Source organism: Schistocerca cancellata, chromosome 9 (assembly GCF_023864275.1).
Source record: "Schistocerca cancellata isolate TAMUIC-IGC-003103 chromosome 9, iqSchCanc2.1, whole genome shotgun sequence".
Classification (NCBI taxonomy): Eukaryota; Metazoa; Arthropoda; class Insecta; order Orthoptera; family Acrididae; genus Schistocerca; species Schistocerca cancellata.
The window spans coordinates 96610725-96754903 of NC_064634.1; the positions used below are offsets into that span (position 1 = coordinate 96610725).

The 144179-nt window shown below is 43.6% G+C and overlaps 1 protein-coding gene across 1 annotated transcript; it reads right to left on the bottom strand.

Annotated features, from left to right (window-relative positions):
- Window positions 1–15213: 15213 nt before the first annotated feature.
- On the bottom strand, window positions 15214–97287 carry LOC126101214 (UDP-glycosyltransferase UGT5-like). Its single transcript, XM_049911906.1, has 6 exons — window positions 97264–97287; window positions 79057–79318; window positions 59088–59671; window positions 51398–51620; window positions 42053–42272; window positions 15214–15633 (listed from the first exon to the last, which is right to left on the bottom strand). Exons 1-6 carry the CDS (start codon window positions 97285–97287, stop codon window positions 15333–15335), a joined length of 1614 nt encoding a protein of 537 aa, XP_049767863.1. The 3' UTR covers window positions 15214–15332.
- Window positions 97288–144179: the final 46892 nt, after the last annotated feature.

Below are 144179 nucleotides of genomic sequence, written 5' to 3' on the forward strand. Positions count from 1 at the left end.
TGTGCAGTTGTTCGTCCATCATGCGCATCTGATATTGTTGGTCGAGCAACTTACGATTTCCGTCTCAAAAATTCTGAGAAATCTTGCTCACACCCAATGACGATTGCCTTGTGCCCAATTTCCTAGTTGCCATGCCAGTATAGTTGTCGACAGACCTTCGGTGCGTTAATTGTAAGTTGGCAGTTTGCCAGAAGGGGTTGCTGGGAGCAGAGGAAGCGAGCCTGGCTCCCATATAAAACACCTCGCGGTGAACGGGCTGTGTGGGAGGTAGGGGACAAGCCCCGCCTACTTCTTTTTGGCTTACTGCTTCCGTGGAAGCAAAAGTCACACACAAAGGTAAAAGATGTTACAACATTGTTCTAAATCGTCTTATGTATTGACATGTTTAATAAACACCGTAACTGCAACATTTATGTGCACTTACAGCAAGGCATGGAAACAGTAGGAAATAGAGTATTACAACACAGTAGACAACAATAGCTACCCCGCATAAGATTGTCGAGAAGAAGTAGGATCACTGACAGCTGGCAGCGCTGTTAACAACTGTCAACTGCGAAGCGCAAACGGCTGCAGGAGAAGACAATAGCCGTCCACAGAGATTTGACAACACTCAGGCGTTTCCATAGAGACGTCTACAAAACCACGTTGTGATATTGGTAGAGGAAGGAGTGTGAAGCTGCCACTCCCAGCCCAATGCACCTGTCAGGGACCAACATATGCTGACTCAACTGCACGTAACGCTGACAGCAGTGAAAAACAGATGACTACCGGTAGATGTGTTCCGTTTTCTGCGGATTAAGGACTATGGAGCTGATTGACCTACTTATGATTAACACGCTGCAATGGTATTCGAGTCCAGTGCGCTAAAGGTCTTGAAAGGCAAAATACGGAACTGCTAGAACAGTAAACCACATAGAAAATAGTGAAAATGTAGAATCCCTCAGCCCCACAAGGCGTAAGGGAGTCGAAAAACAGTAAAGCCCAACCCATACGGAGTAAGATTCGCTGTGAGCTTGATTACTGGCTCGCACAACGGCTTCGAAATAGATTCTGTTTACTGTTACACTACTTGTCTGGACGGACCTTTTAATGTTTTCGTGTGATGGTTTGTGTGGTATTCCCCTTGTCGTGTTGGCTGAATGTTACCTGCACTGGCCGATCAGAAGTTGTATTGGCATCTTGACGTCGCCCCTTCGATGGTGGCACCTCAGCGCAAGTGTGGCCATGTTAGGTACCAGATAGATTGGAAAATAACGTCAAAGTGCCTTTTTGTTGTCACAAATGTCTCCACTGTGGAGTAAAGGAACCATTATTGTTTTAATCGATGCACAGAGGGAATAGCCGTTCTGATGTTCTGAGAAAGTACCCCGTTATTCCATCATACGGACTCAAAGCTGGTATTTTACCATGATACAATTTGCAGCAAACTTTATACTGTGGGGCTGCTTTGCAAGATACGCAAGCCAGGCATTCACACTCCCGCCTAGCCGACGATCAAGTACTCCTCCTAGCAAATTAATGCCGAAACTTACTATGTGCGAAATGGGCTTAATGGTACACAGTCCGACGAGTGATACATCTTTTTAAGTCATCAGTCTTTCGACTGAATTTGATATTGTCCTCTGTCTTTTACCACCTTTTCATCTCTAGCCACTACACCTATTATGCACTCTAATTTGTTTTAAATATTCTAATCTTTTGCTTCCTGTACTCTTTCCACTCAAGTACTTTTAGTACCACCTTCACTATTCCCAAAGCCGACGGCTTCCTAATCTGTCACGTCTTCCGAGTAAGGTTTATAAATGTTTCTCGACATCCACTCATCTTAGTACTTCCTTATTTCATACATTGTCTATCCTTTAAATTCCTAACATCCTTTGATAGCACCGTATTTCAAACACTTGTAGTATCATCTTCACATTCCAGACAACCCATATTTTATTTCCAAATAATGTAATGGGTAAACCGAATAACTAAGGAGGAGATATGCAGAAAAAAGAAAAGTATGGCACAGCTTGACCAAAAGAAGGAATAAGTTACAGAGTACATTCTAAGGCAGTGGTTCCCAGCAAAATTTTCTCGAGGACCCCCTCACCGAGTATGATTCGTACCTTGTCATATCACAGTATCAAGTACCTAAAAAAGCGAAATTAAGAGTCTTTTTGTACGTTTTCTATGTTTGGTTCTTAGAAAAAGCATTGACATATTCATTATTGAAAAAATATTGAGCTTAAAACTTTTCCAGTTTAGCCATCAGTGTTATTGTTAAATTTTTGATTATTGCTCCAAATATGTCTTCAAATTTGGGTGTTTAGTATAACAAACTCCTTAAAAAATAAAAAATGAGTATGAACTGAAACTGACAGGAAAAAATTAAAACTGAGTGTATTGGTCTTTCAAGTGTACTACACTTGAGATTGCATTGAGTAGACATGTGTGAAAAATAAAAAAAAACACTAATTTAAAACAAGGTATTATTTATTTGAAAAAATACAGTTACAACAGAGTACTCCATCAGTACACAGTTAGTTTTAATTTTCAGTTCTTAATGAGATGAGTTCAATCTGACCTTTGAGTCCATTATTTCTGAAATATTAGGTTCCAAACTTGAAACTTTCAGTCTGAAATCCGACCGCATGTCGAGCCGATTCCTATATTTGTTTTTCATGAAACACATGGAAGGAAATGCTTGCTCACACCGATATGTGGTTGCAAATGGAAGGATCTTTTTCATTGCCTTATCTCCAAGTTTCTGGTAGTCCTTGCGTGCTGATGCCCAGAAGTCTGTAATTTTATTACCGATGAAACTGTTTATCATCGTACCACAGATGAACAGATCCACAAGTTGATCTTGCTCTTCTTGAGTGAGGCCTTGAATTTTGTCTATTTTTTCACAGCTGAAGGGATTTCGAATCCATCTGTCATCAGGGTCAGGTTCAGGGAAATACTCTCCAAAAATGGTGGCTAGGCTGCATAGATGCTCGGCTACATTTATCTTGATACCGTCAGGCAAACTCTCCTTTGATGACTCCATGAATTGTTTTAAAGTAGAAAAGTTAGTGAGTGACTCGTTTTCTATCCTTGACGCCCAGATCTGACACTTTTTGACCATAGCACTAATCTTATCCTCAACTTTGAACATGTCTACATTTTTTCCTTGTAAGCTCAAGTTTAACACATTCAAGTGTTCAAACACATCAGCTAAGTACGCAACTGAGCAAAGCCAAGAGAAGTTAGTGAGAAAATCTGCGTACCTTGTGTCAATAAGGAAGACACGAACCTCGTCTCTAAGTTCAAAAAATCTTGAGATCCTACCTCGAGAAAGCCATCTTACTTCCGTATGAATAAGAAGTTGCTCATGCTCACTGCCGATCTCTTTACACAACAAAGAAAATAATCTGGATTGCAGATGTCGAGTTTTAATGTAGTTGATGATTTGAACTACTTCGTTAAGTATCTCTTGCAAAGGTTCAGGCAATCTTTTGGCTACTAAGGCTTCACGATGGATACAACAGTGAGTCCATTTCACCTCAGGGGCTACTGCTTTGATACGAGCTACATTTTTTCCGGGTTACATCGTGTTCATTGAGATAATTATTTAATGCATTAAAATTATCGTCTGCTGTTGTATGCAGTAGTTCGCATGAAAAAAGAAAATCTTCGAACACTTGGTCCTCCCATAAGATCGTGCGAAAACCAACATTATAGCTTTTTTTTATATGTCTGTGCGTTCATCCAAAGTCTAGCCAGGAATGTATCTTCGACGTTAACTGCCATATCAGTAATTCGTCTTTGAACAGTATTATTTGAGAATGGGACAGTTCCTATTACCTTAGCAGCTGCATCACCTAACATTCTCTTGCAAAGTATTATTGCTAATGGCAGTATAAGTTCCTCAGCAACTGACTGGTTTTTCCCAAATTTAGCAAGCTGAGCAACCTTGTAAGACGCAAGGGTTGCATTTTCATTTACATTTGCATCACAGTGTTTGGTAATTGTTTTACTAGACGTTTTCAACTCTCCTAATTTATTTTGGAAAAAATCTAATGACTTACTTTTGTACTCTGGGTGCTTTGTTTCAAGATGGCGCCGGAATTTTGTTGGTTTCATACATTCATTCTAAAGGCTTTCATAGCAAATTACACATTGAGGTTTAGGCTGTTGCTCAGGTCCAGTTAACGTAAAACCAATTTCCAAGAAATCAGAGTCATATTTTCTAATTTTTTCAGTAAGCTTAACACTGATCTTGGAAGGGTTAGGTTCACGGGACGCCGACGATTTAGGTTCAATGGACACTGACAACTTCGGTTCGAGAGTCACTGACTTACTTGCTTGAACATCAAATGCATTATCTTCCTCTTCATCTGTAGGCCTTTCTCGTTTTAACGAACCACTTTTTAACCAACGGTCCATTTTTAACTGCACGAATGTAGCTTCCGCGAAAAACAACGCTTTATAAACACTACTGTTTTAATACAGAATATTGAATACGTAAACAACACGGTCTGTGCAAGGACTGGCAATAAATTAACAACGGCCGATTGTCGTCTGAAATGCGAGTTTCTGTGTAAAGTGACCGTCAGTTGTCAGCTCCAAAGAGGCAGCGAATGCAGCCGAACGGCATACAGCAGAACTATTTGCCTGGATCTAATTCTAGTTTTGCGCTAGAGTGTACTAGTGTCAGTTGGCTCTAGGAAGGCGCTAGACGCAGAAGTTAAGGTTCGCTAAAGCTCTGCTCATGCAGGAAGCGGCCAAAACAAAAAATCTGTTATCATACGAAATATATTTTTAATCTAATAGCATCTTGCGGACCACCTTTTGGAAACCACTGTTCTAAGGTATGTCTGATTGGTAACGGAGGGAAGTGTAGGAGAGGGAGCAAAAATTGTAGATTAAGACTTAAATGCGCCTCTTCAATGCTGCATTTCCAACCACTTGTCTTCAAAGCAGACCCTAGTCACTATTTTGAAACGAGTTGCATCGAAGAACACACTCACATGTGGATAGAGGAAATTTGACTTAGCTGATTATCTTGACAATGGCATCGTTGTCTTCTTTGGAGGTATGACGCTGTCCACTAGTCCTCTTCTAGTATGTAGAAAATTAACTGATTTAAAGGATTGTGAAAAATCTGATAATTCTCGAAATACTAAATGAAGTAAAGTAGCTGTACATTTATACGTTCGATATTCCGAAACTTTTGATTCATTATGATGGCATAGTTTGAACAAACAATACATGTAATTATTCTGCCTTCTGCAGGATCACAACACGACCTGATTTCCATATACAGCAACTTCCCGCCATGTCTGTAGACAACTAATAAGATGAGAGATAACGTACAAAGCAAAGAGTTTGCATCTCTGTCAGAGACAGTTACTGGCACATATTTAACAAATTAATAGAAATGAATTTAAAAAAAATGGTTCAAATGGTTCTGAGCATTATGGGACTTAACTTCTGAGGTCATCAGTCCCCTAGAACTTAGAACTACTTAAACCTAACTAACCTAAGGATATCACACTCATCCATGCCCGAGGCAGGATTGGAACCTGCGACCGTAGCGGTCGCACGGTTCCAGACTGTGGCGCCTAGAAACACTCGGCCAGCCCGGCCAGCGAAATGAATTTTAAAATTTTATGTGAAAACTCAGCATTGCTTTAAATGCAGGGAGTATAAATATTTTAGCGTGAAATAATTAACTTTTATGAACACGGATTTACACGAATTTACTTTTATGTAAACGAAGATAGCAACATCCACTGGTATCGTAGGATTTCTAATGTACCACTGGCTTGATTACATTACAAGACCTAGGCACGAATGGATTAAGAAAGTTCAGATAGATATAGGTTGCAACTATTAATCAGACATGAAGCGGCTTGCGCAGAGTAGGGTAGCGAGGAGAGCCGCATCAATCCAACCTTCAGGCTGAAGGCCGCAATAACAAAAATAAGACGCTGTACTCCATACACACACTTCCACTAATTTGTTCTTCATTTTCGTATCAATATCTCACTGCAATACAACAACTGTCCTCAAGAAAGTTTTCTTAGTCCTTGGTCATCTATTTCTGGCATTTCACTTGTCTCGACTATCCTCTGTACCTGAATTCCAAGAAGGAGAGTTCTCGTACCTCCTCAATTGGTCTAACGTTCTCAATTTTGATGCTAAGCATGTCATTATTCTCCTTTCTGTCATTCGTCATCACTTCCACCTTTGCTTTGCTTGTCTGTAAGCCATATTATGTGTTAAGTACGGTATCCATTCCTTTCAATAGTTCTTGTAAGTCTTTTTTACATCCGACCAAAGAACAAACCACACCACTGACGTGTGCTCACCTACTATTGTGATTCCTCTGCCAAAATGTTCTAATTAGTTTTTGATGTTGCTGAGCAACAGTCCTACAATAATTTCTCAAAGAACGCACCGCCATTTGACTGAATTGTTGTTTATGTAATTACCACCCAGGTTTTGGCCTTTTATGTCAGTTTTGAACGATTGAGTTTATGTCAGTAACATATATTGCATGACATCAAGCTCAAAATTGGCCATAAATTAAGAAAAATATTCGCTCACCATCAAATGCCAGATGCAAAACCATCATCTTGTAAAAAGATCAGTAGGCCTACACAATAGTGGGAGAGCGTCACACTTAAATATGACGGTACAAGGCAGAAGATTTCCGGGTCGTTCACTGCTCTGAGATATGGATGACAGACACTGATAAAATTAACGAACCCCGGTAAACTAAAGTTAGTTTCAGATGAGACCCCCCCCCCCACTGGAACAAGTGAACACAGTAATGAGTCTGCTCTGAGAACTCAAATTATTAGATCCAATACTGAAGATATTAAGGAAGAAATACTGAGAGAAGATGTGCAAACTGCATACAATGCTTTAATCCTAGTGATTGAATATAGTGTAAAAGTTCATAAAATTGCAGCAGTTTTGGATTTTGGAAGGGGTGCTTCAACACTGTATGTGAGTAGCTTCGTGAAACAGGAAAGGTAGCAGTATTCGCTGTAAGTAGTGTGCATATAGTCACCAAAACAGGTCACAGAAGACGAGCTGTTACTGGGAATGTGCTTATTAAACGTAGGATGTTAGGAAGATACGTTGAAAAGACTGTGTTGATTACTGATTCTTTAATTGTGGATTGAGCCAAAGAAGATATAGGTATGATTTTGGAGGAGGACTTTCAAGCATTTGCGATAAGAATGAAGAATTGAAGGTTAATTTCGTTTGTTTCGTGTGAGGGGAAGAAGAAGCGTCTGCAGGATTAGTAGTTAGGTTTGTCAAGAAGGAAATAGACCATGGAATTGAAGCATCAGTCTATTAGTAAATGAAGCATATTGTATCCACACTAAAAGAGGCAGAAATTCGTGAAGTGTAGTCAAAAATTCAGGGAAAAATTAATGATTTGGGTAATATCCCCACGTCCTACAGGGAAAAACTGTGAGAACTTATACCTATGCACGTCGGAGTATTTTCAAGTAAACCTAGGCCGATGAGGGGATGTTAGTGTCAAACTAAGGTGCGACCACAAGAACCATTCAGAATGAAATTGTATTCGGTACCGTTAGCTTGAAGAGGAGCTGTAGAGAAAGAGATCAAATGTATGGTAGGAAATCATATAACTGAGAAATCAGACAGCGAATATTGCAATCTGCTACATCCAGCAATTAAAAAGGATGACTCAATCAGGCTTGTTTTGGACAAAAAAATGGCTCTGAGCACTATGGGACTCAACATCTTAGGTCATAAGTCCACTAGAACTTAGAACTACTTAAACCTAACTAACCTAAGGACATCACACATACCCATGCCCGAGGCAGGATTCGAACCTGCGACCGTAGCAGTCCCGCGGTTCCGGACTGCAGCGCCAGAACCGCTAGACCACCGCGGCCGGCCTTGTTTTGGACACTTGAGCTATTAATCAAGTCATTCTGCTTCATAGGGGGGATCAGCCAGAAAATATAGAAGAAATTCTGAAAAAGTTCGTTGGTACCTGTTACTTCAGTAGTATAAATATGACAAGTAGCTACAGGCAGCTTGAGCTGTAGAAGGGAAGCCACAAGTTCAGCGCATTCTTACATAACAGATGTCATTACCACGTTAAACGGATGCCGTTCAGTTTAAATATTTCCTCAGCAGCATTTGTTCAAGCTTTGAATGAGATTACTGGGGACGGACTTTTGCAGAACGTAACAGTGTACGTCGATGACGTTTTGATTGCGTCTACGTCGTGTGCAGAGCACAAAGACACGCTAGATAAGGTTTTTGTGGTGTCACCGCCAGACACCACACTTGCTGGGTGGTAGCCTTTAAATCGGCCGCGGTCCGTTAGTATACGTCGGACCCGCGTGTCGCCACTATCAGTGATTGCAGACCGAGAGCCGCCACACGACAGGTCTAGTCTAGAGAGACTCCCTAGCACTCGCCCCAGTTGTATAGCCGACTTTGCTAGCGATGGTTCACTGTCTACATACACTCTCATTTGCAGATACGACAGTTCAGCATAGCCTTCAGCTACGTCATTTGCTACGACCTAGCAAGGCGCCATATTCAATTACTTCAAGAATGTTTTCTGAACAGATAATATTGTGAATCATGTATCGTCAAGAGTGACGTTCGTCATTAATGGATTAAAGTTAAGTATCAAACTAATTACGTCCGCTTTCTGAATTCTCATTCCTTGTCATGTTCCAGACCTCACGTCAGTATAGTTCTTCCCTCCTCACGCCAGCCTGCGTGAGCTAAAACGCGTGCGCTGCGGTCTCCACTCGTAACACGGTGTTGGCTCTTCTGCTAACACAAAAGTTTTAATACGTTTAAATCGGCTGAAGACATACTCAGTATGAAAAACTCGGAATTCGTGAGGAAGAAAATAACTATTCTTGGGACCTCGCCAGCAGGAATTGAGCCACATCCGAAGAAATTAGATACAGTTAAAATTTTTACAGCTCGGATTTCCTAGATACTACCAGTGTTCTATTAAAGGAAATTGCCTGTCGCCACTTGGTATGTTGCAGTTACATAAATTAAGAAGAACTCAATTTTAGGATGTGTGACCGATCAACAGGAAGCATTTGATGCGATCAAGAAGAAACTCTTAGAAGCTCCAGTACTGCACACACAAGTTCTTAAATAAACCATTTCATCTTGGAACTGACGTCAGTGAATCCGAGTTTGCAGCTCATTTATATGTAACAGATAAAAGCAGAGGCTCAAAAAAGACAGTAAATGATCTTCTCGGAGATGGAAAAGATGGCAATAGCGATAAAATTAAAACACAACCATTTAGCGAAAGCTTTCGTGCACAAAATTGAAAATTATGTGCGTATGCGATCACATTTCAAATGCAAAGAGTGAAATCAAGAAATTTCTGCATTATTTCTTGGCACCATTTAGAATTCGAAAAACAGTGCTGCCATATTCTGTCGAGTTGGAGAAACTTAAAGACGAAAAATATTTTGGACTTCATTATGTACAGAACATCAAATTCTACCATCGATATTTGTGAGAGAATGTAAATAGTGTCGCAGAAACAATATGTTAATACTGTGCCTGTATCAGGATGTGGCAGACTTGTTCAGTGTGTTTCCGAGTGATGTAGTATAAGAAATTGGTTGAACATGCCCTTTGTCCTTAATTTAAAGAATTATCAGCAATAGTGAACTAGTGTATAAACAAATATAGTACGTACAAAGAAAATTTCTTTACAATGAGAATATGCAGCGGGCTGGGTGATGGTGTATTTCAAGCCACACTTTGATAGTGGGTTAAAAATAAGTTCTGTAGGACTTTTATTTATGTGTTTTATGAAGCAGTTTTGTTTTGGCGTGATACTGTTGACTGTTCTCTCTCTGTGTCTGCAAGGTGCTAGTGAGTGACTCTACATCGCCGTGATGTTATGAGTGGGAGCAGTACTACACCACTCCATACAAGACCAACAGTTGGCATACATTCACTGAGCAGCTCTGCAGTATGTTGCGTGAAACAGGAGGCGCACTTGCCTACCTACCGTGGATTGGCTGCAGGCCAGTCTGCTAATGGTAGGCAGCATGGGAGCTGTCTGTTTGTCAACAAGGCCAAATGGAGCGTAGCGACGACACGAGTCTTCAGTTTTGTGTGACTTATTTACAGTGTCGATCAGATTCTGTACAAAGCAGAGTACCCACGAATGCAGCGAATGATTAAGGTGAAATAGTGCAATGCAAAATATGGTACAGTTGCTTTGTAAAGAATCTAATCTACACTCCTGGAAATGGAAAAAAGAACACATTGACACCGGTGTGTCAGACCCACCATACTTGCTCCGGACACTGCGAGAGGGCTGTACAAGCAATGATCACACGCACGGCACAGCGGACACACCAGGAACCGCGGTGTTGGCCGTCGAATGGCGCTAGCTGCGCAGCATTTGTGCACCGCCGCCGTCAGTGTCAGCCAGTTTGCCGTGGCATACGGAGCTCCATCGCAGTCTTTAACACTGGTAGCAACGTCGAATGGCCAATGGTCGAATTTGTGCACCGCCGCCGTCAGTGTCAGCCAGTTTGCCGTGGCATACGGAGCTCCATCGCAGTCTTTAACACTGGTAGCATGCCGCGACAGCGTGGACGTGAACCGTATGTGCAGTTGACGGACTTTGAGCGAGGGCGTATAGTGGGCATGCGGGAGGCCGGGTGGACGTACCGCCGAATTGCTCAACACGTGGGGCGTGAGGTCTCCACAGTACATCGATGTTGTCGCCAGTGGTCGGCGGAAGGTGCACGTGCCCGTCGACCTGGGACCGGACCGCAGCGACGCACGGATGCACGCCAAGACCGTAGGATCCTACGCAGTGCCGTAGGGGACCGCACCGCCACTTCCCAGCAAATTAGGGACACTGTTGCTCCTGGGGTATCGGCGAGGACCATTCGCAACCGTCTCCATGAAGCTGGGCTACGGTCCCGCACACCGTTAGGCCGTCTTCCGCTCACGCCCCAACATCGTGCAGCCCGCCTCCAGTGGTGTCGCGACAGGCGTGAATGGAGGGACGAATGGAGACGTGTCGTCTTCAGCGATGAGAGTCGCTTCCGCCTTGGTGCCAATGATGGTCGTATGCGTGTTTGGCGCCGTGCAGGTGAGCGCCACAATCAGGACTGCATACGATCGAGGCACACAGGGCCAACACCCGGCATCATGGTGTTGGGAGCGATCTCCTACACTGGCCGTACACCACTGGTGATCGTCGAGGGGACACTGAATAGTGCACGGTACATCCAAACCGTCATCGAACCCATCGTTCTACCATTCCTAGACCGGCAAGGGAACTTGCTGTTCCAACAGGACAATGCACGTCCGCATGTATCCCGTGCCACCCAACGTGCTCTAGAAGGTGTAGGTGAACTACCCTGGCCAGCAAGATCTCCGGATCTGTCCCACATTGAGCATGTTTGGGACTGGATGAAGCGTCGTCTCACGCGGTCTGCACGTCCAGCACGAACGCTGGTCCAACTGAGGCGCCAGGTCGAAATGGCATGGCAAGCCGTTCCACAGGACTACATCCAGCATCTCTACGATCGTCTCCATGGGAGAATAGCAGCCTGCATTGCTGCGAAAGGTGGATATACACTGTACTAGTGCCGACATTGTGCATGCTCTGTTGCCTGTGTGTATGTGCCTGTGGTTCTGTCAGTGTGATCATGTGATGTATCTGACCCCAGGAATGTGTCAATAAAGTTTCCCCTTCCTGGGACAATGAATTCACGGTGTTCTTATTTCAATTTCCAGGAGTGTATAATGTAAGCCGGAAATTTCAAATTCTAAGGTATCTGTGAAATTAAGTCTGCAAATTGTATGCCTCAAACATAACTTTGCCCCTTGTAACACCTCCGTCTATTATCCCGACCTGATCTGATCGAATAGCAGCCCAATATTTATTATTAACACGACCGTGAAACTAATGGGGCTGGCAATCGGAATTGACTGCTACGGAAGTTCTTACATTCCAGTTCGTTCTGCTCAATACTATAATACTGAATGTCTGGTAATGAGGAACACCAACACCGTTTTACTAATTACGAACTTATATTCTTCTCAAAACACACAAAAGGAGATAGCCACTGCCTTCGTCATACATATCTAATTACGGCTAATCTCAGCACAGGCTTTCTTCATTTTCCATTATCGTCACACGCTAATGCATCACTGCATCCAACACTGCAATCCAAGGTTAGGCCGGCGCGGTAGACGCGAAACCAAATATCGGCACTAGTAACGTCACTGATCCCTTTCGTAATGATACTTCTTCACCTTCCCGGTATTAATCTATTACATAGGGGTCTAACCACGGCGATGGCGACACCCTTCTCCGTTAAAGCCCTGTATTTCAACAATGGCCTTCACACACATATACCCGCCAACCACACTGGCGCATCTCGACACTCGCTGTCTCAACATGTCACAATCGATTGTTCGCCCTATCGACCTGTTCCGAGTGCAAACTTATAGTAAGGGCCTATGGACCCCTTACATCCTTCTATTTTTTCTTCCATCTCTGAATCTATTAATATTTAGCAAGTGTCTATACTTGGAATGTTTATATGTTTTTAGTATACATTTTTCTGATGTGTGAATACTTTTGTTCTGTTACATTGCAAGAAGTTGATATTTGTCTATCATAATACCACAAATGAGAAAAATTCATTCTCCCAGATATTCATTTTGCTAATCACAATGAAGTTTGCTTAATGAGTGAGGATAATACAGATTAAGAGGGTAGGCTGTACTGATTTCTTTCTGTAAAAATAAATAAAATTTAAAAAAATATTTAATTGTGGTTATTGAATAGTTAATGTTCACATTTCATTATTATGCTTCCTTCCTTAAAAGTCAAAGTATACGTTTGTCTTTTTGTGCAGAAACAGTTTTTTTGTACAAAAATAGTTAGAGATTGTGCACTAAAATGTGTGTGCATGCGCAGCCTTGACAGAGATGCTGCGCCACACAGAGATGAGTCAGAAGTGATCTTTGCTCTGCGAAGATGCATATCAGATTTATCTGTGATCAAAGAGGAGAGGAGAAGAGGCACTCAGCTGAGCTTTCTATATTAAATGTGAACAGTCGAGTTTTGGTTTAGTAGTAGCAAGTGTCAAACAATGGAGATTTTTGGAATTATAACATGATTCAGTAGAAGGCTCATTTTTGAGAGAAAAAGAATTGATTTTTACATTCTTTTACCAAAGTTCATAGTCAGACTTCGTGATTACAATAAATTTCAGACAGGGCATGATTTTCTTAAGACTCTTACGATTAGATCCATCTATGTATTCTCACAGCTGAATTTTATCACCAATAGTTAGCCTTAAGCTACCTACAAATTCAGATTTACTTTCACACCTGAAAAAAAATCGAAAATGATAACTCTCAATGGGAGTGCAGTTAAGATGGTGTGCATGCTAGCATGTCTCAGAGGTTTTTGTTAATTTGTCTTCTGTATAATTATTGTGCTGTGTTCTGGTTGCTTTTAAGGCTACAGTGTGAAATGATCAAAGTCGTATGGGGGCATGTGAAACATTGCTAACACTACATGTTTAAAATGATTAATGGTTTCGATAATAAACCAAGCTTTTTTTGACTCACAAACAATCATCATTTTTAATCTAACCTGTCATTATCTGTGTCCTCAAAGTATCACTAATGAAATAAGCACATCCTTAAGTTCTCGGAGTGCAGAGAGGCAGCATCAACATGAGATAGCACACATAGCGGTAGAGTTATAGCTTGACTAGCTACGTAATGTTACCCCAGACATCGTCTCAGTACTAGTTGGCTATTCATTGTTTCCCTTGTTGTTGAACTCAGGTGGCTCCTGTACTATTTTCAACTGTACATCCTCTTTTGACAAGGATATCAATATATTAAACATAAATGTGTCACAATGTTACAGATTTTCTGTAGAATAACTGCAACAAGAAAGGACGTAGTCTTTCCTTCATAACGTAACAGCCAAGTCATACTTGGTCCACCTTTTATAACAAATATAGGAAGAACATGAAATTACACATGATTGTTTTAAAGTAAAGAAAAACTTGATGTTTAGTAACTCAAAGCAGTATTCGCTAACTAATGTGAGAGCATAGTGATCTTTGATGTTCTCCATCCTAGGAAAGGAAAATAAACGGAAAATAAACGTCTGCAATGTCAAGAGGGAAGACGCTCACCATAATAACTTTGTCAGTGATGTTACAACGTGCCTTCACAAGTGTGAGCAGCTTTTGCATCTTTGGTAAGTTTTGACAAAATATTATAATCTGTGTCAGCAGGTCCTAGTCCTGTGATTAGTGTTGCTGACTCTTTATCATGGAACCTGGGGTTCCATTCCTGACCAAGTCAGGGATTTTCGCTGCATAGTACTGGGTGAATGTGTTGTACTCAACATCATTTCATCATAATTGATGTCCAGTTCGCCAAAGTGGCATAAAATAAGAAGATTTGCCAAACACCTCAGTAGGGAACTCCTGGCCAAATATGCCACTCACACACATTTCATTCATCATTACAGTCTGTACTGGGTCAGCTGCAGTATCCATGAAATTTGGTTAATACTCTTAAACCTTCACATTAGAGCTTCATAAGGAGATGCAGGGCTAGATCAACAGAGGAAGTGCCAAACTTGCCATAGCAGATGTTTAGATCGTTTAGAATACAATAAATATCCTCATAAGATTTCTTTCCTTTTATTAATACTGCATGGAGGAATTAATGGATAACTTTGACAAAATTGTTGGGTGTATATAAACAGCTGTTGTGATCATACATATACAAGACTTATTACCAACATTAACACAGTTTCAGAGAGACAGGTACATTACAAATAGCTATTATGTCATGTTAACAAGTCGTGTTTGACAACTGTGAACTGAAAAAAAATCTACAAATAGAAAAATTAAACATCTTGTGCTGTAACAGTGGAGCTTTTACAAAATGACTTTGCTCTCACAACAAGGTGATAGCATAGGCATTTTCTGTTTCTTTTTGTGCAGGACAGTAGAACCCATAAAAAACTGAACGACCACAGTACAGAAGAGTGTCCTTCCTTGGCAATATACAGTGCCACAGTCCGCATTACACATAAAATAAACATCCAAATCGAGCTATTCTTCACTCCAGAATAGTCAAAAGCCGATACTGACAACACTGAGCGTGTTCTTCACTGCACACATAAGTGAATGCAAATACAGTTTTCACCCTTTGATCTTACGTCCTGGTACCCATTTCCGCAGTCTATGATTCAGGGAAAACTACTCCCCACAGCTGAACGGTCAATCCGTCACAATGTTAACTCAGTCATCCTTCGTGTGCTTCTTCTTTGTTTGGGCCACCGATCCGTTTTTAGTGATTCTTCTGAAGACAGCTGTCGTGATGAGAGTCACAGCGGACAGAGCAAGAAACAACGCCGCCAGCGCGACCGCAGCGACATCCAGCAGCAGGTACTGGTACCACGACAGGTCGAGGGAGGCGGACCGCATGTGCGCCGCGCCGCCATGCCTCAACACGTACTCCACCCAGTACACGGCAGTGTCCAGCGGCTTCTGGGGGCGGTCGTGAAACACCACGGATTTCTTCTTGGCCATCTCTTGGTACCTGAGACATAGCACCAGTCTTACATTAATATATCTGTGATATTTTGGTGGCCCTGCATGGCTGTATAGTAGAGTACATGAGGAAATACAGCAGCCATCCACTTTTGTATTAAGACACTTCTCAGACATTTATCATCATCAGTTGATATAGTATATTCACGTCTTCATCACTACAACGTCCTCGTCGACTGTACTTTGAATACTTCATCTGTTAAGCGCAAATAACTAACCTCTGCACAAAATATGTGCCATCGAAGTAACAGAAATAATTAAAATAACTTGCTTAGGCACAAAAAACTAACTTTACCAAAAGCGTGATTTCGTAGATTTATTGCCACTAATATTATCACAAATGAAGCTGCATTACTTTTAATAACAAAATTTGGCAGCAGAAAGTTGGCTTAGCAATGAGTAGCAGCCTTGCCATTCTATTTTCTGATCTTTCCATTAATGACTTAGAATGTGACTTACTCAGAGTGAATGTATCGTAATATTATCTTCTCCGTTGGACCGCAGAAAGTGCTAACAACAAACCTACGTTTAAAGTATAAAGTGAACCAATATACATAGATGTCACTATCAAGAAAACCTCAAGTAAACCAGATAAGCGCCGGCCGTTGTGGCCGTGCGGTTGTAGGCGCTTCAGTCTGGAACCGCGTGACCGCTACGGTCGCAGGTTCGAATCCTCCCTCGGGCATGGATGTGTGTGATGTCCTTAGGTTAGTTAGGCTTAAGTAGTTCTAAGTTCTAGGGGACTGATGACCACAGATGTTAAGTCCCATAGTGCTCAGAGCAATTTGAACATTTTTTAACCATTTGAGCCAAACCAGATAAGCACAAAGCGCCACGCTACAAAGCAATGCTCAACAGAATGCATAAAATCTCAACAGAACCAAACTAAAGAACTAGCATTAAGGAAGAACGTCATTAAAACATTGCTTATAATAATGGCTACAGTCAAACATTAACAGACGATTTAAATGTTAAAATCAGTTCCCACAGAACCAATCACAAAGCCAAAACAACAACAAATAACACCACATCACAGCAAACAGAAAAAGGGGAACAGGGTATACTTAGAAAAACGTTCAATAGGGATTGTTTGAAAACTACTTTTACAAAATTTGGGGACAGGTTCCTTTACCTCAAAACAAAACAAAAAGTTCATATCGACATATGTCAAAAAATCATTCGTTTTCGAGTTATTAACGAAAGTTTACAATGCAGGAAATAAACAAATGTTGTGTGACTTGGGCCTCTCGTCAGGTACACCGTTCACCGGGTGCAAGTCTTTCGATTTGACACCACTTCGGCGAATTGCGCGTCGAAATGCAGGAGATTAGCGTTCAACATAAAACTCGTAACAAGTGCTTGAAATGTCCTCCTCTTGCTTCTAAATGCGCATGAACTCGTCAAATCATTAACTGTCACATTCTTTCAAATCCACCCTCGCAGTTACGAGTGTTTTCACAGGCTTCCATGACACAACAGTGTAGAGTTTCTGCATCCAGGTGGTCTGTTGCATAGACCAGTCGTTTAAGCTGCCCCACAGATAATAAGCAATGAGGTCGAGGGGAGCAGGTCGCAGAACTAGCGCCCGTCTACCTATCAGTGTGTCATGGTGGATGCTAGCCAGCGCATCTCGAACACTGAGACTGAAATGTGGTGGAGCTCTGTCATGCATGACCTCTTAAGTGATTAGTTATGAAGGAATACATTTCTGAGACATTCCCATAAATTACACATACAACTAAACATCAGATACAAAAATGAAAAAAGCATGATTATAATAAATAAAATACCATTCCCTTCACAAAGTTATAACTTAGTAAGTAGTACAATGCAAGTCACTCTTTTCTTGCTTTTTTCATTCTAGAATATGCTTACAATCTGGCAGTAAGTTAGCTGTATGTAAAGTGTTTAATATAATAGCTTACATATAAAGCAAGGTATCAGTTTTGTAATGTTTAACCTGATTTAGTAATCATTCTGTTAGGTCTAGCCACTCATAATTACTAGTACAGTTATTTTATATCATTGCTCTGAGAAAGCCACCCATAAAATAACCCAGCACAACTGATTATAGTACGTTGATAGTACGGGGGGTGTCCAGAAAGTAAGTTCCGATCGGTCGCAAAATGGAAACCACAGTGAATATCCAATGAAGCTTTGCACAAATGTGTTGGGACTGTCTCTAGCATGCTCTTCGATCGCGTCACGTCGCTCCTTAGAGTTCTGACTGCACAAAGAGGACATAAAGATGACTAGGAAATATGTAATGTGACAATGTGCCGTCTAGTGAATGCATAGTCAAGGCGCAGCTGTAAGAACGTGGACGCTTATGCCATCTGTGGGCCAGAATCGAAGGCAAAGCGGAAGTGCTTCCACCTGGTGGCAGCTAAATTAAAGAACGCTATGCGGGAGACAGTGTCTGGCTTGTGCTGTACTCTGACAGCGAAATAACAAAAGAATTAAACTAAATAATATTGTTGCGTGTAGTAAAAATATAAATGTAATATTACTTTAATATATGAAAATGACTGTAATTGAATATTGTAATGCTATGGTATGTTTAATTGTAAATAGAGAAATTGGCGTAATGTAAAATAATGTTTAGGTGTGGGGGGAATCCCCAAGAATGAACAGTATACAGGCTGGCGTGTAGTATTGGCGGTAGAAGTAGGATGGCGTAGCTCTGAGGCAGAACAAGTATTAAGTGGCGTAAAAGTGACTGCCAGTGTGTGCTACAGTAACGTTGCTAACAGACCATTTAGAAGTGAGATGAAAACAGATATGGACATCGTCTATCGTATGGCTACAACCTAAATGGACACTAAGGCTTGTAAGACGCGGTATTTCGATGGAGATGGGCTGTGAGCGGCAAAATAGTGCGGTTTCCCGCTCTGAGGTACATAGCACTGCATGGTGCTGTGCTGTGTCATTTGCGACGAATTGCTTGTGCCAACAGCGAGGTGTGAAGGGACCAGTAGCCGCATCCAACGGCGTATTGTGATCTCAATAACTGACGAGGTCCGTTGGTGAGCTCACTTCGGTAGCAATGAACTAGAAGTTTTCTTACAAGAGTATTATTATGAACAGTGGTTGTTATACAGACGCCATTACCAGTACATTTATATTTTTTGAATCAGTTTGTGTAATAGTCAAACCAAGTTCTCTACAGTGTCTAAAGTTTGGAGGCAAAAATAATTTTGTGGTTTAAATTGCATTCCCCGAGTATAATCAATTATTGAAAGGAAATACACTCCTGGAAATGGAAAAAAGAACACATTGACACCGGTGTGTCAGACCTACCATACTTGCTCCGGACACTGCGAGAGGGCTGTACAAGCAATGATCACACGCACGGCACAGCGGACACACCAGGAACCGCGGTGTTGGCCGTCGAATGGCGCTAGCTGCGCAGCATTTGTGCACCGCCGCCGTCAGTGTCAGCCAGTTTGCCGTGGCATACGGAGCTCCATCGCAGTCTTTAACACTGGTAGCATGCCGCGACAGCGTGGACATGAACCGTATGTGCATTTGACGGACTTTGAGCGAGGGCGTATAGTGGGCATGCGGGAGGCCGGGTGGACGTACCGCCGAAGTGCTCAACACGTGGGGCGTGAGGTCTCCACAGTACATCGATGTTGTCGCCAGTGGTCGGCGGAAGGTGCACGTGCCCGTCGACCTGGGACCGGACCGCAGCGACGCACGGATGCACGCCAAGACCGTAGGATCCTACGCAGTGCCGTAGGGGACCGCACCGCCACTTCCCAGCAAATTAGGGACACTGTTGCTCCTGGGGTATCGGCGAGGACCATTCGCAACCGTCTCCATGAAGCTGGGCTACAGTCCCGCACACCGTTAGGCCGTCTTCCACTCACGCCCCAACATCGTGCAGCCCGCCTCCAGTGGTGTCGCGACAGGCGTGAATGGAGGGACGAATGGAGACGTGTCGTCTTCAGCGATGAGAGTCGCTTCTGCCTTGGTGCCAATGATGGTCGTATGCGTGTTTGGTGCCGTGCAGGTGAGCGCCACAATCAGGACTGCATACGACCGAGGCACACAGGGCCAACACCCGGCATCATGGTGTGGGGAGCGATCTCCTACACTGGCCGTACACCACTGGTGATCGTCGAGGGGACACTGAATAGTGCACGGTACATCCAAACCGTCATCGAACCCATCATTCTACCATTCCTAGACCGGCAAGGGAACTTGCTGTTCCAACAGGACAATGCACGTCCGCATGTATCCCGTGCCACCCAACGTGCTCTAGAAGGTGTAAGTCAACTACCCTGGCCAGCAAGATCTCCGGATCTGTTCCCCATTGAGCATGTTTTGGACTGGATGAAGCGTCGTCTCACGCGGTCTGCACGTCCAGCACGAACGCTGGTCCAACTGAGGCGCCAGGTGGAAATGGCATGGCAAGCCGTTCCACAGGACTACATCCAGCATCTCTACGATCGTCTCCATGGGAGAATAGCAGCCTGCATTGCTGCGAAAGGTGGATATACACTGTACTAGTGCCGACATTGTGCATGCTCTGTTGCCTGTGTCTATGTGCCTGTGGTTCTGTCAGTGTGATCATGTGATGTATCTGACCCCAGGAATGTGTCAATAAAGTTTCCCCTTCCTGGGACAATGAATTCACGGTGTTCTTATTTCAATTTCCAGGAGTGTAGATCATTATTACCCGATATCCAGTGATTTCTATGTGCTGCAACATCAGTGAAAAGTTATGGTGCGTGAGTATCGGCGTAGTTATATTACAAGAGAAAATAGTCGGAATACACGCCGAAATTGCCAGCAGACGCCGCTTCATGCAACGGATGGAAGATGCAAGGTACTGTGCCACCTTAATTACTACCCAGCTCGATGTGGTGGCATTTCACTACATTGCCATAGTCAAAAATTACTCGTTTCCGTCTGAGCAACATGATTCTCAATTAGTGTTTTCAGTAACTATATTGACAAGCAGATCTATATTGTTCTTTAATTAAGCGTTCAAGGAAATTGCTGCCACCACAGTACACATTGTGTTTTCAGCACAATGCAAGCTCAATAACATTAAATTCAGTAATTACAATTCGTGTAGTTTACATTAACCTAAAACTAGTTCAAGTGTTTGTCATTTGTGTATATGTATTGTGAAACGCTTTCAGGCTATGGTATTGTTTTAAATGAATAATGTCCTCCTGCTAGGCAAAAAAAAATGGTTCAAATGGCTCTGAGCACTATGGGACTCAACATCTTAGGTCATAAGTCCCCTAGAACTTAGAACTACTTAAACCTAACTAACCTAAGGACAGCACACACACCCATGCCCGAGGCAGGATTCGAACCTGCGACCGTAGCAGTCCCGCGGTTCCGGACTGCAGCGCCAGAACCGCTAGACCACCGCGGCCGGCACCTGCTAGGCAATATCAAACATACAGAATTAAGTGCTCCCTGTTCAGTCACTTCAAAGAGATTAGCAGTGCTAGTAATAACCAAATATAGATGTAACAATAAGTCTGTATGCACCATTATCATTACTTATTCCAAAAATTCCGTGTAGACACCATAGGGTGTCTATTCAAACCTATTACATGCGAGAGCCGCTTTCGGGAAGTCCGATGCCGCATTGTCTAATAATAATACAGTAAATTCGGGTAGTGGCATTGCAAATAGTATCTGCCACCATTTGTGGGTGCCTGTTGAAAATGGTTCCCCTAATTCTATGCAACCCCTCATCACGTAGCTGTCATACATTTTTCCCCCCATAAAAATTCTCGGCCAGAACGAGGTGGAGCAATGACAACACACTGGACTCGCATTCGGAAGGACGACGATTCAAACCCGCATCTGGCTATCCTGATTTAGGTTTTCTGTAATTTCGCAAAATCGTCGAATGCTGAGATGGTTCTTTTGAAAGGGCCCGGCCGATTTCCTTCCTTATCCTTCCTAAACCGATGGGACCGACGACCTCACTGTTTGTTCCCCTCCCCCAAACCAACCAACAATTCTCGGCCTCACACTGCAAGAGCGATGAAGACGCTCCTGCAGAGATTTTGGTGGGAAGTGATTGATCACCCATCATACAGTCGGGACTTGGCTCCTGATTTTCATTTCTGCTCATATGAATTGCTGACTATGAAGACAACATTTTGAGACAGACAACAAACTGCAAACCAGCGTAGAGAAGTGGCGGAAAGCATAGGCAGCACCCTTCTATGACAAGGGTATTGAAACGTTGGTACAACACTACGACAAATATCTAATTCGGGGCGGTGACTTTATACAAGTATCTGGAAGATGTAGTTAATTGACTTTCACTATGGTTTCCATTTCGCAACCTACCGGCACTTACTTTCTATATGACCCTCGTATATTAAGCAAGAAATGAAGGAAGGAAGATTGCAGTTTAACATCCGATCGACAGCTCTGCCATTAAAGTCGGATAATAAGCTCAGATTGCTGAAGGATGGGGGAACGAAAACGCCTTGCCTTTTTCAGAGGAACCATCCTAGCATGGAAAACCTAAATCTGGATGGCTGGATGTGAATCGTGGACCTCCCGAACGCGAGTCCAACGTGCTGACCACTGCACCGCCTCGTACAGTACTACGCAAAGAATACGACACCATCTTCTTTTCTTTTTTTCTTTTTGTTTGACTTAGAGAGGCAGGAGTCAAGTTTTAAGTACGACAATATTAAATATATAAACACAAATTGTTTGGGAAGTAATTTCGAAATATAAAAGAAAATTATATCTTGACTACAGACATAATTTACATTACGAACGAAAGCGTAACTCAGTCACATGGTGAACGCTGCACTGCGTGAATGCAGCTAAAAGTATATGTGCAGCATATATAAATCCGACCATGGATCTCCAGGTGAAATAATGAAACGAAAATAAGTGCACCTAATTATTAAGTAACATAAATATACAGCTCGGGAGAGGTGGAAGATAAACAGGTCGTTATTTTGCACAAGCCAGCAGCAGCGTCCAAAATGCAATCGATGAAAGGTTGTATGGATGATGATGTACACTACGGGCCATTAAAATTGCTACACCAAGAAGAAATGCAGGTGATAAACGGGTATTCATTGGACAAATATATTATACTAGAACTGACATGTGATTACATTTTCACGCAATTTGGGTGCATAGATCCTGAGAAATCAGTACCCAGAACGACCACCTCTGGCCATAATAACGCCCTTGATACGCCTGGGCATTGAGTCAAACAGAGCTTGGATGACGTGTACAAGTACAGCTGCCCATGCACCGTAACACGATACCACAGTTCATCAAGAGTAGTGACTGGCGTATTGTGACGAGCCAATTGCTCGGCCACCATTGACCAGACGTTTTCAATTGGTGAGAGATCTGGAGAATATGCTGGCCAGGGCAGCAGTAGAACATTTTCTGTATCCAGAAAGGCCCGTAAAGGACATGCAGCATGCGGTCATGCATTATCCTGCTGAAATGTAAGTTTTCGCAGGGATCGAATGAAGGGTAGAGCCACGGGTCGTAACACATGTGAAATGTAACGTCCACTGTTCAAAGTGCCGTCAATGCGAACAAAAGGTGACCGAGACGTGTAACAAATGGCACCCCATACCATCAGCCAAGTGATACGTGAGTATGGCGATGACGAATACACCTTTCCAATGTGCGTTCACCGTGATGTCGCCAAACATGGATCCGACCATCATGATGCTGTAAACAGAACCTGGATTCATCCGAAAAAATGACGTTTTGCCATTCCTGCACCCAGATTAGTCGTTGAGTACACCACCGCAGGCGCTCCTGTCTGTGATGCAGCGTCAAGGGTAACCGCAGCCATGGTCTCCGAGCTGGTAGTCCATGCTGCTGCAAACGTCGTCGAACTGTTCGTGCAGATGGTTGTTGTCTTGCAAACGTCCCCATCTGTTGACTCAGGGATCGAGACGTGGCTGCACGGTCCGTTACAGCCATGTAGATGTGATGCCTGTCATCTCGGCTGCTAGTGATACGAGGCCATTGGGATCCAGCACGGCTTTCCGTATTACCCTCCTGAACCCACCAATTCAATATTCTGCTAACAGTCATTGGATCTCGACCAACGCGAGCAGCAATGTCGCGATACGATAAACCGCAATCGTGATAGGCTACAGCCGGAACTTTATCAAAGTCGAAAACGTGATGGTACGCATTTCTCCTCCTTACACGAGGCACCACAAAAACGTTTCAGCAGGCAACGCCGGTCAACTGCTGTTTGTGTATGAGAAATCGGTTGGGAACTTTCTTCATGTCAGCACGTTGTAGGTGTCGCGACCGGGGCCAACCTTGTGTGGATGCTCTGAAAAGCTAATCATTTGCACATCACAGCATATTCTTTCTGTCGGTTAAATTTCGATTCTGTAGCACGTCATCTTCGTGGTGTAGCAATTTTAATGGCCAGTAGTGTAAATACACGTCGTGTTACAGGTGTGGATGGGTGAAAGACCAAAACGCGAACTAGTACAAACAAAGCTAAATAAAAAGCTGGCTGCTGTATTTATTAAGGTAAATCTTAATTTAATTACATTACGCTAGTCGAATTCCGTGGATCATGCAGAGAGGGATCTCTTGGGTGTAAACAGAAGTCAAGACGTACATTTTATTTAAGTGGAGCAAAACGAAATTACTTAAAATTTTGAATAATTTTGTTTTACTGTGCTAATATTAATTATACATTTAATTTTAAGAATTTTGGTTATGGTATGTGTGTATGAAATAGAATTGCCCAACTTAAGTTCTTTCACACAGTTTAATAAGCGACCATTTCGTGGCAGAGGGATCTAGGAAGAAGTCATCCTTACTTATCACTACAGTTGTAAAACTACCACAGGCTACTGCAGACTACCACAAGCAAGTGTAAACTACGTTAGTTTTCCTAGCAGCTACGGTCAGTTAAGGGCGTACCCTCGTTACTTGCATGTTGGGCGTGTTGCATACTGTCTGGCGTTACCACAATACGATCGCTTTCTTTATGTGTGCGGTCAGTCTGTTACTAGATTATCCTAAAAGCCGGAAGAGACGAAACATCTAGAAACTTAATGAAGATGTACAAAAGGCTGGATAACCTGCAGAACATTATCTTTCTATATAGTTATCCTCCTGTCTATTACTTAAGAATAAACATTATTTATAGCATAACTAAAACTGTCAATGTTTAATTCAGGTATTATTCGAAATTGTTGATTTTTAACGTGAGAAGAGTGATGTAATTGTAAAACTATAGAAAATTAAATTTCGTGCATAAAAATGTAAAATAAGAAAACTAAAAACATTACTTCAAAACATTGTCGAACGTTTATAAAGCATGTTTCTGTTATTCATAAACAACTTCAGTAGTTATCAGTAATAACAGGAAACCCTTGCCTTTGATCATGATGAAGAAAGTTCCATGGAGTACAAAATAACAACAACAATTACGTGTATTTTTTGTGCTTGTAAACTGTCTTCCATCGAAAGTATTTGCTCTGGTGACAAAAGCGCAGAAGTAATGAGATCAAAAAATTTTTATCACTTATAAAATGTAATTTATATCCTGTAAGAATATAAAATATTCAATAGATTAACACTGAATGATGTGCTGTTGTAATTATTTGCAAAACAACAAGCAAACAAACAAAAAAACCAAAGAGAAATTGTCGATTCCCATTTTCTCTCTCCCCTACTGATTCTACCAATGCCATCGGTAACCCTACCATTTACTACGTCAGTAATGCAGTGTACCGAAACTGTGGAATCATAGTTTTGGAAAAGCGCAACTCTAAGTAGCACACATTGGTATCGTATGTGATTAGTGAGGAGTGGCTCTCGAAAGTTGCATCAACAGTTTGATGGCCTTACGCATACCTGCAGCAGCTGGAGCAGTGATGTTGTTGTTGTTGTGGTCTGATTTGATGTAGCTCTCCATGCTACTCTATCCTGTGTAAGCTTCTTCATCTCCCAGCACCTACTGCAGCCGACATCCTTCTGAATCTGCTTAGTGTAATCATCTCTTGGTCTCCCTCTACGATTTTTACCCTCCACGCTGCCCTCCAATACTAAATTGGTGATCCCTCGACGTCTCACAACATGTCCTACCACCCGATCCCTTCTTTTGTCAAGTTGTGCCACAAGCTCCTCTTCTCCCCAATTCCATTCAATACCTCCTCATTAGTTATGTGATCTACCCATCAAATCTTCAGCATTCTTCTGTAGCACCACATTTCGAAAGCTTCTATTCTCTTCTTGTCTAAACTGTTTATCGTCCACGTTTCACTTCCATACATGGCTACACTCCATACAAATACTTTCAGAAACGACTTCCTGACATTTCAATCTATACTCGATGTTAACAAATTTTTCTTCTTCAGAAACGCTTCCCTTGCCATTGCCAGTCTACATTTTATATCCTCTCTACTTCGACCATCATCAGTTATTTTGCTCCCCAAATAGCAAAACTCCTTTACTACTTTAAGTATATCATTTCCTAATCTAATTCCCTTAGCATCACCCGACTTAATTCGACTACATTCCATTATCCTCGTTTTGCTTTTGTTGATGTTCATCTTATATCCTCCTTTCAAGACACTGTCCATTCCGTTCAACTTCTCTTCCAAGTCCCTTGCTGTCTCTGACAGAATTACAATGTCATCGGCGAACCTCAAAGATTTTATTTCTTCTCCATGGATTTTAATACCTACTCCGAACTTTTCTTTTGTTTCCTTTACTGCTTGCTCAATATACAGATTGAATAACATCGGGGAGAGGCTACAAACCTGTCTCACTCCCTTCCCAACCACTGCTTCCCTTTCATGTCCCTCGACTATTATAACTGCCATCTGGTTTCAGTACAAATTGGTAATAGCCTTTTACTCCCTGTATTTTACCCCTGCCACCTTCAGAATTTGAAAAAGAGTATTCCAATCAACATTGTCAAAAGCTTTCTCTAAGTCTGCAATTACCAGAAACGTAGGTTTGCCTTTCCTTAATCTTTCTTCTAAGATAAGTCGTAGGGTCAGTATTGCCTCACGTGTTCCAACATTTCTACGGAATCCAAACTGATCTTCCCCGAGGTTGGCTTCTACCAGTTTTTCCATTCGTCTGTAAAGAATTCGCGTTAGTATTTTGCAGCTGTGACTTACTAAACTGATAGTTCCGTAATTTTCACATCTATCAACACCTGCTTTGTTTGGGATTAGAATTATTATATTGTTCTTGAAGACTAAGGGTATTTCGCATGTCTCATACATCTTGCTCAGCAGACGGTAGAGTTTTGTCAGGACTGGCTCTCCCAAGGCTGTCAGTAGTTCTAATGGAATATTGTCTACTCCGGGGGCCTTGTTTCGACTCAGGTCTTTCAGTACTGTGTCAAACTCTTTACGCAGTATCATATCTCCCATTTCATCTTCATCTACATCCTCTTCCATTTCCATAATATTATCCTCAAGTACATCGCCCTTGTATAGACCTCTATATACTCCTTCCACCTTTCTGCTTTACCTTCTTTGCTTAGAACTGGGTTTCCATCTGAGCTCTTGATATTCATACAAGTGGTTCTCTTTTCTCCAAAGGTCTCTTTAATTTTCCTGTAGGCAGTATCTATCTTACCCCTAGTGAGATAAGCCTCTACATTCCTACATTTGTCCTCTAGCCATCCCTGTTTAGCCATTTTGTACTTCCTGTAGATATCATTTTTGAGACGTTTGTATTCCTTTTTGCCTGCTTCATTTACTGCATTTTTATATTTTCTCCTTTCATCAATTAAATTCAATATTTCTTCTGTTACCCAAGGGTTTCTACTAGCCCTTGTCTTTTTACCTATTTGATCCTCTGCTGCCTTCACTATTTCATCTGTCAAAGCTACCCATTCTTCTTCTACTGTATTTCTTTGCCCCAATCCTGTCAATTGTTCCCTTATGGTCTCCCTGAAACTCTGTACAACCTCTGGTTCTTTCAGTTTATCCAGGTCCATCTCCTTAAATTCCCACCTTTTTGCAGTTTCTTCAGTTTTAATTTACAGTTCATAACCAATAGATTGTGGTCAGAGTCCACATCTGCACCTGTGAATGTCTTACAATTTAAAACCTGGTTCCTAAATCTCTGTCTTATCATTATATAATCTATCTGATGCCTTTTAGTATCTCCAGGGTTCTTCTATGTATACAACCTTCTTTCATGATTCTTGAACCAAGTGTTCGCTATGATTAAGCTATGCTCTGCACAAAATTCTACCAGGCGGATTCCTCTTTCATTTCTTAGCCCCAATCCATATTCACCTACTATGTTTCCTTCTCTCCCTTTTCCTACTTTCGAATTCTTAACCTTATAATCGTACATTTAGGGTTATTTATCTTACTGTGACCATGTGTTAAGCTTCCAGTACTAATCGGGCACTTGGGTCGTCATAATGAACCGTCTGTTACCAGAATGCATTTCTGTTATAACTGTAGGTTCAATCTCAACCTTGTTCATTTTGATTGACAGGATTCTCAGATAGAATCTAGTGGCGATCCGCTAGTGTTGCCGAATGCCAATAAGTTTGGCTTTTCAGGTTGTATTAATGTAGAACCGTTGATGCACAAAAGAGAGTCAGGCACTGTGATCAGTTATGCATGATACGGTATACCTGGATTCCATGACAACCCACGTACAGACAACGACCAGATCATAACTGCAGAGTTTGCAGTAAAAGATGTGGCACGTTGGTTACGGATCTAGAATATGGCGTCCATTCGTCTCACTTTTCCCGAGACAGTCCCGTTTCTTACAAATATGCGTTCTGGTTCAAATGGCTCTGAGTACTATGGGACTCAACATCTTAGGTCGTAAGTCCCCTAGAAGTCAGAACTACTTAAACCTAACCAACCTAAGGTCATCACACACAACTATGCCTGAGGCAGGATTCGAACCTGCGACCGTAGCAGTCCCGTGGTTCCGGACTGCAGCACCAGAACCGCACGGCCACCGCGGCCGGCTATGCGTTTTGTCCTGAAAGTTAGTTTGAGGGGACGCTCAAATGTCCCCTTTTTTGTGAACCGCTTGTCTAAAGTTTTTTACGCTACTGGATGTCTCATTTGTAATTTGCTACACTACGGAGCGCCAGTTACAACCTACTCTACAATCCTTGTTCATTTACTGTTAATGTTTTGGACTGATCCTAGTACCAATTCATGTTAAGTTGTTATTTCAATTGGTTTAGTTACAAAGAATTTCTGTTTCCGTTGTGGTAAGCAGTCTGAGGACTTTATAGCTGATACGTGACAATTTTCAATCTGTGCAACCACTGCTTCATTATGCGCAAAACGAAAGTGTAATTTTAACAGAAATATAAAAATTGAGTTTCCTTTTGTCACTGGCAGTGGAGAAACTGTAGAATGTACGTTGTTCATACCAAGCTATGCTATTGTACATAGTGGAAGGTTTGACATTGTGAATCACATTAAGACGAAGAAACAACGCATGCATATTCCAACAAAAAGTCAGAATAAATGTATCAGTGGTTACAGCGTAAGCTTAAAACCAATAACGGAAACGGATAGGTAGTTGGCAGCACAAGATGCAACTTTCGCATACCACAGTTCAGTAGCATAACCGTAGCTGACAGTCAATGGATTGTACTTCGGTATTTGTTAAAAAAAATTTCAATCCTAAATCACATTTGGACACAAAATGTAAGGCAATCGTTTCAAGTGTTATTGTAGAGTATGCCCCTCAACAGGTTTTAATGAACTGAAAACAGCTCGATTTAATTCTGTAATGGTAGATACATCGAATCGAGATCTGAAGCTGGCTCGTCTCTTCATCATGTATTGTCACCCTGAAAATGGCATAACGGAGGAAGTGCTCGAATTGGTTAATGTATCTAGAGAACTTCAGATTAATTTAGAAATATGTCCTGGCGATTTTACAGAAATATGAACTTGAGGGAAAAGTCACTGCATTTTCTGCAGGCAACATTAACACCCATTTTAGTGGTAAGTAGTGGAAAGGAAAATACAGTTCGTTCTATACATTCCAAGAGAAGACAGTGAATAATCTTATAGGTTTTGGCTGCCCAGCATGTGTGGTGGACAGCTCTTTGCAAACTGGCTCAGATTGCGTAACCACCAACTGCCAATTAGTTGTAAACAAAATCTACCATAATTTCCACATATATACGATTAGGGTTAAATCTCTTAAGTCATCCTCTACGTTTATTGAAAATAAATGCAAAACCCTACTCGGATACAGCAAGACAAGATGGCTGTTCCTGATACCAGCATTGAAAACCATTAAGGAGATATTTCCTGCTTTGAATTCCTGTTTCATTTCCGTTGATAAGTGTCCTGTTATCCTTAAGCAATTCTTTGAAAACCTTCTGTCTAGGTATTGTTCTTCAGTGTTTTCTTGTTAGCTTCCTAGAATCTTTCTCCAAAACAGTAAAATGTGTTGGGGGAAAAGAAATCACAGTGTTGGAAGTGTATCAAGAAATAAACAAATTACTGCTCAAATTGCAATGTAAAAAGTCTGAAATATTTCTCATATCTGTTGTACTTGGTCAACTGCGAAAGCTGCAAAAAGTATGAGAAATTACGGTAGAAGGACTTGATAGTTCGTGCAGATGGCTTCTATGACTTTTGCATTGAGTATATTAAAGTATTTGATTGGGTGATCTTTGAAAAGGAGGAGCTACAGTGGGAAGATATTCAGGAGTGTTGTACTTTTGTTGAAAGTACTGTACTAAATTTTTTTGTTGACGAAGAACGAACTTTTTCATGAATTTTCATATGTACAGAATTTCAGAGAAACTAAAGTAGGAGACAATGAAAGTCTTTGTGAAAAGTTGTACAAAATGTTTACCTATTTCAATAGCAATAGCACTAACATGGAAGACATGTATTGTGTCTGTCAATTCCTAGTTGACGAAGAACGAACTTTTTCATGAATTTTCATATGTACAGAATTTCAGAGAAACTAAAGTAGGAGACAATGAAAGTCTTTGTGAAAAGTTGTACAAAATGTTTACCTATTTCAATAGCAATAGCACTAACATGAAAGACCTTTATTGTGTCTGTCAATTCCTAGGTCATACGCTGCTGTGGAATTTTTGCTTTCCTTAGTGAAATGTCTGTGGTTAGATGAAAAAAACGCACTATAATACGGTATTATGTGCTGACTTCTACGACAAAATGCACTTATTATAAAATACACAAAAGTGAAAAATATGGTAAGAGTGTGGCAGAATAACTGTAAAATGTCATTTGGGTCATCTGAGTGTATGACGCAAAGGTAAACTTCTATGTCGATATGATTTTGTTATTACAATTTGTGTCCCCTTCTTTCCTTACTTGTCCCAGATCTTTCTCCAAACGTTTAAAATGTTTTCCTCTTTTAATTTAAATGAAATAGGAACAAGGGAATTAAAGACATTGACTGCGAGTGGGCATTGATTTAATTCAATGGGATAAGTTGAAAATTTGTACCAGAATGAGATTCGAACCCAGGTCTTCTGCTAACTAGGCAGATGCTCTGACCGCTTTATTTATTTATTTTTTTATTAAACGTCACCCAATTTTTCTTTTTTCGTTTTATGTAAGAAGTAAGAAAAACAAGGGAGCCATACGATAAAAATTATGCCGAAAATGTGAACTAAAAGGGCCATCTTGTCCGCTGTGATCACCTTATCGAAGCGGGCGGCCAGTAACAGGCGATCGTCATTGCAATGGACATCACCAGTCATCAACCGTCGGAGCGTCCGGGACCGCTGCACACAGTCAGAGGCTGTTCCTGTTAACGTAGGGGAATCGTGGAAACATCACGTCTGCAAGTCAATTTCCTCTCACACCCGGCACACCCCAGCTGGGCTGCGGGTCCATGAATGACGATCCCAAATAGTTGGCAAGAAGGTTCCGGTATTGCATTCTGTCCGTTAAGACCAGGAACTCGTCGATCATGTATTGTCACAAATCGAGGACTTCCTTTTCGCCGTCGCGGTACATGTAGTCGCACCCAATTGACCACATTTGTCCGGGTCATCGAGAAATAGACGGCGTCGGGATGAAAGAGGTCCAGGGGCACAATCGAAACATAGGGGCGGAATAGTAGGAAAGGTAGTATCTGGCGGATCAGTTTCCAGCAATCGCGTGTAAGGCCACAGTTCAGGCTCTGTTCGTCCGCGTCTACCGTCGCTCAACGGGGGCACATGGGGTCATCAGTTAGGTGAATGGCATGCAGCCTTCGTCGGGTCGGAAATTTCTCGTCAGTGAGCACATACCACGTCGACCGCACTAAAGTGGACAGGAAGGGCGTGTGGATGGCTCGCCAAACCCACGTCCAGGCGACTGTGAGGTGGCGTCGTACAATGCCGTTAGCCCGATTCCAGCGTTGGACGACACTATAATAAATCTTTGCTGTCGGATTCCGTGTCTCCGGTATAACCCCCATCATGTAGCTGTGCTCCACGAAACGCGTCCTAACGTGTGATAGCGAGGGCGATAAATGACCAACAGGTACCGGTGGGCTCAGCGTGTGTGGGGCCACCTCTGCTATAAGGAGGCCAGGAAAACTTGTCTGTTGGTGAAAGCCAGAGTCGCCACTTCGAGCGAAGGTACAGCGACAACGCTCTGTGCTTGACGTGAGTGAGTCCAACATCTCCTTTGTGGAAGGTTTAAGTAAGAGTAACAGAACGGATCTGAAGAACAGTACTAGCGTTTACCACATGTCCAAACACAGCCTGTATCCTGGAAGCCATTGTGTCGGTCCTCAGTAGTACATGGGCGTAAGGGTTAAGGTGACAATCCATGTGCACATTGACGCATTGAGCACGTTGAAAAATGTCCAACGATCTGAATTTATTGAGGGGAACCTCAATGCGAAGTCGTCGTGAGACCTTACCATACGTAAAGGCCGCCGTGCGTTGTATTTGTCGATGGAGCAATATCCCTAAACATTTGAGCATTGGGACCTTTGTCAGGGGTACATCCAGTTCTGAAGGCGTGCCTCGTCCCACCTCCATGTAGCGTGATTTCCGGAGTTTTATCACACTGCCTGCCACCGCCCCATACTGATGGAGCCAGGAAACCGCCGTTTGTATTTCGTCACCAGTCCATGCTAAGAACATCACATCATCGGCATATGCACTACATCTAAAGGTCACGGGGCAGAGGCTAAGTCCTCCCAAGCGTCTCCAGAGTCCATGAAGAGCTCGTTCGAGAGCAATGGCGAATAACATGGTGGGAAGAGGACAATCCTATCTGACGGACCTGTTGATACGGACAGGGGTGGACCGACAGCCGTTTACCATAATCCTCGTGACCGCCCCGTTAACCAAACGAACCACAACAGATGTCGCCCTGCGCGGGATACCGATGTGTTCCATAACCGCACGCAGGAAACCATGTTCGAAGCGATCGAAAGCACGGTCAAAATCCAGCGCAATAAGAGCGCTGTGAAGGCGGCATGTTTGCATGTGCGCCACCGCGTCTCTATAGGTGCTTAAAGTCGTAAACACATTAGTGTCGCCTCCGAGGCAGGTTTGGTCAGTGTGAATGTCCGCCATTACCGTAGATTTGAGCCTCTCACGGAGGATCTACATCTACATCTACATCTACACTCCGCAAGCCACCCAAGGGTGTGTGGCGGAGGGCACTTTACGTGCCACTGTCATTACCTCCCTTTCCTGTTCCAGTCGCGTATGGTTCGCGGAAAGAACGACTGTCTGAAAGCCTCTGTGCGCGCTCTAATCTCTCTAATTTTACATTCGTGATCTCCTCGGGAGGTATAAGTAGGGGGAAGCAATATATTCGATACCTCATCCAGAAACGCACCCTCTCGAAAGCTGGCGAGCAAGCTACACCGCGATGCAGAGCGCCTCTCTTGCAGAGTCTGCCACTGGAGTTTGTTAAACATCTCCGTAACGCTATCACGGTTACCAAATAACCCTGTGACGAAACGCGCCGCTCTTCTTTGGATCTTCTCTATCTCTTCCGTCAACCCGATCTGGTACGGATCCCACACTGATGAGCAATACTCAAGTATAGGTCGAACGAGTGTTTTGTAAGCCACCTCCTTTGTTGATGGACTACATTTTCTAAGGACTCTCCCAATGAATCTCAACCTGGTACCCGCCTTACCAACAATTAATTTTATATGATCATTCCACTTCAAATCGTTCCGCACGCATACTCCCAGATATTTTACAGAAGTAACTGCTACCAGTGTTTGTTCCGCTATCATATAATCATACAATAAAGGATCCTTCTTTCTATGTATTCGCAATACATTACATTTGTCTATGTTAAGGGTCAGTTGCCACTCCCTGCACCAAGTGCCTATCCGCTGCAGATCTTCCTGCATTTCGCTACAATTTTCTAATGCTGCAACTTCTCTGTATACTACAGCATCATCCGCGAAAAGCCGCATGGAACTTCCGACACTATCTACTAGGTCATTTATATATATTGTGAAAAGCAATGGTCCCATAACACTCCCCTGTGGCACGCCAGAGGTTACTTTAATGTCTGTAGACGTCTCTCCGTTGATAACAACATGCTGTGTTCTGTTTGCTAAAAACTCTTCAATCCAGCCACACAGCTGGTCTGATATTCCGTAGGCTCTTACTTTGTTTATCAGGCGACAGTGCGGAACTGTATCGAACGCCTTCCGGAAGTCAAGAAAAATAGCATCTACCTGGGAGCCTGTATCTAATATTTTCTGGGTCTCATGAACAAATAAAGCGAGTTGGGTCTCACACGATCGCTGTTTCCGGAATCCATGTTGATTCCTACATAGTAGATTCTGAGTTTCCAAAAACGACATGATACTCGAGCAAACAGCTTGTAGTCGGGGTTAGCATTGTCAATGTGCGAAAATCAAGTGGGCGACAGCCTCCTCCGGGTTTGGTCACCGAAATCAAGGAACCCTCAGTGAATTCAGATGGTACCTGAAAACCGGCGTTCAGGAGTTCTCTGTGCATCGTGACCCACACTGGGCCCATGAGATCAAAAACCCTTTTGTAAAATTCAAGAGGGAGTCCGACAGGGCCTGGCGTTTTGTTGGAAGCACAGTGCAACACTGCCTCTCGTAGTTCTTCCAAAGTCACCTCCGACAACAGCGTGGCATCATCTTGCGGGTTCCGAGAGACAGGTAGGTCGGATAGGACTTCCCTGACTCCTACATCAATTTTGTACTCTCGCTCGTAGAGAAGTGTTTACGATTGTGTGAACGCTCGGACGATATCCATTTGTGCGGCAACTCGTCGTCCATCCTCCGTCTCGAACTTCGTAATGAGCTGCCTCTTGTGTCTTCTTCTATCTTGAATGATATGGTGGAGGGAAGGTCGTTCTCCACTAACATCATCAGTTGTCCTCGTTCGCACCCGCACACCCGCGAGACGTGTGGCGGTGGTACGTAGCAACTGTGCCTTGAGTGGTGTTCTGCCGATTGTCGTTCTGGCGACGGCGATTGCACAGCCAGTTTGCGGAGCGCAGTGTAGTAAAAATCAGTGGTCGCGGTACACCAGCGCGCTCTGTCTCGTCCATAGCATTCGGGAGGACGACGGTTCAATCCCGTCTCCAGCCATCCTGATTTAGGTTTTCCGTGATTTCCCTCAATCGTTTCAGGCAAATGCCGGGATGGTTCCTTTGAAAGGGCACGGCCGATTTCCTTCCCAATCCTTCCCTAACCCGAGCTTGTGCTCCGTCTCTAATGACCTCGTTGTCGACGGGACGTTAAACACTAACCACCACCACCACCACCCAATCGTCCATAGCTGGCTAATGTTCGACACAAGGCGGGCTTGTGTAGTGGGACGCGAAATTGAAGCGTCACCCATCCACCAGTGTCAGCCCAGTTTGCACATGAATATAAGTTTACTTTAGTTTTTTGTTTATGTATTTTTGTAATATTTGTAATGGTTGCGGATTGTCTAAAGTTTTGTATTTATTTTTTATGTTTCATGTACGGAGAGGGCGGCGCAACGAACGGAGACAGCATCTTCGCTGCCGGGACCAGAGAGAAAATTGCTGGCCACTATACGTCGCGGGTCGACAGCCAAAGAGCAACAGAAGATCCTGAAACCAAGTTGTTTCGTCGTGCTTCTAAAAATCGAAAAAATAGGAATTTGTAATGTTTTGTACAACAATGACGTCATAGAAAGTTTAATCTTGTTGTAAATGTTCAGTTCTGTCTTGTCAAGGCTCAGGTTCACGTCTATATGTAGGAAGATAATAAACTAGTGGATGCTACTAAAGTTGAAATACGTGTTCCGAGAATTTATTTATGAAGAATTACGTTAAGTAATTCATTTGACAAGATTATTAATTTTTGACAGCGTTCATCGCGAGTTTGAGTCTTGAAAGTTTATTCAATGTGGCTCTAATATCTATTAAAGCAGATAACCTGCATTAATATAATTTCTGAGGAGAAACAAACAACATCTAAATTGAAAAAGTTTACGCAAACCAATTGGACGGAGTGACGTAATTCTGCGCATACGACTCAAATGATGATGTTTTAATTACAGTTTCGTTCAAGAACCATTTAGGGACAATTTAAAAAGAACTTAAATAATTTTGAAGTGTGTTGTAACTGACGTAGGTGACGAAGTCTGCACATGGTCATATATCAAAAGAAAACCATTTATACAAAACTTACGTCGTTACACTACACTTGACACACCGTAACCACCATTGAAGTACGGAACCGTAGGCGGGTAACCGCCAGCGGCATTTGCTCCATGTGGACTCAACTTCGCGTCTGCAACTTACCTCATCAAGAAGGTAATTGATTGGCGACTCCATGGAGTGTTGTGTGCATTACGACCAAATAGTGGATAGAATTGGAAGGAAAATCAGCATTGGCCGTATTTTGTTGTTTTATTGTCAGCAAAATCGATTTTCAGTCACTTAGTGACCATCCTCAGTGCTGTAATATACAATTAAAATTGGTAGGCACTGGTATCAAGCTATAACCACAAGCTTAGAGCGATCACATAAACTCAATGTTTATGTGATCGCTCAATGTTTATGTGTTCGCTCTAAGCTTGTCGTTACAGTTTGATACCAGTGCCTACCAATTTTAATTGTATATTACAGCACTGAGGATGGTCACTAAGTGACTGAGAATCGATTTTGCTGACATTAAAACAACAAAATACGGCCAATGCTGATTTTCAAAAATAAACTCAATGTTTATGTGATCGCTCAATGTTTATGTGTTCGCTCTAAGCTTGTCGTTACAGCTTGATACCAGTGCCTACCAATTTTAATTGTATATTACAGCACTGAGGATGGTCACTAAGTGACTGAGAATCGATTTTGCTGACAATAAAACAACAAAATACGGCCAATGCTGATTTTCAAAAATAAACTCAATGTTTATGTGATCGCTCAATGTTTATGTGATCGCTCTAAGCTTGTGGTTATAGCTTGATACCAGCGCCTACCAATTTTAATTGTATATTACAGCACTGAGGATGGTCACTAAGTGACTGAGAATCGATTTTGCTGACAATAAAACAACAAACTACGGCCAATGCTGATTTTAAAAAATGGTTCAAATGGCTCTGAGCACTATGGGACTTAACATCTGAGGTCATCGGTCCCCTAGAACTTAGAACTACTTAAACCTAACTAACCTAAGGACATCACACACATCCACGCCCGAGGCAGGATTCGAACCTGCGACTGTAGCGGTCGCTCGGTTCCGGACTAAAGCGTCTAGAACCGCTTGGCCACCGAGGCCGGCTGCTAATTTTCCTTCCAATTCTTCAAGAAGGGCCACATTGAGGAACCACGGATCTCTACTTCGACGGACTTGTTGGCGGGGGGAGGGTGAGAGTACACACATACGCTAGGTGGTCAGTGAACGCTGCCGGACACATCTCAGCGACGACAACTGCCGAACGCAGGACGCTTATGACATTGACTCGATTCAAACGGCTCGCAGAATGACCATTTAAGTAGGTGTATGCCTTTCGGTCGCCATGCTGTATGACCCAAGTATCCAACAGAGCCAAGTCCTTTACAAGTGCCTGAAGTGCTGGGCAGGTGGTATAGTGCGGCACCTGGTCGGGTGGTCTGAGCACACAATTGAAATCTCCGCCTACTACCAAGTACCGAGCGAGGTGGCGCAGTGGTTAGACACTGGACTCGCATTCGGGAGGACGACAGTTCAATCCCGCGTCCGGCCATCCTGATTTAGGTTTTCCGTGATTTCCCTAAATCACTCCAGGCAAATGCCGGGATGGTTCCTCTGAAAGGGCACGGCCGACTTCCTTCCCCATCCTTCCCTAATCCGATGAGACCGATGACCACGCTGTCTGGTCTCCTTACCCAAACAACCAACCAACCAACCTACTACCAAGTGGTCGGCATTGCCCTAGAAGAGCAGAGCTTCCGCAAAAAAGGTGCGGCTTTCTCTCCTTCTGTCGGTGCCGGAAGGAGCATACAGGTTCACCAGACGAACTGTACCAGTCGTGAGTGCGACCACCTGGGCAAAAGACGGTAAATAGGAGACATCAGTTGCCATAATCCCTTCCCTCAGTAGAATTGCCGTACCTCTGCCACCAACATCTGAGGGCATAGTGTAGGTGTCATATCCGTAGGTATCGATACAGAGTCCTGATCGGACTTCTTGAAGGAAAATAACATCCAGATCCGCAGCAGAAGTAACGCCGTTGACATTGATCGTGGCGAGGTGGTATGCCTGTTCCATCAAGTCACGGAGGGTGTACTTGGTATTACAGGTGGGCAGTGGTCGTGGTGCGAAGCGTCATTAGGGCGTAGAGATAGTAAGCGACGGGTGTGGGTCGTGTCGGTCTAGTCGTCTGTCGCCGGCAAAGTAGACGCTGCCAGCGGCATCGGTGCATCGTCAGGGTCCTGAGACGCATCCTGCATCTCCATGTCCTGCGCCCAGTCTCCCAGGGACGGCGATACCACTGTGTCTCGAGAGGCAGACGTAGTCGTGGGTGCATCACCGAAGTCGGGTCTTCGGTAATCTCCCGCATCCCCCCAGTGCGCAGACCCACCGGTAGCGGGAGAAGTCGTCGAGCCCTGTGGTACGTTAGTATCGCCCGTGTCGGAACGGTTTATCGGCTGATGCACCTCATCATCCATCGTTGCCGTCTCGGGCTGTTTTATTGCATTGGTTGTTATGCGCCGTTTCTTATGGCGCTTTGGCCATTTCTGTTTACGCTCTGTCGCCTCTGTTTCCGGTGTAGGGCAGGGGAAGGAAGTTGCATGCTGTTCTTCAACTTCCACCGCACCGTCGGCTTGTTGTAGCGATGCGCCTGGGCTCGACGAGAGGACAACAGAAGCATCGGCGCTGGAAGATGCGGGGAGCTCCTGAGGAAGCATTGCAGGGGCCTCTGAGGATTGCGCCAATACAGAAGGGTCCTCATAGACAGCTGGCGTCTCCCGTCTTGCCGCCGCAAAATACGTAATCGGCATAGAGGTCGCTATCGATGGTCGACTGTGATCGGCTGAGGGCGTCTGCACGAGACGGCGTTGCAGGCATTCGGTAAGCATGTCTCCTACCTGGCCACATCCGGAGTAGGTCCTCCGTCGCCCTGCAACCAGCGATCGTGAGATACGAAGGTATATGGCTGTGCAATTCATTAAGGATCTGAAACTTCCTGGCAGATTAAAACTGTGTGCCGGACCGAGACTCGAACTCAGGACCTTTGCCTTTCGCGGGCAAGTGCCTACCATCTGAGCACGAATCACGCCCGGTCCTCACAGCCTTACTTCTGCTAGTACCTCGTCTCCCAAAGCTGTGAGGACGGGGCGTGAGTCGTGCTTGGGTAGCTCAGATGGTAGAGCACTTGCCCGCGAAAGGCAAAGGTCCGAGTTCGAGTCTCGGTCGGGCACACAGTTTTAATCTGCCAGGAAATTTCATATCAGCGCACACTCCGCTGCAGAGTGAAAAATCTCATTCTCATTACGGATCTGTCGCAACCTGTTAAGGACAGGGTAAGTTTCGAAGGTCTTTCATTCTTCGGTCTTATGGCCGAGGAGTGTGCCATAGGGTCGAAGAGCAAGGGTGACCAAATCCGCTGTAATTTCAAATGGTAGCTCAAACACATATTTTGTATTCCCAGTTCAGCACGATCTAGCGTCACCACACCCACGTTTCCGTCAGAGCGGCAGAACCGATAACCTTCCGTCGAGCGTCTCAGAAGTTTGTCACAGGCCTCATCGTCAGTGAACTTAAGATATACAACGCTGGAAACAAGGTAAGTGGATACCAAGCAGCTCGTTCGGGTCAACATGTATCATGTCGCGTAAAAATCTCTCTACTTCGTGGGCCTTGGGTGTAGAGTACGTAGTGTCGAACTGCAGCTTGATCGTGACTTTCGGATATGAAAGAGGCATCGGATGTCAGGAACGTAACTACAGCCGTCCGCTGTTGCAGAGAGGTTCTAGGCGCTTCCGTCCGGAACCGCGCTCCTGCTACGGTCGCAGGTTCGAATCCTGCCTCGGACATGGATGTGTGTGATGTCCTTAGGTTAGTTAGGTTTAAGTAGTTCTAAGTCTAGGGGACTGATAACTTCAGATGGCCAGCCAGAGTGGCCGAGCTGTTCTAGGCGCTACAGTCTGGAACCGCGCGACCGCTACGGTCGCAGGTTCGAATCCTGCCTCGGGCATGGGTGTGTGTGATGTCCTTAGGTTAGTCAGGTTTAAGTAGTTCTAAGTTCTAGGGGACTGATGACCTCAGAAGTTAAGTCCCATAGTGCTTAGAGCCATTTGAACCATTTGAACGTAACTACAACACTTAACACACACGGAGCGGCCAGGACGTACCGCACCGCTTCACAGCCTAAAGCCGTCGGCACACGGACCGTGCTGTCGAACGTTAATGTTGAGCATGTCAAGTTCAACGTGCTGCTGAACGCTCAGAAACGATGTGACTTGTGCATACGGTACGTGGGCCCCAACGTGGTATGTGCGATCGCAAAGCACTCCAGCGGCAGTTGAGGAATGTTTCTAGTTCGTAAATCACACTGTTTACTAAACGGGAGACGTAAAACTCCCACGTTAGCTCTATTAAGACGCACATTGTCTCCATCGTCCACGAAGAGGAAATTACCATGTCCAATCAATAAGGACACAGGCTTGTAAAAGTTCCGTTACAAACAGTGCGTGACAAATCTGGAATACTTCTCCGCATAAAATAAACATTATTTCATCATTACCACATTTTACTAAAACCCCAAGGTCAGTCTTACTTGATTACTGTTCCTACCCAGTAGCAGAAACTTTGCAACACGTGAATTACGTAGTGGAAAAGAAAAAGGAGCAAAATATCTTTATACAAGTAGCGCAAGCTGTCCTGTAGATTAAGCCAATCGAATGAAGTCACCTCTCAAAAAAAGGTGAACTTATATTTACATAACATGATATATGATAGTATATACTTATATTAAACTAATAATAAAGTATCAGAAACTAATAAAAACGGGAATGTTAGGAAAAAAAATTCGAAATGTCAATACGTGAACCGCCGCTCCAACCAACCACGTATAACAGGACAGTGACGCTACTCATTACGCTATATCAACAATACACCACTTACATCTAATCATATTGTATAGATATGTCACTAATTTAAATTTAATTATACAAATTGTACCAAGAAAAATGCGGTTTGGGTGGATCTTCAGTGTGTCGCTGCCTTCAAACAGCCAACTCTCATAATACGGAAGTTACAATAATTCTTTTGGTACGAATATGATGTTTCTCATTATTTTACTGGAACGAATCACACAGTTAACAACGGGTTTTCCAGTGATTCTCAATTTGCTGGTGCTCAGAAACGACATACATGCATATAGACTTGAAATGAATGCCAATATGGAACCTCACAACTCTGTACTGAATGGAGACAGCGTGCATGTGACGTAGGTGGCGTTGTGCCATCTCATTGGTCAACGCTCAGACGCACGCTCAGAATATCTGACATGCCAGATATCGCTCCGCACGTTCGGAAAGACTCCCGAACGTGCTATTCCACGCTATGACGTCAGAAACTCGGCACGCTCAACGCTCAACGTTCGGATGCACGGTCCGTGTGCCGACGGCTTAAGGCCAACTAGACCGCTGAGCCATCCGGACACTGCGCCTAGAAAGTATGAGATACGGGTTCGGATCCCAGTCTCGCACAAATTTTCAACTTACTGCATTGGTTTAAATCAATGCCCACTGGCAGATAATGTCTTTAATTCATTTGTGTCTTGATTCATAGTGGATGCACGGTCAAATTGGTGTCGGTTCCTTCGGACATGTCTGGAAGGACAGACACCCCATATATGAGTAATGGACACCCTACTCAAGACCTTCATACGGCAAGAGAGTGGTTCAGAACACCGCGCTGCGGTCCAGATGAATCAGTCTCTCAGAGGAAACTTGAGACGTGACACTCCGCAAGGCGCCTACCTTGGGTTGGTCAGTAGTTCGGACAACGCCCAGCCGAAGGAGGTCTCGGTGATGTTGTCCATGGTGAGCATGATGCCGAAGCCGCCGCTCTCCACTCTGCCCAGGTTCACCTGCTGGTCTCCGAACACAGGGACTCCGAGCAGCGGCACTCCCGCTGAAATGGCCTCCTGTATGCTCATCAGGCCTCCGTGGGTTATGAAGAGTTTCGTGTTCTTATGTTCTGCAAAGAGGAAATAAGTAAAAGTCAGATTAAGCATGAATTTCAATATAACATCATTAAACCACCCGATGGGCAATATATCGGCCCTGGCATTACAAAGTATCTGAAGAATGTTACGTATGAGTTTATCTTCCCACACGGTACAGAAACATTTAAATTTGACAGTACGATTATACATTATTCCTTTTCAGTTAAACTTGTAAATAGTGCATATACACTGAAACGCCAAAGAAACTGGTATAGGCATGTGTATTCCAATACAGAGACGGGTAAACCAGCAGAAAACGATCCTGTGGTCTGCAACGCCTATGTTGTTGTTGTTGTGGTCTTCAGTCCTGAGACTGGTTTGATGCAGCTCTCCATGCTACTCTATCCTGTGCAAGCTTCTTTATCTCCCAGTATCTACTGCAACCTACATCCTTCTGAATCTGCTTAGTGTATTCATCTCTTGGTCTCCCTCTACGATTTTTACCCTCCACACTGCCCTCCAATGCTAAATTTGTGATCCCTTGATGCCTCAAAACATGTCCTACCAACCGATCCCTTCTTCTAGTCAAGTTGTGCCACAAACTTCTCTTCTCCCCAATCCTATTCAATACCTCCTCATTAGTTACGTGATCTACCCACCTTATCTTCAGCATTCCTCTGTAGCACCACATTTCGAAAGCTTCTATTCTCTTCTTGTCCAAACTAGTTATTGTCCATGTTTCACTTCCATACATGGCTACACTCCATACAAATACTTTCAGAAACGACTTCCTGACACCTAAATCTATACTCGATGTTAACAAATTCCTCTTCTTGAGAAACGCTTTCCTTGCCATTGCCAGTCTACATTTTATATCCTCTCTACTTCGACCATCATCGGTTATTTTACTCCCTAAATAGCAAAACTCCTTTACTACTTTAAGTGTCTCATTTCCTAATCTAATTCCCTCAGCATCACCCGACTTAATTTGACTACATTCCATTATCCTCGTTTTGCTTTTGTTGATGTTCATCTTATATCCTCCTTTCAAGACACTGTCCATTCCGTTCAACTGCTCTTCCAAATCCTTTGCTGTCTCTGACAGAATTACAATGTCATCGGCGAACCTCAAAGTATTTACTTCTTCTCCATGAATTTTAATACCTACTCCGAATTTTTCTTTTGTTTCCTTTACTGCTTGCTCAATATACAGATTGAATAACATCGGGGAGAGGCTACAACCCTGTCTTACTCCTTTCCCAACCACTGCTTCCCTTTCATGCCCCTCGACTCTTATAACTGCCATCTGGTTTCTGTACAAACTGTAAATAGCCTTTCGCTCCCTGTATTTTACCCCTGCCACCTTCAGAATTTGAAAGACAACAATTGTCTGGCTCCTAGATTGGTTACCGATGCTACGAGCAATGGGACCCGGCATCTCCGAGGTAGCGATGAAGTGAGGATTTTTCCTTACGACTGTTTCATGAGTGTACCGTGAATATTAGAAATCCGGTAAAATATCAAATCTCCGATATCGCTGCGGCCTGAAAACAGATCCTAGAAGAATGGGACCAATGACGAGTGAAGAGAATCACTCAGCGTGACAATAGTGCAACCCTTCCGCACTTTGCTGCGGATTTCAATGCTGGGCCAGCAACAAGTGTCAGCGTACGAACCATTCAGCGGGACATTATCGATATGGGCTTTCGGAACCGAAGGCCCATTCGTGTACCCTTGATGACTGCACGACACAAAGCTTTACACCTCGCCTGGGACCGTCAACACGACATTGGACAGTTGAAGACTGGAAACATGTTGCCTAGTCGGACTCCTCTCGCTTCAAATTGTATCGAGCGGATGGGCGTGTACAGGTATGGAGGCAATGTCACGAATCCATGGACAAGGCATGTCAGCAGGGGACTGATGAAGCAGGTGGAGGCTCTGTAATGGTGTGGCGCATGTGGAGTTAGAGTGATATGGGACCGCTGATACGTCGAGATACGACTGTGACAGATGACAAGTACGTAAGCATCTTGTCTGGTAACCTGCGTCCACATTGTGCATTCCGGCTGACTTGCGGAATTGTAGCAGAACGGTGCGACACCCCACACATCCAGAATTGCTACAGAGTGTCTCCAGGAACACTCTTCTGAGTGGCTATCAAACTCCCCAGACATGAACATTATTGAGCATATCTGGGATGCCTTCTAACGTGCTGTTCAGAAGAGATCTCCATCCTCTCGTACTCTTACGGATTTATGGACAGCCCTGCAGGATTCATGGTGTCAGTTCCCTCCAGCACTACTTCAGTCATTAGTCGAGTCCATGGCACGTCATGTTGCGGCACTTCTGCGTGTTCGCGGGTGCCCTACACGATATTAGGCAGGTGTACCAGTTTCTTTGGCTCCTCAGCGCATGTTCTGTCTCTGATTTGTGGAAGAACTTACACCACTGCACTTCATCGTTCATCTGCTCTACATTTGGCTCTCTTCAGATAAAACTCAAAACTATGAAACTATATCAGCAGATACTTACCCGTTATACACAGCACCGTTTAGAATTAGGTAAAGAGGTTTGAAACAATAATAACAAGAAGAAGAAGAAGAAGAAAAACTATGAATGACAACAGCAGAGAGCAAAATCTGATATGGAGCAGCTTTTTGTAATAACTCGACCTACGCACGAAGTTAATTTAAGTGAAAGAGCAGTGTGGAGCACCAGCTATCAAAATGATTCCCAGTGGAGACGCCCGTCCACCGAACTGTACAAATATGTCCTACACACAGTCTCTCTCTCTCTCTCTCTCTCTCTCTCTCTCTCTCTCTCACACACACACACACACACACACCGACACACACACACACACACGCCAGTTGATGCGGCCATACGCAGTAGCTGAGTCGCCGGCTGCCATCTCTCAGTCTGCTAGCTCCAGGTCGTAACACATGGGACTTCAACAATTACACGGGTGCTAGTCTCCAACATAAAAACAGCTGGCATTTGTTGAATTGCATAAAGGAAGGGGATCACCAGTGTCTTAGCAAACCACCAAATTACGTGCAAATAAACGTTGGTGCGTCTTTTGAGTGTTCAAATAATTATAGCCATGGTGCAGGGTTCCAGCAGAAGGCTCGGGGGGGGGGGGGGGGGGGGGGGGTTTGAGGCGATGGAGAGGGGCAGGAAGGACACGACAATTACAGCGCAAGTAGGGAGCCTAGTCGATAGGGCTGCTTGATCTCCTTTTTACTTAACAGTGTCGTAACTTCATCTTGGAACTCTTCAACTTGGTCCGTGTTTGCATAGAAAAACAACAATATGTGATCTGTGAGTCCGCCCTGATGCAAAACACGATGTTATTTGTTTACTTATTTATTCGCAAACTAGTTACAGTAACAAATATCGCCATCATCAGTGGGTTCTTTAAATCTAAAACATGCAAAAAATAGCATAGTTATACAACTATTTTAAATATAGTTTTCTGTGGATACTTTAATACTACTACAACGTGCAACAAATAAGGTAGTATGAAAGTATCAACAGAAAACGGTATTTCAAAAAACGAATAGTGTCAATGTAATAATGTGTTACAATGTTTGTATAACTTCGCTATTTTCTGCATGTCTTAGATTTAAAAAATCCACTGACGATGGCAATATTTGTCGCTGAAACTAGTTTGGGGAATAAATAAGTAAACAAATAACATCGTGTTTTGCATCAAGGCGGACTCACAATTGCCATAACACTGTCATATTACTGTTGGAACACAGATGACTATTTACAAGCGTCTTCTGTTTTGAGTAGATGGCAGTTGCTAACGTCAGTATACAATATTTGCTATGTAAGTCTGCAGGCTTCCGTGGCTGTTGCCACTGAAGTCAAAAAATTCTGGATTGTTAGGCCGAGTCATATTTCTTCCAACAATCGACGTTTCAACCCCTCTGCGGGCATCTTCTTCAGGATCTTGTGGCGTCCACTGTAGACTGAACACTGTCAGAGACCAGCGTCGCCTTCTCTTATAAAGGAGAGTTTTCCCGCGCTTGCGCTGGAGAAGTGGGATTATTGGTTAAAAATCTTGCGCTACTATTAGTGGGCCATCGTCATTGGATAGTAAGAGTTTTCCCGTGCTAATGCCGAAGATGGGGGTTATTGCCTGAAACACTTGTGAAGTCATTAGTCGCAGGTTCAAATCCTGCCTCGGGCATGGATGTGTGATGTCTTAGGTTAGTTAGTATTAAGTAGTTCTAAGTTCTAGGGGACTGATGACCTTAGAAGTTAAGTCCCATAGTGCTCAGAGCCATTTGAAACCATTTTTGAAGTCATTAGTCAGAAACGGGTTTTCCCCGCACTTATGCCGTAGAAGAGATATTGGTCAAAATTAATCCTGCTGCTAATGGTGGGCCCGCATCATTCGCTTGAAGTGAAGCAGGCAGAGCAAGCGAGGATGAATATTCATCCGTCCGCAGCTCGTGGTCGTGCGGTAGCGTTCTCGCTTCCCACTCCCGGGTTCCCGGGTTCGATTCCCGGCGGGGTCAGGGATTTTCTCTGCCTCGTGATGACTGGGTGTTGTGTGATGTCCTTAGATTAGTTAGGTTTAAGTAGTTCTAAGTTCTAGGGGACTGATTACCATAGATGTTAAGTCCCATAGTGCTCAGAGCCATTTGAACCATTTTTTTGAATATTCATGCAACATATTATTGTCGGCAGAGGTGGCTTACAGGACGTTGTTTGTGTTGCTCGCACACCGCGGCCTCATATTCACTTCCTTGATGGCGGGAAGCCACGATGTCGGAAGCCTGTAGCCGTCCTTCCTATGAAGCTACACGCGTTCTTAGAAATTTGAATCGCTTCTCGGACTTTTATTCTCAAAATTTTGGTTTCCTTAGCCAGCACATGTACTTTATTGAAATCGATGTCGAGGCCATTGTTCACGAGAACTGTGACCTTGACATCGATTTCAGTTACGTGCGTGTGATGGTTAAGGAAACCAACATTTAGAGAATAAAAGTCCGAGACCTGTGGCCTTGACATCGCAACATGAATTTTAAGCAATAACTCTTCTCCAGTATAAGTGCGGGAAAAATCCCTTTCCAGCCAATGACGTTGGCCCGCCAGTGGTAGCCACAGGCGTTTTAGCCAATAGCCCTCTTCTTCACCATTAGCGCGGTCAAACTTCTTCTTTTATCCACTGACGATGGACCATCAACTGTAGCCCAAGATTTTTACCCAATAATCCTACTACTCCAGCAGATGCGCGGGGAACTCTCCGTTATAGGAGAAGGCGACACTGGTCTCTGACAGTGTTTAATCTATAGTAAACACGACAATCTCCCGAAGAAGATCGCAGCAGAGGGGTCGAAACATCAATTTTCTGAAGAAATATGACAGGGCCTAACAACCCAGAAGATTTTAATTTCAATATTTGCGATTTTTGTTCTGCTGTTAGTTGGGCTTGATGCCTTCTGCAAAGGTGCGAGTCGTGTACCAGTGTTGCTGAAAGTGTTGTGTTCAGTCCCCGGGTTAATTTCGGGTGGCAATATGTATACAAGAAGCTTCATTCTCTGACAAACCAGCACTACCCGCTCCACTTTCGTTGGGCCGGTACGCACCGGTACTGTACATCGCTATAAAATGATTTTCCTCTTTCCCAACTGGGAAAAATAAGTGCTTCAGTACGCCGTACAGACAGTGCGGAAAATTACATTATCACGAAATATTAAATTTCCAATCCAATTTGAGAATATATTTGTTAATAAAGACAAAGCATTATTAAACTGGCCGTAGATACGTATCCCAATCTTCATTTTATTTACATACACTTCAAGTTGACTACCATGACCCAGTCTTGGGTTATGAGCATCTGCTTCGTTTTTCGTTTTTGCTTTTCCGGAAGTTTCGGTCATGTTCGGATGCAAATATTATTCCCGCAAGCGACTGCCTTTCTCTTCTGTTCTTATTTTGTGCTATTTTGCGTCTTTTTATAGCTAACAAGTTGAAACCGTGTAACATTTGTAGAGCAACACCAGTGTTATAAGTGTTGAAGCGGTCGAGAGTTGATGTTGGAGAAGAGACCAAACAGCGAGATCACCGGTCTCATTGGATTAGGGAAGGATGGGGAAGGAAGTCGGCCGTGCACTATCAGCGGAACCATCCCGGTATTTGCCTGAAGCGATTTATGGAAATCACAGAAAACCAAATGAGAATGGGCGAACTCGCGAGAAGTGGTTGAAAATTACATCTAAACGAGCAGTGGAGGATATCAGTGATTGTGATGGAGGTAAGAGAATGTGTTATGTGTGTACAAGTAATGTTGTTAACAACGAAACTGTTGAAACCCGCTTGACCAATTAGGCTGTACCTTTGTTACCGGCAGGCTCGACTTCAAAACAGTACAGATAGTTTACTAAAGAAAATACCTGGCTTTATGTGAAAAATACACACATTAAAAAAAGTTTTGAATCACCCCAGTTCCCAGAACTCCTGAAGATAGACGTTGACTGTACATACTGTATCACAGACACAGTCCCTTTGGCCGGCCAGGCTGGCCGAGCGGTTCTAGGCGCTACAGTCTGGAACCGCTCGACCGCTACGGTCGCAGGTTCGAATCCTGCCTCGGGCATGGATGTGTGTTTTTCCTTAGGTTAGTTAGGTTTAAGTAGTTCTAAGTTCTAGGGGACTGATGACCTTAGAAGTTAAGTCCCATAGTGCTCAGAGCCATTTGAACCACAGTCCCTTTGGCTGTTCAGACGTCACTAAACCCACCCAAAGATGTAAACGACAATGCATGAGCAGCGCCTATTAGACGGAGGGGTCCAGTCATTCCACCACGAAGGAGGAATACGACTCATGTCGTCTGTAGTTCAACCATGCCTAGACAGTCACTACCGCGGTTCGATCGCGTCCGCGTTGTTACTTTGTGTCAGGAAGGGCTCTCAACAAGGGAAGTGTCGAGGCGTCTCGGAGTGAACCAAAGCGATGTTGTTCGGACATGGAAGATATATAGAGAGACGAAGTCGATGAGATGCCTCGCTCAGGCCGCCCAAGGGCTACTATTGCAGTGGATGACCGCTACCTACGGATTATGGCTCGGAGGAACCCTGACAGCAACGGCACAGGACGTCGTGTCACAACTCAAACTGTGCACAATGGGCTGCATGATGCGCAACTTCACTCCCGACGTCCATGACGAGGTCCATCTTTGCAACAACGACACCCTGCAGCGCGTTACAGATCGTCCCAACGACATGCCGAATGGACTGCTCAGGATTGGGATCTAGTTCTCTTCACCGATGAGTGTAGCACATGCCTCCAACCAGGCAATCATCGGTGACTTGTTTGGAGGCAACCCGGTCAGGCTGATAGCCTTAGACACACTGTCCAGCGAGTGCAGCAAGGTGGAGGTTCCCTGTTGTTTTGGGGTGGCATTATGTGGGGCCGACTTACGCCGCTGGTGGTCATGGAAGGCGCCTTAACGGCTGTACGATAAGTGGATGCCACCCTCCGACCGGTAGTGCAACCATATCAGTAGCATATTGGCGAGGCATTCGTCTTCATGGACGACAATTCGCACCCCCATCGTGCACGTCTTGTGAATGACTTCCTTCAGGATAACGACATTGCTCGACTAGAGTGGACAGCATGTTCTCCAGACATGAACCCTATCGAACATGCCTGGGGTAGATTGAAAAGGGCTGTTTATGGACGACGTGACCCACCAACCACTCTGAGGGATCTACACCGAATCGCCATTGAGGAGTGGGACAATCTGGACCAACAGTCACTTGATGAACTGTGGATAGTATGCCACGACGAATACAGGAATACAGGCATGTATCAAGGCAAGAGGACGTGCTACGGGTATTGGAGGTACCTGTGTGTACAGCAATCTGGACCACCACCTCTGACGGTCTCACTGTATGGTGGTACAACATGCGATGTGTGGTTTTCATGAGCAATAAAAAGAGCGGAAATGATGTTTATGTTGATCTCTATTCCAATTTTCTGTACAGGTTCCGGAACTCTCGGGACCGAGGTGATGCAAAACTTTTTTTGATGTGTGTAATAAGTTGGACTGCCGAATACGTGCACAGGAAATAAACTACGGATGGGGCCCCAATCTGCAATAGGAGTAAACCCAGCAAAACAATGGCGACTCTACGAGGTTAGTTTCTTTGGTGACACTAAGAAGATACTACAGTTAAGTCTGCGAAAAAATTGCTGAACGTAAGAAAATTGTAACTTATTTGAAATGTAAGTTAATATTGGACTGTTCATTGAAAAATCAAATGGAAGTATGTGTTGAAAAAATGAATACACAAGCTGGAAACGACTAACACAGCTTTTAGGAATGTCTATAAAAACGCTGGAATGAATAGATGTTATTCAGATTTTTCTGAGGACGTTCAACATCAAGAAACTAGCGAGTTGATCATGGAGAGAGCTCTACAGTCTAATTTTAGTTGTGCGAACATTACTGGTCACATATTAGAAGAAATGAGAAAGAAAATAGCTGAACATTTTGTGGAAGAAACATTAAAATTGTTATTCAGATTGATGAGTTTACTACTATTAGTAATAAATCTGCCCTAGTAGTTTGTTTGAGGTGCGTCTTGATCATTAATGATCCTATGCAAACACTTGGGATCATGTAGAACTGACTGGCACGAGAATATTATTAATAAAAGAAGGTCTGCTAAAGATTTTAGATTCACATAAACAATTGCAGCTTACCTTAAAAGAAACCTAAAAATATTTTGCAACTAACGCACTGGCTATTGGCTACAACCAAACGACAATACTGGAAGGACCCAGTAGTGAGTGAAAGTTGCAATCAAAATTGGACGTATTCGAATCCCTACATCGCTTTTCTTTATTTCCATATGACCGGTTTCCGGCCGGCTGCCTACCTTCAGATAAATTCTTACAGTTACTGGGTAGTCTGTCAAATGTGAAATGAGAGCTCACTGTCAAAGCTCGACATGAGTTCCACATCCGACGGATTACTCTGTAACTGTAACGAATGATCTGAAGAGAGGCAGCCGGCCCGAAACCCGTCATATGGAAAATTTGGACACTTTTTTAGTGAAATCTGTAGCACGCAGTCCTCTGGTTCTGTGCCGCAGCTGGAAGGACGCAGCGGTGGAACAGTTTCGGTACTCACTCAACACGTCGTACTGGGGCAGCCACTTCCCCAGCCTCACGTTCGCCGGCTGGTTGGGCAGGCGCTCCGTGCCAACTTTCCACAGAATCTTCTGCTTCAGTTTTGAGAACACTCTGAGAATGGCTTCCTTCTGCTTCTCCGGAATATCTTCACTCTTGATGTTGGTCCCCATGCTGAAGAAGATGACGCCGTCCGTCGCTTCGTCCATAAAAGCTCGCAGGTCCTGAGCATCGAACACATTTCAACCTGTGAGGTTCCACTAAATTGAGGTGGCAACACCGGCCGAAAATCGTTTGACGTGAACATTCACACTTTGTGTTTTAATCGTTAAATAAGAAATTTTTCTATGAAATGACGAGGCAGAATGAGGCTTAAAAAGTTTTGATAAATTTTAGGAAAATATTTAATATAATAGTACCGCATGTAAGTCGTTAAAATTTGAAATCTATTAATTAGGTGACAGATTTCGGTCGTGGTGCTGTCATCTTCAGAAAATTAACACTTCTTGATGACGGCTAGAAAGTGTAGCCAGCAGCAGCCCTCTATTTAGCGCCGGTAAACACGGTTCCTAGACACACTCACTGAAGCCGTCATCATGGAGCGTTAATTCTCTGAAGATGATAGCACCACGATCGAAACCGGTCACCTAATTAAAAAATTTTAAATTTTAACAATTTACGTACGATCGTAGACTGTTTTTATTTAAAAACTTTTATTACAATTTTGAAGGCCGTTTTCCCAGCAACAATGTCGCAAAAGATGCTTTTTTAGTCTTTAGAAAACTTGAAGTCAATGAATGAGTCTTCTTTTTGTCGGCAGTCACGGTAAAAGCTCGTACGTGTTACAGCCAAGAATGGATCCAATTGGAGTGGAAAGGGCAGGGGGGGGGGGGAGGAATATGGAGAGGGTAGTGGGGATCATAACCCCCTGAAAGAAAGCAAAACCATATTGCAAATTACTGGAGTAAAGGACTTGGTATGATTGTAATAAAACTTTTTATATTTTATTGTTTTTATTATTAAAATTGAACATACCTGTGGAACATTAAATTATGGTAGTAAAAGCAAATTATATTCTGGGGAGAGGGAGGGGACATTGGAGAGGAGGGGAAGGGGAGGAACTGTGAGTCCCCGATCGTCACAGAACCGTCCCCTGTATCCGTGCCTGATTACGCCACAGACAGATGCCTTATTTTCTCAGTCATGTTCAATTCGTCCACCGCAAAGTGGATGCATTTTTTTTTTTTCAAAATAACTAATTTGTGTTCTGCGTGGCAATCTGGTGGTAGTAGATAGCAGTACCTTCACAACAGAACACAATTTTTAAGTGCTCACTCTGATGCACCATGAGGGGCTCTCAGTTTTTGTTGGTACGCTCAAGAGTCCGTTTGGGTTTCGTATGAGTTGTAAAACAAAACAAAAAGTTTTCGCATAACTTTATGTGAGTATACCTAAGCGGTAAAGTGGTACCGCAGCCTTTCAATGGTTATCGTCTATCCGTGCATCGACGTACTTCATTCATTCGATGTACACTACAGGCCATTAAAATTGCTACACCACGAATATGACGTGCTACAGACGCGAAATTTAACCGACAGGAAGAAGATGCTGTGATATGCAAATGATTAGGTTTTCAGAGCATTCACACGAGGTTGGCGCCGGTGGCGACACCTACAACGTCCTGACTAGAGATGGGGGATCCGCTCCTGAACTGATTCATAGAGTTGAAACTTTCAAAGGAGCGAACAATCAGTGATTCAGAAAAAAAGAACGGTAGCTCCAAACGTTTCCCACAGCAGAGAGAGAGGGAGAGAGGGAAAGAGAGAGAGAGAGAGAGAGTCGGAGCAGATCAGCGGGGCCTCTGCTGGTCAGGGCACACTGCACGCCACACAACACAGCCAGCGCCGGCCTCTGCCCTGCTTCTGCCTTGGCTGCCTGCATTGTGCAGTGTCCCATTGGATTTTGTGTTTCACATATGCCTTGCCGTCTCTGTGCTTCCTCTGCCGCCTGCAGTGTCTGGCGCACCTTAACTTAGCATCGCACTCGGTTGGCGATCGTTTCAGTCGCACGTCCTGCCCTCTGGGCAGTTGATGCGAGCAACAGGACAGAGAGCCTCCTAGCGGAGACCATAAGAACTACTTGCAACAACTTGCTCGCAAGAGAACGGACGATTTATCTAGGAGCAGGTGACTGGTGGCCGTTCACCGCTCCCCCCACCCTCGGAACTCGCCTGCTCAACGCTCATCCCAGCGTTCTCGACTCTAGCCAGAGCGTTGAGCAAAGCAACTCAGGTGTCACTCTGGTCTCTGCGGTCTTAGCTCACGCAGTAATACAGCTCGTGGCTCGACCTGCTTGACTCAGCGCCTCTGCATCGGAGTTCGTCTCTACTGGATATTGTTCTTCATAGTAATACCGTTATGTATATTACATAATTATGTTATGTTTACATCATTTGTTTTTATTTTATTTTTATTTGTTTAAACTGATCAGATTAGGTTCCTGACGACTCCTCTTACTATAGGATTTTTTATTATGGACACTCGAATTTATGCTTTAATTACGAGCGAACCGATAAACGTATCGCAAAATGTGATACACCAATATTTTCCTTGTTTTATTCGGCGTAAGGCTATGTGCAGCACTTTGGTCTTACAGTCAAATTTATATATTTTTTCTTACTGTAGTACGGATTTTGCGATTTTAGGCGTCTTCGGAAGGAAACATTCACTTTAAAACATATGGCTTGCGATGTATTTGTACAAGGTTAATGAAATTTTAATACATTATAGCAAAATATATTGTTAATGTAAATCTCAAGTTACAACATTTTCCGATCACCCAAAAAAAACTTATTATTTTCATAAACTAACTTTTTATTACCACAGGATAAATATATATCAGAAATCGTGGGTTCGTTTTGAAGGTCTCTTTCGTGGTTGTAAGAAGTTGTAACCATTGCGACCATACAGTGGGGCATGGATTTTATACAGAGTGATATTTGATAGTGGTTGTGTGCGTGTCTGACCGTGCAGTTAGCAGTGTCCAGCGGAGCGCAGCGTTGTCACGTACCGTTTCCTACCCCCGGCGGCTGGGAAAAACAGCAGCAGCAGACAAAGCAAGCTTACAGGCGTTAATTCCTTCCGTGCTGCCACTGTTACACCTGAATGCGGCAACGTAGCAACTGATTTCCCTACCGCACTATAAAACTGACGGTCAAACACGCTCACAATCATTATTCAATATCACTCTGTATAAAATCCGGATCCCACTGTATGATCACAGTGGTTGCAGTTTCTAACAACCATGAAAGAGACCTTCAAAACAAACCCACGCTTGCAGTTATATATTTATCCTGTGATGAGAAAAATTTAGTTTACGAAAATCAAGAACTTTTTTTGGGTGATCGGAAAATGTTGAAACTTGAGATTTCCATTAACAATATATTTGGCTATAACATATTAAAATTTCATTAACCTGGAACAAATACATCGCAAGCTGTATATTTTTAAAGTAAACGTTTCCTTCTGAAGACGCCTAAAATCGCAAAATCCGTATTACAATATGAAAAAAGTATATAAAGTTGGCTTTAAGACCAAATTGCTGCATATAGCCTTACGCAGTATAAAACAAGGAAAATATTGGTGTACACATTTTGCAATACATTTATTATTTCGTTCGTAATTAAAGTGTAAACTCAAGTGTCCATAATAAAAAATCGGATAATAGCTTGGCCAGGTCAGGGAACTATAAAACTTAGTACATCACAGCTACTTAACAAATGTATTATAACATATGTCTTCTTTATGCATGTACTAGGCATTATTATCTTATGCCACTTATAGTAGAAAGGATCATACTCTAATGGAAACGAATATTTCTGCTGCGTTGTCCAGGCAAGAGCCTTTAGGTCTAAGGAAATAACGGCAGTAGTTATAGCGTAGTATTGTGTCAATAGTAAACTTGATCATTTGGACTGTAATGCCATCCTGTACAGAGGCTGCTCATCTGATACAAATGATGGATTTATCGATAGTGTTTCCAGCTTAAGAAAGAATTTTTCACAACTAATGTTATTTACCTATGTGAAATATTCGTTTAGGACAATGGGGTCAGCTGTAGCTGAAGAAGAAGTGAAACATCGACCTGAACCAGTTACCACTGTAACAGGCGAGAGCTCTTCAATTTGGGAGGACTTCGATGAAACAATAAATCAGCTCCAAGGAAGTCATGACCCGGGATGTGCAACAATTGTCGAACTAGACAAATATTTGTCTGAGGCATATTTGTGTAGAAACAGCAATCCATTAAACTGGTGGGGCACTAAAAGGTTGCTGTACCCAACACTGTATGAACTAGTCCTGCAAATGTTATGCATCCCGGCTACATCAGTTCCTTGTAAGCGTATCTTCTCATAAGCAGGACAAATATGCAACGACAGAAGGAGCAGACTCACTTGGAGTAAAATTGAACAAATTTTATTTATAAACCAGAACACTGATTAGTTTTTCCTATAACATATACTCATTGTGTGTGTCGACTGTGCATACTAAAATCTATTACAGTTTGTGTATGTTACTTTGTATGCAATTAAAGTTTGTTTACATAATATGAATCAGTCATATTTTCAAAATTTCCCTACCTGATAAAAATACTTAGAATTTTATTATAATATTTTTATTTTTTCCACCAGATGAAATGTGTAACTTTTCTATCTCAAAGTGACTCAGGATGTAATATAAACCTATCAGTGATTTTTCCTTCATTGCGGACTGCAGTCATACTGTACTTTATGAATGAAAATGCAACCATTTGATTAAGTTTCATTATTACTTCATTTCACACTATCACTATTTAGATGTGGGTTTTTTTTTGTGGGGCACTCAAAAGTGTCGTTATCAGCATGCTATTTTAGCTTTGTAGCCATTATCACATGCAAAGGTGAAATATTTATAACATATCTGACATGTCTCAATGATTGTTGTCACAATATTACAATCATTCAGACATGTCAGATATTTTATGACTATTTCACCTTTGACCATGATAATGGATACAAAACCAAAACCACGATAGTGCAAAATAAATCAATAATCAAAAAGTTTGTCATATCGTGGAAATTTCAAAAAACAATACTAAATTCTTACTCATTATCTGTGTTACTTCAAAATAGGATCAAATAAGATCAAAATACAGGTATAGTACTGTAATAAACCAAGGTTAAAGGGCAATGTGCCTTCCATCTATTTTCTATTGTGAATGAGTGGTGAGTCATGAAAAAGAGCTAGTTCATTTCAGAGAGTGAACTGTTCTAATCTGATCTCTGAAAAGAAGAGTTTTGCCCATCTCTAGTCGTGACATGAGGAAAGTTTCCAACCGATTTCTCATACACAAACAGCAGTTGACCGGCGTTGCCTGGTGAAACGTTGTTGTGATGCCTCGTGTAAGGAGGAAAAATGCGTACCATAACGTTTCCGACTTTGATAAATGTCGGATTGTAGCCTATCGCGATTGCGGTTTATCCTATCGCGACATTATTGCTCTCGTTGGTCGAGATCCAATGACTGTTAGCAGAATATGGAATCGGTGGGTTCAGGAGGGTAATACGGAATGCCGTGCTGGATCCCAACGGCCTCATATCACTAGGAGTCGAGATGACAGGCATCTTATCCGCATGGCTGTAACGGATCGTGCAGCCACGTCTCGATCCCTGAATCAACAGATGGGGACGTTTGCAAGACAACAACCATCTGCATGAACAGTTCGACGACGTTTGCAGCAGCATGGACTATCAGCTCGGAGACTATGGCTGCGGTTACCCTTGCCGCTGCATCACAGACAGGAGCGCCTGCGATGGTGTACTCAACGACGAACATGGGTGCACGAATGGCAAAACGTCATTTTTTCGGATGAATCCAGGTTCTGTTTACAGCATCATGATGGTAGCATCCGTGTTTGGCGACAACGCTGTGAACGCACACTGGAAGTGTGTATTCATCATCGCTATACTGGCGTATCACCCGGTGTGATGGTATGTGGTGCCATTGGTTACACGTCTCGGTAACCTCTTGTTCGCATTGACGGCACTTTTAACAGTTGACGCTACATTTCAGATGTGTTACGACCCGTGGCTCTACCCTTCATTCGATCCCTGGGAAACCCAACATTTCAGCAGGATAATGCACGACTGGATGTTGCAGGTCCTGTACGGGCCTTTCTGGATACAGAAAATGTTCGACTGCTGCCTTGGCCAGCACATTCTCCAGATCTCTCACCAACTGAAAACGTCTGGTCAATGGTGGCCGAGCAACTGGCTCATCACAATACATCAGTCACTACTCTTGATGAACTGTGGTATCGTGTTGAAGCTGCATGGGTAACTGTACCTGTACACGCCATCCAAGCTGTGTTTGACTCAATGCCCAGGTGTATCAAGACCGTTATTACGGCCAGAGAAGGTTGTTCTGGGTACTGATTCATCAGGATCTATGCACCGAAATTGCGTGAAAATGTAATCACATGTCAGTTCTAGTATAATATATTTGTCCAATGAATACCCGTTTATCATCTGCATTTCTTCTTGGTGTAGCAATGGCCAGTAGTGTAAATCTATATTTTTCCAACAGTTGTGAAGTTTATGGTCGGAGTACTTCCTGTTATGTCTGTGGCGCAAGTCCGAGACTGGGGTACTCTATGTACAATAGAGCGTTTTTTCACAGCGAGGCCGGCCGAAGTGGCCGTGCGGTTCTAGGCGCTGCAGTCTGGAACCGTGAGACCGCTACGGTCGAAGGTTCGAATCCTGCCTCGGGCATGGATGTGTGTGATGTCCTTAGGTTAGTTAGGTTTAACTAGTTCTAAGTTCTAGGGGACTGATGACCTCAGAAGTTAAGTCCCATAGTGCTCAGAGCCATTTGAACCATATTTTCACAGCGAGACTAGGGGTTGCCATTGCCTCGACCGCCTTTTACCACACGAAGAGATCGCCAGTAATTGTTTGATAGCAGGCCGGGTGGACCTGGAGGAACTGGAATGGGGAAAGATCCCCACCTCTATCCCGATAGGAGGACAAAATGTATTCGACTTGCGGATGATATTGCGTTACTGGCAGAGAACGAAAGACTTATGATTGGGATGTTAAAATAATTAAATGAAACGCGTGATGAATTCGTAGTGAGAATTAATAAGAAAAAGACAAAATGTATGGTGATAAGTGCAAGAAAAGTAAGAACGGCTATAAAATAGGATAGGAATATAGGATGAGGAGGAGGAGATTAGCTTTTAACGTCACGTTGACAACGAGATCACTAAAGACGGAGCACAAGATCGGATTAGGGAAGGATGGAGAAGGAAATCGGCCGTGCCCTTTCAAAGGAACTGTCCCGGCATTTGTCCGAAGCGACTTGGGGAAATCATGGAAAACCTAAATCTGGATGGCCGGACGCGAGATTGAACAGTCGTCCTCCAGAATGCGAGTCCAATGTGTTAACCACTGTCAGCACATTGTAGGCGTCGGCACCGACGCCAACCTTGTGTGAATGCTCTGAAAAGCTAATCATTTGCATATCACAGCATCTTCTTCCCGTCGGTTAAATTTCGCGTCTGTAGCACGTCATCTTAATGGCGTAGCAATTTTAATGGCCAGCAGTGTAGAAGTAGATTAAATCAACAAACTTTCCCAGAGGTCGCATACTTACATCCGGGAGCTTTTTCGGCGGCTTGATGTGCATCCCCCCGACTTCTATCAAGTTGGGAACGAGCGGGCGCGGGTAGTAGAAGCTGACGTGGCTGTTGACCAGCAGCAGAGACATGTTGCGCTGGATGTGCGACAAGGGCGGCATGTTGGCGTCGCCGAAGCGCTCCCGGACGATGGCGTCCAGCTGCGGCAGGTAGCTGAACTCGCGCACCAGTCTGAAGTACGTGCCGAAGAAGGCGTTGTAGAGGCGCTCGGGCAGGCTCATGCGGCTGGTGAACTTGAGGAAGGGCTCGGGCAGGTAGCTGTGCGGGTAGGGGTTGCCCACCGTGTCGCCCATCCAGCTGGCGCCGCCGCCCAGGGCGCACGCCCCCACCGTCGGCACCCGGAACTTGTGCGCCAGCGCGAACAGGCAGTCGTTGAAGAACACCTCGATCAGCAGCAGGTCGTACCTGCGGTCCTTCGACGCCACCAGCTTCCGCATGTCCTCCTCCTCCAGGGCCCTCCGGCACCAGCCCCTGCCGTGCGCCATCAGGAACTTCACCTCCTGCATTGCTCCCGACGTTCCGAGGTCAAATAAGTTTGGACCTGAGAAAAGAAAACACAGTAAGAACTGCATGTCGATATTATACAGGGCGATTCAAAAACAAAGAATCTATTTCAATTCTTTATTAAAGATGAGTCTTGAAAGGTAGTAACTGTAGTGTTGGCAGAAGTGCCAACACCGTGTTACTAGAGGAGGGCGAAATGCACGCATTTTAGCTCACGCAGGCTGGAGTGAGGAGGGAAGAACTACTCTGACATGAGGTCTGGAACATTACAAGGAATTAGAATTCAGAAAGCGGACATAATTAGTTTGATACTTAACTTCAATCCATTAATGATGAACATCGCTCTTGATGGTACATGATTCACAATATTATCTGTTCAGAAGACATATAGTAACTGAATATGGCGCCTTGCTAGGTGTAGCAAATGACGTAGCTGAAGGCTATGCTAAACTGCCGTCTCGGCCAATGAGAGCGTATGTAGACAGTGAACCATCGCTAGCAAAGTCGGCTGTACAAATGGGGCGAGTGCTAGGGAGTCTCTCTAGACCTGCCGTGTGGCGGCGCTCGGTCTGCAATCACTGATAGTGGCGACACGTGGGTCCGACGTATACTAACGGACCGCGGCCGTTTAAAGGCTACCACCTAGCAAGTGTGGTGTCTCGCGGTGACACAACAGTAACAACAGACAATCTGAGTAGCCGTCTTAGATTGTTTGCAGGTGACGCTGTCATTTACCGTCTTGTAAAGCCATCAGACGATCAAAACTACTTGCAAAATGATTTAGATAAGATATCTGTATGGTGCGAAAAGTGGCAATGGCCGCCGCGACTGTACCCAGTTCCCTCTGAGCAGCCATAGCGTACGGATCTCCGTGCCGGCACGTTCACAGGAGCTCAGTCCGTCAGTTCACCTGATGATGGCGACATGTATGATCGCTAAAAATATTGTGCCCGTTGGACACTGTAGACCGGCAGTACACCCGTGGATATTTTTATTATCAAATACGCCGGGAGAAACTCAAGAATCACACAAATAACCTAAATTGGAACGATCACATAGATAACATTGTGGGTAGAGCAAACCAAAGACTGCGATTCATTGGCAGAACATTTAAAAGGCGCAACAGGTCTACCAAAGAGACTGCTTACACCACGCTTGTCCGCCCTATTCTGGAGTACTGCTGTGCGGTGTGGGATCCGCATCAGGTGGGACTGACGGATGACATCGAAAAATAGGGGAGGTAGTGTCACAGACATGATACGTGAATTGGCGTGGCAATCATTAAAACAACGGCGTTTTTCGTTGCGACGGAATCTTCTCATGAAATTTCAATCACCAGATGTCTCCTCCGATTGCGAAATCATTCTGTTGGCACTCACCTACATAGGGAGAAATGATCATCACGATAAAATAAGAGAAATCAGGACTCGCACGGAAAAAATTAAGTGCTCGTTTTTCCCGCGTGCCGTTCGAGAGTGGAACGGTAGAGAGACAACATGAAGGTGGTTCATTGAACCCTCTGGCAGGCACTTTATTGTGAATAGCAGAGTAATCATGCAGATGTAGAAACGCATTGCGCATGTCACCGAGGTTCAGAGTTTTACGTTGGCAGACACACTATAACATACGCTCAATATGAGAGATCCATGATCTCGAAACGCATCGAAACGGTAACCCACTTCACTCCACGCACCAATCGGCAGGTCTGTCTTTATTGAATCGACAGCTCCAACAAATCGATTTCTCAGCTCTTGAAGAGTAGCTGCCATAGATGGGACAAAGGTTCCATTTTTTAGGTAATCCCACAAAAGAATATCGCAGGGTGTGAAATCTGGTGACCTGGGAGGCCAAAAGTAGTGAACAAGATCTTGTTATCTACCTCTTCCTGTCCACTGTTGTGGGATGGTGTTGTTAAGATTTAAGGTGACTTCATTGACTCCCTTTATGCTATCCCCTGAAACCTTTTCGTGCCGATTCTGAGCCGCAGTGTGTCCGAAATGTTATCCCAGCCGCCCACAAGAAAACCGCGTGATTTCAGTGCTAGGCGTTCCGGCTCTGACCACCATCACAGAGGCGTCGAAAAAAAGGGCAACACCTCGGTAAGAGGGACTGTGAGGACCTTCCCAGAGTATGACGAGCCCACGGTGGCGATGGGCAGAATGTGATGAAATTTGGTGGCAATGTGACACCATTAACCCACCTTAAACGACACACGAACTTCTTGAGTTCTAGCCTTTCTTTCGCATGTGTCGGCACCTTGTTGTTTGATACGTCGTCGAGCCCAAGTGACGTCACAAGGTGCCACGCTTTTGTTCCGTGAGGGAGGACGGCTGTAGGCACGTTGGAGCCAAATTTCAAACTTCTGCGTCGCAGTAGGAGACAGTTACGGGATCTCGATAAGTGATCATATAATTCTGTTGTGCAGTGTAGACTAGTTATTACTACACTAATATGTACAGAGCGGCCATAGAAATTCAGTAACACAAAAACAACTGTAACTGAGAAGAGGGAGGACTGGAATTAGGTTGTGCGCTTTAGTGTTAACTAAAGTAAACAGCGCAAAGTCTTCTCTACTACAACCTCCACCATCTTAGACGGTAATCAGATGACGTGACGTCGATGTCGATATGTATAAACATTTCGGCTTGCTGAGCTTCTTTAAGTGTGAAACTGCTATTTCACTACGGTTGTAATGGTACAGGAAGGTGACTTAAGCCGTGAGTCAACATAACTTCTAACATTTTATTTACCAACGTGCACAAATTTTCAGTTTACTATAAAATCAGAATCTGCCCTTGTCGCACATCCAGCGCAACATGTCTCTGCTGCTGGTCAACAGCCACGTCAGCTTCTACTACCCGCGCCCGCTCGTTCCCAACTTGATAGAAGTCGGGGGGATGCACATCAAGCCGCCGAAAAAGCTCCCGGATGTAAGTATGCGACCTCTGGGAAAGTTTGTTGATTTAATCTACTTCTACACTACTGGCCATTAAAAATGCTACACCACGAAGATGACGTGCTACAGACGCGAAATTTAACCGACAGGAAGAAGATGCTGTGATATGCAAATGATTAGCTTTTCAGAGCATTCACACAAGGTTGGCGCCGGTGCCGACACGTACTACGTGCTGACATGAGGAAAGTTTCCAACTGATTTCTCATACACAAACAGCAGTTGACTGGCGTTGCCTGGTGAAACGCAGTTGTGATGCCTCGTGTAATGAGCAAAAATGCGTACCATCACGTTTCCGACTTTGATAAAGGTCGGATTGTAGCCTATCGCGATTGCAGTTTATCGTATCACGACATTGCTGCTCGCGTTGGTCGTTATCCAATGACTGTTAGCAGAATATGGAATCTGTGGGTTTAGGAGGGTAATACGGAACGCCGTGCTGGATCCCAACGGCCTCGTATCACTAGCAGTCGAGATGACAGACATCTGCATGGCTGTAGCGGATCGGCAGCCACGTCTCGATCCCTGAGTCAACGGATGGGGACGTATGCAAGACAACAACCATCTGCACGAACAGTTCGACGACTTTTTAAGCAGCATGGACTATCAGCTCGGAGACCATGGCTACTGCCGGCCGGAGTGGCCGTGCGGTTCTAGGCGCTACAGTCTGGAACCGAGCGACCGCTACGGTCGCAGGTTCTAATCCTGGCTCGGGCATGGATATGTGTTGTCCTTAGGTTAGTTAGGTTTGATTAGTTTTAAGTTCTAGGCGACTGATGACCTCAGAAGTTAAGGCGCATAGTGCTCAGAGCCATTTGAACCAGCCAGACCATGGCTGAGGTTACCCTTGACGCTGCATCACAGACAGGAGCGCCTGCGATGGTGTACTCAACGACGAACCTGGGTGCACGAATGGCAAAACGTCATTTTTTCGGATGAATCCAGGTTCTGTTTACAGCATCATGATGGCATGGGGTGCCAATTGTAAGGCGATGACGAATACACGCTTCCAATGTGCGTTCACCGCGATGTCGCCAAATAAAGAGCAAGAGCAGTAGAACCTAATTTTTTGAGGATCTGAGTAATGCGCTTCTTCCTGTTCAAGTTTTCATCAATATGTAACCCAAAAATTTGGTGCAAATTATCCTATTTACTGAACCCTGCTCATGTGCTACATCAGTTATTGGTATGACTCTAACTGTTGGGCCGCGGTGGTCTAGCGGTTCTAGGCGCTCAGTCCGGAACCGCGCGACTGCTACGGTCGCAGGTTCGAATCCTGCCTCGGGCATGGATGTGTGTGATGTCCTTAGCTTAGTTAGGTTTAAGTAGTTCTAAGTTCTGGGGGACTGATGACCTCAGACTGGTAGAGTGGTAGAATAAAGACTAATATTTCGTAGCAGAATAATTCTTGCTCAATTGAGGATGAATGCTAGAGCCATTAGAAGAATAATTAAAATCCACCGTGAGAGAACAAACCCCATCAGACAAAAGTGATAACAACACAACATTAACAATAAGAGAATTAATTTACGCTAGACGAAGCCAGAAAATAAAAAGTCTGGAAGGAATATACAAAATTCATAACAACGTCAATGAATAAAACCAGTGAGCTAAATAAACTCACGCTATAAAGAGGCAAAAAAATTCACAGGAAATTTGCTCTACTTCATCGTGCCCACAAGTCCTATCGTATACAGAACTACAAAAAATTAGACTTGTCACTCATCACAATTTACTCAAAAACAGTTTTATTATCCAGATGCGTAAGCATCAATGATGGCAAATGCGAATTGGTACACTGAATACTCAAAAACAGTTTTATTATCCAGATGCGTAAGCATCAATGATGGCAAATGCGAATTGGTACACTGAATACTGCTGTATAACCCACCTGAAGTAATTTTATCCTTTGTACTAAGAACCAGGCATGATGAGTATCTCACAAAATCACTTGACACAGTAATAACATGGTCAGCCATGCACACAGTAATAGCCCATGTAGTACTACTGTCTGCTGTTTTCATGTAAATACACTCTAAGGCAGAAAAACAACGCACCACGAAAGAACTGTCCAAATACGACGGAAATCGGTAGATGTGATGTGCATGCAGAGCCAAACAGATGAATACAATTTGATAAAAATTAGATGAGTTATTCAAGAGAAAGAGCTTCACAAACTGAGCAAGTCAATAACGCGTTGGTTCACCTCTCGCATTTATGCGAGCAGTTATTCAGCTTGACAGATTAGAGATTAGATTAGATTAGATTAATACTAGTTCCATGGATCATGAATACGATATTTCGTAATGATGTGGAACGAGTCAAATTTTCCAATACATGACATAATTAAGTTAATTTATCAACATACTTAAGTTAATATAACAACTTTTTCATTTTTTGTGTTTTTTATTTTTTTTTTATATATATATATATATATTTTTAATTTATATCTAAAAATTCCTCTATGGAGTAGAAGGAGTTGTCATTCAGAAATTCTTTTAATTTCTTCTTAAATACTTGTTGGTTATCTGTCAGACTTTTTATACTATTTGGAAAGTGACCAAAGACTTTAGTGCCAGTATAATTCACCCCTTTCTGTGCCAAAGTTAGATTTAATCTTGAATAGTGAAGATCATCCTTTCTCCTAGTATTGTAGTTATGCACACTGCTATTACTTTTGAATTGGGTTTGGTTGTTAATAACAAATTTCATAAGAGAGTATATATACTGAGAAGCCACTGTGAATATCCCTAGATCCTTAAATAAATGTCTGCAGGATGATCTTGGGTGGACTCCAGCTATTATTCTGATTACACGCTTTTGTGCAATAAATACTTTATTCCTCAGTGATGAATTACCCCAAAATATGATGCCATATGAAAGCAACGAGTGAAAATAGGCGTAGTAAGCTAATTTACTAAGATGTTTATCACCAAAATTTGCAATGACCCTTATTGCATAAGTAGCTGAACTCAAACATTTCAGCAGATCATCAATGTGTTTCTTCCAATTTAATCTCTCATCAATGGACACACCTAAAAATTTGGAATATTCTACTTTAGCTATATGCTTCTGATTAAGGTCTATATTTATTAATGGCGTCATACCATTCACTGTACGGAACTGTATGTACTGTGTCTTATCAAAATTCAGTGAGAGTCCATTTACAAGGAACCACTTAGTAATTTTCTGAAAGACAGTATTGACAATTTCATCAGTTAATTCTTGTTTGTCAGGTGTGGTTACTATACTTGTATCATCAGCAAAGAGAACTAACTTTGCCTCTTCATGAATATAGAATGGCAAGTCATTAATATATATTAAGAACAACAAAGGACCCAAGACTGACCCTTGTGGAACCCCATTCTTGATAGTTCCCCAGTTTGAGGAATGTGCTGATCTTTGCATATTATGAGAACTACTTATTTCAACTTTCTGCACTCTTCCAGTTAGGTATGAATTAAACCAGTTGTGCACTGTCCCACTCATGCTACAATACTTGAGCTTGTCTAGCAGAATTTCATGATTTACACAATCAAAAGCCTTTGAGAGATCACAAAAAATCCCAATGGGTGGTGTTCGGTTATTCAGATCATTCAAAATTTTATTAGTGAAAGCATATATGGCATTTTCTGTCGAAAAACCTTTCTGGAAACCAAACTGACATTTTGTTAGTACTTCATTGTTACAGATATGTGAAGCTACTCTTGAATACATTACTTTCTCAAAAATTTTGGATAAAGCTGTTAGAAGGGAGACTGGACGGTAATTGTTGACATCAGACCTATCCCCCTTTTTATGCAAAGGTATAACAATAGCATATTTCAATCTATCAGGGAAAATGCCCTGTTCCAGAGAGCTATTACACAGGTGGCTGAGAATCTTACTTATCTGTTGAGAACAAGCTTTTAGTATTTTGCTGGAAATGCCATCAATTCCATGTGAGTTTTTGCTTTTAAGCAAGTTTATTATTTTCCTAATTTCAGAGGGAGAAGTGGGTGTGATTTCAATTGTATCAAATTGCATAGGTATGGCCTCTTCCATTAACAGCCTAGCATCTTCTAATGAACACCTGGATCCTACTATATCCACAACATTTAGAAAATGATTATTAAAAATATTTTCAACTTCTGCCTTTTTGTTCGTAAAGTTTTCATTCAATTTGATGGTAATACTATCTTCCTGTGCTCTTGGTTGACCTGTTTCTCTTTTAATAATATTCCAAATTGTTTTAATTTTATTATCAGAGTTGCTGATTTCAGACATGATACACATACTTCTGGAATTTTTAATAACTTTTCTTAATATAACACAGTAGTTTTTATAATGTTTGATAGTTTCTGAATCACTTCTCTTTCTTGCTGTCAGATACATTTCCCTTTTCTGGTTACAAGATATTTTTATACCCTTAGTAAGCCATGGTTTGTTACAAGGTTTCTTATGAGTATATTTATTTTCTTGGGGAAGCAGTTTTCAAATGCATTTACAAAAATGTCATGAAATAAATTATATTTTAAATTGGCATCAGGTTCACGGAACACCTCATCCCAGTCTAACTGCTGTAGGCTTTCCCTGAAATTTGCAATTGTTAAATCGTTGACTGAACGTACTACTTTGGAGGACTGTTTAGAATTGCTGAATGGAGCTATGTCATATATTGTAACTAGCTGTGCACCATGATCAGAAAGACCATTCTCAACAGGCTGAGCATTTATCTGGTTAAACTTATCTTGGTCTATAAAGAAGTTATCTATCAGTGAGCTGCTATCCTTTACCACCCGAGTAGGAAAATCAATAATGGGTGTCAAATTGAAAGAACCGAGTAATACTTCAAGGTCATTTTTCCTATTACCCTCTTTCAGAGAATCTACATTGAAGTCCCCACAAATAATAATTTGCTTCCCCCTGTCTGACAGATAGCACAACAAGGAGTCCAAATTTTTCAGAAATAGATGAAAATTTCCTGATGGGGACCTATATACAGTTACAATTATAAATGTGCCATTATTTAATTTAAGCTCACAGGCACATGCTTCTATATGTTTCTCTACACAAAACTTTTTTGTTTCTATACTTTTTGCACAATGATAACTTTTGACATATATGGCAACTCCTCCTTTCTCCATATTTTCTCTCATTACATGTGCAGAGAGCTTATATCCACTTACATTTACCTTATCCATATCAGTAACAATGTGATGCTCAGACAGGCATAGTATATCTATTTCACCCTCAGCTTCTAAATCTTCTAAACAAACCAGAAGCTCATCTATTTTATTCTTTAAACTCCCAATATTTTGATGAAATATACTTACATTATTTTTAATTATACTTTTATGAAAACCTTTCCTTATTTTAACATTTGCAGTACTCTCCTGTCTGAGTTTCTCATTGTGCTTAGGCCTAGTTGCTATACCAGTGGTCACATGGTGTTCAGAGAGGCAGATTATGTCAACTGGGTTGGGTGACTTTAATTCATTAATGCAATTACCTACGACTGAGATACAACTTGGTGGAGATAAAATTTCTGGTGATTGGTGAAAATTTATAATTGACAGCTGTGATTGGTGATCCAATGTGCTAGAATTGTGCTGTTTAATTTCTTTCCTAAACTGAAGATTTGTTTCAATCCTGACCTCTCATAGAACTTGACATCTTTCTGTCTTACCTATCCTAAAAAAGGTGCTGCTCCAACACCTGTAACCACTGGTATTTTACCATTCATGGCAGTGCCTCCCCCCCCTTAAATTTCCTGCTATTACCCCAGCCAGTTTCCCGTTCCCTTTCCTGTTGAGATGTAGGCCGTGCCTGGTATAGTCCCACCTACTGAGAGAATCAACAGGAACCACACCAATATGAGCCCCCGCATCCGACCCAAGCAGCCGTTCCAACTCCAAATTAACTCTCCCAACAGAAGAGTTCAAATGAGGCCGGTCATGGCGTCTCAGGACAGATACAAATTCAACATTGGTGTGTCTCGATGCCGACGCAATCTTTACCAGGTCATTGTGTGGTAGAGCTGTTGGATGTCCTCCCGAGGGATGCCATGGGGGAAATTCTGTCCAATTGGCGCTTTCAGTCGGTAAATCCTACACGGTTGGACGGCCCTGCCCGTAATCCTCCAAACGTTTTCAATTGGACAGAGATCCAGCGACCTTGCTGGCCAAGGCAGGATTTGGCAAGCCGGTCATAGAGGCTCAGTTCGAAACAGGACCGTTCAAAGACGAGAGTTATATTCCAGTCAATAATCTCCCAGGCCAAAGACGTGTCTGGAGACGTCTCAGGCAGCGCTGGAATGCCAAACTGAACATTGCGAGCCATATGGCTGGAGAACCAGGAGTGCTGATTTGGGGTGCCATTTCTTTTGATAGTAGCATCCCTTTGGTTGCCATCTGCAGCAGTTTTATAGCACATCGGTATGTCAACAATATCCCATTTTGTTGTCCTTCATGGAAATCCAACCTGGGCTTACATCTCAGGAAGACAGGTGCACTGGGAGTTTTTGCACTACATTATTTTCGGGTGTTCAAGCGCTGTGAGCGTATTTGAACAGTGTTACGCATGCATTATTTTTTGAAAATTTACGAGTTGTTTGCGTGTCTGTTGCATTATTTTGTGAACAGATCTGTAGGCTGTGCATTGCATGATTTAGACAGTTGACGATAAGCAAGCATGTCTTCAAAGCGTTTTACGTGCATTATTTTGACAATTAAGGAGTTGTTTGCGTCTCTGCACATTAGCGTACTGCATTAGTTCGGTAATTTACGAGTTGTTTACGTGTCTGTATGCTGTGTATTGTGACTCCAAGCACATCAGGGTGAGTGTTTTGTATCGGTGTAATAAATATACTATGTCAAATCCGTCCCTAAATAAATTGCTCGAACTCCCTCCTCGCTCCAGTATCCTGGCAGAGGCTGAGTCATTTTCTCACCATTTTTCCCCTCCAGAACGCCATGAGATGAATGTGCATGCTGGTGGCAGTACTGTGTACTAGGTCAGTTGGACTCCAGACCTCATGGTGAATACAGTGGAAGGAGCTACTGCCTCAAATTATTTAAATAAAGACTGCCTGCAAAACAGAAACTTAAGTCCATCCTATCCAGCAGCCCAGCACAGGAGAGTCCTTTTACGCCATTTTCCCCTCAAGACCGCCATCTTGGATTACGTCATGGGAGAGGCGGCAGCGCCCTCTGGTGGCAGTACTGTGAACTAGGTCAGCTGCACTCTGGACCTCAGAGTGAAGACACTTGATGGCGATACTGTCTCTAATTTTTTCAATAAAGACTGAAAATGAAGACTTATGTGCATCCTATCCAGCACAGGCTGAGTCATTTTACCGCCAATTCCTAGGAAGAGGTGGCGGTTGGATGATAGGTTAGTGGAGGTAGCCCAAGTAAGCTATTTTCCAGCCATTTTCTTAGGTTAGTGGAGGTAGTCGTGGTGTGTTGCATTGTCCTGATGGAATTTATGGAATTTGGACTTCCACCATTTTCTGGGGCAGGGGAGGGTGGGAGGTTGGGGAGGGAGGGGTGGATAGGGGAGGGGGGGAGGGGAGAGGGTTAGGTTAGTGGAGGTACCCCAATTAACCTATCCCCAACAAAATTTGAACTTCCCACCATGACGTCATTGAGACGTTGCCATATCTATCGCCGCCATCTTGGACCCACCATCTTGAATAAACTTGGCAACGATGGAGATCAAGGTGACGTCCTTGTTGCTCTACTACTAACGTGATCTGCGTGATTACTCTGCTATTCACACTAAAGTGCCTGGCAGAGAGTTTAATGAACTGTCTTCAAGCTGTGTCTCTACCATTTCACTCCCGAATGGCACGCAAGAAAAACGACCTCTTAAATTTTTCTGTGCGTGCCGGTATTTCTCTTATTTTATCATGATAATCATTTCTTCCTATGTAGGTAGGTGCCAACAGAATGTTTTCACAATCGGAGGACAAAACTGTTGACTGAAGTTTAATGTGAAGATCCTGTAGCAACGAAAAACGCCTGTGTTTGCCACTCCAATTCAGGTATCATGTCTGTGTCACTATGTCCCCTATTTCGCGATAATACAAGACGAGATGGCCTTCTTTGAACTTTTTCGATGTCATTCATCAGTCCCACCTGATGCAGATCACACACTGCACAGCAACACTCCAGAATATGGCAGACAAGCGTGGTATAAGCAGTCTCTTTAGTAGAGCTGATGCACCTTCTAAATGTTCTCCTAACGAATCGCAGTCTTTGGTTTGCTCTATCCCAACGTTTCGTATGTGATCATTGCAGTTTAGTTTAATTGTAATCCCTAAGTATTTAGTTGGATTTACAGCCTTCATATTTGTGTGACTTATCGTATAAAACAAAGTTAGCGGATTTCTTTCAGTACTCATGTGAATAACTTCACACGTTTCTTTATTCAGGGTCATCTGCGACTTTTCACAACATAAAGATATCTTATCTAAATCATTTTGCAATTCGTTTTGATCATTGGATGACTTTACAAGACGGTAAATGACAGCATTATCTGCAAACAATCTAAGAGGGTTACTCAGATTGTCTCCTATATCGTTAATATAGATCAGAAACAAAATAGGGCCTATAACACTTCCTTGGGGAACGCCGATTATTACCTTTGTTTTACTCGATGACTTTCCGTCTATTACTACGAACTGTGACCTTTCTGACAGGAAATGACGAATCCAGTTGCACAACTTAGGCGATATTCCGTAGACAAACAGTTTGGTTAGAAGACGCTTGTGAGGAAAAGTGTCGAAAACCTTATGCAAATCTAAAAATGTGGACTCAATTTGACACCCGCTGTCGATAGCACTCATCTGTTCACGAATATGAAGAGCTAGTTGTGTTTCACAAGAACTATATTTTCTGAATCCGTGCTGACTATATAGCAATAAATCGTTTACTTCGAGATAATTCGTTATGTTCGAACACAGAATACGTTCCAAAACCCTACAGCAAATCGACGTTAGTGGTATGGGGCTGTAATTCAGCAGATTACTCCTGTTTCCCTTTCTGGGTAACGGTGTGACTTTAGTAATTTTCCAGTCTTTAGGTAAGGATCTTTCTATGATCGAGCTGTTGTATCAGCGTACTCTGAAAGGAACCTAACTGGTATACAATCTGGACCGGAGGCCTTGCCTTTATCAAGTGATTTAGGCTGCTTTGCTACACCGAGGATATCTACTTCTATGTTTCTCATCTTGACAGTTGTTCTTGATTGGAATTTAGCAATAAATCACCAATTTTTTCTGGAATTGTAATCATTTGTTTGTCTGGATATGTACATCACATTTACCGATTTCTACCCCATTCACAGTTCAAGACACTTTGCCAGTTCGTGTTCTCAAGGAACTGCAAGGACCAGAGCCCTCTACAACAAAACGACGCCCGACATGCCACTTCCACTCTCGAACAGGTACCAACTAGCCAAAGGCTGCTCAGGTGCCTCCTGAACTCCGTCCTGTTCCGATGGTCCACAACATTCCATCGCAGCGGGGCTTTCCCGACACCTGCAGACGGCGCTGGAGCTCCGCCGCTCGCGACAGCAGTGCCCTCTCGTACAGGGCGGGGAAACTGCAGTAGCCTTGCCGCCACCAGTCGAGCCTGGTGGAACTCGCTCTCATGTAATGACGCGGAATTTCAAATCGGCGTGGACGTGTGACATCTCGTGACGCCACAGTAGCCTCTGAGGACGTCTCCAGCATTAGGAGATGAAACGTTAGGCAGAGAATTATACCTCGGTCCACGGCCTAATCTCCATAAAACAAAAACTGGCCAAGTGCTAGAAACACTAGCGCTCTGGGGGATCCGCAGAACTTCAGTTATGGATACGGACAGTGAATCCATCTCGGGAATCAAGAATCTAGACGACTTTTCCTGTTATCAGCACTGATACTGGCAAGTTATCGGCCACGGTATTTCCAAGACTTCCGAGTACGTTTTAATTTTAAGTTTGAAGTTGAATAAAAGAAATCACAAAAGAAATATTTTTTTCGTGCGACAGAAGTACAAAATAACAATATTCCGGTTTTTTGTTACTCGTATTGTGACTCTTTCTTCTTGCCAAATGACGTGATCTTGGCCCTTGGCCAATGGGATGTACACTTCGATCACTGAGTTTGTGAGTATAAAAATATGTGACATAGATGTTCGTATCTTTTGATTGCATCGGTTTAGAAGCTTACATTTATTACACCGCCAAGTAACTGTAGCCCTTAATATGCGACATTAATTTCAAGGCGATAAGTCGTGTGTGTATGGTTTGGGGAATCTTATGGGCGCCCAACGGCGGTGTTATCAGCATCCTAACAATGATTAAAATAAAGGAATGTGGATAAGAACGAAAAGTGTCGTACACGTATGCACACGAAATGACCACATTTTCTCTATCGCACAGGCACTCCCACATGCACTAAAACCAATGAGGAGGCAAGATAGCTAATCAAGAAATTAAAACAGAGGGAAAACAAACCACAGAAGAGCTAAAAGGACAGTACAGGGAAATGTGATTGGCTGACCACTTCCAAAAAACTTGGGTGAGTCAGCCACCCGGTTGACACATTAAAAACAGCTCCCCAAAATCTTGTTAAAACATGGGACAACTCAGAAAACTTTGAACGGCGAACCACATTCATTTGATCATTGCATCAAATAGACTGCAGATCCGCCGCCAAATCCGCTGCAGTCCGCTGGTCAGCAAATAAAATGCAGTACAATAAAATGTGGTGCACCGTGATCTGCACGCCACAAGCACAACACATCGGAGGCTCCTCTCGCCGGAGTAAAATTCCATGCATCATAGGGCTGTGGCCGATGCGAAGACGAGTAAGGAGGACCTTGTCCCGTCGACCTGGCTGGAAGGAAGTACGCCACGGCCGAGTTGTGGGCTTGACGACACGGAGCTTGTTGTCGGTCACTTCTAGCCACTCATGTTCCCAGCGACACAGGACTTTATGGGACATGAGGGCATTCAGGGGGTAGCACACTGAAAGACCTCCTTGGCTGCTCGATCAGCCCTTTCATTCGCCACAATTTCCATGTGCCCTGGTACCCAGCAGAAAGACACCTCCTTCCCCAGTCGCTGTAGTTGGAGGAGGGAGTAACTCTACCCATTCCTGAGAAAAAGGGGTATTAAGAGACAGACAGATAGACAGTGAGACAAGAAAAATGACAAAAAAAAATTCCTTGTGATATAATTAAAATTTAACAATTTTAAGGTTTTTTTCCTTTAGCTTTACTGTGAAACCTTGGTTTTTGTTAAATTTCAAGATTCTAGTCCAATGGGAAGTACCTTATAGATTTTGATGAGTGAATTTGCGAGTATAAAAATATGTGACATAAATAGCTGAACGTTTTGATTGCACTGGCTTACAAACTTACGTTTATTAGACCACCAACAGATCGTAGAGCTTAGTATGTAACATAAATATCAACTTGGTACGTCTGCCCATCCTGAGAAAAAGTCAGTCAGACAGACAGGTGGACAACAAAGTGTTAACATAAGGGTTCCGTTTTTACCGTTCGATGTACAGAAAACCAACAATCAGCAAGGATCCAAATACCAGTCGTGAAAGCGTACACCGCGTGATAGTACGTCGTGCCTGCCAGTTTTGTGAAGTTGCAAGTGCAGATCGGTTGATGAAGGAGATGGAGTCTTAACATCATCTGGAAGAAGATGACAAGTATCGAGTTATGCTTTTCACTAATAAAACTTTTTTATTGTGACCTTTCCGCCATCAATAACGTCTTATCAGTCTTCCGGCGAGAATCCACATGCCACTGAAGGACACCTTTTCGATATCTCTTATCCGTAGCTGTACGCTGTGATCTCACCGACAAGCAACTGAGAACGTTATCTTTTTAGACGGACTCGAGAGCAGTTCACCTATTGCGAAATAAGCTTACGCTGATGTCGGAACTGAAACAGGATCTTCAGTAAGATGGATGTGTGTGATGTCCTTAGGTTAGTTAGGTTCAAGTAGTTATAAGTTCTAGGGGACTGATGACCTCAGAAGTTAAGTCCCATAGTGCTCAGAGCCATTTTTTTTTTCAGTAAGATGCAAAATCTGCTCACTATAAGTTGCTGGTGAAATGTCAATCAAACAACACTCCACTTGCAGCTACTGCGCTCCAAGCAACGCATGGTGTTCTGCGTCAGGTGTGTGGCAATAGGCCCTGAGGGACAGAACAGCGAGCAGGAAATGAAAACGAGCAAACCTCCTGAGCAGCGGCATCATCAAGATCATTTCCTCAGGTCTCTACGTACCCTGGAAACCGGTAGAAAACCGTTTCCGTTTGCAGCCTTTGGAAGAGAAGAAGAGCATTCTGTACTTTTTGCACCATCCTATCTGCTGGATACATCTGACCAACAGCAAAAAAAGCACTTGCACACCTGGGCAGAAGAGGGATTTTTTGTCACATTGCCATCTCATCTGCTCCCGCGCCCCCATCGTAGCAAACAGTTCTGGATAATGAACTGAAAACTGCTGTGGGAGGTCTATCCTAATGACAATGTCAGGGAACACGGTGATAAAATTCTCCTGCTTAGACGCATCAGTGCAAGCACTAATAAAATCCGGGTGGCAATTTCAAATCGCTTTAACTTTAGTTTTAATAAAGTCTGCGGCACAATTCTTCCTGTATTCAGTGAATTCAAAATGTAAACTGGACCACTCTAGTAGACAGTTGGATCTCTACTCCACCCCTAGTTTTTGACCTTCACCTGTAACAACTCAGTGCTCTCCCTCACATGGATCCCAAATTAAGTTTGTCACTACTCACAACAGGGTATCTCCTCATGCTAGGCTCCGTGGTGGCTCCCCAGTGTATAAGTTGGGGCTACTCGCCAGAGAGCAGCTCCTCATGGTAAGTACCCCGGTGATCTGCTCCCAGTTCTATAACTTTTAGCTACTCACCAGAGAGCAGCTCCTCGTGGTAGGCCTGCATGGTGATCTGCATGCAGTTGTATAACTTGGTGCTACTGTCTAGAGGGCAGCTCATTGTCGTAGGCTCCCACGGTGATCTGCTTCCTGTTGTATAGATTGGTGCTACTCACCAGAGGGCAGCTCATTGTGGTAGGCTCCCACACTGATGAGCTTCCAGTTGTATAACTTGATGCTACTCACCAGAGAGCAGTTCCTTGTGGCAGTCCGCCATGGTGATCTGCTCCCAGTTGCATAACTTGCGCCAGCAGGAGTGGTCGACCGGTTCTAGGCGCTTCAGTCTGGAACCGCGCGACCGCTACGGTCGCAGGTTCGAATCCTGCCTCGCGCATGGATGTGTGTGATGTCCTTAGGTTAGTTAGGTTTAAGTAGTGCTAAGTTCTAGGGGACTGATGACCTCAGAAGTTAAGTCCCATAGTGCTCAGCACCATTCGAACCATTGTTTTTTCCATAACTTGCTGCTACTTACCAGAGGGCAGCTCTTTGTGGTAGGATTGCATGGAGATGTGCTTTCAGTTGTATAGCTTGATACTACTCACCAGAGGGCAGCTCCTCATGGTAGGCTGCCGCAGTGATCTGCTCCCAGTTATATAAATTGGTGCTACTCACCAGATGGCAGATTATCACAGTAGGCTGACACAGTGATCTGCTGCCAGTTGAACAAAATGGTTCAAATGGCTCTGAGCAGTATGGGACTTAACTTCTGACGTCATCAGTCCCATAGAACTTAGAACTACTTGAACCTAACTAACCTAAGGACATCACACACATCCATGCCCGAGGCAGGATTCGAACCTGCGACCGTAGCGGCTGCGCGGTTCCAGACTGTAGTACCTAGAACTGCTCGGCTACTCTGCCCGGCCCAGTTGAACAATTTGGTGCCAGTAACCAGAGTGCAGCTTCTCGTGGTAGTACAGGAAGAAAGAAAGAATGAATTGATTGTTTGTGTTAATACAGATCATCCTCTTTTACCTCCTCTGCATTATAGCAGATGACGTGTCACTGAGCACATTTGTTCTATGCATGCAGTACACGTGAGGCGCCTAGTTGTTTCCACTGCACTGTGTGGAATACGAAGGTTCTGTTATAGTTCACTAACCTGCTGTCTTCAAGTTGATGTCCCCAGCGCAGAAAACAGCACGCAGGTCGTAGGTTCTGTATCTTGAGGCTGAAACTGACTTTTAGCGAGGTTCTGTTCTGAAATAATGTATCACTTCCTTTGGATGCCACTCGCGTATTTTCGTATAGCCACACGAGAAGACTACATGATCTTAATACAACACCTTCTGATACAGCAAAGTACATGATCAAACATAATGTTTACGAAAATGTATCTTTACACTATTTGTGGCACGTGTCTGTGCCTCGTGACTACCGGAGTGAATCTTTTAATACTGAATACTGGCAAACGCATCCTGCCACAGACAACATGACTGTACATCTCGGCTGCCTAATCCAGGGTGACGAACAGGAACTTAAATAAAAATTGTAAACACATCCTACGACAGACAACATGTCTGTTCTTCTCGACTGCCTAATCCAGAGTGACGAACAGGAACTTAAATAAAAATTGTAAGCACATCCTACGACAGACAACATGCCTGTTCTTCTCGACTGCCTATTCCAGAGTGACGAACAGCCCGAAACACGTCGCACGCCATACCAGAAATGGCGTGACCCGAACGCTTCCGAAGTGCTTCGTCTGTAATTTCGTGAGTCTTTTGTTTTTTGATTTAAATTGTTTTAATAATTCTAAAATGACTGATTGATAGTCAGCTGTTGAGAGACATTTATATTAAAAAGTGAAGTAATTCCAATGAGTAGTTTAAGTAATAATAATAACTATACTTTAACGTTTTGGCGCCCTTGCTGCGAACACAGCAGCCAATCACAGAGCAGTAGCATTATGCAGGCGGTCTTTCTCACGGGAATGGTACCGAATCCAACATCTGTCACAGGTACCTCTCACCACATTTCGTCATCTGTATACAGGGTTATTAAAAATGATTGAAGCGATTTCACAGCTCTACAATAACTTTATTATTTGAGATATTTTCACAATGCTTTGCACACACATACAAAAACTCAAAAGTTTTTTTAGGCATTCACAAATGTTCGATATGTGCCTCTTTAGTGATTCGGCAGACATCAAGCTGATAATCAAGTTCCTCCCACACTTGGCGCAGCATGTCCCCATCAGTGAGTTTGAAAGCATCGTTGATGCGAGCTCGCAGTTCTGGTACGTTTTTTGGTAGAGGAGGTTTAAACACTGAATCTTTCACATAACCTCACAGAAAGAAATCGCATGGGGTTAAGTCGGGAGAGCGTGGAGGCCATGACATTAATTGCTGATCATGATCTCCACCACGACCGATCCATCGGTTTTCCAATCTCCTGTTTAAGAAATGCCGAACATCATGATGGAAGTGCGGTGGAGCACCATCCTGTTGAAAGATGAAGTCTCCAGTTGTGGCATGAGCCAATTTTCCAGCATGTCCAGATACACGTGTCCTGTAACGTTTTTTTCGCAGAAGAAAAAGGGGCCGTAAACTTTAAACCGTGAGATTGCACAAAACACGTTAACTTTTGGTGAATTGCGAATTTGCTGCACAAATGCGTGAGGATTTTCTACCGCCCAGATTCGCACATTGTGTTGTTCACTTCACCATTAAGAAAAAATGTTGCTTCATCACTGAAAACAAGTTTCGCACTGAACGCATCCTCTCCCATGAGCTGTTGCAACCGCGCCGAAAATTCAAAGCGTTTTACTTTGTCATCGAGTGTCAGGGCTAGTAGCAATTATAAACGGTAAGGCTTTTGCTTGAGCCTTTTTCGTAAGATTTTCCAAACAGTCGACTGTGGTACATTTAGCTCTCTGCTTGCTTTATTCGTCGACTTCCGCGGGCTACGCGTGAAACTTGCCCGCACGCGTTCAACCGTTTCTTCGCTCACTGCTGGCCGACACGTTGATTTCCCCTTACAGAGGCATCCAGAAGCTTTAAACTGCGCATACCATCGCCGAATGGAGTTAGCAGTTGGTGCATCTTTGTTGAACTTCGTCCTGAAATGTCGTTGCACTGTTATGACTGACTGATGTGAGTGCATTTCAAGCACGACATACGCTTTCTCGGCTCCTGTCGCCATTTTGTCTCACTGCGCTCTCGAGCGCTCTGGCGGCAGAAACCTGAAGTGTGGCTTCAGCCGAACAAAACTTTATGAGTTTTTCTACGTATCTGTAGTGTGTCGTGACCATACGCCAATGAATGGAGCTACAGTGAATTTATGAAATCGCTTCAATCATTTGTAATAGCCCTGTACTTCCTGCATCTCCACTGCTCTGGGAACAGCTTCTTGGAGCCTAATATGATGGCTGACTAAGCCAGGAATATTACAGCAGGCCACTGCAGTGATCTGTTTCCCAGTGTATAACTTGGTGCTACACAGCAGAGAGCAGCTCCTTGAGCTGGGTCCCCATGGTGATCTTCTCCCAGTCGTGTAATTTGTTGCTACTCACCAGAGGGCAACTCCTCGTGGTAGGCCCCTACAAAGATCTGCTCCCAGTTGGGCGGCGGCGGCTCGTCCAGCGGGAAATGCGAGATGACGGTGAGGTTGTGGCCGCGGCGCGACAGCTCGAGCAGCAGCTCGCGGAACACGATCCAGTGGCTCTTGCCGGGCACGGGGAACACGGCCAGGATGTTGGCCGCCTCGCACGCCGGCGCACACAGGCTGAGCGCCGCCCCCAGCGCCAGCAGGGCAGCCCCCGCAGCCGCGTCGCCCTGCAGCGGGAATCGCACCCAGGGCGTTAGGCAAGGAGGACAGATTGCAACTTAGCCACACTTGTCGGTATGTTAACGACATGCGAAGCTAATGGTCCAGTAATGTTGAGAAAAGGCATCTGCTCCTAAGAATTTTGTACCAGCAGAATGAGAATAAGTGTAGTGGAGAGATGGACAAAGTGGGCAGATTAAGTTATTCATATCCCTTAAGCCCGAGCAGCAGTAGAGCCAACATGTGCGAGAACTATCGCGCAATCACTTAAAGACAATGGTTCGAACCTAGGGTAATAACCCGTTGAGGGGTATAGTGAAATTTTTTGAGGGCTAAAAACTAAGTGATTTGATTCTGTTTCAGTCACGTAACTAATTTTTTTCAAAAGACCATTACTATCTATCTATCTATCTCTTGAGCCTTGGCCCGCAGTTACGCAGGGTCAGCCATTGTTAATCGGAGTTGGCACGTTAATGGTTAAGGGGTAGCCGGATGCCCTTCCTGCCGCCAGCCTGTACCCCCCAAGGACGGAATTAGTGTACCCCAACTATCTGCATCGAGTGTAATCCATGGAATAGTGCGAATGTGTTCAGATGTCTGCGAGCCACGTAACGGAGGCGGAACATGGGGACCAGCCCGGCATTCACCTAACAGGATGTGAAAAACCGCCTAAAAACCACATCCAGGCTGGTCGGCACATTAGCCCTCGTCGTTAATCCGTGGGGCGCATTTGATATGGGGCCGGCGCGCCTACCCGAGTCCAGGAAGCAGCGGGTTAGCGCTCTCGGCTACCCTGGCGGGTCAAAAGATCATTACTATTATCAGAAATTTGTAAGACTAATATTGATTACATACATTACCAATAATTACTTTTCTCAATTTGTACGGTGCGTGGAGAAGGATAAACGTCCCACCACTAGCCATTTCCACTCCTCTTCCACTCGCTAACAGAGTGAGGGAAAAATGACTGTATTTATGCCTCCGTATGAGCCGTAATTTCTCGTATCTTATCTTCGTGGCCCTTACCCGCAGTGCGTGTTGCAGACAGTAGAATCGCTCTGCAGTCAGCTTCAAGTGCCGTTCCTCTAAATTTTCTTAATAGTGTTCCTCATAAAGGATCTCAGTGAAACTGAAGAAGAACCACAGGGTCTGCTGAATGGAATGAACAGTCTAATGAGTACAGAATATGAACTGAGAGTAAATCGAAGAAAGACGAAGGTAATGAGAAGTAGCAGAAGGTAGAACGACGGGAAATTTAACACCAGGATTGGTGATCACGAAGTACATGACGTTAACGAATTCTGCTAGCTAGGCAGCAAAGTAACTCAAGAAAGAAGGACACAGAAAGCAGACCAGCACAAGCAGACAGGCCATTCCTGGCTAAGAGAAGTCTACCAGAGCCAAACGTATGACTTAAGATATTTCTGAGAAAATACATTTGGAGCACAGAATTGTATGGTAGTGAAGCATGGACTGTTGGAAAACCGGGAAAGAAGAGGATTGAAGCATTTAAGATTTTTTTTTTATTACTTAAAATCGCACATACATAGTCACAACCGCAAGAAACTTTCTAACAGCGTTCGTTGACACTATAGCGCCTGCTCCGTTTACCGCCACCATCTACCATCATGGTGGCAGGTCTAAAGATGGTCTAAAACAGACCTAAACCGGTAACCCCCTTAAAAAAAAGCTTCTTGTGGTTGTGACTATGCATGTGCAAATTTAAATAATAAAAAATTTAAAAAATTCCGCTGTTCTCCAAGAGAAGAGAAATGTTCTCAAAAGTCACATTTCAGATGTGGTGCTACAAAAGGATATTGAAACTTAGGTGGACTGATGAGGTAAGTGAATGAGAAGGTTCTCCGGAGACTCGCCGAGGAAAAGAATACCTGGAAAATACTGACAAGAAGAAGGGACAGAAAATTTGTGAAACTGTAATGAATTACGGTTGCTGATCACAGCCATCTTCAAAACATTAAGCTCTTCAGACTGTTCCTTTTCTTCTGCTGCATTCCGTTTTTCCTTTATTTCACTTTCTTTTTCTTCTCTTTCTTTATTTGCCACTATTGTATTACTCTTACAAGGACTTGCTGCAAGTATCGCCACGGAGTCCCTCTTTCGGTTACAGCTTTGACGTTTTCCCCCTACACAAAGTGGGACCCAAGATGGCTACCATACACTGACTGCAATGACGCCGCTGTATAAAAGCTGTATATCATCTAATAGCGTGACCGAAATTTCCATAACTAAGGATAATGGAGTCAACACAATTTCATTAAAAAGACCTAAGTCACATTCCGTCTCCACAATAAATGGGCAAACTGACCACTTACTTTATATCAGGGTAACAAAAATCCACAAAAAGAATTATAACTCTGAGGGCCGGTGAAGCTAATAGGTTAAAGTTCATGGAGTGAGGAGGCCCTCCATGGAGAACACACTGAATCATTTCCTGCGCTATGCCAGCGCCTTGAAGCCCCTAGGTTCCCAACGGCCACTTTGTCTGGCTCATCCCTGCTATTGCAAGTCACAAAGCCAAAGAAAGACGCTGCTCTTACAACGATCGAAACAGGCAGTCTAATGAACAGATTTCTATAGAAAGCCGCTGTCAGTTCGTGCTTCGAAAGGCGGAAGGACAGCGTCCTCAGTAGTCAGCACCCACGTATTGATGTTTGCCATATATCAAGCGCTGCCCACAATGAGCAGCTTTAATGCGAATTAAACACTTTTGGAACTGCTCTATCGATCTATACGGGTCTTCTTTTTGCATCTCTTGTGGCCTTCGCGCAGTTTTCTCCGGAATAACTTGTAAATGGCCCTGTATAAGTCAGTCAGAAATGAGATAAACATTAAGTACTGGGTAGCGAAGCAACTACTGCTGCGAAAATGCGAAGTAATTGACAAACAAATGACCTTCTGAAGGACTCATTTAGCATTTTCCAAGAAATTATTAAATGATTCTCTGAAAATTGATTCTTTGTAAATTTTGAAAACAAAAAAAAAAAAAACTGCATTCGTTTCTGTACAACAGTTAGAGTCATGCCAACAACTGATGTAGCACATGAGCAGGTTCAGTAAATAGGATAAGTTTCTCCAACTTTTTGGGTTACATATTGATGAAAACTTGAACTGGCAGAAGCGCATTATTCAAATCCTCAAACAGTTAAGTTCTACTGCTCTTTCTCTTCGTATAATTGCTAATCTTGGAAACAAACACATCAATCTCCTCATATGTTTTGAGTATTTCCACTCAGTAACGTCTTGCAGAATAATTTTCTAGCGTAACTAATCATTTAGAAAAAAATATTGATAGCATAAAAGCGAAATATAAGAATAATATGTGGTGTTCATCCGTGGACGTATGTGGGCACTTCTTCAAGGAACTAGGCATTTTAACTGCGCTGTGACAATACAAGCACATATATTCGCTAATGAAATTCGCTGTAAATAGTGCATCAGAATTTGAAAAGAACAATGAACTATAAGAATACTCAGTAGTAGAGGTAGTAGTAGTAGTAGTAGTAGTAGTAGTATTGGGATAACAGCGTTACTGAGAAAATTTGTAGTGCAGGTTGCATACATTGATTGTTGGCCCCCTCCCTTAACCTTTTGTTTTGCTAAGCGGTTTATGACCGCCTGGGGGTTGATTTATGACGACCTAGGGATAATATGTTCTTCTAAGAAACCTCTACCCTCCCCTCCCCCATCCCCCTCCCCTCTGGAAAACCCCCTAGCCGATAGAAACACACCTTTGATATCAAACTAATTGGCTAATTAATGAAATCGATAAATTAGTTACCCCGCCTCGTCTGAGGAAACCCCCAGCCCCCCTCCCCTCCCCCATCTGGAAATTGGCAAGAAAATTACTCAGTCTGTACTAGAGAGGAAAGATCTCATTATCTGAAATTGAAGTCGATGTCAGTTACATTGGATTGACAAAATCCGATTTTGAGCGGTTCAATCTCTTTATTTGGCGGGAAAAGCTCATATCCAGCAACTAAATGTCCTGATTAAGTAATTACACTGCTGCAAATTGGAAGTGTTGTCTTGATGGAAAATGTTCATGCATGTGCTCGCCTTGACACGCAGGTATCAACTGAGCTAGTGCAAAATGCCATCACCAGAGGATGTCCCACCCCCTCCGCTCGCCCCCTCTCTCCCCACCCCTCCCAGAAAAAATTAACAGGAAAGACGTGCACTCTGGGGAGAGAGAGGGGTGAGACTTCCTCCACGGTGGATTGTGCGCTGTTTTAGTCACTCACTGCATGTCGAGGTGAGCACACACACGAAAGTTTTCCAGCAAGACAACACCTCCAATCTGCAGCAGTGTTATTACTTAACCTGCACGAGTAGTTGCTGTATGTGAGCTGTTTCCACCAAACAAAAAGATTCAACCCCTGAAACTTGAATTTTATAAATAAACAGTATATCCTCTTCTATGCAATTGACTTTAATACAGAGATCGCACTGAAAATTAATGCATCCGAATAATTTATTCTGCTCTCAATACCGTTTCAGGTATTACTTGTCATGCATAATACTCCCTCAACTTTCCCACTTCGTTGACGGAAGTGCAACCCTCAGCCTCCAGAGGGTTCTGAATTGCAGTTTGTAACATAGCGGTGTATAATGCAACTATGTCGGTGTATTGCAAGATCTTCAGAAAAGTGAAAGCCCGAATTCGAAGATTTCGTCCACAAATGGAGCACAATCTCCAGTATGACAGCACCAGACCAAAAGCGAGCACTGCAACATCTGCAACAACCCGACGCCTTGGCTTCACTGTCATCTGTCGTCCTCTGTACACTACCGACTTGGCCCTATTCGATTTTCATCTGTTTCTAAAGCTTAAGTAACGTGTTCAAGGACTTCACCTAGATACTGATGAAACAGTGCAAACAGAGGTGAGGTTGTGTCTCCACCAATAAAGTCAAACATTCTGCAGTGACAGTATCAACAAACTGATCTCTTATTGGCAGAAATGTGTTTGTCACCATGGTGAGTACTATGCCAAATAAATATGTAGATAGAAGAAAAAAGATGTAGAATTATTTAAAAAGCTTCAACAGTTTTCAGAAAAAATTTTGAACGCATTGCTTTCAGTGTGCCCTCGTAGAAAAGTCGAAACAAGTTTCAGTGAAATTAAGAACAGAGGCGCTAACATTAAGATGCAGCGGCAACACTGTTTAGGATAGGGAAAGTTAGTTCTGTGCAATATTCTGAGCACAAGTTACAGCCAGTTGCAGGCTGGATTGCAGTGAGTTATGCATACCAACAGTTGCGAAGTAGAATAGAGGCCATGGTGCCATCAAATTGCTGAAGGAGTATAAGTAGCAGCTTCACATGTCACAAGTCACAGGCAGAAGGGGCCCACTGGCCAACCTAGCATGTTATGAGCAGGTGACGCAAAGCGGCATGTATGGCAAAACAGAGGCACACAGCCACGTCTAAATAGGTGCATGTTTCTAACGAGATTCATTCAAGTGTGGCAGCTCTCCTGGACGATGGGGTGTGTCACAACACCAGCAGCAGATGGGGTGCCAGTGTTCCAGTCCACAGCAGGTCGTTGGTTCGACCCCTGAGGCCAATGTGGGTTCTGTAACCAGCCACCCAGTAGCGGGCCACGCTTCGGCTTGCTACCACAGGCAGGCGTCGTGGCTTCCAACACACCCCAGAGGCATCCTGAGGTGAGGATCGCTGATTCGGACGCCAGATCACGGGTGCTTGTTATCGCTGGGATCTCAGCCATGCCGGCGAGAAGGATGCAACTGGCCTCCTGTGGCTCACACCAAGCAGCGCTGAGTCGGCAGGGACGCTGACCACCGAGTCTATTGCCAGCGTGCTGATGACAACAACTCTGCTGGTGCACAAGGCTGGCACACAGTGCGTGCACGAGTCACTGAGGCAACCATTCCGCCCCAAGCCATTTCGCAGACAGCGAAGTGGTGTCCTCAGCATTGCGGGACCCGGTGACACAGACCAAGAGGAATGGGGGCACTGTAACTGGAAACAATAAATCACTTGGAAAGCTCGGACGAGTCTTAAAATGGTGCCTTCTACCTCTTCCCGCTACATTTGGTCATCCTGATACTTTCAGTGGCAGAAGTTACCACTACAAAGAGGAAAAGGTGAATCTTGTTATTAAAGGCAAAGAAGCGGGAGAATAGGTGAAAAGAGTGTCTTGAAGGTCTCTACGATGGAGAAGCACTGTGTGATGGCGTGATGAAAGGAATGGGAGTCATCTGGAAGACACAGGGGATCCACTATTAGAGTCAGAGTATAACTTGGATAAGGCAGAAGACACCAACGTAATCCCTTCGGAATGTCTGAAATCATTGGGGGAAACCACAAGAAACGACCATACAAGTTGCTGTGTAAGATCTTCGAATGTGGGGACAAGCTATCATACACATTATCCCCAAGACAGCAAGGACAGATATGTGTGAGAACAATCACACGTCGGCTTAACATCTGCATCCAAACAGCTGCTAAGAATAATATGCAAAATAATGGAAATGAAAACTGAGTATTTGTAAGACGGACAGTTTGTGTTTGGGAAATAAAAGGCATCAGAGTGGCATTTCCGAAGTTGCGCTTGATAGTAGAAGGAAAACTCGTTTATAGGATTTGTCGATCTAGAAAAAGCGTTCGATGTCGTAAAACAGAGCAAGATGTTCGAAATTGTCAGGTAAATAGGTGTAAGCTATAGGGAAAGAATGCTAATGCATAGTACATACAAGAACCAACAGTCGAAATTAAGAACGGATGACCAAGAACGAAGTATTCGGATTAGGAAACTATAAGACAGTAATGTAACCAACGGCAGGATTAAAATTCAGGGTGAAAGAATATCAAGGATAAGATTCGCTCATGACATCCTCAGTGAAAATGAAGAATTGTAGGAGGTGTCGAATGGAATGAACAGCTTAATGAGTACAGGATATGGATTGGGAAGAAACATAAGAAAGACGAAAATAATGAGGAGTACCACGAATTAGACAAGGTTAAAGAAATCTGCCAGCTTGGAAGCAAAATAACACATAATGGACGAACAAAGTAATGAAGCCAATTATAGGCATGCTGGTACAGAAAGTGCAAGATCCCCTCGCTTCTAAACTGATACTGTAATTACTCAGCTTAGCCGCGAGTCCGTAGAGGGTGGTATATGTGACGTACAGTATAAATGGTCAGCATTTCCATCCGGAATTTGCGAGTGTAAGTCGGACCTTCCTTGATCCCCTTGGTGGGTCGTGTCGTCGGATTCCCTCTTACCTGTGCGCGGTGCAGCTCTCGTAAATGTCGTCCCGTGTAGATTCTTCACTGGCGCATTGAATGTCTCTGTCGGTGGAAGCTAATTATCTGAAATTGCTGTCGATCAACTTTGGGGTATCTATTTACTCAAAATTAACATTCATAATTTCGTAATATCACTTTTATTCCTAATTATCTGAAATTGCTGTCGATCAACTTTGGGGTATCTATTTACTCAAAATTAACATTCAGAATTTCGTAATATCACTTTTATTCCTATTAGATCAATAATAAAACACTCATGTCACAAACTACTCGTAACCGAGAGCATGGCTACCATCGAACAAGACAGGAAGAACTCTTAACGCCGACTGCTGACTTTGGCGCGCGGTCCGTCACAGTTCGTGGATTTCCGATCAAGTTCGTCCTTATTAAGATATGCATTTGTTAATGAACGGGTGTGAATTTTAACGAGGCAAAATTATGATAAATAGTTCTAAACATCCAGAGGCTCCTCCTAGTATTCATGTTGTCATAAATGACTTTAATTATTAAATATAAATAAACAAAATCGGTGAGTTTGACGCCAAATGGCAGTACTTCCCGTCATGTATATTTCCCAGGCTGACGCTTGTTGCTAAGGTCCAGCGCCGAGCCCCACCCCACTACGCTCGACATATGGTCGCTTCGCCACCTAGCCAGCCAGCGTGGGAAATGCTCTCCGACTCATGGCCGGCTACGGACTACAGCACTTCCTAACTATCGTGAATACATCAATAAGAGACAATAATTTATTAAAACTGGTAAAAATGTCTTACTCGTGTAAGAGGCCCCTTACAAAAGAGAGGGCTTTCTTTGAGAAAATATGGCTTCCTTTGAGAAAGAAATTTCTGAGAATGTGCGGTTGGAGCACCACAAAGTACGGAAGTGAATCACGGACTATCGGATAACCGCAAAATAAGGGAATCGAAGCAGTTCTGGAACTACAGAAGAATGCTAAAAATTAGGACCGATAAGAAACGAGAAGGTTCTTCGCAGAATCGGAAAGGAGACAAAAAGAATGGAAAAAGTGGCAAAAAGAAGGGACAAGATGATTGGATATGTGTTAAGACATCAAAGCATAACTTCCATGGTACATGAGGGTAGTGTAGAGAGTAAAAACGGTAGAGAAAACAGATATTGGAATACATACAACAAATGATTGAGAACGTTGGTTGCAAGTGCTATTCTGAGATGAAGATGTTGGCACAGGGGAGGAATTCGCGGCAGGCCGCAGGAAATCAGCCAAAAGACTGATCATCCGAAATAGAAGGTGCTACGCAGCTTATCCGTGTCATTTAACACCTTTCCTAATCGTTCTTCACTCACAACCCAAGAGGACTATATTATAAATCAACCTTAGGATTAATGTCTGCTCCCTTTATAATCATGTTTTTGTTACAATACTCTCTTACGTTACGTTAGCAACTTCTTCTTCACAAAAGTTAAACACGGTAGCTAGGAGCTAGAATCCTATCTATAACCTCCTTAATAAGATTTTTAATTCATTTCACTTCATTTCTGTATCACCATGTGAGCGATGGTTACTTGGTCACGGGATGAGAGACTACATAATTCATTGAAAGCTAATAAGAAAATTTTAAAACCAAAAAAGAAGCTTACAAAAAGTGGGGGTAAGAACCACCTATCTATCATCAGGAGGTATGACGTCATAAACACTGAGATGCCCAAAAATCTGCCGCATAATGTATGACTTTTAAATTCATTACTTCTTTGCTACTAAATCTATTCACAACATACACTACTGGCCATTAAAATTGCTACACCAAGAAGAAATGAAGATGATAAACGGGTATTCATTGGACAAATATATTATACTAGAACTGGCATGTGATTACATTTTCACGCAATTTGGGTGCATAGATCCTGAGAAATCAGTACCCAGAACAACCACCTCTGGCCCTAATAACGGTCTTGATACGCCTGGGCATTGAGTGAAGCAGAGCTTGTATGACGTGTACAGGTACAGCTGCCCATGCAGCTTCAACACGATACCACAGTTCATCAAGAGTAGTGACTGGTGTATTATGACGAGCCAGTTGCTCGGCCACCATTGACCAGACGTTTTCAATTGGCGAGAGATCTGGAGAATGTGCTGGTCAGGGCAGCAGTCGAACATTTTCTGTATCCAGAAAGGCCCGTACAGGACCTGCAACATGCGGTCGTGCATTATTCTGCTGAAATGTAGGGTTTCTCAGAGATCGAATGAAGGGTAGAGCCACGGGTCGTAACACATCTGAAATTTAACGTCCACTGTTCAAAATGCCGTCAATGCGAACAAGAGATGACCAAGACGTGTAACCAATGGCACCCCATACCATCACGCCGGGTGATACGCCAGTATGGCGATGACGAATACAAGCTTCCAATGTGCGTTCACCGCGATGTCACCAAACACGGATGCGACCATCATGATGCTGTAAACAGAACCTGGATTCATCCGAAAAAATAACGTTTTTCCATTCGTGCACCCAAGTTCGTCGTTGAGTACACCTTCGCAGGCGCTCCTGTCTGTGATGCAGCGTCAAGGGTAGCCGTAGCCATAGCCTCCGAGCTGACAGACCATGCTGCTGCAAACAACGTCGAACTGTTCGTGCAGATGGTTGTTGTCTTGCAAACATCCCCATATGTTGACTCAGGGATCGAGACGTGGCTGCACGATCCGTTACATCCATGCGGATAAGATGCCTGTCATCTCGACTGCTAGTGATACGAGGCCGTTGGGATCCAGAACGGCGTTCCGTATTACCCTCCTGAACCCACCGATTCCATACTCTGCTAACAGTCATTCGATCTCGACCAACGCGAGCAGCAATGTCGCGATATGATAAACCACAATGGCGATAAGCTACAATCCGACCTTTATCAAAGTCGGAAACGTGATGGTACGCATTTCTCCTCCTTACACGGGGCATCACAACAACGTTTCACCGGGCAACGTCGGTCAACTGCTGTTTGTGTATGAGAAATCGGTTGAAAACTTTCCTCATGTCAGCACGTTGTAGGTGTTGCCAACCACGTGTGTATGCTCTGAAAAGCTAATCATTTGCATATCACAGCATCTTCTTCCTGTCGGTTAAAATTCGTGTCTGTAGCACGTCATCTTCGTGGTGTAGCAATTTTAGTGGCCGGTAGTGTATTCAGCAGATAGTATACTCATATGCCACTGAATGTACCTACAAAAATACGTATGTCGTTGGACGACGCATAGTTTAAGAGCTGTAGTGTCACCAACACTAAGATGAGTGAAAAATGCCTCATCACGCATGAAGTTTTAATATATGTATTTATGCTTTGTTACTAAAACACTCCTACAATCGAGTCATGTTTCGAAATCCGTGATACCTGGCAGCGCTTTTGACCGATTTCAGCTACTAAGCGCAAACAGCTGTAGGCGAAAACAATAGCCGTTTATAGAGCTACGAAGCAGCGTTTGCGTAGAGACTTTCACCAAATCACATTGTACACACGCGAAGCTGCAGCGCTGAACGTACAGTAATAGCCTACTATGTTTCTTAATTTCGTTACTGTGCTTACAAATGTGTACATTATGCGTATTTCTTTGTACGACTGTTTCATACTTTCAAAGGTGTTTTTACGAATACAACGAAATGTATTTTTTTTCATATTACACTACAAACAGTTCGTAGAAAATTGGCATAATTAATACCAGGGCAGTGTCGGATTTTTCAGCTAGTATATACAATAAATAAGGCGCTACATTGCAAGGATCTTGACTACTGCTAGCAAACACGTGTTAAAAAAAATTTAAAATAGTTGAACCTGCCAGAAGCAATCTTTTCAACTTACTTTTGATTCTTTGATTAAAAAAACTCAGGTTATCAATCATGTTTTTCACTTTAGTTGCAATTCTACTGAAAATGACATCTGAGGAACAGTGTAGCTCTTTCTTTACATCTACATCTACATACATAATCCGCAATCCACCACACGGTGCGTGGCGGAGGGTAACTCATACCACAACTAGCATCTTCTCTCCCTGTTCCACTCCCAAACATAACGAGGGAAAAATGACTGCCTATATTTCTCTGTACGAGCCCTAATCTCTCTTATCTTTGTGGTCTTTCCGCGAAATATAAGTTGGCGGCAGTAAAATTGTACTGCAGATAGCCTCAGATACTGGTTCTCTAAATTTCCTCAGTAGCGATTCACGAAAAGAACGCCTCCTTTCCTCCAGAGACTCCCACCCGAGTTCCTGGAGCATTTCCGTAACACTCGCTTGATGATCAAACCTACCAGTAACAAATCTAGCAGCCCGCCCCTGAATTGCTTCTATGTCCTCCCTGCCGGCATGGGTGACCGAGCGGTTCTAGGCGCTACAGTCTGGAACCGCGCGACCGCTACGGTCGCAGGTTCGAATCCTGCCTCCAGCATGGATGTGTGTGATGTCCTTAGGTTAGTTAGGTTTAAGTAGTTCTAAGTTCTAGGGGACTGATGACCTCAGCAGTTAAGTCCCATTGTGCTCAGAGCCATTTGAACCATTTTATGTCCTCCCTCAATCGGACCTGATAGGGATCCCAAACGCTCGAGCAGTACTCAAGAATAGGGTATTAGTGTTTTATAAGCGGTCTCCTTTACAGATGAACCACATCTTCCCAAAATTCTACCAATGAACGGAAGACAACTATCCGCCTTCCCCACAACTGCCATTATATGCTTGTCCCATTTCATATCGCTGTGCAATGTTACGCCCAAATATTTAATCGATGTGACTGTGTCAAGCACTACACTACTAATGGAGTATTCAAATATTACGGGATTCTTTTTCCTATTCATCTGCATTAATTTACATTTATATATATTTAGTGTTAGCTGCCATTCTTTACACCAATCACAAATCCTGTCCAAGTTATCTTGTATCCTCCTACAGTCACTCAACGACGGCATCTTCCCGTACACTACAGTATCATCAGCAAACAGCCGCACATTGCTATCCACCTTATCCAAAAGATCATTTATGTAGATAGAAAACAACAGCGGACCTACCACACTTCCCTGGGGCACTCCAGATGATACCCTCACCTCCGATGAACACTCACCATCGAGGACAACGTACTGGGTTCTATTACTTAAGAAGTCTTCGAGCCACTCACGTATTTGGGAACCAATCCCATATGCTCGTACATTAGTTAGGAGTCTGCAGTGGGGCACCGAGTCAAACGCTTTTCGGAAGTCAAGGAATATGGCATCCGTCTGAAACCCTTCCTCCATAGTTCGCAAGATATCATGTGAAAAAAGGGCGAGTTACGTTCCGCAGGAGCGATGCTTTCTAAAGCCGTGCTGATGCATGGACAGCAACTTCTCTGTTACTGCCACTGCTGACATCAGTTAGAGGAGTATTAGCTAAGTGCAAATCGTTTTCCCGTCTAGTATTCAGAGAGTGAATATGGTGGTTTTCTTACTGTGAATCGGTGTCATGAACCACAAATGCTACTAGGGAATACAAGTAGAGGAATAGCACAATCCTAATTCCGAGCGCTCGAACAACAGTTCGCATGAAGTTCGCAGACTGCCCTTTCCGAACCAGCAGGAAATTACGCCATTCACACCGCTCCCTGGTACCTCAGTTTGCCTACAAGACACATGAACGACTGTCAATTGAGCCGCTGATATGAACTGCCTCAGAATAAATTCCAAGATAAGATCGCTTTAAATCCATTAGTGACACCGCTTATCTTCGACCTTGTACAAAGCGATACGCAAAATCTTTAAGAGCTTTCTCATTAAGAAAACTCATGCACTGAAATACGCACTCATTTTTAAGTGCGTGGAAAGGGGGAGGAGCCAGGTTGTAGCGTCGGTGATACCGCCAGCAATGAAGTGTGGACCAGTAGATAGTATCGCTCGCTCGTAGTATTGCTAATGTGTGCTCCGGCACTGTATATGTAACCCTGCAAATGACAAAACGTCGCAGTCGCCTGGTGCACCTTTGAATTGCAATACAAGAGTGATTTTTCGTGAGATGCATTCACCACAGGTATTATGGCACCAGTTGTTTACGTGCATGTCAATTCCCATAAAATAAGGGTCGATGGTTTACGGCTGCAGAGCTGTCATTCTGTAGCGTGTCAGACGTGTTCCGTGTGGTTCGGCTACGTGGGGTTTCCTACAAGGGTGCATCAAGTAGCGAAGCTTCCCGAGCAAACGGTTCCCTAACGAGGTGTTTGCGAACTGAGCCTCCCCCACTGCTTGTCTACCCCAGTCGCTCACCCACAGTGCAGGTGTTGTCACCGTTTCTCAGACAGTATCGTCGTCGATAGCTTTCATTCCGTGCGTTTTCCTATACGACTTCTGTTCTATGCAGTGTACCCTCCATCTGCCCCACTCTCTCACAACACTTCCTCCTCCTCTCCTTGTCCATCCATCTTCCCATCTCTGTCCACCTCCTCCTCCACTGCTTTTTCTAATAGTACATCAAATTCACAATAACACCCCTAATTTATGTATTTATTACACTGTTCCATTAGTCATTCACCACCTTCCCCCTTTCTCTGTTTACCTGTTGCTCCCTCTCTGTTTTAATCTGCTTCTCTCACTTCTCTGGATGCACCTCCTCCCCCCTTCCCGCCCCCATCACGTTCTCCTATCTCCGTATATCTCCTCCTCCGCCTCCGTCATGCCATCTCCTCTTTCCCCGTCTATGAAAAAATACGTACATCTGCGAACTTTCATGCTGATTGACGAGACGATGTTGAATTTATTTAAAGGTAGGCCAACCCTCCGCCATCCAGCATACGTTGGCTTGTATAAATACCTTCACTACGTAAACATACATACATGAGCCAACTCCCAAGGTGATCAGTCAAACGGTGTGTAATTCTGTTGTAAGGTACCATCCGCCATACACCGTATGAAATTTCACGTAGAGGGAGAGGTTCCCCTTGGTTTGAAGATCAAATGTACAAAATTTCATCAAGATTGGAGGAACACCGTGGCTTATGTTGAAATCCGTAAGTAAAGTACCCTCTACCATGCACTGAACGAAGTTTTATGTAGACAGTGACCTTCCTCTTGGTTTGGGAAATAGGGATTCATTTTTATACACCCCGCTCGCTCTATGCCGACTTTGTTGCGAAACATAAATAATAGATTCGAACAACAGAAATCATGTAATGATTTCTGTCTTATAAGAGGCAACATAGCTATTAAATAATAGCAACGAGATTACGAGAGCAGTCACTGTCAGTGTACGTAAAATAACGTTATACCTTGTAAATTATTACGACACAAAATGAAGATGATAAGCAATGTGGGACTTCCTTCCGTTTGCTTTTGAAACTCTCGGAGAACTCCTGCGTGGTGAGGAGGGTGGGAGGGGGCAGCAAGGGGAGCCTCAATTTGTTTTGCCGGCCCGGGCCTCTGACAGGTTTAGTGCGCCAGTGCTCGTAGGAAACCCCACGACACCTGTAGTTCCGACCAGGCGAATTCGGTGGTCAAGGTATCAATCTGAGGTCACTACCATGCGACTCAAACCACTGCAGCGCGATTCGGGGTAGACTAGCACGAACAGGCGCAAGTGGTCCGAAAGAATGTTCGCGTAGCCTAATCGACGGCTGTCATTGTGCATTCGATTACTACCACAGGCCCCCTGGAAGCCTAGCTGACCGCCCACCATAGCATAACACTGCCCCCATCAGCGTGCGTCAGTGACGTAGTGCATGTTTAGAACAGCTGTTTGCCTGGATACAGGCTTACCTGGAAACGACCATCGCCCTGACGTAACAACAAACGCGATTCATCCGACCAGGTGAAACATTTCCGTTGATGCAGGGTCAAATTTTGATGATTCCGTGCCCACTTTAGACGTAACTGACAGTGCCATTGCGTCAAAATGGTGAACACGTTGGTGTGGTTTGCTGCGGAGCCATATTCTGTATTGCGCGGCACAGTTTCTTAATAGTCCCGCAGTAACCATGTGCATTGATTGTTTGGCCTCGTGGTAAGAAATCAATCAGCAAAATGCTTCTTCAGTCCCTAAAAACGGTGCACATGACTTTTCAAGGTGTCAAGATTTGCTTAGGTTTAACCTTCGTTGGGGATGAAGTGTGCCTCCATTCCACCGATTGCCGTTTTGTTTCAGGGGTGTCGTACGATACCCAAGTTTCATCCCCCGTGACTATCCAAGAAAGAATACCATCGCCTTCTTCACTGTAGATTGTCAGAAACTGAAGTGCACTGCCCATCCGTTGTTTTTTGTGTTTTCCAGTAAGAATTTTCGGTACCCAACGTGAGCAAACTTTTCGAAATTTCAGTACGCTATCAGGGCAGACAGTTCTTCGCCGTTTATTACGGCATGGGTTACGGGTACATCGTCCACTTCTCCGCCTGCCTTTGACAAAAGCTGAACAGTCCTAACTACGCCTCAATGCGAAGAAGATCGTTTACCTATCAAGAGATGCAAATAATACCGACACCATCAAGATCAACGGTATAGATCTGCCAAAGAAAAACATCTCGCTGCCGACGGCTCACTTATCCCAGAAATCATGCCGGCCGGGGTGGCCGAGCGGTTCTAGGCGCTACAGTCTGGAACCGCGCGATCGCTACGTTCGCAGGTTCGAATCCTGGCTCGGGCATGGATGTGTGTGATGTCCTTAGGTTACTTAGGTTTAAGTAGTTCTAAGTTCTAGGGGACTGACGACCTCAGAAGTTCCATAGTGCTCAGCGCCATTTGAACCATTTGAACCCAGAAATCATAAACCGCGTTAGCAATGTGTATTGCAGATAATGAGTGGTGTGCTTTGTGGTAAGGACATCACAGACCCATGCAGTTCGCCCAGTTGCCTTCTACTGTGCACGATGTTGGTCCGCAACAAAATTGGAAATTTGTGGTAAAGTGTTATGGGACCAAACTGCTGAGGTCGTCGGTCCCTAAGCTTACTAAGAACGACCACCCATGCCCGAGGGAGGACTCGAACCACCGACCGGGGTGGGAGGGGGGGAACGCTGACCGTGACAAGACGCCCTAGACCGCGCGGCCCGCAAAGAAAAAACCAGATCAAAGACTTGCTGTAATGGAAACCAAAATGCTTCGGTGAACATCTGGTTTGACACTACACGATCAAGTGATGACCAAGAATGAAATTCGCAAGCTGTGCTGAATGTCAGATATCGCCGAGAAGATGAGAAAAAGGGTGTCTACGGTGGTACGGATACGTACTTCGAGTAGATCAATAGATATTAGGGGAAAGGCGAGTTTTCGCTGAAAGTCGATGGTAAACGACCTATTGGGATATCGAGGCGGGGTTCACTGGTTACCCTCCATATAGACCTCAAGATAGCGGGTTTCCAGCCTTACCAAGCACAAGATCGCGATGTCTCCGAAGCTACATGCGTTTCAAATGGTTCAAATGGCTCTGAGCACTACGGGACTTAACTTCTGAGGTCATCAGTCCCCTAGAACTTAGAACTACTTAAACCTAACCAACCTAAGGACATCACACACATCCATTCCCGAGGCAGGATTCGAACCTGCGACCGTAGCGGTCGCTCGGTTCCAGACTGTAGCGCCTAGAACCGCACGGCCACTCCGGCCGGCCTACCCTCATGGAAAATGTTTGCTGTTACCAACCGAACCATGATTCTACCTAAGCGTGCACCTCTTCGTTCGAAGTAAGTCGACGACCACGAATGTCATTCTTCGGGGCTTAAAAGTCATGTAAAAGCGTATGCGGAAAGATCGGTACTGTATGGACGACGTGTAAGGGCTTTCCAGAGAAACTTCTGCAGCGTACTCGAAACAACTTTTGCAACCTGTGGGCTGGCATTATCCTGCAACAGAATGCTGCCATCCGTCGATATTCCTGGGCGTTTCGACTTCATGATGCGCCTCAATGTTTGCAAAGTGTGCACGTAGCGCTGTGCGTTAACTGTGGCGCCGTGTTCCAGAAAGTCAAAAAACAGCGGGCCCTTGCAGTCAATGATAAAGGTTACCGGATCTGGCACGCACGGCTTTGGATTTTTACAGTGGGAGAGAATCCATTTGCATCCACAGTTGGCTCTGACGCCTCCTCTCCCGCTCAAGATGATGACACCTTGCTTCATCTCCCGCGAAAGTGCGAGACAGGTAACGACATTCTCCATCGTGGTACAGTTCCAGGTGCTGCAGTGAAGTCGGCATTCTGCTCAACTTCTGCTCCTGTGTCGGACTGTATGGAGAACCCACCGCGCACAGATTTTCCGGGACTTCAGATGCTCGGACCATGCTGGCGTGATGGGTACCGTTACTGATGCCCAAAATTAGCCGAAAGTCTTCCACCATCCGCTACCGGTCATTTCTGACGGCGAAATCCGCCGCAGCCAGTGGCAAAAGTGGTAGCGGCACGATGGGTCAATGACACACGACCTTCTCGAAATCGTTTATTCTACGCAAACACATACTGGGTTTCCCTAAGACAACAAACATTCGGTAATGAATTTCACTTGTTGACATTCCTTCCGCACTAAAAAACCGCACTACAAGTCGTCGTTTCTTCTTCTCGGCCACCGTGGTGAAGTCGGACACACACAAGAATCGCTGGTCTCACAGCGAACACGTCTAACGTACAAATGGCATAACTGTGAAAGTTTGCGCTGTTTCTTCCTGATTCACAATAGAGGGAACTTCTATACACTTACTTACCTGCGTTACCAATTTCCGCGCCATTCTTTTTATACGGGGTGAATCACCTAAAACTGTCCGCCCCTGGTAGCTGAGTGGCCAGCGCGACAAAATGTTGTACCTAACGGCCCGGGTTCGATTCCTGGCTGGGTCAGAGATTTTCTCCGCTCAGGGACTGACCGTTGTGTTGTCCTTATCATCATCATTTCATCCCCATCGACACGCAAGTGGCCGAAGTGGCGTCCACTCGAAAGACTTGCACCAGGCGAACGATCTACCCGACGGGAGGCCCTAGCCACACGGCATTTCCATTTACCTAAAACTTGCAGCGCAAATATTGCTAATATGGAAAGTGCTATTGATGAGTGGTTTTCTCAGAATGAATTGGTAGTCAGGGGCTCGTATTGTTAGCCAATCAACAGATTGTAATAATACTTAAAAGTGTATTTTTTGTAAAAACATGCACTTTTTAAGTGTCACAATGGCCATTGACATCAACAAACTAAAAGTAAGGTAAATTAGGATGTTTGTGGTGTTTGTTGCAAGTTCTAGTGCGTCATTGAGCCTGCGTAATTGCTGGGTACGACGTTGTTATGTTTACTTACAGTGTGCTTGTGTGTTCCTTGAGTCCATTGCGACTTGTTAGTCAGTTAGTGTGTGACAGACAAAGTAGTAGGTCGTGAGTGGACGATGGGATTTAGCAGTGCAGAAGAAGCCGACATGTTCATGCTGTGTTACACTCCTGGAAATGGAAAAAAGAACACATTGACACCGGTGTGTCAGACCCACCATACTTGCTCCGGACACTGCGAGAGGGCTGTACAAGCAATGATCACACGCACGGCACAGCGGACACACCAGGAACCGCGGTGTTGGCAGTCGAATGGCGCTAGCTGCGCAGCATTTGTGCACCGCCGCCGTCAGTGTCAGCCAGTTTGCCGTGGCATACGGAGCTCCATCGCAGTCTTTAACACTGGTAGCATGCCGCGACAGCGTGGACGTGAACCGTATGTGCAGTTGACGGACTTTGAGCGAGGGCGTATAGTGGGCATGCGGGAGGCCGGGTGGACGTACCGCCGAATTGCTCCACACGTGGGGCGTGAGGTCTCCACAGTACATCGATGTTGTCGCCAGTGGTCGGCGGAAGGTGCACGTGCCCGTCGACCTGGGACCGGACCGCAGCGACGCACGGATGCACGCCAAGACCGTAGGATCCTACGCAGTGCCGTAGGGGACCGCACCGCCACTTCCCAGCAAATTAGGGACACTGTTGCTCCTGGGGTATCGGCGAGGACCATTCGCAACCGTCTCCATGAAGCTGGGCTACGGTCCCGCACACCGTTAGGCCGTCTTCCGCTCACGCCCCAACATCGTGCAGCCCGCCTCCAGTGGTGTCGCGACAGGCGTGAATGGAGGGACGAATGGAGACGTGTCGTATTCAGCGATGAGAGTCGCTTCTGCCTTGGTGCCAATGATGGTCGTATGCGTGTTTGACGCCGTGCAGGTGAGCGCCACAATCAGGACTGCATACGACCGAGGCACACAGGGCCAACACACGGCATCATGGTGTGGGGAGCGATCTCCTACACTGGCCGTACACCACTGGTGATCGTCGAGGGGACACTGAATAGTGCACGGTACATCCAAACCGACATCGAACCCATCGTTCTACCATTCCTAGACCGGCAAGGGAACTTGCTGTTCCAACAGGACAATGCACGTCCGCATGTATCCCGTGCCACCCAACGTGCTCTAGAAGGTGTAAGTCAACTACCCTGGCCAGCAAGATCTCCGGATCTGTCCCCCATTGAGCATGTTTGGGACTGGATGAAGCGTCGTCTCACTCGGTCTGCACGTCCAGCACGAACGCTGGTCCAACTGAGGCTCCAGGTGGAAATGGCATGGCAAACCGTTCCACAGGACTACATCCAGCATCTCTACGGTCGTCTCCATGGGAGCATAGCAGCCTGCATTGCTGCGAAAGGTGGATATACACTGTACTAGTGCCGACATTGTGCATGCTCTGTTGCCTGTGTCTATGTGCCTGTGGTTCTGTCAGTGTGATCATGTGATGTATCTGACCCCAGGAATGTGTCAATAAAGTTTCCCCTTCCTGGGACAATGAATTCACGGTGTTCTTATTTCAATTTCCAGGAGTGTATTTACTAACACCTTCAACCTGGTGAAAGTGGTAGTGTAACACCTAGATAGCGTAACAGAAGGAAGCAAATAATGGCAGGAGACGGGAGAATTAATGTTCTGGCTGCTGTTGCAGTTGATCCGCACTTTAGCTCCCTCGCAATCGCAGCAGGAAGTGTCATGAGTCAGGCACGTGTCCTACACTTTCTTCACTGACAATGGTTCCATCCCTATCACATCTCTCTCCAGCAAGAGCTGCATGCAAACGATTATGAAAATCGCCTTAACTTTTGTACGTGGCTATTGAGACAGGTTGCTCCAGACATTTCATGTATCTCGTTTAGTGATCTACATCTACATCTACATGATTACTCTGCAATTCACATTTAAGTGCTTGGCAGAGCGTTCATCGAACCACAATCATACTATCTGTCTACCATTCCACGCCCGAACAGCGCGTGGGAAAAACGAACACCTAAACCGTTCTGTTCGAGCTCTGATTTCTCTTATTTTCTTTTGATGATCATTCCTACCTATGTATGTTGGGCTCAACAAAATATTTTCGCATTCGGAAGAGAAAGTTGGTGACTGAAATTTCGTAAATACATCTCGCCGCGACGAAAAACGTCTTTGCTTTAATGACGTTTCGCGTATCGTATCTGCCACACTCTCTCCCCTATTACGTGATAATACAAAACGAGCTGCCCTTTTTTGTACCCTTTCGATGTCCTCCGTCAATCCCACCTGGTAAGGATCCCACACCGCGCAGCAATATTCTAACAGAGGACGAATGAGTATAGTGTAAGCTGTCTCTTTAATGGACTTGTTGCATCTTCTAAGTGTCCTGCCAATGAAACGCAAACTTTGGCTCGCCTTCCCCACAATATTATCTATGTGGTCTTTCCAACTGAAGTTGTTCGTAATTTTAACACCCAGGTACTTAGTTGAATTGACAGCCCTGAGAACTGTACTATTTATCGAGTAATCGAATTCCAACGGATTTCTTTTGGAACTCATGTGGATCACCTCACACTTTTCGTTAAATTAGCGTCAACTGCCACCTGCCACACCACACAGCAATCTTTTCTAAATCGCTTTGCAACTGATACTGGTCTTCGGATGACCTTACTAGACGGTAAATTACAGCATCATCTGCGAACAACCTAAGAGAACTGCTCAGATTGTCATCCAGGTCATTTATATAGATCAGGAAACAGCAGAGGTCCCAGAACGCTTCCCAGGGGAACACCGGATATCACTTCAGTTATACTCGATGATTTGCCGTCTATTACTACGAACTGCACCTTCCTGACAGGAAATCACGAATCCAGTCGCACAACTAAGACGATACCCTATAGGCCCGCAGCTTGATTAGAAGTCTCTTGTGAGGAACGGTGTCAAAAGCTTTCCGGAAATCTAGAAATACGGAATCAACTTGAGATCCCCTGTCGATAGCTGCCATTACTTCGCGCGAATAAAGAACTAGCTGCGTTGCACAAGAACGATGTTTTCTGAAACCATGCTGATCGCGTATCAATAGATCGTTTCCTTCGAGGTGATTCATAATGTTTGAATACAGTATATGCTCAAAAACCCTACTGCAAACCGACGTGAATGATATAGGCCTGTAGTTCGATGGATTACTTCTACTACCCTTCTTAAACACTGGTGCGACCTGCGCAATTTTCCAATCTGTAGGTACAGATCTATCGGTGGGCGAGCGGTTGTATGTGATTGCTAAGTAGGGAGCTATTGTATCAGCGTAATCTAAAAGGAACCTAATCGGTATACAATCTGGACCTGAAGACTCGCCCGTATCAAGCGATTTGAGTTACTTCGCAACCCCTAAGGTATCTACTTCTAAGAAACTCATGCTAGCAGCTGTTCGTGTTTCAAATTCTGGAATATTCCATTCGTCTTCCCTGGTGAAGGAATTTCGGAAAACTGCGTTCAATAACTCCGCTTTAGCGGCACAGTCGTCGGTAACAGTACCATCGGCACTGCGCAGCGAAGGTATTGACTGCGTCTTGCCGCTTGTGTACTTAACATACGACCAGAATTTCTTCGGATTTTCTACCAAATTTCGAGACAATGTTTCGTTGTGGAACCTATTAAAGGCATCTCGCATTGAAGCCCGTGCCAAATTTCGCACGTCTGTAAATTTTAGTAAATCTTCGGGATTTCGCGTTCTTCTGAAGCCAAATTTACCAGTCATGACCAGGTAAACCGCCGAAACATGCGCTATTGGTCTGTTCACAATCCCCCTTGGATTCTTCAGCATCCAAGGGGTGTAAATGTGTTGTGAGGGTAGTGAACCATCGGTTCACAGGCCCGTTTTTCATAGACGAAAAATTGAGCTCGCACACGTATCGCAGCCTCCTAACAGACCACCTTCCACAGATGCTAGAGGACATTCCTCTGCAGACTAGGAGGAACCCGTGGTACCGAGATGATGGCTGTCCAGCCCATAATTCACGAGCCTACTACACCATGTCTTCATCTATTGTTTCCGGTTCACTGGACTGGACACAGGGGACCTATCCTTTGTCTCCCAGTTCCCCGGTTTTTTTCGCCTATAGACCTCTTTCTCTGGGGAAAGCTGAAAGATGCTATCTACAGGGACATATCTACTACACTCGATGATACGCAATGACGTATCACTGCAGCCTGCTCGGACACCTCCGTTGAAACGCTGGCGCCTGTGCAGCAGTCATCCTGTACCACCGGCGCTCATTCTGAACACAACCTGTGATGGCCAGTTATCCCGTTACTGGTCACAATCCACATAACTAGTGTTGAAACATCCCCTTAGAAAAATTAATGAATTACTGTGCTGATAAACCTCTTACGTTATTTGATTTTCAAACAGCTGTGCAGAACTGAACGTACTCAGACATTTCACTTTTTACTTATTCCGATCAACACTAAACTGACACACAATATTTTTAGCGCAACGCAATCTGACTTTCAAAAATCCCTACAAAAGAATGGCCCTGACTAACAATAACCGATACCTTTCATGAATCACTTACCTCACAAAAATCTTCGTTACTCGAATTAACGCAATACAGCGAGCGCCACTACTGCCAGCTAAATAAAAGATTCTAACTACTGAAGGCACTAACTACTGACAGGCATAGTTAGCAAATGGAAGATTTTAATAGAGAACAAACAATGTATTTACGTTAATAATGTTTAAAAGTCATCATTTCATGATATCCAGTATTACAAATTCACTCTTTTCTGATGGACACACGTCCAGATCGTCCGCTCTCAAAATTCTGCCATCTCTCTCCCCACATACACCGCTGCTGGCGGCTCACCTCCAACTGCGCAACGCTACGCGCTGTACACATCCAACTGCCCAACACTACAATAACAAATATTCCAACAAAGCAAACCAGCCACAGACTGCACACAGCACAGTCGGTGATTTTCATACAGAGCGCTACGTGGCGTTACAACATAAAAACCTAAACAGCCTACTTACAGTGTATGCACTTATGTTGTCCTTTAGTGTATGCTAGCACCGGTGTTGTACAAGTGTCGCTTTGAAAACTTTTCATAGTACGATATCTTGTTTACGATTTGCACTGAACTCTTGCAACAAACACCAGTGACGTTCTTACCCTACACTGAGCGTGGTGGCGCAGTGGTTAGCACACTGGAGTTGCGTTCAGGAGAACGGCGATTCAAACCCGCGTCCGGCCATCCTGATTTAGGTTTGCCGTCATTTCCCTAAATCGTTTAAGGAAAATGCCGGGGAGGTTCCGTTGAAAGGGCGCGCCCGATTTCCTTCCGCCTCCTTCACTCATCCGATGGGACCGATGACCTCGCTGTTTGGTACTCTACCCCAAATCAACCAACCAACCAACTTCCCCTATTTCTAGCCTGTTAATGTCAGCAGGCATTGTTCCATTCAGAAAAGTGTATGTTAGCGGAGAGAGTACACTTTGTGTTATTAGAATCTGTTTATTGGCTAACGAGCACCTCACTATCAATCAATCGCCAAGATTGGCGATCTTTTACAGAAGCTCGAAATTTAGCGCGGACTTCAGTGCGAGATGCCTGTAACAGTTTCCACAGCGAAACTTTGTCTCGAAACCTGGCAGAAAATCCAAAGATATTCTGGTCGTATGTGAAGTATGTTAGCGGCAAGACGCAATCAGTGCCTTCTCTGCACGATAGCAATGGAGATACGGTCGAAGACAGTGCTGCCAAAGCAGAGTTACTAAACACAGCCTTCCGAAATGCCTTCACAAAAGAAGAAGAAGTAAATATTCCAGTATTCGAATCGAGAACAGCTGCCAACATGAGTAACACAGAAGTAAATATCCTCGGAGTAGTGAAGCAACTTAAATCAGTTAATAAAAGCAAGTCTTCTGGTCCAGACTTTATACCAATTAGGTTCCTTTCGGAGTATGCTGATGCATTAGCTCGATACTTAACACTCATATACAAACGTTTGCTCGACGAAAGATCCGTACCCAAAGACTGGGAAGTTGCACAGGACATACCAACATTCAAGAAAGGTGGTAGGAGTAATCCACTAAATTACAGACCCATATCGTTTACGTCGATATGCAGCAGGATTTTAGAACATATATTGTGTTCTAACATTATGAATTACCTTGAAGAAAACGGTCTATTGACACACAGTCAACATGGGTTTAGAAAACATCGTTCCTGTCAAACACAACTAGCTCTTTTTTCACATGAAGTGTTGAGTGCTATTGACAAGAAATTTCAGATCGATTCCGTATTCCTGGGTTTCCGGAAGGCTTTTGACACAGTACAACACAAGCGGCTCGTAGTGAAATTGCATGCTTATGGAATATCGTCTCAGTTATGTGACTGGATTTGTGATTTCCTGTCAGATGACGGAAAGTCATCGAGTAAAACAGAAGTAATTTCTGGCGTTCCGCAAGGTAGTGTTAGAGGCCCTCTGCTGTTCCTCATCTGTATAAACGATTTGGGAGACAATCTGAGCAGCCGTCTTCGGTTGTTTGCAGATGACGCTGTCGTTTATCGACTAATAAAGTCATCAGAAGATAAAGATAACTGCAAAACGATTTAGAAGACATTTCGCAATGGTGCGAAAAGTGGCCTTTGATCTTAAATAACGAAAAGTGTGAGGTCATCCACATGAGTGCTAAAAGGAACTCGTTGAACTTCGGTTACACGATAAATCAGTCTAATCTAAAAGCCGTAAATTCAACTAAATACCTAGGAATTACAATTACAAACAATTTAAATTGGAAGGAACACATAGAAAATGTTGTTGGGAAGGCTAACCAAAGACTGTGTTTCATTGGCAGGACACTTAGAAAATGTAACAGACCTACTAAGGAGACTGCCTAAACTACGCTTGTCCGTCCTTTTTGAGAATGCTGCTTCGCAGTATGGGATCCTTACCAGATAGAACTGACGGAGTACATCGAAAAACGTCAAAGAAAGGCAGCACGTTTTGTATCATCGCGAAATATGGGAGAGAGTCTCACAGAAATGATACAGCATTTGGGCTGGAAATCATTAAAAGAAAGGCGTTTTTCGTTGCGACGGAATCTTCTCACGAAATTCCAATCATCATCTTTCTCCTCCGAATGCGAAAATATTTTGTTGACACCAACCTACATAGAAAGGAACGATCACCACGATAAAATAAGGGAAATCAGAGCTCGTACGGAAAGATATAGGTGTTCATTCTTTCCGCGCGCTATACGAGATTGGGATAATAGAGAATTGTGAAGGCGGTTCGATGAACCCTCTGCCAGGCACTTGAATGTGATTTGCAGAGTATCCATGTAGATGTAGAAGAGCACTTTCCATTTCCTCAATATCTGCGGTGCAAATATTAGGTGATTCACCCTGTATAGTCTGTCTAGTTTTCATTTGACTGCCGCTTATACTGCGAAGTCTTCAGTCGAATAATCAAGCTGTAACGTTATTCTGTGAAGTCACATTTTGTTCGCTGGGCGACAGTGTAGGACTGTTTAGAATGGCTTCCAAAAGTCAATCAGCAGAGCGTCAACATGGGCGCCGATGTGTATGGTACTCTGTACCTCAAGGACACGCTTCGCAAGTGTGCTTGCGGAATCTATGAATATTCCCTTAGATGATACTTGCGCACTCATCAAACCTCGTCCTATATGATCTTAAAACGTGTTCTATAGTTCTACAAGAGCTAGACGCGAGCGATATACGCCTGCAATTAAATACACCTACCTGACGATTCTTCTTGAAAATGAGAATGACCTGTCCGTTTATCCTGTCGGTTAGAATCCTTCCTTGCTCCAGCAACCTGGGATAACTATTGCTAGAATTTGGGGTAGGTATTTCGCGTAATCTGTAAAGACTCGTCCAGGTTGGTCATCAGGTCCAGTCGCCTTCCTTCTGTTGAGTGATTTCGGTTCAGGTTTTTTTTTTCTTTTTGTATTTCACGATCACCCATCTCAGTATGTGCCATTTTGGCGTTAGTGCGAAACATAAAGGTGAAAACTTAGAACAATAGTCCTCATTGAATACGTTGCCCAGTTTGAGTGTTGTGCTGGCTCTGTATCTTTAAAAGATATAAAGATAACTAATTCGTTTCAAAATAATGGAAGTAACGCAAATATGGTACAGACTCGGCGTATACATCTCAGATCTTTTGCAAAGGTGAGCACACTCCTAGATTTGCGTCCACTCTATTACTGTGGAGTCTGTTACCGTCTAACAACTGAAGGTACACTAGCGTCCCTATCGGCGAGAAAGTCATTCGTCACTGAACGTCATATGTGCCATAAGATTAATGTTCATTCTAAGTTTTCTACTTACTACACTTTTAAGTACAAAACTTTAGTAAAATATCAGGTGAACTAAATAAATGTAAAGTTAAGGGTAAAAATAGCCAAGTTGCTGAATGAAATGAGATTTCTAGGTGAGAAAATTCTCTTGAAATGCCAACTTATCCTACTGATATCAAGAGAATGAACACACAGTATTTCATCCCTAAGAAGCATATATCATTCTGTTGCTGACTGTTCTTTCAATTGGCACTTTATTTGACAAGAAACAATTTTGCACAAAGTGCAAAGATGTGCTTATTTTTACCCTCCATTCGACTTTCAACTCATGGATATTTGAGTAGTATAATTACATATTCTTCAAAAGACGTCTGTATTGAAAAATTCTGACACTTGAGGGTCTGATGTAGTAACAAATCCGGAAATCGTGTCTTTTACGCCGGGAATCGGATTTATTGATATTGCCGTTTTATTTCCATGCCTCTGTTGTAGTCTTCTCTTCAGCTACAAGTTGTGGTGGTTTATCTAATGCGTCAGGTATTGCAGCCATTGTATTCGATACCATTTCCTATTTTACTCATTCATACTGGTTTGTTTAGAAGTATAATGAACACAGCTTCACGACATTGTGTAGATACACGAGGTCTTTCTGCAATTCCTCATGACTTCTGCTGTTTACCATTTCCTGTTGTTAAAAAGAATCGTTACACCATTTTTGTACAGGATCTATGAACCACATGACCGCGACATTTCATGTATGCATGTTACTTTTGACACTCGCAAATGATGCGATAGGGAGAATCTTCTGAAGAAAGGCACTAAGTGCCCGAAACCGGTTAAGAAATTAAATTTATTTTATGCAACTGGTTGCTAATGATTTCAATGTATAGAAGCGTCATTCTTCTTTAAATTCATGTAGGTTACGAGATAATTGCAGCTAAACTGTCCAGTAACGTGCTGCTTCATAGCTCTTGTGGTCCTTAGGAAAGTTATAGAATGACACGTTTTGTGCCTTCTTTTTGTTATAGTTAAAATTCATCGCGTTACGTGCGCTCCCTTCTATGCACATCATGTTACAATACGAGCAGACGATACTGTTCGCATTCACCGGATATCGTATTCAAGTGTGTTTATTATCGTTGGCTTGGCGCACTGCTTTTGCAGTTTATAACAAAAGAGCAGAAGATGCAAAACTATATGTGTTCTAGACACTTCCCGCCATTTCAGCCTCGGCTTCAAAATTCAAATGGCTCTGAGCACTATGGGACTTAACATCTGAGGTCATCAGTGCCCTAGAACTTGGAACTACTTTAACCTAACTAACCTAAGGACATCACACACATCCATGCCCGAGGCAGGATTCGAACTTGCGACCGTAGCGATCTCGCGGTTCCAGACTGAAGCGCCGGGAACCGTTCGGCCACACCGGCCGGCTCTGCCTCGGCAGATGACAAGTGAAAATGATTGGGCAGACGAGATATTTGTTCCTCGTGTGAGTGCTTAACCAACTGCGAAAGATACGAAACAAAATGTAAATGGTCTACATTAAACCATGCGTCATGTCGCAGTCAAGGATAGTGCGTAATATAATACAATTTCGCAAGGCAGATTAGACACCTCAAGTTTCCGTTACAGTGCAAATGTGGGACTAATCAGATGATTTTAATTTGTTTACTTCCTTTATATGAGGCGAATACTGGTCGTCACATCGGAACATATAATTTTATTTTCGCTCTTATTTAACATTTCTCACATTGATCCCCTTAGACTTATTTTGACTTCGTTCCGCTTTTTTTTTTTTTTATCGACAAAGCTTTCTGCTTAAATCTGTTATGAAGCCGTTTCGCTTTTGTAGGAACTTTTTAAGAAGGATACTTAACAACTGCGTGTCTTTCCCACATTTCTTCAAACTTGTCCTGGCACGCATCTTTCGAAAGCGTATTGTGCAACACTAGAATTTTTAGGTTTTCCGTGATTTCCCTGAATCGCTCCAGGCAAATGCCTGGATGGCTCCTTTTAAAGGGTGGATTTCCTTCCCCATCCTTGAAACAGCCCGAGCTTGTGCTCCGACCCTAATGACGTCGATATCGCCGGAATATTGACCCTAATCTTCCCATCTTCCTATCTTCTGGAATTTTATCCACCCATATTACCGGGAGACGCATGTTTGATGTTGACTGCTCAGGTAATCTTCTTTCTGAACATGCTTATCGAAAAAGTACCCTATCCTTAATATTTATTGTTAACGGCAGAATTTATCGTTTTTGTAAAACCATGCAAATACAGACTCCGTCTTCCAGTTGAACTGAATAATTTTACGACTGTAGAAAACATAATTATTGAACTTAAAGTTTGTAACAGGTCACCTGATTGTATAAACGAGTATGAAGTTTAAGCTGTATTAACTTGTCAAAATCGGATTTACAGACCACCTGAAATATTTATTCCAATGTATGTATTCGACACTCCAAAACAAAGATATCCAAAATCCTTTAAAGTTTATTCTGTAGTAATGTTGTACAATGTATATTCTTTGTACTTTGTGATAATGTTTACTCTTCTGCTATATGGTCCTTGCACCTAATAGTTTCTAGACGCCATATTTGTGTACAAAATATGACAGTATACATGTGTTACTGTGACAACTGGAGGTACTCTATTTTACTTATTTTATTTTTACCGTTTGATATACATTTAGTTTTTGTCAAAAGAAACCCAAATCCATATTCTGAAATGTTTTGTTTCTCCACTAAACAGTGCCACAAGTTCCTCCAAAAAATCGTAACAAAACACACACAAAAACGTCATACTAAGAAATGTAAATCCACCTGATGATGGAGGTTCCAACCTTTGAAACGCGTCATGGAGGTAAATAAACAGTGACCGGTGACAGTAAAACAGTAATGTCAGTAACAGTCACGGTAAAGCCTAACCTAAAATGTTCGCATTTAAAGTGAATCTAAAAGTTGACGTTTGTTTTTCGCGGAGTGATGTACACTGAGGTGACAGAAATCATGGGATAGCGTAATGCACTTATGCAGATGGCGGTACTATCGCTTACACAAGGTATAAAAGGGCGGTGGATTGGCGGAGCCTTCATTTGCACTCATGTGATTCATGTAAAAAGTTTTCAAACATGGGAAATATACAGCCAACCTGTTGCAAGTAACTGTTTGATACACTGATGTAGGTTTCGACACCTCTAAGGGTGTCTTCATCAGAATGAAACTGAGAAACCGCAAAATTACACTGCAAGAAAGCAATGTGGCAGCAATGTAAGCCACTAGGCCGATCAGTCTCATGTTGTCCCTAGCTAGGGCATACGTGCCAAAGGCTGGAACGTGTTTTATTTTATTTTTCACTTGGACATATCTGTTCAAAACTCTGACAATTTCTTTCTCGCAATGTAATTTTACGGTTTATCAATTTCACTGTGATGAAGACACTCTTAGAGGTGTCGAAACCAGGATCAGTGTACCAAACAGTTATTTGCAACCAGTATAATTCTTATGTTTGAAAAATATCTACGGTTGCTGAGAAACAGCCATGTTTAAAAAGTGTATCACGTGGAAAGGTTTCCGACTTGATTATGGACACATGACGGGAATTAAAAGGCTTTGAATTCGAAATGGTAGTTGGAGCTAAAATGTAACTAGCATTTCCCGTCGGGTAGACCGTTCGCCGGGTGCAAGTCTTTCACTTTGACGCCATTTCGGGGACTTGCGCGTCGATGGGCATGAAATGATAATGATTAGGACAGCACAACACTCAGTCCCTGAGAGGAGTAAAATATCCGACCCGGCCGGGAATCGAACCCAGGGCCTTGGGATTGACATTCTGTCGCGCTGACCACTGTTTTTTTTTTTTAATCTCATTTTTGTTCGTTTTCGATCGTTGTATCTGCTCGGGGCGGACGTCGAAAGACACCCATTTCAGTTCGTTGTTGATCCATTAACTCAGTTTTTTTTATTACAGAGGGCAGCTAGCCCTCTGACCAAACACGCTGAGTTACCGTGTAAGCACCACTCATCTACTGGGGGCGGACAGTTTGGAGCTATAAGCATGGGACATTCAATTTCTCAGAATGTCAGAGAATTTAGTTCTCTAAGATCCACAGTGTCAATAGTGTGTCGATAATACCGAATATCAGACATTACATCTCACCACGGACAACGCAGTGGCCGACGGCCTTCACTTAACGACCGAGAGCAGCGGCGTTTATGTAGCGTTGTCAGTGCTGACAGACAAGCAACACTGTGTGAAATAATCGCAGGAATCAATGTGGGACGACGTCGAACGTATCCGTTAGGGCGGCGTGGCGAAATTACGCGTAAATGTGCTATGGCAGCAGAGGACCGACGCGAATGCCTTTGCTAGCAGCACGACATAGCCTGCAGCACCTCTCTGGGCTCGTGACCATATCGACTGGACCCTAGACGAATGGAAAACCGTGGCCTGGTCAGACGAGTCCTGATTTAAGTTGGTAAGAGCTGATGGCAGGGTTCGAGTGTGGTTCAGACCCCACGAAACCGAGGACCCAAGGTGCAAGCTGATGGCTGGAGGCGGCTCCCTAATGGTGTGAACTGTGTTCATGTGGAATAGACTGGGTTCTCTGATCCAACAGAACCGATCATTGACTGCAAATAGTTATGTTCGGCTACATGGAGATCATTTGCAGCCATTCATGAACTTAATGTTCCCGTGACAATGCTGCATGTCACCAGGCCACAGTTGTTCGTGATTGGTTTGAAGAACATTCTGGACACTGCGAGCAAATGATTTGACCATCCAGATAAGCCGACATGAATCCCATCTGTCATTCATGAAACGTTATCGAATGGTCAGTTTCTGCACAAACTCCTGCGCTGGCAACACTTTTACTGAAAATGGATACCCTTTATGTATAAAGGGGGAGAATGGCAACAGATAGCAGAAGATGTGTACGTGGAAATTTGTCAGCTGGATGGAGGTGTTCCTGAGATTCTTTACTTGCTTCAGGAACAACAATAGGAAAGAAAGCTCTCATTACTTTATACACTTTACCACTACTAACAGCAGATTCCATGCTACCATATTTTGCAGCAAGGGAGCTTTTCTGGACACCTGTAAGTGGTACAGCTGCAATATCCTGTACAAGACAGCTTCTGTAGGCAGCAGGTGTAACAACTTCCACCTTTATTGGATACAAACTGGCCAAATCAGAGAGTTTGTCTTCATTTTTAACGAAATCATTCACTGAAAAGCCATCAACCACCAGCAATACTACATGACTCAAACGGTTGTATTTTTCCAGATGACACCACCTTGATGGCCAATATGGAGAGTGATGTCCAAGTGCTGAATACAAAAGTAAATGCTGTACATCACTGAGAAATATGGGAGTACGATCCTGCTCTGAGGTTTTAAGAGAAGATTTTTCACCAGCATCTTTCAATCTGAACTTTGGAGTGCGATTTATTAGTCTTTTTCTCTCTTTAAGCTCCTCCTTGAGTTTTTTGAATTCTTCACCAGTCAGAAATTTCTCTCCTGTCCTTGATAGTCTGTGAGAACTATCAGACATGCTATCATTAATCCCTTCGCATGGGGGCTATGTAAGTTTGCTGTTTATGTTTTTATGTAAGTAGGCTGTTTATGTTTTCTTTATGTAAGTTTGCTGTTTATGTTTTTTTATTGGCAACGTTACGTAGCACTCTCTATATGAAAAGTTTGAATTGTTGTCTGCCATTGTTGTCATGAACTGCTATAGCTGGATGCGAACAGCGCGTAGCGCTGGGCAGTTGGAGGTGAGCCGCCAGCAGTGGTGGATGTGGGCAGAGAGATGGCGGAGTTTTGATAATTCGTAATACTGGATGTCAATTATGAATATTAAGGTAAATACATTGTTTGTTCTCTATTAATATCTTTCATTTGCTAACCATCCCTATCAGTAGTTAGTGCCTTCAGTAGTTTGAATCTTTTATTTAGCTGGCAGTAGTGGCGCTCGCTGTATTGCAGTAGTTCGAGCAACGAAGATTTTTGTGAGGTAAGTGTTTTCTGAAAGGTACAGTTTAATGTTACTCAGGGCCATTCTTTTGCAGGGATTTTTGATAGTCAGATTGCGTTGCGCTAAAATTATTGTGTGTCAGGTTAAGCACAGTCTTGTACAATTATTCTAAGTGGACATTTCATATGTCAAAATGTTCTAAGGGGGCGTTTCATCCTAATGGCTTATTCTCCAGGTGTTTGACACAGCTGTGTGCCCCCAACGCATTACAAAAATCATATGTTTTCAAGTAACGAGCGTGTCGCATTAGCGATGCCCTCTACAAAGGATTGTCAATAGCATTGGTTAACCCCTTTTTTGTTTTTCTACCTGTGCTTCCGGAAAGGCCCTCACTCTAATGGCTTGTTCTCCAGGTGTCTGACACAGCTGTGTGCCGACGACGCACGTGCAGGTGGTCACTTTCTTACGGAAATATTTACGACAGCAGTTTCCGCTGCAGTGACAGTCTCATTCACGCATTTACACACACATTTCATAACTCTTAAAGTACGATTCTTGGTTTCCAACAACCTTTTTCACAAGTCAAGAGTCCCTATCTTCTATTCATTATTCATATACATATAAACAGGTAATCACCTTCCTCATATATGGTAGCATCATCTTATTGACATAAACATACTTCAACAGCATAATACACATCGTCGTCGTAATAATAACATCATAACACCTCAGTCAAATCTCAAAAACGTCGTAGCTTTCTGCAATTGTTTCAAAACCTAAAGAAAATTCTCTGCTCATTTCAGTAGTGTCATCTACCTCAAACGTACTTTAAAAATCATGATCTCATACCAAATACATCATTCAAAGCTCTCATAGTATCACAATGGTTCCGAAAAAATATGAACAGTTCACAAAGTATAGACAAAGTACAATTTCTTAAGTGTGAAGTAATCCAACTCTGTAATTGCGTAAACATGTGTCACTGACGTAGAAAAAAAATGTTTGTTTCTCTGTTAAATGATCAGATAGCTGTGTAATTTATGTGTTAGAGAAATATGGTACCGATGTGTTAAATTGTATAAGCAAATACCATATTAGCTAGGGCTCCTTGTGCTTGCCAAACACATGGTACACAAAGTAAGCGTGTACCCCCCTGAGGTTTATTGTAATTACACCCTCAGGTGTTACAGATTACAGCTATGGAATGAAATGTATCACGAAAAACCTTCTTTGTAATTCAAAAATCTTTAAAAATAAATGTTTTAAGTACAAAATTAATCACTCAAATACGTGTCCTTTAGCGCTAAATATGCGTCTTGCTGTAAGATAATCTCTGGGAAGTGTCGTAGTTATTGTCCTCCGAAAGCTAAGTTCTGCAGAAGTCAATGTACTTACCTCATGATACACAAAAGTGAAATGCTTTGCGTATAGATAACTTAGTTATTACGCTTATTGCCGTGATGAAGAAAGTACTGTGCTGTAACGTATTGTTGTCCTACGGAAAAGGCTGTCTCCTTGTAGCAATAGCACAAAAGTCACCACTAAAACATGTCTCACTTTATAGAAGAATTCAGAAAAAACTGTGCAGATATAAAACAGATACACCGCAAAAGCAACATTGTAAATTGTCACTCATTAGTAACATCGTGATATAATCGTGTAGCTGTCAAAGAAACCAAATACTAAGTCATCTTGGATCTCACAGAAAGTACTTCAAATCCTGAATCCACTCTCAAGCAAACCAAAATGTTGCATGAAAATTTCATTAGCAGTGCTGGTAAATGTTCTAATCGTGCAACTAACAAGCAAGAATGTACACACACAATTACACTGTGTCGTCTGTTCGCAATAACAATGCATTCGTAATTTCTGTTTAAATAATTTCTCTTGGTTCTTGACTGGATGGTTAGTTAGCTTTAAAACATAGTTGCATGTTAACAGTTTCTCAGTGTGACAAATTGTACAAGTAGCGTGAAGTGAAAATTGCAAAGACTAAGTTAAAAAGCAGATTATCTGTCAATAAATGGTTTTACATGAGAAATGTGGTGTAAACCTTTACTCTTCCTAGTACGCAGAGTTTCAACTTCAACGCAATTATCATGTGGTATACGTCGGATTCTGTAAGGTCCATTGTAAACTAGAAAGAATTTGTGACTCAAGTGTTTCTTCTTATGTGACAATGAATGAGCTTTAATGAGAACTTTCTGACCAATACATAATTTCTTTGCATTTGCTTTACCGTGTAGTTTTCTCCTTTTGTCTGCTGCAGATTTTATATTTTTTAGAGCCAAATCAATTATGTCTTTGTGGCGAAGTTTACGTGTATTCGGGAAAGGTACAAGCTCTCTGATTCTGTTCGGAGGTTCTACATTCTTCAGTACAAGAGTAGGTGGTAAAGCAGTGGAATCATGAGGCATTTCATTCAGCACATTTTGAAATAAGTGTAAATATCTGTCCCAATGCTGATGCTTTCTGTGACAATAAAGTCTGCAAAGCTTATTGATTTCTTTCATAATCCGTTCAGACGGGTTACAATGTGGTGAATACAATGAAATAAAAACAGGTTTGATTTTATGATTCTGAAGCATGCGTGACCAAACAGCAGATCTGAATTGCGGTCCGTTATCTGAAATGACTTTACTAACGTGTCCAACTTCACGTAAGAAATTTTTAACAAAGGCGTTGGATACAGACCGTCCAGTGGCTTTACGTAACGGAGTGAAAGAAACAAATTTTGAAGTAAGTTCAACAGCGACTAGAACGTACGAAAATCCATTCGATGTTCTGACAAGGGGTCCCAAGAGATCAACAGCAGCAAATTCTTTTAATTTAGAAGGAATAATAGGAAATAACGGAGCACGATGTGAGATAGTAGATGGTTTCGCCTTTTGACAAAGTTTACAAATAGACAAGACTCTTCGAATTCTCTTTTCCATATTGTTAAAATAACAAGTCGTTCGAAGAATATGATAACATTTTCGTGGGCCAAAATGTGCGTAGCTGAAATGAATGTACCAAATGAGCTTATTAACAAAATCGTCTGGAATGCAAAGTACCCATAGCTTGTCATCAACAGTGCAGCGTTTGAAGAGTATGTTGTTTCTAACCAGGTAATAATGCCGAATCTGAGTGTGTGTCTTTTCATGCCATTTACTTTTGATATCTTTCCAAATCGGATCTTTATCTTGTTCATGAGCAATGTCCTTTAAAGATGTGGTGATGAAGTTTTCAAAGGCGACTTTCTGAATGTAAAGAATACTGAAATTTTTCTCGAGGTTGCCTTCTGTGTTACTTTTCTCAAGCCCAGCCGGTGCGCGTGACAGCGCGTCCGCAACAATGTTCTCCTTGCCGGGAATGTAGACTATTGTGAAGCGGAATTCTTGCAGAAACAATGCCCAACGTTTTAACCTATCATGATTTAATTTTGAAGACATAAGAAATTGTAATGCACGATGATCACTGTATACTTTTACGTGCTTACCAGAAAGAAAGAAACGGAATTTGTTAAATGCCCAAACGATAGCTAAAGCTTCTAATTCAGTAACGGAATAATTTTTTTCAGATTTTGTTAGCACTCGGCTAGCAAAAGCAATGGTTTTCTGAACAGTAGTGTCATTTTCTATGGCTTCTTGAAATAAGTGGGCACCAAGACCGACTTTAGAAGAATCCGTGCTAAGGCAGAAATCTTGTGACAGATCTGGATGAGCTAGTATTGGCGCGTGAAGTAACGCTTCTTTCAAAGAATTGAATTCCAACTGTGCTTGTTCGTCCCAGTTCCAACTAGTATTTTTTCCAGTGAGAGAACAAAGTTTTGGTGTAACTAGAATTTGCATATTCAGAAAACGACGGTAAAAATTTACGAGACCTAGAAAACTGCGGACTTGTCTTTTTGTGGATGGAACTGGAATGGCTCTGATTGCTTCTAACTTTTCTGGATCCGGCTGAATGCCTTCAGAAGAAATAATATGTCCCAAAAACTTCACCTTTGACCTACCGAATTCTGACTTTTCCAAGTTAACTGTAATTCCAGATTCTGCAAAAATACGTAACAAACTGTTGAGGATGCGGTTATGTTGTTCCCATGAAGCTTCTGCTATTAGAATATCGTCCACATATAAAGTGATGTGACGTTTTAAGAACTCAGGTAATATGGAATTTAACCCACGAATGAATGCTGCCGAAGAAATGTTCAAACCAAAAGGAAGTTTCCGAAACTGATAACAAACGCCGAAACAAAGGAAAGCTGTGTATTTTCTGCATTCTGGATGAAGTTCGATCTGATAAAAGCTGGATCTGAGATCAATGGAAGACAACACTTTTACACCATTAAAATTTTGAAGAAGTTCTTCCATCGTCTGCGGCCTGTCTGTTTCAGGAATAATGATAGTATTGATTTGTCTCGAATCTAAAACAAGCCTGATCGATCCATTTTTCTTCTCAACAACATGTAATGGATTGTTGTATGAGCTTACTGCAGGCTCAATAATGCCCTCGTCAAGCATAGATTGTATTTCTGTTCTAACACGGTCCCTATAATGTGCCGGAATTACGTATGGTCTAACACAAAATTTAGTATGCTCACGAACACGAAATTGGTATTGAAATCCCTTGATTGTTCCTGTTTTGTGAGTAAAAACTGTGGAATGTGCTTGTAAAATCTCAAAAAGGTCCTGCCTATCAGTGTCATTACAATTCTCAATTGTTTGAATTTTATTCTGAATTAACTCATTAATTTCAAATATGCCGTCGATATCATCCCTTTCAGTACTTGCAGAGTGATTGTTGGTGTCTACTTCCGTAGAAAATTCCGAACTGTTGTCTAACAGAACATAAAGCCGATTAATTTCCTCATCATGGTTTGAGAGCCAGTCTTCAAATTTCAAAGCTATTGACTTACCTTCTTTCTCTAAACTTATTTCAGCATCGTGAAAGCTTAAAATTGCTTTGTATTCATTCAAAAAGTCTACTCCCAGTATAATTTCCGTCGACAATAATGGAACAATAAGAAAGTTCATAGAGAAGCTGTGGCTTTGACAAAAGAATTCTAAGTTGGTTTGTTGGCGTACATCTACACTTTTTCCAAAGATTGCACCTTGTAATTTAATCTTACGTAACGGAAGTGTGGGGCAATTGTTCGATTTGTTGCATTTGCTAAAAGCTGTTTCACTAATTACTGAAATGGGACTGCCAGAGTCAAGTACTGCCGTAAATTTTACGTCATTTACAGTAATGTGAATCACAGGATATGCAATGGTGTTACGTGTTACGTCGTGTTCCTGGAGTAAGATGTCCCTAATGTCTTCCATTTTTACGTAATTACTAGCTACGGCAGCTGCGTCATCAGTTTCATACGTACGTCTTGTGGCTGCCAGTGGTGTGAGTCATCGCCTATTGTCTCTTTGTTGGCGCGCGTCGTTATTGGGATTTGGAGACCTAACTTCTACAAATTCATCGTGACGAGAGTGCTCTGCTCTGTTTAAATCTCGCCAGTTCTGATGCAATTCAGGTCTGTCGTTACGATCATATCGTCTGTCGTCATGTCGGTAGTTTCCATAGTTTCTTTCTTGTCGGTCACATGGTGGAGAATTTCTCCTTGAATCGTAACTGCGTGCTGGACCGTTGCGTCTAAAGTTATTCCGTCTCCCTTGATAATAATTATTTTGGTTCCCATATTGTCTGTTTCTCTGATTGTCTCTGTGATAGTCATTACTGCGGAGAGGTGATCTTTCCCTGTAATTATTACTCCTCTGCCAACGGTTGTCATACGGGTGGTGTCGATTTTGGTCACGATTTGTGTGGTGAGAATAGCCTTGTCGCGTCCAGTTATCGTTTCTGTCGTCACGGAATTGTGACAGATGTGACCTGTAATTGTTGTACTCCTGTTTTCGCGTTCCGCGATTGTCAGTGTCAATTTCCAGTTCTTGTAACAGTCCCTGAAAAGCTTCAATGTCGTCTTTGCAACGTCCTGCTAAAATAATATGTCGTAAATGTTCAGGCAGTTTGATTAAACAAATGCGGATGAGTTCTGAGGGGCTGTATGGGTTTGACAGGTACTGATTCTTGTGCAACATGTCTTCAAAATATTTCACAAGACTGGAAAATTCAGATTGTTCGAAATGTTTCATCATTATGATGTTATGTTTTACACGGTCCTGTGTAGCTTGAGACCAATATGCTGAGAGGAAGGCATGATAAAAATCTCCTTCACTGTGACAATCGTGAATGACCGATCGCATTCTTACAGCTGGTTCATTCTCCAAATAGCCACACATAAATTCTAATCTGTGCTCCAATGACCAGTTGGGAGGAAAACAATGAGAGAATTGATGGAGCCACGCTTGTGGATGAATGTCGTTGGCAGAATTCTTAAATGTTTTGAATTTACGTGTAGTAATGAACAGCTTATAATCAAAATCATCGTGTCGGCGAGTAGCATATCGGTCATTGTTACGTCGTGTCGGCGATTCCATCTCAAAATTCGGTGTACCTTGCCAATTTCTTTCATAATTACCGAAAAGCCCTGTGTTATTATTTTGTGGCTGTTCCGTATTTCTATGTCCCTCTTCCCTTATTGGGGCGCGAGTGTCCTCTGAAATACGTAATTCTTGTATTACCTGTGTCAGCTGATCTTGTACTTCCCGCATTTCTCTTTTGTATTGCGTATTAATTTGATTCTGATTTTGTTTGAATTTTCTTATTTGTTCATACTCTTCTGTGTCAGTGAAGGCTACGGGTCTTGTGTCATTCAGATCATCATCTGCCTTTGTAGATAAGTTAGTGACCTGATCCGAAAGTTCAGCTACTTTCTCCGATAGTGAACACATTTCCTCAGTGTGTTTTTCTGAACCAAGTTTCAGAGTGTCCAATTGTGTTGAAATCGAATCTACTGTGTTCTTTAAGTTTTCCTGAGTTTTTGCCAGTTGCGTAACCGAATCGGTAGATGCAACTGAGTCAATTTTAGCCCACAAGGTCTCATGATTTTCATGAACAATGGTTTGCAGCGCTTTTATGGCTGCTTCGTGATTCTGTAATGCATTTTCATGCCGCGAAAAAATAGGTTGGAAATGCTCACAAATTTGTATTTTTACGTCATTACAGACTTTTTGACATTTCGATTCGATGTTATGTAACTCAGTAGTTAAATCTTCACGTGTTTGTTCAAGTGTGGTGTCTAACTTCCGAAGATTTTGTTCCATTGTGTCTAACTTTTGAAGCTTTTGCTGTGTTTGTCTCTGATTTTGTTCCATTTGTTGCATTAGTTGTAATAACAATGCATTAGTGTCTGGAATCTGTTCCTCTACTCTTTTCGGCAGTGCATTTGCACCGGCAACATTCACATTTTGACAAGCTGAAAATGTGTCTTGACTTATTTGAGAAAACGGTGAGGACGCAAAACCTGAATCTACAGTATTTGCAAAATTGTGTCCTATCATTTCGGATTCCTGAGGCGAGCTGTTGCCGACCGATCGATCGACAATGCTTCCCTGTTCACTACCTGTTTCACTGCCTACGCCATTGTCTGACGCCCGCTCCATTTCCCTATGCACAGTTACCAAATTACTACTTTGAATATTAGTTAACTCATTACATGGTGGGGCCAACACACTGCTTTCGTCTTCACTGTCATTTCTTAGTTTACTTTGGAGCCGAGTGTTACGTTTGTCACACGCCATTATTGTCACAATATTTCACACGATGACACAGAAAAGCACAATTTGAATAGCAAAAATAAGAGAACACATTAACATAGCACTGAAAATAATATCTAGTTAATTGCAGCAGCGAAATACTTGGCGCAAAGCTACATGCATGCCACAACTGTTTTACTGTACAACAATGAAAGACTGCAACTACCAAGGAGATTCTCTCTACAATTACGCGCTAAAGCTACACTAAATACACAAACAACAAGAAAAAATCAGAAGATTCCAGTGAGGTATCCTAGGCTAAGGGTCGACATATGAAACGCCCCCTTAGAACATTTTGACATATGAAATGTCCACTTAGAATAATTGTACAAGACTGTGCTTAACCTGACACACAATAATTTTAGCGCAACGCAATCTGACTATCAAAAATCCCTGCAAAAGAATGGCCCTGAGTAACATTAAACTGTACCTTTCAGAAAACACTTACCTCACAAAAATCTTCGTTGCTCGAACTACTGCAATACAGCGAGCGCCACTACTGCCAGCTAAATAAAAGATTCAAACTACTGAAGGCACTAACTACTGATAGGGATGGTTAGCAAATGAAAGATATTAATAGAGAACAAACAATGTATTTACCTTAATATTCATAATTGACATCCAGTATTACGAATTATCAAAACTCCGCCATCTCTCTGCCCACATCCACCACTGCTGGCGGCTCACCTCCAACTGCCCAGCGCTACGCGCTGTTCGCATCCAGCTATAGCAGTTCATGACAACAATGGCAGACAACAATTCAAACTTTTCATATAGAGAGTGCTACGTAACGTTGCCAATAAAAAAACATAAACAGCAAACTTACATAAAGAAAACATAAACAGCCTACTTACATAAAAACATAAACAGCAAACTTACACAGTCACGTACGGCTATAGAGGCAGCTTGGCTCAATGTGTCCGCAGAGGACTTGCAACGACTTGTTTGTTGAGTCCATGACACGTCGGGCTGATACTCTACACAGGGCACAAGGAAATCCTACACGAAATTAGGAGGTATCGCATAACTTTTTTCAACCCATTGTGAGACCCTCAAGACTTCGCGCAACACATTAATTCCATTACTTCCACGTATTCTAATCACGTGAGTCTCAATGTCTGAGATCTCTCACCTTTTAATATACACTCCTGGAAATTGAAATAAGAACACCGTGAATTCATTGTCCCAGGAAAGGGAAACTTTATTGACACATTCCTGGGGTCAGATACATCACATGATCACACTGACAGAACCACAGGCACATAGACACAGGCAACAGAGCATGCACAATGTCGGCACTAGTACAGTGTATATCCACCTTTCGCAGCAATGCAGGCTGCTATTCTCCCATGGAGACGATCGTAGAGATGCTGGATGTAGTCCTGTGGAACGGCTTGCCATGCCATTTCCACCTGGCGCCTCAGTTGGACCAGCGTTCGTGCTGGACGTGCAGACCGCGTGAGACGACGCTTCATCCAGTCCCAAACATGCTCAATGGGGGACAGATCCGGAGATCTTGCTGGCCAGGGTAGTTGACTTACACCTTCTAGAACACGTTGGGTGGCACGGGATACATGCGGACGTGCATTGTCCTGTTGGAACAGCAAGCTCCCTTTCCGGTCTAGGAATGGTAGAACGATGGGTTCGATGACGGTTTGGATGTACCGTGCACTATTCAGTGTCCCCTCGACGATCACTAGTGGTGTACGGCCAGTGTAGGAGATCGCTCCCCACACCATGATGCCGGGTGTTGGCCCTGTGTGCCTCGGTCGTATGCAGTCCTGATTGTGGCGCTCACCTGCACGGCGCCAAACACGCATACGACCATCATTGGCACCAAGGCAGAAGCGACTCTCATCGCTGAAGACGACACGTCTCCATTCGTCCCTCCATTCACGCCTGTCGCGACACCACTGGAGGCGGACTGCACGATGTTGGGGCGTGAGCGGAAGACGGCCTAACGGTGTGCGGGACCGTAGCCCATCTTCATGGAGACGGTTGCGAATGGTCCTCGCCGATACCCCAGGAGCAACAGTGTCTCTAATTTGCTGGGAAGTGGCGGTGCGGTCCCCTACGGCACTGCGTAGGATCCTACGGTCTTGGCGTGCATCCGTGCGTCGCTGCGGTCCGGTCCCAGGTCGACGGGCACGTGCACCTTCCGCCGACCACTGGCGACAACATCGATATACTGTGGAGACCTCACGCCCCACGTGTTGAGCAATTCGGCGGTACGTCCACCCGGCCTCCCGCATGCCCACTATACGCCCTCGCTCAAAGTCCGTCAACTGCACATACGGTTCACGTCCACGCTGTCGCGGCATGCTACCAGTGTTAAAGACTGCGATGGAGCTCCGTATGCCACGGCAAACTGGCTGACACTGACGGCGGCGGTGCACAAATGCTGCGCAGCTAGCGCCATTCGACGGCCAACACCGCGGTTCCTGGTGTGTCCGCTGTGCCGTGCGTGTGATCATTGCTTGTACAGCCCTCTCGCAGTGTCCGGAGCAAGTATGGTGGGTCTGACACACCGGTGTCAATGTGTTCTTTTTTCCATTTCCAGGAGTGTAGTATAATTTCGAAGGTGGTGATAGAATGTAAGCTTTCACGGCCGATACTGACTTCACTTAAAACTTCCGGGTCGATAGGCAGTGATCGATGCTTAAAACTTTCCCTAATGTTTCAGAGCCGCTTTATCTCTGAAGACGTCGCCCACAGTCAGAGATGAAACTTTAAAAGACAGATTTGTGCATCGACCACGGCCTATCAGTCTGGAAGTTTTATGCGAAGTATAATTAAGACATTTAAGCGAAACATGCGAAAAGCTGTAAAATCGAATTTTTGTCACTACAACTCCAGAGGCTGATGGTGTACAAATATATAAGTTCTGATTCCACAAAACCTGTTTTTATAGAGTCGATAAAGTTTTTTGTGTTACTAAATTGGAATGGAGGAAGACGGTGTTCGATCTATGACTTTCATAAGGTTGAAACTGAGATGGGCGAACTGGCGAAGAGTTCTGAACCATAACAGCTTACTCGTTTTATAAACTGAAATGCCTTTTTTTGCTATATATTTATTTATGAACCAGGCACGTTTCGCCACTTTATTAAGGCACCGTCTGTGCATTTAATTTGCAATAAGAGTTTTACTGCTATATGCCATGTGCTACATTTTCCGTGTTAACAATGAACTAGATAACGATGAAGTGGAAGATGGACAGACGATATCAGGAAATAAACTTGGACGCTTCAGGTTGAATATCGTATGACGTCAAGACGCTTTTTATCGAGAAGCAGGTGAAACTATCCTGTTATTGAAAGTTCGTGTAAACACTGATAAGTAATTCGTTCTTCACCTTTGAAAGCAACTGTTATCTCAAAAGGAAGAGCAAATAACGTCCCAAAACGTAAAAATAGGTGACAGAGAACTTATCATTGTCAACAACAGTATGCGCCATGCACTGTCCCCAACGTAAACATATGATTTTTTTCTTAGATAAGACCGTTACAGAAATCAGCACATTCAACATTTGATCTTTCAGATACTCGTATCACCGAAAAGTAAAACCTAAAGACTAGAGCTTTAGAGTCACCGCAAAGCAAGAAGCTGACCTATTTGTATCGTTAATATTTGGCATTCTTCCTTAGTTGCTAGTTCGATGTTTATCATGTATATAAAAAAAAATTTTGTATTTTACAAATGGATGTTTATTTTGTTTTCAACCAAATGTGTTTCACCAATTCATACTAGGCATCATCGGTGGTCTGTAATATAAAGAAAATAATATAAAGAATAATATAAAGAAAAATATAAAGAAAAATATAATATAAAGAAAAATATTTTCTTAACAGGTCTGAAGTCTTTCCTGGCAGCACATTTAAATTATCCGTTTATAAATACATGGTTGTGATTTGTTACATAGTTTCATTTTTCTATTATTTTCATGTATCCTGTCATAACATAACGTGGGTAGCAACTGAAACCTGGTTGTCAAGGAAGGCAGGATTCAGTTACGATTGCGGACGGGGCCGTAATCAATTACTATTGGTCCCTTTTGCAATTAGACACATTTATTTCAAAACGGTGATTCCAGAATCAGCAATAAATAACGATATCACACGTTATTAATGAAAGAATAAACTTCAGTGCATTACAATTTACCAAATGAGCATAAAATATAGCCACAGCAAATAATGTTTTAAAAACAAGCCAATGTGATCCCAGTTAGAATTTTAAGGCAAGTAACCACAGTCACGGCTGAAGGCCTTTAACGCCAATAACGGCAATTATAAAAAATTTAACAAACACACGGTAAAACACTAATGCAATAACAAAGATTAATTTAAAAAGACAGGCAACTGATCACCAAACGGGTGAGACAAAATGATGGTAAACATGGTAGCACAACCATTTAAACCTGCTGTAACACCAAAAATGGCAATTATATAAAATAAAATAAAAACATACAGTAAAACAGCAAAAGTTAATTTAAAAGGACAAGCAACTGATCACCATCCGCAACTCGTGGTCGTGCGGTAGCGTTCTCGCTTCCCACGCCCGGGTTCCCGGGTTCGATTCCCGGTGAGGTCAGGGATTTTCTCTGCCTTGTGATGGCTGGGTTTTGTGTGCTGTCCTTATGTTAGTTAGGTTTAAGTAGTTCTAAGTTCTAGGGGACTTATGACCACAGCAGTTGAGTCCCATAGTGCTCAGAGCCATTTGAACCATTTTGAACTGATCACCAAACAGGTGATATAAAATGATGGTAAACTTGATAGCACAATCATTTAAACCTGCTGTAACGCCAAGAATGGCAATTATATAAAAAATTTTAGAAACATACAATAAAACAGCAAATACAATAATAAAACACAAGGGCCAGTCACAGACGGTGCACCAGGAATCGACCTCTGAGTAGGTCCGGCAAAAAACACTTTCGCGAGCGATGAGATAGGCAGTCAAAAGTTACATTCACTTCACAAGATGGTAATTCAGACTAGTGGCAGTCTAACGAATGACTAATGATAATCTTGCTGAGGCTACCTGACGTCCAATAAACCACATGTAAAGATGTAAAAATACGCCAAAGCCGGAACCGGCGGTCTGGACTCTGTCCACAGAATACTGTGCTTAGAGCGCCAGGAACGAGAAAGAAATCGCTACCACCAGAGTAGAAGAATCGCCAACCAACCTACAATCAAGAAAGCTGTCCAAACTACACGCCTCACCGGACAGCAGCGGCAAGGCGAGGAAACGTACATTGCTGTTACATACACTAACCCCAAGGGCAGGTAACTTGGGCGTTAGTGGCCACGAGGCAGGAAAAATACCGCTGGTTGAACTTAACAAATAGTAACAAACTGAGCGCAATAAATAGTAATTAGAAGTCGAGGAAAGCTAATCAGATCCGCCTTCCCCAAGTGCTCCACTCGCTGCTCTTCACCTCAGCAACACTACGAGCAGCAACAGGAACCCAGATCACTGGAGAATTGCAAGGTCTTACAATAGTGGAGGTTCCTTTATTTGAATCCGGTTCACGACGAGGTCGGGAACCCACGTGACCACAGGCCTTCGATCCGGCAGTCCATGCGCGCCGCCAACGGTCCTGACATGTTCTCGCACTGCAAGGACCTGGCTTCTCCTGAGTCTCCAACCGAACTGCCAACTGTCTCTACCCGGAAGAACCACGACGTCGCCCCAAAGATAGGGCCACAGTTACTACATATCGATAACCGCCGCCGCTGCCATTAGCGGACAGGCAACACTTGCGAAACCAAGTGGCGCCAGTCAACACGAGGAGAAAACAAACAACCGCAACCTTGTCAACTAAACGATACGGTCTGGCCTCCAACAGAGGACAGAAACCTGCAAGCAGCACCAGCCCAAGCTGCAGCACGGCTCAGCGACATACTTACTTCAGAAACTCACGCCCATAACAGAGGTTAAGCGGCATTTTTGGTCCTCCGTTTCTTGAAATGCGAGCGGTTGCAAACAGCGACAAGGTCAATTTGAGATTTGTCAGGTGTCGCGGTGGCAGACAGTACAGAATTACCCAGACGTTAGGGTAAGGGGGTACATATGAGAAACGAGACTAATGGATTGGCTTACTAGTTTGCTTATTATTGTTTCTTCAAGTGCAGAACGTGCAGAACAGCACAGAAACTGGTTTTATAAGAACTTACATGAGGCCTACTACATTCTCCAATTGGTCATCAGAACAAATGGCCACCCCGGTCTATCACATTCACTACTGGTCATTAAAACTGCTACACCAAGAAGAAATGCAGATGATAAACGGGTATTCATTGGACAAATATGTTATACAAGAACTGACATGTGATTACATTTTCACGCAGTTTGGGTGCATAGATCCTGAGCAATCAGTACCCAGAGCAACCACCTCTGGCCCTAATAACGGCCTTGATACGCCTGGGCATTGAGTCAAACAGAGCTTGGATGGCGTGTACAGGTACAGCTGCACATGCAGCTTCAACACGATACCACAGTTCATCAATCGTAGTGACTGGCGTATTGTGACGAGCCAGTTGCTCGGCCACCACTGACCAAACGATTTCAATTGGTGAGAGATCTGGAGAATGTGCTGCCAGGGCAACAGTCGAACATTTTCTGTATCCAGAAAGGCCCGTACAGGACCTGCAACCTGCGGTCGTGAATTATTCTGCTGAAATGTAGAGTTTCGGAGGGATCGAATGAAGGGTAGAGCCACGGGTCGTAACACATCTGAAATGTAACGTCCACTGTTCAAAGTGCCGTCAATGCGAACAAGAGGTGACCGAGACGTGTAACCAATGGTACCCCATACCATCACGCCGGGAGATACGCCAGTATGGCGATTACGGATGCACTCTTAAAATATGCGTTCACGGTGATCTCGCCAAACACGGATGCGACCATCATGATGCTGTAAACAGAACCTGGATTAATCCGAAAAAATGACGTTTTGCCATTCCTGCACCCTGGTTCGTGCTTGAGTACACCATTGTAGGCGCTCCTGTCTGTGATGCAGCGTCAAGGGTAACCGCAGCCATGGTCTCCGAGCTGATAGTCCATGCTGCTGCAAACGTCGTCGAACTGTTCGTGCAGATGGTTGTTGTCTTGCAAACGTCCCCATCTGTTGACTCAGGGATCGAGACGTGGCTGCACGATCCGTTACAGCCATGCGGATAAGATGCCTGTCATCTCGAATCCTAGTGATACGAGGCCGTTGGGATCCAGCACGGCGTTTCGGATTACCCTCCTGAATCCACCGATTCCATATTCTGCTATCAGTCATTGGATCTCGACCAACGCGAGCAGCAGTGTCGCGATACGATAAACCGCAATGGCGATAGGCTACAATCCGACCTTTATCAAAGTTGGAAACGTGATGGTACGCATTTCTCCTCCTTACACGGGGCGTCACAACAACGTTTCACCAGGCAACGCCGGTCAACTGCTCTTTGTGTATGAGAAATCGGTTGGAAACTTTCCCCATGTCAGTACGATATAGGTGTCGCCAACCTTGTGTGAATGCTCTGAAAAGCTAATCATTTGCATATCACAGCATCTTCTTCCTGTCGGTTAAATTTCGCTTCAGTAGCACGTCATCTTCGTGGTGTAGCAATTTTAATGGCCAGTAGTGTAGTTAAGATTCGGGTATACGTAGTCTGTTCAAAAAAAAAAATCCGGAACTTTGGCCACTTATCTCTCCTCCAGAACTGAAACACCGCTCCCAATGCCGTTCTCACTTCCGGAAACAGTCTTGATAAGCCTCTTGCTTTTCTTTTGTCTCGTCTACAGTTGCAAATCTTCGTCCTTTCAACGGGGTTTTCAGCTTTGGAAATAAAAAAAGTCCGCAGAGTACGGAGGATGAGGCAGCACAGCGATTTCGTTATTTGTGCAACAGCCACTCACCAGCAGGGATCAGTGTGAGGGTGCGTTATCGTGATGCAAGAGCCATGAATTGTCGCCACATTTCAGGCCGTTTCCTTCTCACATATTCTCGCAGGCGTCGCAACACGTCCCGATAGTACTACCGATTAACAGTTTGCCACTGTGGCACGCATTCGTGATAAACTAATCCTTCAAAGTCAAAGAAAACTATTAGCACGGCTTTGACATTTGACCTCTTACCTGACGAGCCTTTTTTGGTCGTGGGGAACCTTCCCCAACCCAGTGTGAAGACTGAACCTTTGTCTCAACATCGTAACTGCAGACCCATGTGTCATCACCAGTTATGGTTCTCTTAAGGAACATATCGTTCTCATTTACGCGATCCAAAAGCTCTTCACAGATTACGAGTGAAGGTCTTTGTAGTCTTGACTCATGAGACTCGAGACGAACTTGGCGGCAACATGACGTATTCCAAGATGCTGTGCCAGAATTTTATGACATGATCCTACTTACGTTCTTCTGCAATCTCTCGGACAGTCAGTTTGCGATTGGCACGCACAATTTCGCTGACGTTCGTGCCACGTGCGTCGTCGGTAGAAAGGCCGTCCTGATGGGGGGTCATCTTCAACTTCCGGTCGGCCATTTCTAAACCGTGTGAACCATTCGTAACATCGAGTACGGCTAAAGCACTCATCACCGTAGGCTTCCTGCATTACCTGGTGTGTCTCTGCAAAGGTTTTCTTGAGTTGCACGCTAAATTTAATGCAAACGCTTTACTCCTCTAACTCTGCCATCTCGAAATTCGCAAATCGTGTGACACCACGTTCTACCCAATAGAGCACTGAACAATAACTAACTGACATACAACATATACCATCTGACTTTCGGAAAAGCATCATCCACACAATTCTGAAGACGGCAAGGGCTGACAAGTGCGAGAATTATCGCACAATCAGCTTAACAGCTCATGCATCGAAGCTGCTTACAAGAATAATATACAGAAGAATGGAAAAGAAAATTGAAAATGCGCTAGGTGACGATCAGTTTGGCTTTAGGAAAAGTAAAGGGACGAGAGAGGCAATTCTGACGTTACGGCTAATAATGGAAGCAAGGCTAAAGAAAAATCAAGACACTTTCATAGGATTTGTCGACCTGGGAAAAGCGTTCGACAATATAAAATGGTGCAAGCTGTTCGAGATTCTGAAAAAAGTAGGGGTAAGCTGTAGGGAGAGAAGGGTCATATACAATATGTACAACAACCAAGAGGGAATAATAAGAGTGGACGATCAAGAACGAAGTGCTCGTATTAAGAAGGGTGTAAGACAAGGCTGTAGCCTTTCGCCACCTACTCTTCAATCTGTACATCGAGGAAGCAATGATGGAAATAAAAGAAAGGTTCAGGAGTGGAATTAAAATACAAGGTGAAAGGATATCAATGATACGATTCGCTGATGACATTGCTATCCTGAGTGAAAGTGAAGAAGAATTAAATGATCTGCTGAACGGAATGAACAGTCTAATGAGTACACAGTATGGTTTGAGAGTAAATCGGAGAAAGACGAAGGTAATGAGAAGTAGTAGAAATGAGAAAAGCGAGAAACTTAACATCAGGATTGATGGTCACGAAGTCAATGAAGTTAAGGAATTCTGCTGTCTAGGCAGTAAAATAACCAATGACGGACGGAGCAAGGAGGACACCAAAAGCAGACTCGCTATGGTAAGAAAGGCATTTCTGGCCAAGAGAAGTCTACTAATATCAAATACCGGGCTTAATTTGAGGAACAAATTTGTGAGGATGTACGTCTGGAGTACAGCATTGTATGGTAGTGAAACATGGACTCTGGGAAAACCGGAACAGAAGAGAATCGAAGCATTTGAGATGTGATGCTATAGACGAATGTTGAAAATTAGGTGGACTGATAAGGTAAGGAATGAGGAGGTTCTACGCAGAATCGAAGATGAAAGGAATATGTGGAAAACACGGATAAGGAGAAGGGACAGGATGATAGGACATCTGCTAAGACATGAGGGAATGACTTCCATGGTACTAGAGGGAGCTGTAGAGGGCAAAAACTGTAGAGGAAGACAGAGATTGGAATACGTCAAGCAAATAATTGAGAACGTAGGTTGCAAGTGCTACTCTGAGATGAAGAGGTTAGCACAGGAAAGGAATTCGTAGCGGGCCGCATCAAACTATCTTCCGACAGTTGCACATTAAACACAGGCGTTTGCAAGGATGGCAACCACGTTTGGCTCAAGCACCATATTCGCGCAAAATTACGAATATTCCGGAATTTTTTGAACAGACCTTGTAGACAGTGTCATATCAGATACCAGTCCCACCCCACAGGGGTCAAGCTGGCAACGGAGCTGCAAGTTTCCGTCAGAAGGCGATAGCGGTCATGCGGGAACCGTCGGACCCACTGGAGCACACCCACTGAGGCCAACACCGACTCAAAGGAAGGCCTCGGCGCTTGTTCGTGACGTCACGTCAGCTAGGCACGGCGAACGCCAGGTCTGCTCCAAGCATACTCATAATGGTGGTGTCTCCCTCTCCCGTGTACAATCGCAAGATATTTCATTAACATTCAGTGCTCCTCACCCCCACAGTCAACCAAGATACCTAAAGAAGAGCAACAATATGTTCACAGTTTCTTGTAAAAGCTGAAACGTCCCCTTAGAACAATTGTACACGACTGTGCTTAAACTGACTCACAATATTTTTAGCGCAACGCAATCTGACTTTCAAAAATCCCTACAAAAGAATGGCCCTGACTAACATTAATCTATACCTTTCACAAATCACTTACCTCACAAAAATCTTCATTACTCGAACTACTGCAATACAGCGAGCGCCACTACTGCCAGCTAAATAAAAGATTCAAACTACGGAAGGCACTAACTACTGATAGGCATAGTTAGCAAATGAAAGATTTTAATAGAGAACAAACAATGTATTTACCTTAGCAAGACTCGTCAATGGTGATTGTGCACCTGCACAGTCACAACAGATGGCTGCTGGCCATCTCTACAAGGACTACAGTGGGCCTGCGTCTTTGACGACCCAACAATACCATTATTTCTACAAGGACTACAGTGGGTCTACACCTTTACTGACTCACCAGTACCATTATTTCTACAAGGACTGCAGTGGGTCTGCACCTCTGGTGGCCCACCAATCCAGGACTACAGTGGGTCTGCTCTGTGATGACCTACCTACCTATATTCTTCAAAACTTCGACTGACTCTGCTGTGGGTTTGCTCTGTTGTGGCCCATTACCTGTCTGCATGTCAAGAGTCAGCACTGTCTTTCTGTTGGAAGGACAACACTACTTCGTCAAGATTGCATGGAAATCCACTACTTCTGTGTGCAATTTCTTTTACTAATGAGACTTTGTGAAAAAAAACTGTAATTACTATTATGATGAATGATCAGGACTATCTTCATGGACTGTGAGAAAATTTTAGCTTTTGACCAACATTTTATCAATAAGTGTGTGCATTTGATATCTTTGTTATTGTAATTATGAAAAATTTTATCAAATCATTATTGGCCACTGCCCAAAACAATTTGTAAATTTTTTTTGTGGGGAGCATGGGGGCTATGTAAGTAGGCTGTTTATATTTTCTTATTGGCAACGTTACGTAGCGCTCGGTATGAAAATCACTGGCTGTGCTGTGTGCAGTCTGTAGCTAGTTTGCATTGTTGTCTGCCATTGTAGTGTTGGGCAGCGGCAGCTGGATGTGAACAGCGCGTAGCGTTGCGCAGTTGGAGGTGAGCCGCCAGCAGTGGTGGATGTGGGAAATCAGATGGCGGATTTTTGAGTACAGAATGGATATTATGAACTGCTATGTATATTATGCGTTTTCAACACTATTAAGGTAAATACATTGTTTGTTCTCTATTAAAATCTTTCATTTGCTAACTATGCCTATCAGTAGTTAGTGCCTTCCGTAGTTTGAACCTTTTATTTAGCTGGCAGTAGTGGCGCTCGCTGTATTGCAGTAGTTCGAGTAATGAAGATTTTTGTGAGGTAAGTGATTTGTGAAAGGTATAGATTAATGTTAGTCAGGGCCATTCTTTTGTAGGGGTTTTTGAAAGTCAGATTGCGTTGCGCTAAAAATATTGTGAGTCAGTTTAAGCACAGTCGTGTATAATTGTTCTAAGGGGACGTTTCAAAGCAACCCAGTACAAACGTAATTTCCTCAGATTTACAAATAAGGTAAAGAAGCACGAGTTCTGTTGCTGCTGGACCATGAAGTTGTTTTTGTATGTCAATCCTTAAAACAGGTGGAAATTTAAGTTCAGGAGTACACTATTTGTTAAGAAGTGTAATGAATTGCACAATTAATTGATTGCAGAATAATGTGTGTTGGTCAACTACCGACAATAGTTTCACATTTTTCTGTGTCAGAGAGGGAGACACCACCATTATGAGTATGCCTGCAACAGACCTGGCGTTCGCCGTGCCTAGCTGGCGTGACGTCACGAAGAAGCGCCGAGGCCTTCCTTTGAGTCGGTGTTGGTTCGGGACAAACTAGCAGTGCAGTCGGGACGCAGCAGCAGTGAAGTCGGGGACGCAGCGCCGCTGAGGCGCCGACAGCCAGTGCTCGCCGACCGCTGGCGACACACATGAACTGTCCGAAGGAGGGAGATTGGAGCGGGACGACCGTTGGTTGGTCGTTCGATTGGTCGTCTCATCGGCCGGCGTATATTTGGTCCTTTCACCATTTCCGGGCCTGTAGTCGGTCGGTTGGCGTGGAGCAGCGAGGAATTGTCCGTGAGATGTACTTTGGCCGGGGCCTGCGGTCTCTACACGGTCGGGGTGGGTGTTGCTGTTCCCATTGCTACGACGTCCGTGGCCCACCGATCCTGGACACGAAACTTGAGACTTGATTTAATCTACCAGCAAGTCACGACCGTTCACTTTGTGTCATTTGGAGTTCATTGTCGGCTGTTGGGGTATTCCCGCGAGCAAAAACTTGGTTTTCAAGTTGGAAAATTGTAGCCACCCTCCGGTGGAGCTTCTCTGTATTGGTTATTTGAACTGAAGTGAACCAGCGGAATCTTCTGCCTTGTGACCGTTAACGTTCCGGTTACCTGGCCTGGTCGTTAACGTAAATTTCAGGCAATGTAGTTTCCTCACCGTGTTGTTGCTGTCCAGCACGGTGTGTAGTTTGACAGCTCCATGTATGATTGTTTGTGGGCGCCAATATCTTCTACGTTCTTCCGTTGGACTCCCTGTTGTGCCCTGGTCGGCTAAAGTGGAAGTTATCTTGTCGGTGGGTCCGTTGACTGTCGGTTGGTTGGATTGTCGTCGGATCGTGAATGGTTGGCCTGACTGCCTGTCTCACCCAAGCGAGCGTTAGTGTTTGAAATCCAGCCAGACCCTCGAACATCTGAGCGCCCTTGGGTGTACTGAACTTTTTTATTTGCTCTTGTTGTTTGCACTTGTATGGCTTCTAGCCGTTTTTTTAAAAAATTTAGGTTGTTTTGCCCTTAAGGCGTAAGATTCTTTAGGCCTTCAGCCTAATTTAAAGAACTGTTTCACGTAAGACTTTTGTTTGGCATTTTAAAGTGTGTGTGAAATCCTATGGGACTTAACTGCTAAGGTCATCAGTCACTAAGCTTACACACTACTTAACCTAAATTATCCTAAGGACAAACACACACACCCATGCCCGAGGGAGGACTCGAACCTCCGCTGGGACCAGCCGTACAGTCCATGATTGCAGCGCCCTAGACCGCTCGGCTAATCCCGCGCGGCGGCATTTTAAAGGTTTTAATATTGTTGAATTTTAAGTGTTGGCCTTCAGCCGATTTTGAGTTTGAGTTGTTTTGCTCTTAAGACCTTCAGCCTAAATTAAAGAACTGATTTACGCAAGGCCTTTGGTATTTAAAAAAAAATTAATGTTATGGAGTTTTAAGTGGTAAGCCTTCAGCCGGTTTGAATTTTACTTGTTTCCTCTTGAAGTGTCTGATTATTTGGGTCTTCAGCCTAAGTAAAGGACTGTTTTAAGGTAAGGCTTTGCCTTTTAAATTTCTGTTTTGGTTGAGTTTTGACTAATTAAGAATTGTTTTACATAAGGCCTTTGTTTTTTTTAATTAATGTTGTTTAGCCTTAACTGTTGGGCTTTCAGCCGATTTTTAATTTCAAATTGTGTGCTCAGAAAATCTCAGATTCTTTGGGACTTCAGCCTAAATAAAGAACTGTTGTAAGATAAGGCTTGCCTTTTACATTTCTGATTATGCTTGCGTTTTAAGTTATCAACCTTCAGCCGTTTTTAAATTAAGGTGGCTGTCAGCTGGCAATTAAGGCCCAAAGATTAAAGCTATGTGTTTTTTAAAAAAAATTTTTTGGGCTCTTGTAATGTTTGATCAAATACAGGGTTATTACAAATGATTGAAGCGATTTCACAGCTCTACAATAACTTTATTATTTGAGATATTTTCACAATGCTTTGCACACACATACAAAAACTCAAAAAGTTTTTTTAGGCATTCACAAATGTTCGATATGTACCCCTTTAGTGATTCGGCAGACATCAAGCCGATAATCAAGTTCCTCCCACACTCGGCGCAGCATGTCCCCATCAATGAGTTTGAAAGCATCGTTGATGCGAGCTCGCAGTTCTGGCACGTTTCTTGGTAGAGGAGGTTTAAACACTGAATCTTTCACATAACCCCACAGAAAAAAATCGCATGGGGTTAAGTCAGGAGAGCGTGGAGGCCATGATATTAATTGCTGATCGTGATCTCCACCACGACCGATCCATCGGTTTTCCAATCTACTGTTTAAGAAATGCCGAAAATCATGATGGAAGTGCGGTGGAGCACCATCCTGTTGAAAGATGAAGTCGGCGCTATCGGTCTCCAGTTGTGGCATGAGCCAATTTTCCAGCATGTCCAGATACACGTGTCCTGTAACGTTTTTTTCACAGAAGAAAAAGGGGCAGTAAACTTTAAACCGTGAGATTGCACAAAACACGTTAACTTTTGGTGAATTGCGAATTTGCTGCACGAATGCGTGAGGATTTTCTACCGCCCAGATTCGCACATTGTGTTGTTCACTTCACCATTAAGAAAAAATGTTGCTTCATCACTGAAAACAAGTTTTGCACTGAACGCATCCTCTTCCATGAGCTGTTGCAACCGCGCCGAAAATTCAAAGCGTTTTACTTTGTCATCGAGTGTCAGGGCTAGTAGCAATTGTAAACGGTAAAGCTTTTGCTTGAGCCTTTTTCGTAAGATTTTCCAAACCGTCGGCTGTGGTACATTTAGCTCTCTGCTTGCTTTATTCGTCGACTTCCGCGGGCTACGCGTGAAACTTGCCCGCACGCGTTCAACCGTTTCTTCGCTCACTGCAGGCCGACCCGTTGATTTCCCCTTACAGAGGCATCCAGAAGCTTTAAACTGCGCATACCATCGCCGAATTGAGTTAGCAGTTGGTGGATCTTTGTTGAACTTCGTCCTGAAGTGTCGTTGCACTGTTATGACTGACTGATGTGAGTGCATTTCAAGCACGACATACGCTTTCTCGGCTCCTGTCGGCATTTTGTCTCACTGCGCTCTCGAGCGCTCTGGCGGCAGAAACCTGAAGTGCGGCTTCAACCGAACAAAACTTTATGAGTTTTTCTACGTATCTGTAGTGTGTCGTGACCATATGTCAATGAATGGAGCTACAGTGAATTTATGAAATCGCTTCAATCATGTGTAATAGCCCTGTAATAAAGTTGTATGTTTGAGTCTGGCTGACAGTCGCTTATTTTGGCCCCTTTCCACAACTTAAACTACCTGTCCTATCCTGCGGGTTTAGCAGGGCGTCTCACTTATGTTTGTTGCGCTGCCTTGCTCGCTAATCATTTCTGCTTTCCTACAACGACACTTGCCAAACATCTCTGCAGCCAACCTCTCCTTACCGTTGCAAATAAAGTCGTACACTGCACACAATAGTGCCTCGTACTACAGACCGGAAACTATGGAGGTGTGAGAGTCTGCTGCCCTAATTGGACCCTTAGGTTCGAGTAGTCGTCACTACGTAGGTGACAAATACATAGAGGTAAATGTAGACAAATGCTAGATGGAAATCAATAACCCCAGCCCAGAGCTACGTACAGGAAAGCTTTGCAAGTTCTCTTTAGTGCACAGTGTTGACTGAGTCTCACTGGTCATTTACATAGCATCTCCTGGAGGCTCATTCATCCGAGGCTGGAGCTCTTCTGATTGCTGGACTTTTAAACTCTCGAACTCTGCCTTGATTGGCGTTTGAAGGCCTGTCGATACGGCATTTGGTGCTATGTGCGTACAGATGGGACGTGACTGCGTTGCCTTTTACTTCCAATTCCATAATGGTGTGGGCTGTATTCACATGGAATAGACCGGGTTCTCTGATCCAACAGAACCGATCATTGACTGCAAATGGTTATGTTCAGCTACTTGGAGATAATTTGCAATCATTCATGAACTTAATGTTCCCATGACAATGCACCATGTCACCAGGCCGCAATTGTTCGTGATTGATTTGAAGAACATTTTGGACAATGCGAGCAAATGATTTGACTATCCAGATAACCCGACAGGAATCCCATCTATCATTAATTAGACATTATCGAATGGTCAGTTTCTGCACAAACTCCTGCACTGGCAACATTTTCGCAGTTACGTACGGCTATAGAGGCAGCTTGGCTCAATATGTCTGCAAAGAACTTCCAACGACTTGTTTGCTGAGTCCATGACACGCCGAGTTGATGCTCTACACCGGGTACAAGGAAATCCTACACGAAATTAGGAGGTATCGCATAACTTTTTTCACCCCATTGTGAGACCCTCAAGACTTCGCGCAATGTAATTTTCGAAAAAGACATTTTGTACAGTTTCACATTAATTCCATTCCTTCCACCTATTCTAATCACGTGAGTCTCTATGCCTGAGATCTCTCACCTTTTAATATAGTATAACTTCGAATGTGATGATAGAATGTAAGCTTTCACGGCCGATACTTACTTCACTTAGAACTTCCGGGTCGATAGGTAGTGATCGATGCCTAAAACTTTCCCTAATGTTTCAGCGCTGCTTTGTCTCTGAAGATGTCTCCCGCAGTCGGAGATGAAACGTTAAGTTACAGTTTTGTGCATCGAGCACGGCCTGTCAGCCTGGGAAGTTTTATGCGAAGTATAATTAAGAAATTTAAGCGAAACATGCGAAAAGCTGTCTAATAGAATTTTTGTCACTACAACTCCAGAGGCTGATGGTGTACAAACATATCAGTTCTGATTCCACAAAACCTGTTTTTATAGAGTCGATAAAGCATTTTGTGTTACTAGATTGGAATGGAGGAAGACATTCGATGTATGACATTCGTAAGGTTGAAACTGAGATGGGCGAACTGGCGAAGAGTTCTGGACCACAACAGCTTACTCGTTTTATAAACTCGTTCATCCCAGGCTGGAACTCTTCCGGTTGCTGAACTTTTAAACTCTCGAACTCTGCCTTGAATGGCGTTTGAAGGCCTGTCGATACGGCATTTGGTGCTATGTGCTTACAGATGGGACGTGACTGCGTCGCCTTTTACTCCCAATTCCCAATCGTTGTGTGTGAATTCAGCGTTTCGCAATGCATACGACCTCTTAATGGACTGACGAAAGCGCTTTGCACTGTGCGCCTCTGCCTAAATCACAAGACTGATATTCATACCTGAATGATTTTGTTCTTTTTGTTCTGGCAACCGCTCATGATTCAGTCAGAACTTCGGAAGGACCAACTCTGCATATAGACAAGTCATAACATCCTTCAGTGTTATTAAAAGCGAGGGTGGTAACATTAAGAGTGCAGTGGCAATTGCATTCTTAAATGCACAGGAGGTAGCAGATTCGTGGAAAGAGTACATTGAAGACCTGTATGTGGGGGGAAGACTTGTCTGCTGACGTGATAGAAGAATCAGGAGCCGATATAGAAGAGATAGGGGATCCAGTATTAAAATCAGGATTTAAAAGAGTTTTGGAAGACTTAGCGTAGAATAAGGCAATACGGATCGATAACATTCCACTAGAATTTCTAAAATCCTTGGGGGAAGTGGCAAGAAAACGACTATTCACGTTGGTGTATAGTATGTGTGAGTCTGACGATACATGATCTGACTTTCGTAAAAATGTCATCCACACAATTTAGAAGATTGCAAGAGCCGACAAGTATGAGAATCATCGCACAGTCAGCTTAACAGCTAATGCATCCAAATTGCTGCACGAATAATATACAGAAGAAACGAAAAGAAAATGGAACATGTGTTTGATGACGATCAGTTTGGATATAGGAAAGGTTAAGGCACCAGACAGGTAGTTCTGAAGCTGGCTTTGGTTATGGAACCAAGACTAAAGAAAAACCGAGTTACGTTCATAGGCTTTGTCGACCTGGAGGTAATAATAAGAGTGGAGGACCAAGAATGAAATGGTCGGATTAAAAGGGTGTAAGACAGGGATGTAGTCTTTCGCCTCTACTGTTCAATATCCACCTGATGAAAACAAAAGAAAGGTTCAGGAGTCGAATTAAAATTCAGGGTGAAAGGATATCAGTGATATGATTCACTGATGATGTTGCTATCCTTAGTGAAAGTGACCAGAATTACATGTTCTCCTGAATGGAATGAACAGTCTAATGAGTATAGAATATGGATTGAGAATAAATCGAAGAAAGATGAAAGTAATGAGAAGTAACAGAAATGAGAACAGCCAGAAACTTAACATCAGGTTTGATCACGAAGTAGATGAAGTTAAGGAATTATTCTGCCCAGGCAGCAAAATAACGAGTGACAGACAGAGCAAGGACGTCAAAAGCAGACTAGCATTGGCAAAAATGGCATTCCTGGCCAAGAGCAGTCTACTAGTATCAAACATAGGCCTTAATTTGAGGAAGAAATTTCTAAGAATGTACGTTTGGAGAACTGCGTTGTATGGTTGTGAAACATTAACTGTGGAAAACCCGAACAAAAGAGAATCGAAGCATTTGAGATGTGGTGCAACTGAAGAATGTTGAAGATTAAGTGGGCAGATGAGGTAAGGAATGAGGAGGTTCTCCGCAGGATGGGCGAAGAAAAGACTCTACGAAAAACACTAACAAGAGGAAGGGACTGGATAGTAGGGCACCTGTTAAAGGCATCACGAAATAACTTCCATGGTACAGGAAGGAGCTGTAGAGGGTAAAATCTGTAGAGGAAGACAGAGATTGGAATATATCCAGCAAATAATTGAGGACGAAGGTTGCAAGTGGTACTCTGAGACGAAAAGGTCGACACAAGAGAGAAATTCGTGGCGGGCCGCATCAAACCAGTGAGAAGACCTGAAAAAAAGGCTCGCTAAATGGGGAAGATTCGCCTTGAATCTTAGGCATTAATTTTACACTTCTCTCTTACACGAGTTGCACCGGTGTGTACATATATGTTCATAAATACACTCCTGGAAATGGAAAAAAGAACACATTGACACCGGTGTGTCAGACCCACCATACTTGCTCCGGACACTGCGAGAGGGCTGTACAGGCAATGATCACACGCACGGCACAGCCGACACACCAGGAACCGCGGTGTTGGCCGTCGAATGGCGCTAGCTGCGCAGCATTTGTGCACCGCCGCCGTCAGTGTCAGCCAGTTTGCCGTGGCATACGGAGCTCCATCGCAGTCTTTAACACTGGTAGCATGCCGCGACAGCGTGGACGTGAACCGTATGTGCAGTTGACGGACTTTGAGCGAGGGCGTATAGTGGGCATGCGGGAGGCCGGGTGGACGTACCGCCGAATTGCTCAACACATGGGGCGTGAGGTCTCCACAGTACATCGATGTTGTCGCCAGTGGTCGGCGGAAGGTGCACGTGCCCGTCGACCTGGGACCGGACCGCAGCGACGCACGGATGCACGCCAAGACCGTAGGATCCTACGCAGTGCCGTAGGGGACCGCACCGCCACTTCCCAGCAAATTAGGGACACTGTTGCTCCTGGGGTATCGGCGAAGACCATTCGCAACCGTCTCCATGAAGCTGGGCTACGGTCCCGCACACCGTTAGGCCGTCTTCCGCTCACGCCCCAACATCGTGCAGCCCGCCTCCAGTGGTGTCGCGACAGGCGTGAATGGAGGGACGAATGGAGACGTGTCGTCTTCAGCGATGAGAGTCGCTTCTGCCTTGGTGCCAATGATGGTCGTATGCGTGTTTGGCGCCGTGCAGGTGAGCGCCACAATCAGAACTGCATACGACCGAGGCACACAGGGCCAACACCCGGCATCATGGTGTGGGGAGCGATCTCCTACACTGGCCGTACACCACTGGTGATCGTCGAGGGGACACTGAATAGTGCACGGTACATCCAAACCGTCATCGAACCCATCGTTCTACCATTCCTAGACCGGCAAGGGAACTTGCTGTTCCAACAGGACAATGCACGTCCGCATGTATCCCGTGCCACCCAACGTGCTCTAGAAGGTGTAAGTCAACTACCCTGGCCAGCAAGATCTCCGGATCTGTCCCCCATTGAGCATGTTTGGGACTGGATGAAGCGTCGTCTCACGCGGTCTGCACGTCCAGCACGAACGCTGGTCCAACTGAGGCGCCAGGTGGAAATGGCATGGCAAGCCGTTCCACAGGACTACATCCAGCATCTCTACGATCGTCTCCATGGGAGAATAGCAGCCTGCATTGCTGCGAAAGGTGGATATACACTGTACTAGTGCCGACATTGTGCATGCTCTGTTGCCTGTGTCTATGTGCCTGTGGTTCTGTCAGTGTGATCATGTGATGTATCTGACCCCAGGAATGTGTCAATAAAGTTTCCCCTTCCTGGGACAATGAATTCACGGTGTTCTTATTTCAATTTCCAGGAGTGTACATTGGTTTCTCTTTTGTTTTTGCAAATAAATATACAAACATAATTTTTTTTCGTTGATACAATTAATATATATCCTTAGAACAAAAGTATGTACGCTAAATAATCACATCATCTCCATTTTTCATCTGCGATCTTGTGTATCTGATGACTAAGCACTGTGGTTAGAAATAATTTCACTTGGGGGGGGGGGGGTGCATTGCTTGTGAAACTTTCCCATGAGCTGGATCAAAAGTCACACACACATGGCCATAACACTGCACTGGATACTGCGTCCGAGATGTCTAAGTATCACTTCTATTGTTACGAGGTTGGTGGTAATCACTAACGTGTAAACTGAAATTGGTGTTTTCCAATTGGATCTCTCAGTCCCTGCTACTCTTCTACACTACCCTAACTTGTTTTCTAATTCACGCATCAGCTGCTCTATTCCTTTTAGGTTCTGTCAGTGAGTATGTTTGTAGGCGCAAGGAAGTGTAATTTTCCGCCTTCACCACTATCTGCCTTTCGGACGGGACCTCCTTCAAGGGCTGACGATAGCGGGTTGCACTATGCGCCTCTAAGTTCCAAGACTTACAGCTAATACTCGGATCTGGATGTTTTCTTTCTTTTTTTTTCGTGGCAGTCTTTCATGATTCGGTCATTACAATCCATTGGTTGTTCCTTAGTCACTAGGTCCACACAATATGGGTTACCAGTTGACAGAAGGCTCTCCGTTGTGGTATACAAAAAGAAAGACTATTTACATTGAAATGCATACAAATGTGTCTTCTAACAGTTGCGAATGTGCACATATTGGCTACAGAAGAACCGACGGACGCATGGTGTAACGTTCTCTTATGTTTTCTGCTATTGTAAATAATTCAACTTTACTGTACTGCGACAAAGATTAGTGAGAACTGCACGAGTAGTGAATAAGATCCTTGACTCTGTGTCTAGTTTAATCTGTGGCTGATTTGCTAGCCAGTCAGTTGTGCACCGCTGGGACATTCCTACCTGGGACAATGTAGAGGTCAGTCAAATTTTTAGAGAAGGAGATTTGGAGTATGTGAAACTGAGATAAATTATACGGAATGTTTTATTATGGAGATGAAAGCTTATTTGTAAACGAATTTTTCAAGGTAACCATTGAATGCGCAAGAATGAAATGTTTGTGTGGCAGAACTATTAATTGCAGCAAATCTTTGTCCCTTAGGTAATTAGGAAGATTCAGGTTTAGTGTTAATTTGATCTCTTCGTTTTCATTATGTGTCAAATAACGCAATTGGTTGAAATGTTTGTAATTTTTGTAATAAGAGAATTTCGCAAGTGTTAGAGTCTTCTTACGACGTGCAGTCTTTTTGACAGTAATCAGGGTCTGATTTCTCAAGAACGAATTCCTTTACAGTAAAACCCACCTCCATGATCCATAGTGAAGTTTGGAATATTTTGTCGTGCGTCCATTGCCATTTATGCCACATGAAGTCACAGACTGTTTCTGACAAGCACAAAAGAAAGAGGGTACGGTATTGGGACAACCTATGTGCAGCCCCACTGACTTCATCCAAGATGACGGCCTTGACGTCAGCTAATGACGCGAGTTCCATTATCCAAGATGGCGGCAGTGACGTCAGCTGATGATGCCATCCAAGTTGGCAGCTTTTGGCAGGAAAGGACTAGTCCCCCCTGGCAGGAAGTTTGAATTTTGCAAGGAAATCGAATTTTGTGCTTCTACATGTCCTCAGCCCCCACATTCCGACTTTTTGCATGATGGTGTGTCATCCTCTTGGAAAATGGGTGGGAAATTCGAAATCTGGAGGGGATCTTGCTCCAAGAGCTTACTCCTGCATTTGAGGAGAGTTATTATGGTGTCACCCCCACTAGAGACTGATCATGATGCCATTTAATTCGAATATAATTTCTTTAAATTTGTATAAATTTGTTGAGATTTGATTAAATTTATTATCTACCTACAGCTTTAGTGGCTTAGTGTGGTGTTGCCGCCACAAGAGGCTGAGATATCAGTGCTTGTTCAGTTGTTGGTGTGAAAGGAGCATGAGGAAATGTCCATGCCAGACAGGGGGAGTTTTAATAGCTGTATGACATGCATTCATTCAGCCAAGGAGTGCACCCATAGACTCGTACACGAAGAATGGATGCAAGCATTAATGCTTGAACATATGAAGAGGAAGAGTATGGTCCTGCAAATAGATGCATTGCATAACACAACGCATGGAAACATCTGTCTCTGCTGGAATTGTCTGTCATTTGTAAAATCTACGTATAAGCTCCCACCACACAAGAGATAACTGCCTCTGATCCACCGGAGTCTCCGGGAGGGGACTACTCAGGAGGACGTCGTTATCAGGAGAAAGAAAACTGGCGTTCTACGGATCGGAGCGTGGAATGTCAGATCCCTTAATCGGGCAGGTAGGTTAGAAAATTTAAAAAGGGAAATGGATAGGTTAAAGTTAGATATTGTGGGAATTAGTGAAGTTCGGTGGCAGGAGGAACAAGACTTTTGGTCAGGTGATTACAGGGTTATAAATACAAAAGCAAATAGGGGTAATGCAGGAGTAGGTTTAATAATGAATAAAAATATAGGAGTGCGGGTTAGCTACTACAAACAGCATAGTGAACGCATTATTGTGGCCAAGATAGACACAAAGCCCATGCCTACTACAGTAGTACAAGTTTATATGCCAACTACCTCTGCAGATGATGAAGAAATAGATGAAATGTATGACGAGATAAAAGAAATTATTCAGGTAGTGAAGGGAGACGAAAATTTAATAGTCATGGGTGACTGGAATTCGTCAGTAGGAAAAGGGAGAGAAGGAAACATAGTAGGTGAATATGGATTGGGGGGAAGGACTGAAAGAGGAAGCCGCCTTGTAGAATTTTGCACAGAGGATAACTTAATCATAGCCAACACTTGGTTCAAGAATCATAAAAGAAGGTTGTGTACCTGGAAGAATCCTGGAGATACTAAAAGTTATCAGATAGATTATATAATGGTAAGACAGAGATTTAGGAACCAGGTTTTAAATTGTAAGACATTTCCTGGGGCAGATGTGGATTCTGACCACAATCTATTGGTTATGAACTGCAGATTGAAACTGAAGAAACTGCAAAAAGGTGGGAATTTAAGGAGATGGGACCTGGATAAACTGAAAGAACCAGAGGTTGTAGAGAGTTTCAGGGAGAGCATAAGGGAACAATTGACAGGAATGGGGGAAAGAAATACAGTAGAAGAAGAATGGGTAGCTCTGAGGGATGAAGTAGTGAAGGCAGCAGAGGATCAAGTAGGTAAAAAGACGAGGGCCAATAGAAATCCTTGGGTAACAGAAAAAATATTGAATTTAATTGATGAAAGGAGAAAATATAAAAATGCAGTAAATGAAGCAGGCAAAAAGGAATACAAACGTCTCAAAAATGATATCGACAGGAAGTGCAGAATGGCTAAGCATGGATGGCTAGAGGACAAATGTAAGGATGTAGAGGCTTGTCTCACTAGGGGTGAGATAGATACTGCCTACAGGAAAATTAAAGAGACCTTTGGAGAGAAGAGAACCACTTGTATGAATATCAAGAGCTCAGATGGCAAC

Coding starts and splice junctions, on each gene's coding strand:
- LOC126101214 (XM_049911906.1), bottom strand. CDS start 97,287: ATGGCGCGGAAATTGGTAACGCAG. Junction 42,273..51,397: donor GCCCCAGTACGACGTGTTGA/GTGAGTACCGAA, acceptor TCCTCTTTGCAG/AACATAAGAACACGAAACTC. Junction 15,634..42,052: donor GAACTACTGACCAACCCAAG/GTAGGCGCCTTG, acceptor GCTATGTCTCAG/GTACCAAGAGATGGCCAAGA.